The following is a 137,905-nucleotide window of genomic DNA, read 5'->3' on the forward strand; positions in this document are numbered from 1 at the left end:
CCTCTCATAGTATTCTCCGACTTTGTTCATTGGAGCAGCTCGAATCTCTTTGTTATCCAGTTCATGTTTCAATTTTCCCAAATTCTTTGCGCTTAGCCCTGTTATTTCCACCTTCTCTAGAGTTTTTGTAGATCATTCCATAAATATGATCCGAGTTTTAACAGTTCTCCTAAAGTAAGAGTGCATTGAATGGGTGTAGACATGATTGAATAAGGGTTGTCTACTTCTAGGGTCTGTTCTACTCTTTTTATCTAAGTGGTTTTACACACTATGGATTCATCTTCTTTATCTCCCAAGTAAGAGGGTAGTGTTTTTAAAGTCAATGGTTTAGACATTCTTGAAGCTTCAGATCCGCAATCCCCATACAAGGATTGTACATCAATGTCCATATCAGGAGGTAGATTGTCTAACCAAACTTCCTCTACTATAGGAGCCGACTTCATAGTTAGGCTCCCATCATTAATCTCTCTAACATTTTTCGGTAAGTGTCCTGGTCAGTCTTTTTCTACGAATGGAATTCCATTTAATGCATCTTCATTGGTCAGCACTATAAGTTCTGGTTCTTTCGTTTCAAGGTGGGGTTCTACCACCACTTTGGATTTTCTTTACTGGTTCCTACCACAAGCTCCTCAAGTTTTACCATACTCTCAAGATTGGGTTTTTGTTTTTCCAGCATCTCTTGAGTAATTCTTACCAAATTTTGATAAGATTCAAGCTTAGCTACTTCCATGTCTGGAGAAGGATAGTTTTTCCATTTGTTTTCCATGTTTGGCCTGCTTTAATGTTGGAATTAGGGTTGCAGAGAAACGCACATAGCTTGGAGAAAACGAAGGAAGCTCAAGGCACACAATAGAGAGTGTAACACTTAGTGTGCAATGGAAAGATAGATAGCCTAGAGTGATGGGTGTATATACAATGCAGGAGGGGAAAAATGCCCCGACGGTCCTACTATGTTCACACACATCACTACCACATGTATATGGTAACAAGTCCCCCCTAGAGTGATGCAGTGAACGAGAGTTGGCACATGAGTAAAGGGAAGTGCCATGTCCTAAGGACATGATCAGTCCAAAAAGGGGAGTAAGCCCAAAGATTTGTGGAAAGCTTCAAGCTTCTCATGAGACAAAGCCTTTGTGAAGATCTGTAAGGTTGTCCTGTGTTGGCACATAAGCCAAGCTAATCTCTCCTGCTGAGAGACTTTCCCTGACATAGTGGTAATGCACCTCAATGTGGTTTGTGCGAGCATGAAAAACTGGGTTCCTTGCAACTGCCAATGCGCTCTAACTGTCAGTGTAGATAGTGTTGGCAGTGTCCTGTCCAACACCCAAATCAGCCATAAGGCATCTGAGCCATACACACTCAACCGTAGCTGTGAAGACTACCCTGTACTCAACATCACAAGCTGAAGTGGCCACAATAGGTTGCTTCTTGCTCAACCATGATATATATGAACTACCAACCATGAAAAAAAAACCACTTGTGGACACTCGCGTGTCAAAACAACCAGCCCAATCTAAGTCCGAAAAAGCATGTAAGTCTGGTGGCAATGATCCACCCTCGGGATAAAACAAGCCAAGATGTAAAGTGCCACTAAGGTAGCGAAAAATACCCTTGACAGCCTGCCAATGCTTAGACACTGGGCTATGCATAAATCTGCTGACATGTGAGACTGCAAACTGAATATCCAGCCTCATGTGCATACATAAACAAGGCATCCAACAACAATTTGGTAAAGAGTTATATCAGCAGGATCGCCAGCATCATGTAGACTCAACTTCAAACCTATTTCCATAAGAGTGGCAATAGGTTTGCAATCCTCAAGTCCAAACTTACATAGCAATGTCTCTATGTAACTTTTTTGACACAAAGCAATACCACCATCACACTGCTTAAACTGTATACCCAAGTAATGATGCAATAGTCCCAAATATTTCATCTTGAAAGTAGCATTCAAATCATCTTTGAATTCAGCAATATGTCTCTCATTTGGTCTAGTGATCAGCAAATCATCTACATAAAGAACCACAATGAGAAGTACATCACCCTCACGCTTTACATACAATGTGCTTTCTGTTGGATTGTTACGAAAGCCTTTTTGACCAAATGAGTGTTAGCTTTCTCATACCAAGCACGAGGAAATTGCTTCAACCCATACAAAGCCTTCTTACATCTGCACACTTTGTCCTCTTGTCCTTTCTTGACCAAACCGCGAGGCTGCGTTACATAAACTTCCTCAAATATGTCACCATTCAAGAAAGCAGTAACATGTACATCCCAACCAAAATGAGCTTCCAATGCACATAAAAAACGCACAGTAGTCATACGACAAGTGGTAGAAAAAGTCTCTTCATAATCTATGCCTTTTTGCTGTTCATAACCCTTTGCAACAAGTCAAGCCTCATGGCGATCGATCTCACCATCCGGCTTGCGTTTCTAGGAGGCAAATCACATAAAGTCCACGTGTCATTTTCTATAAGTGCATCATATTCTGATTGCATGACAACCATCTTCTGAATTCTGTGCTTTATCAAAAGACAGAGGTTCCTCACAGCCACAACATAACAATCTAATGCATAAGATGCATGGTGAGAGCCTGAACGAGTACGACTAGGCAAAGGTGCATCCAATTTACTATCACGTAATGTATGCACCAGCCATTTTGGCATACCTCTAGCCTGCTCATTTTCAGCCCTTTCCTCATCAAGTACATCATGTACATCTGCATCAGTAATAGGCTGATCTGTAACATTTCCAGAAACCCTCATAGGCTGTACATTTTCCTCATTGGAATTTACATTTGTATTTCCACCACTGAAAAGAGACAACAAAGTGCCATAATTGTCCTGTGAGCTTACATTTCTGTCTCTAGGACATGACAGCAAGGCCTCAACAGAATTTTCCACAAACACTACATCCCGTGAAACTAGAATACGCTTTGTTTGCGGATGATATAACCTATAACCTTGGCTTTTTGCACTATAACAAACAAAAATACATTTGAAAGCCTTATCATCCAATTTTCTGCGCTCTGTTTGTGGCACCAAAGCATATGCCAAACATCCAAAAACACGCATGTGCTCAATAGAAGGCTTTCTATGATGCCATGCTTCATATGGAGTAATAGACTACAAATCTTTCGTAGGACACCTGTTTAGAGCATAAGTGGCACACACGATGGCCTCAAGCCAAAAAGAATGTGGCAAAGCTTGACTTTTGACCATACATCGTGCCATTTCCGTAAGTGACCTGTTTTTCCTCTCTGTAACACCATTTTGCTGACGTGTATAAGGCACTGTACATTGGTGTTTTATCCCCCCCCCGATAGGAATGGAGGGTGCCCATAGTACATTTCGAGACATTTTCAGCCATACCCAGAAATTGTTTGAAGCACATAAAAACTTCAGACTTCGCTTTAAGCAGAAATACCCATGCATGCCTCGAGTAATCATCATCAAAGTCACAAAGTAAAGGTAATTTCTCAAGGACGGACTTTGCATGGGCCCACAAACATCACTATGCACAAGATGCAACCTGCATGTGGCCTTAACTGAACCATCCTTTGGAAACTTCAAACATTGCATCTTACCTAAAATACAACCTTCACAAACATGTTTGATAGGTGCTTCAAGAGGTGGCAAAGAAGCAACCATATCAGATTTCTGTAAATGTAGCAAACTGGCAAAATTCAGATGACCAAAACATGCATGTCAAAGTTTTGCATCTGAAATAGCTCTTGAATCTGCAACTGCATTTGCAAAATTTTGTCCACACTTTTCATACAAAGTGAGCCTATACAACCCACGGCACAAAAGCGCAGCCCAAACTGAGATCATGAACTGTACATCTGTCATCCACAAATTTGACTACAAGCCCAAGTCTAGCAAGTGCAGATACAGACAAAAGATTCTTCTTGATCCTAGGTACATAAAGTGCATCAATATGTGTGAAAGAACTGCCATTTGCAACAATAAGCACAATCTTTCCAACTCCCTGAACCGGATAAGAGGCATTGTTGGTACACGTGACTGAATTCCCATGAGGGACAGACTCGAGAGGTGAACAATTCACGATGTGAGGTAATGTGCTTTGTAGCACCATTGTTGGAATACCACACATGTGAATCTGCACTAACTGACAAGCATGCATCATGAACATCAAGATTGTAAGTGCACTCTGCACTAAAAGCCCAGTCTGCATCAATATCAACATCACAGTCTCTTTTCACAGAAGACTCAACAAAGGCTGCATTTGTAGTGGAACCAACATTTGCAGTGGAACCACCCTCTTTCTTCTTAGCCTCTTCAGCCTTCAACTTAGGACATTGCTTGATCAAGTGATCATTAGCTTTACAATAATGGCAATGCATCTTCTTTTTGCCCTTATCACCTGTTACCATATACATGTGGTAGTGATGTGTGTGAACACACTAGGACCGCCGGGGCATTTTTTCCCTCTTTAGGAGGTTTTTTCCCCCGTGCATTGTATATACGCCCATCACTCTAGGGCTAACTATCTTTCCATTGCACACTAAGTAACACACTCTCTATTGTGTGCCTTGAGCTTCCTTCGTCTTCTCCAAGCTGTGTGTGTTTCTCTGCAACCCTAATTCCAACAATTGGTAACAGAGCAGGTCACGTCCTCCCGGGCTTAGTCGCCAGCTGCTCCAACACATGCCTGCTCACTTTCTCCGATTTCAGTGAGCTCTGGCGAGCGTTCGCAGGTCGACAAATATTTTAGGACAGCTCGAAGAGCTTGGTCTGCTCAGAATTTTGATTTGGGATCATTTCGGCCTCCGTTTCCACTACGGGCAGTACTGCACAGGCTATTTCGTCATTTTGTGCAGATTTTCTATCAGTGCCGTTTTCTGCATAACAGGTGCCTTATAGTCTTCTACGGTTTGTGCTATATAGCACAAGTTGTTCCCGCTCCATTTCTCCTATTTTCGGGCAGTTTTCACATCAGGTGCAGCATTTACCATGGCTGACAACAACAACACAGATGTGTTCAAGATGTTTGCTGCTGAGGACAGGTTGGATGGGGACAACTACCCTATGTGGGCTTATATGATGCAACATGTTCTTGTGTCAAAAGGTGTCTGGAACATTGTGCAGGGCATTGATGTACGTCCTGGTTCTGAAGATGTAGGCGATGTTGAGGATGTTGCAGGTCTTGCTGCAAGGATTGCAGCTGTTAGAGTTGTTTTGCCTACGGCAGAACAAGCTCGTTGGGATGTTAAGGATGCGTAGGCTCATGCATTGATTGCGTTGTCTGTGAAGCGCACCATTATTCCTCACATCCGTTCAACAAAATCTGCAAAACAGGCTTGGGATATTCTAGCAGGTCTTTATGCAAGCCGCAATGAGGCTAAAATTGCTTTGCTGCGTAAAGAGCTAGAGTCGAAGATTATACATGAGGAAGATGATATGGACACTTTCCTTGCTAGTGTCAAGGATATCAATGAGCAACTCATTTCTGCAGGTGAAGTCATTTCGGACAGTTCCCTTGTGCAGACTGTTCTTGATGCCTTACCAGATTCCTACTAGACTTTTGCTAGTACTTGGAGACTCATGACCCAAGGAAATCCTGAAGTTGTCAAGTTTGATGCATTATGCACATTGCTGTTGCAAGAGTCACTTTCTAGAAAAAACAGGACTAGGCAGCGTGCAGTTGAACAGGCTTTTATTGCTTCTCAAAGAAAGGGTGGTAACAGTAATGCAGCCACTTCTTATGGTTCTGCTGCGAGTGGCAAAAATTCTGTTCCTAATGCTTCTGCTGGTAGCACTTCGTCTGGCAATTCTGGTGATAAGGGCAAAAAGAAGATGCGTTGCCATTATTGTAAAGCCAATGATCACTTGATCAAGTCGTGTCCTAAGTTGAAGGCCAAAGAGGCTAAGAAGAAAGAGGGTGGTTCCACTGCAAATCCTGGTTCCACTACAAATGTAGCCATTGTTAAGTCTTCTGTGAAAGGAGATTGTGATGCTGATGTTGATGCAGAATGGGCTTTTAGCGCAGAGTGCACTTACAATCCTGCTGTCCATGATGCATGCTTGTCAGTTGCTGCAGATTCACATGTGTGGTATTTCGACAGTGGTGCTACAAAGCACATTACCTCACATCGTGAATTGTTTACCTCTCTCGAGTCTGTCCCTCATGGGAATTCAGTCACTTGTGCCAACAACGCCTCTTATCCAGTTCAGGGAGTTGGAAAGATTGTGCTCACTGCTGCTAATGGCAGTTCCTTCACACTTGTTGATGCACTTTATGTACCTGGGATCAAGAAGAATCTCTTGTCTGTATCCGCACTTGCTAGACTTGGACTTGTAGTCAAATTTGTGGATGACAGATGTACAGTTCATGATCTCAGGTTTGGTGATGAAATTGTTGCATCTGGGCTTTTGTGCCGTGGGCTGTATAAGCTCACTTTGTATGACAAGTGTGGACAAAATTTTGCAAATGCTGTTGCAGATTCAAGGGCTATTTCAGATGCAAAACTTTGGCATGCACGTTTTGGTCATCTGAATTTTGCCAGTTTGCTGCATTTGCAGAAATCTGATATGGTTGCTTCTTTGCCGCCTCTTGAAGCACCTATCAAACATGTTTGTGAAGGCTGTATTCTGGGTAAAATGCAGCGTTCTAAGTTTCCAAAGGATGGTTCAGTTAGGGCCACATGCAGGTTGCAGCTTGTGCATAGTGATGTTTGTGGGCCCATGCAAACTCCGTCCTTGGGCAATTACCTGTACTTCGTGACTTTCATTGATGATTACTCCAGGCATGCGTGGGTATTTCCGCTTAAAGCGAAGTCCGAAGTTTTTATGTGCTTCAAACAATTTCTGGCTATGGCTGAAAATGTCTCAAAATGTACTATGGGCACCCTCCGTTCCGATCGAGGGGGGGAGTATATGTCTCATGAATTTAATGCATTTCTGGCTAGTCGTGGGATAAAACACCAATGTACAGTGCCTTATACACCTCAGCAAAATGGTGTTGCTGAGAGGAAAAACAGGTCACTAACGGAAATGGCACGATGTATGGTCAAAAGTCAAGCTTTGCCGCATTCTTTTTGGCTTGAGGCCATCATGTGTGCCACTTATGTACTTAACAGGTGTCCTACGAAAGCTTTGCCGTCTATTACTCCATATGAAGCATGGCATGATAGAAAACCTTCTATTGAGCACATGTGTGTTTTTAGCTGTTTGGCATATGCTTTGGTGCCACAAGTGCAGCGCAGAAAATTGGATGATAAGGCTGTCAAATGTATTTTTGTTGGTTATAGTGCTGAAAGCAAAGGTTACAGGTTGTATCATCCGCAAACAAAGTGTATTCTGGTTTCACGGGATGTAGTGTTTGTGGAAGATTCTGTTCAGCCCTTGCTATCATGTACTAGAGACAGTAATGTAAGCTCACAGGACATTTATGACACTTTGTTGCCTCTTTTCAGTGGTGGAAATACGAATGTAAGTTCCAATGAGGCAAATGTACAGCCTATGGGGGTTTCTGAAAATGTTTTAGAACAGCCTATTACTAATGTAGATGTACATGATGTACTTGATGAGGAAAGGGGTGAAAATGAGCAGGCTAGAGGTATGCCAAAATGGCTGGTGCACACTTTGCGTGACAGTAAACTGGATGCACCTTTATCTAGTCGTACTCGTTCAGGCTCTCGCCATGCATCTTATGCATCAGATTGTTATGCTTTGGCTGTGTCTAGTTTACATGATGTTGAGGAGCCTCTGTCTTTTGATGAAGCACAGAATTCAGAAAATTGGATTGCTGCCATGAAATCAGAATATGATGCACTTATAGAGAATGACACATGGACGTTATGTGATTTGCCTCCTGGCAAAAAGTCCATTGGTACGAAGTGGGTTTACAAGTTGAAACGCAAGCCGGATGGTGAGATCGATCGCCATAAGGCTCGACTTGTTGCAAAGGGTTATGCACAACAAAAAGGCATAGATTATGAAGAGACTTTTGCTCCCACTTGTCGTATGACTACTGTGCGTTTTCTATGTGCATTGGCAGCTTATTTTGGTTGGGATGTACATCAATCAGACATTGTTACTGCTTTCTTGAATGGTGACATATTTGAGGAAGTTTATGTAACGCAGCCTCGCGGTTTTGTCATAAAAGGACAAGAGGACAAAGTGTGCAAATGTAAGAAGGCTTTGTATGGGTTGAAGCAATCTCCTCGTGCTTGGTATGAGAAAGCTGACACTCATTTGGTTAAACGAGGCTTTCGTAACAGTCCAACAGAAAGCACATTGTATGTAAAGCGTGAGGATGATGTATTTCTCATTGTAGTTCTTTATGTTGATGATTTGCTGATCACTGGACCAAATGAGAGACATATTGCTGAATTTAAGGCTGATTTGAATGCCACTTTCAAGATGAAAGATTTGGGGCTGTTGCATCATTACTTGGGTATACAGTTTAAGCAGTGTGATGGTGGTATTGCCTTGTGTCAGAAAAGTTACATAGAGACATTGCTATGTAAGTTTGGACTTGAGGATTGCAAACCTATTGCCACTCCCATGGAAACAGGTTTGAAGTTGAGTCTACATGATGCTGGCGATCTTGCTGATGTCACTCTTTACCAAAATGTTGTTGGCTGCCTCATTTATGTATGCAACACGAGGCCAGATATTCAGTTTGCAGTCTCGCAGGTCAGCAGATTTATGCATAGCCTAGGGTCTAAGCATTAGCGGGCTGTCAAGAGGATTTTCCGCTACCTTAGTGGCACTTTACATCTTGGCTTGTTTTATCCCAAGGGGGGATCATTGCCGCCAGACTTACATACTTTTTCGGACTCAGATTGGGCTGGTTGTTTTGACACGCGAGTGTCCACAAGTGGTTTTTGTTTCATGCTTGGCAGTTCATGTATATCATGGTTGAGCAAGAAGCAACCTACTGTGGCCACTTCGAGTTGTGAGGCTGAGTACAGGGCAGTCTTCACAGCTACGGTTGAGTGTGTATGGCTCAGACGCCTTATGGCTGACTTGGGTGTTGGACAGGACACTGCCAACACTATCTACACTGACAGTCAGAGCGCATTGGCAGTTGCGAGGAACCCAGTTTTTCATGCTCGTACAAAGCACATTGAGGTGCATTACCACTATGTCAGGGAGAGGCTCTCAGCAGGAGAGATCAGCTTGGCTTATGTGCCAACACACGACAACCTTGCAGATCTTTTCACAAAGGCATTGTCTCGTGAGAAGCTTGAAGCTTTCTGCAAAGCTTTGGGTTACTCCCCTTTGTGGACTGATCCTGTCCTCAGGGCATGGCACTTCCCTTTACTCATGTGCTAGCTCTCGTTCACCGCATCACTCCAGGGGGGATTTGTTACCATATACATGTGGTAGTGATGTGTGTGAACACACTAGGACCGCCGGGGCATTTTTTCCCTCTTTAGGAGGTTTTTTCCCCCGTGCATTGTATATACGCCCATCACTCTAGGGCTAACTATCTTTCCATTGCACACTAAGTAACACAATCTCTATTGTGTGCCTTGAGCTTCCTTCGTCTTCTCCAAGCTGTGTGTGTTTCTCTGCAACCCTAATTCAACATCACCAAAATTGCCAGACGAAGTGTTTCCAGCAGAAGCATTAGGAACATAAGTTTTGCCACTCGCAACAGAACCATAAGAATTGGCTGCATTGCTGTTACCACCCGTTCTTTCAGAAGCAATAAAAGCCTGTTCAACTACACGCTGTCTAGTCTTGTTTTTTCTAGAAAGTGACTCTTGCAACAGCAATGTGCATAATGCATTAAACTTGACAACTTCAGGATTTCCTTGGGGGCAAAAGTCTGGTAAGAATCTGGTAAGGCATCAAGGACAGTTTGCACAAGGGAACTGTCTGAAATGACTTCACATGCAGAAATAAGATGCTCATTGATATCCTTGACACCAACAAGAAAAGTGTCCAGATCTTTCTCATGTATAATCTTCAACTCCAGCTCTTTAGGCAGCAAAGCAATTTTAGCCTCATTGCGACTTGCATGAAGACCAGCCAAAATATCCCAAGCCTGTTTTGCAGATTTTGATGAACGAATGTGAGGAACAATGGTGCGCTTAACAGAAAACGCAATCGATGCATGAGCCTGCACATCCTTTACATCCCAACGAGATTGTTTTGCCGTAGGCAAAACAACTCTAATAGCAACAATCCTTGTAACAAGACCTGCCACATTCTCAACATCGCCTACATCCTCAGAACCAGGACGTACATCAATGCCCTGCACAATATTCTAGACGCCCTTTGACACAAGGACATGTTGCATCATGTAAGCCCACATAGGATAATTGTCCCCATCCAATCTGTCCTCAGCAGCAAACATCTTGAACACATCTGTGTTGTTGTCGGTTGTGGTAAATGCTGCACTTGATGTGTAAACTGCCCGAAAAGAGAAGAGACAAAGTGGGAAAAATACTTGCTATATAGCACACATCGTAGGAGACTGTAAGCCACATGTTATGCAGGCACTGACAAAAATTCTACACAAAATGACAAAATAGCATGTGCAGTACTGCCTGTAGTGGAAACGAGGCCGAAATGAGCTCGAATCAGAAATCTGAGCAAGTTGAGCTCTATGAGCCCACTCGAATTTTTTTTTGACCTGCGAATTCTCGCCAAAGCTCACTGAAATCGAAGAAAATGAGCAGGTGTGTGCTAGAGCTGCTGGCGGCTAAGCCCGGAAGGATGCAACCTGCTCTGATACCAATTGTTGGAATTAGGGTTGCTGAGAAACGCACACTACTTGGAGAAGACAAAAGAAGCTCAAGGCACACAATAGAGAGTATATTACTTAGTGTGCAATGGAAAGATAGATAGCCCTAGAGTGATGAACGTATATACAATGCACGGGGAAAAAAACCTCCTAAAGAGGGAAAAAATGCCCCGGGCGGTCCTAGTCTGTTCACACACATCACTACCACATGTATATGGTAACATTCAAGTCCCGCTTGGTAAGCTTCCAAGGCTGCATTAATTGGCTCAAAAATTTTGTCTACCAAAATCGATCCTCTAGATTTCACTGTGGTTTTCTTGATTTCACTTCCAGTTTCTTTCATTTTTGCTGGAATAGTCTCTTTGCTTTCTCCTCGATTTCAGCCCTTGGTTTTTGTTTTCTCATCTCATACCTCTTGCTTCTGCTTCTTTTGGTCTTTTGAGAGAAAATTTTAGTATTTTCTGAATCATTAGAGGAGTTATGTCATACCTCTTGTTTCTGCTTCTTTTGGTCTTTTGAGAGTAAATTTTAGTATTTTCTGAATCATTAGAAAATTTTAGTATTTTCTTTTTCTTAGCCTCGGTTCTGGTGATTACCTTGATTGAAACAATTGGTTCACTCTCAGACAAGCTACTAGGTATTACTTGGACTACGCTCACGATTGTTTTTTCCTTGTTCAAAGGATTTTTTGGACAATCTTCAGGGAAGTGTCCTCCCTTTTTGCAACATTGTATGCAATAAGCTTCAACCGGCTTAAGGTTCTTATCGAGCTCTGGGCATTCATTTTTCCAATGATCATCTGCACCATAATTATGACAGTTTCTAGTTCTTGGCTTAATCGTGGGTCTTACCATTGGAGGTCTAACACCTTGAGTAGCTACATAGTACATTGGTGCAAGAGCTGGTGTAGTATACGTCACAGGTTCTTCCATTAGTGGTGGATGTGAATTATACCAATCTCCTTCTACCATTATTGTAGATGGACTAGGCTCAGCATAGGGTGTAACAGGCACTAGTGCTTGTTCATCTATGACTCCCTCTGAATCCATGTGCTTTAGAGGCACTCCATTACGTCCAGGATATCGAGGTTGTTGACCCAACATAGGTTGAGGTCTTTCCATACCCATAGGTGGTCTTTGAGTTGGGGCCATATTAGGTTGATATATGTACATGGGTTGTCCTTGTGGCCTCATAGGCACGTATTGAACATTCCCATCATACTTTGGCCGGTAGTAGCATTTATTGGTCTCATGGTTGGTCGATTTACCCTCGATTGCACTCCATTTTTGTGGCCTAATTGGTTGTCCTTGTTGAGTTATCCCTTACCCTGGTCCTCTCATAGGTGCTTTTTGTATGTTATTCATCATTTCATTCATCCTTTTGAGCATGTCTTTGATGGCTGAAAGCGGTGCTACAACAGCCATTCCTACTTGTGCTGTTTTGGTGGATGCTGTTTTCTCGCTTTGGTTATCTTTAGGAACATCTTTTTCATTAAAAATATCACAATTATCTCCTAAGTCAATAGCATTTGACACACACTCTTCTAGGGTCATATGCTTTTTGCTATACAATATGCATGAAGTTCTTTGTTTAGCGGTCCCTCTAGAAACAATGATACTAATCTTTCTTATGCAGGTATCTCTAGCTGTGGACACCTTGCAATGTATTGCTTCATTCTAGTTGCACAATCCCTAACAGACTCACCTTGTTTCTGTTTGAAGCTATAGATTTGAGTTACCGTATTGTGTTTGATCCTCGTTTTGGAACATGCAGCTACAAATCCTTGAGTTAATGTATTCAAGTCCATGATCGACCTTGGTGAAATGTTTTGGAACCATGTCAGTGCTTTTCCTTCTAATGTCATTCCAAATCCCTCGAATAGAGTATGAAAATCAAATATGCATTCTGCTCTTAGCACTTGTTTAAAGCTTGCTAAGTGGTCATATGGATCCCCATATCCACTGTATTTTCAGACCCATTTTTTAAAATCAGCTGGTCTGACACGTCTATTTGGTTCAACTCCCGATCTCGTGATAGTTGGTCCTGTTCCGAGTCCTTTAAACTAGTCTCTTGGCAATAGTGACTCATGTAGCCTTGGACTGGCTTTAGTGTCACCCGGTTTTCTTCGTGATGAGGTAGTTTCTGGCTTTTTAACATTACTCTCAAAGATCTCTCGTGGAGTTCTTCTCTGGTAATAGTTTCTGGTCCTTGGCACAATATCCAATCCCTTATGGAGTATCCTTGATATTTTGTATGTTCCACCTCCTCAGGAGTCATCATAACAAAGTTATGGTTATAACAATCCCTAAATAGATAGGTTGGTAGATTTGCTGAACCCTTATCTTTGATTTTGAAGATATAGATGATCTTCATGGGTGTTAGATGTCGTGATTTGGCATGAGAAGTCCATAAGAGATCTTTGACGTTTCTATCCTCCCAACAATAGACTCCGATCCTAGGGTTATTCGTACTAAGCCGTTTCAAAGGCTTCACATCAACTTGATCGTATCCTTTGAATTCTAAAGTCGATGGTCCTTCGTTGCTACCATATCTGGAATTATGGTACTTACTTCTAAACCCCATTTTTCTATCACGTTAGGGTTTTCAACTTGTAAATATTGAGTTCCGTTTCTATCCACATACATTTTTACTTGTTTGTTTGCCCTGATTTCCTCTTCAAACTCTATGCCATTGTCATCCATACGAATAGCATACTCTTCATTAAGATCTAGGTAAACCTGAGATCCATGGTGATTATAAAAAGAGAGTATATGCTTATATCGCACTGTCGTTCCGGTTTTTGAATGAGTTGAATACGAAGACATTTCAGATGTTGATTCTGAAAAAGTGTTTGAGACTTCTTCCAAGATAGTGTGCAAGTGCTCGCCTTGATTCACACTCTCTTCAGTCGATACTTTACTAGCAGTCTCTCCAAATATGCCTTGATTTGTTAGTATACGACCAAATCTAAGGTTCATATAGACTTGTGAAGCCCTGGATAGAGTACTTACCATCGGATTGACTTGTTTGCAACTTCTGTCAAGCTTTCAATTCCTTATCTGTAACCTGATTCCTGTATCAATTTTGATCAAGTTAGCTATCCTTTCACAAAGACTGTAAAATTTTTGCTAGCTATTGCGACTGGTCTATGTGTATCACTTTAAATTGAGCTAAGTGAGTCAGCAATTGAGAGTTTCAGATTCTACTTTTGCAAAAATCCAAAGGACTAATCTGCAACCTGGAAACTAAGTGAACATGTACTAATTTGGATCCAATTGAATCCAAGATTGCTGGTGGTCTTGTATTATGTTGGTTTAACACTGTACAAGTTCAAAAGTCAAAAAGTCCATCTCTGTGTATCAGTAGTAAATAATCGCGATTATTTACTTTTCTCAGTTTTTTGCACTTTTTGGCTTGATTTTCCAAGTATGCAACTTGTTAAAGTCTCTGGACAAGTTTCACTAAGTTTGAACAAAATTTGTTCAAGTTATCAACTGGTTCGTGTTTGGAGACTCGGTTTTCAAGAATCTGGCTTAAGTCTCACTTTTGTGATTCAAATTTCACCAAAATTGATTTGTGTGATCTACTTGGTATGCTTGACCTTGTGGTATACTCAAATGTGCAAAAATATCCAATTTGGTAGAGCAGGCATAAATAATCGCGATTATTTACTCTTGCTAATTTTGTGCACTTTTTTGCAACAATTTTGACATAGATCTGTTAAACAACTCCACTTAAGGTCCCTAGCCAAGTTTCATCAAGTTTGGATAATTTTTTGTTCAAAGGGTCATTAGTTTTGTATCTGTAGAGTGACTTTGCAAATTTGGCCACAATTTTCAATCCAATGATCAAAATCTTGCCAAATTTAATTTGTGGACTTAACATAACATGCTAAAACTAGTGGTATGCTGACTTGGTAAAAAAAGTTAAAAATGGAACAAAAGTAAATAATCGCGATTATTTACATCTGGTAAATTTTTGCATCTTTTTTATCAAATGAGCATGTACACTTGTCTATCACATCAATATAAGCCTATCAAGTTTAACTTGGTTTGAACAAAAGTTTTCCAATTTACACTCAAATTCTCAAAAGTCAGTACATAATTTAGTTTTTACCAAGTTTTTGGTCAGTTTGGTGATCCAAATTGTATGGGCCTTTACAAAAGAACGTTGTACACATGCATAGAGTCTCTGGTATCAACCTTGGTTACTTTTGAGTTGAAAGTAAATAATTGCGATTATTTACTTTAAGCCTAAAATGAACACTTTTTTAAACTTTTTCACTGCACAATCTTTTCATGAGCTATTTTAAGCCTCTGAGTAGTCAAAACTTAATTTGGCCTAAAATATCAAGAAAAAGTAAATAATCTGAGTTTCTGAAATTTTTACCTCAATGTGTCATTGAGCTTATCTAGTGGTTCATACAACTCTTAAAGCATACTCTCCGGTCGGATTGAGTGGTTGACAATCTTTTGGTGCTATTTCTAGCCGTAGACCTGAAATTTTGCAACTTTACATAACAACTCACAATTGATTCTTTTGGAGAGAGCAATGTTCTGAAATCCACGTTTGGATTCTACTTACCCTACTCTTAGGTTCTACTGCAATAGGGTTGTGGAAAGTGTCCACAAACACTCGTTTTCTTGTTTTTTTATGGTTTTCTGAGCCTTGGTCTCAAGATTTGTCTCATCCATCAATCATTCTTAAAATCCTAATCTAATTCTACAATCCTACAGTCCTAAAGATACTTAACAAGTAAGATCTACTTCCAAGCTACCTCTACATAGCAAAAGACGACAATCTTAAGCTATGCGATTTAAAAAAAAAGTATTGACTCTAAGAGATCGTAGAGAAAGTTAAAGGATAACTTCACAACACGCTTGTGTTTTTTTCCTAATTTAGGTCTCTTCGTTCCCCGGCAACAACGACAAATATGGGACGGTTGTTTAACCTCACTCTTATCTTATTGCAAATGTAGCAAGAACCACGAATATAATTGTCAATCATGGGACGAAGCTGACTCGACTAGTGCATAGACGCTACAAGAGGTTGTCAATCTCTTGGAAAACAACAAACAACTCGCATCTAACTCAAGCTACACGAATGACTGAAATCACCAAAAGCTAGTCGCTCATCGATAAACAAATCACATCTGTTATAATAGAAAACGACATCCAAAAGTAACAAAACTTCTAGGACATGTTTATAACACCGAAACACACATGCTTATGGTCTCAAATCTCACTTTAGGTCAAGTGCAAATATCGTGATTATTAACAGCAGTGAGTTTTTGATCTAGTCGCTTTCGACCCAGAATACATCTAAATGCTTAGTAATGATGTCCCAATACCCCACATATACTTAGTTTTTTATTTTTAAGCTTAAATTCCTACTTATGATGAAATTAGGACACGGGTCGGCAACGCCAAGAGTTACGAAATACCGTGAAATGCTTAAATCAATGCGTAGAGCTCTTACGTGCGGTTGCAACGTAACAGACGCAACTACAATGTGACAATCGGGGAGGGAGTAGGAAGCGCGAGAAGGAGAGAAGTGAGCACCGTTAGTTCTCACTGTGTTTCTATTATTCAAAATTTATAAAAAACTTACAAAAATTGGCTTTTATACCTTAGCCAAGGTTTTTGGTGGTCAAAACTAATAATCTGAGAGCTCTAACTAAAGACAGGTTGATCAAATCTGGAAGCTTGTACCCCCGGCTCATTAATTACAATGTTTATCTGGAAAGTAGGAGTTACAATATTCTCGATCCATCAAAATAATAAGTGTTTTTACAATGAAAGCTCCGAAAAATGATATCCGAGTTAGCTTGATGCTAACACTTAGTCTGATGATTCAATTGGAAAGTTGGACCGGTAAGTAAAGGTGCATCCGGCTAAGGGATCTATACGAGAAAAATTGAATGTTATCACCCCCTTGAGTTGACATTGAAGAGCAAGAGACGTCCTGTCTTGGTGCCGGTCTAAAGCGGGAGGGATGTCAAGAATCATGGTGTATCCATTTGGAGTTGGCGTTGGTGCAGCCGGCGATCCTTGGCATGGGCCTCACATTCATGATTACAAGGAAATGGTTCTGCAAACAATAGACAACAAACGACTAGAAGACTGATCGGTCTTCTGAAAAATTTCCAAGTCATTAGTTATGGGGTGCAATATATGCACACCTTGCTATAGTAGACTACAATAGAGATCCCATCCGTCACATTATACTCATGCAACCTTTTGCGAGACAACATATGATTGCCTAAGACTCGAGCTATAAATAAGTGTACCCAAATTATTTGGATTGATTGGCATCCAAATTTAAGTGGCCCCAAATAAGCTATTTTGGGTATAAATAAGTACCAATCAATACAAAACTTATTTATACCAAAAAGTTTTGCCAATAAATATCAAATACCCAAAATGTAAAGAGTGCCATGCACTTGGGGCCTTCCCTAGCTCTCAAAGTTCTCTCCACCAATGTATAGGGATCCTAGAGACTACATTCTCCATAAAATAGTACATAGGTGGTAACTTCTATGTTACAACATAAAGTATTCTACAAGAAGAATTGATTATGGGCAAAAATTGGATACAACATCACTCATCATTTATTACAAGATTCCTTAGGCTTGTCTTTAGGATACAAAGACCACAACAAGTACTTCAAAATCTAAATGCAAAAATAGGAACCAAAAGGAACTCGGCCACAACATGTACCTCAAAATCTAAATGCAAAAGTAGGAACCAAAAGGAACTAAGCCTCAAGGAACCTCCCCCTTAAAGAGTTCTATGCCATAGTGGATGTCAAGTCCAAATCCCATATGGATCTCAAAAATTATATATGCATCTACATCAACTAATCCTAGGGACATTCTCACATAAAGAAAAGTAAATATGGCACAAGTGCACTCAATGGGCACAAACGATGACTTGCCATTGCAAACCGCAAATAGGAATTTGAACGTATATCAACCAAAATACCCCACTTAGAGAAGAAATACATTAGCAAAGCCAAGTTCACATGCCAACACCACTACTTCAAGCACAAAAGCTAAGTGAAGATGCCAAACATAGATGGATAGGAAGCAAAGGAACAAAGGACAATGTGTCAAAAGGATGGCTAACTACTCAGAAGTCATTGGATGCACAAAAGTTCTACATTAGTCAAGAGATTTATGTCGAGTGACTCCAAAATTAATAGGCTATATGGTGCAACCAAAAACTAACATCAAGAATTTAAAAAAATCATGTATATTCAAGCAAAATCAATGCAAGCCTAGACCAATAGGCAAGACTATCATAAGTGCTTGAGGCTTGCAAGTAAAGTTGGATGCCAATCAATCCAAAACCCAACTCACTATGTAGTTGCAAGGAGACCTTGACACTACCAGCAGCATTGGACCTATGAAAACAATTATGGTATGGAAACCAAAAGCTTTCAACCACAACAAGGACTTTGTAACCCATGTGCAATGCACTACCCAATAAAAATGGGCCCTCAAGAGGCTACTTCATACCAATAAAAAGGTTAAAGTCATCTCCAACACTATTCATTCAGTAATCAAGTCAACAAAGTCTACCTTGAGTCTAATCTACTCAAACTTTCACACCAACAATGCAAGCAGAACCCTTTGACATAGGCAACATCGGACACGTCAGAGAATCTAGAATGACTGCCATGTTTGTCATGTTTAGATCTATAAGGAGAAATAGTGCATGCTGCGTGACATTACATGTGTGTTCCCTCCCATTGCCTGCCATGTTTAGATCAAAACTTGCATGGTCCAAATTAATGATTCCTTTGAGGTAAATTTTGCATCTTTGGCCATGGGCTGGCCTTAAAGGCCTTATCACTTTCTGTAGACGAGCAGATGATGCATGGCTTGCATTTCTCCTCTCAAAATGTGAGCCATATTTTTTCGAGTCGCCATTATTTGTGCATGACATGACAATCACATTAACAAAAATTGCACAAAACCAACCTATGCAACTTGGTACTACTTGAAACTTGGCTTCTAACATAGTTTGAGGAAAATTACAAACAGGCAGCTAAACTTTTTGTGCAGTGCTAGCTGTAGTGAGCCAAAATCACCTCAATTGGAGAAGGTGAAGAAGAGGGCAATGACAATGATACTTGAGGGGAAAATACATTGATCTAGAAATTTAGGTCGAGGATTGCAAGAATGGTTACAAGCTTAGAGAAGGAGAAGATTACAAACAACATTGCAAGGAACTGATAACAAAAGTAGTGCCCTTGGAACACACAATTACCAGATATTTGGTCCACTAGAGAGACTGTAATGAGAATACATAAGCTTGAAGGTTGTATTTGCTGAACCGCCTGCTTTCAAAGAACCCAAGCAAGCCTACTTCATGTCTGTGTATTTTACAGCTCATCACAATGTTGTGGACAATTCCAATTACACATCATTTTCAGAAATACTCGTTTTATATCCATACACATGATTGCCTGGATGGCATTTGTTTTGCCAAATTTTATGCAATGCAATTTTCCAATTCCATTGTTACATAGTTCACCCTGATATGTTAATTTGGTGTCTTTTTTCCCATTCCTGTGCATCATTAGATGGAGGAATCCCAAACGTCGAGCAAGAATTTCTGAGCAATCCCTAAACCGAGCAAGACAGGGCAAGGTACACTAATTAAAACCCAAAGTCAAACAAATTTTTTGAGATGATTTCAAGAAAGGAAAACGTTACTCAATCCTAGACCTCTACCCAAGGGTTAAACCACGAGCCTTATGCTAAATAAAGTAAGGCTCTTGCCACTAATACAAATCTCAAGACTAAGTAGAGAGGAGACTGACCTTCTCTTCACTTCTTCTTCTTCTTTTTAATTCTCCTATGTCTCTCTCACTCTCACTCTCTCTAACTCAAGTTATTGTGATTTAATGTACAATAAGTTGTTACATAGATCATGGTGGGGGAACTTTGGAAGAATTCTATTGCAATGTGGGAATTATTTTAAGAAAATCCACATCATGGTATATATTGAGTTTTGCATCAATCCATCATATATAGCCAGCCATCAGGGTTATTGCAATGATTTGATAAAAGACTCAACAAGGTTGATAGTCATAATTGATGTACTGAGGACAACTTTGTGCTCGCAAATGGCCTCTCCATTTCACCTACCTGTGTGTTTACTAATCATGGTTACAACCTCTCCCCTTCTGGGACACTCTCTTTGATCTCTTTTGCCTGTGTTGATTCATGATAGTGCTGAATAGCTTTAGAGAAATTTAGTTTGAAACCCTTCATATATTGATATAAATTCAATGCACCTCTTATTCTTGTTGTTTTTTAGCACGAGTCTGGAATCTATAGAGCTATCTACCATAGCCTCAACCCATTTTCCTCACGCAAAGATTGACCTTGTAGAGGAGGCTCAACTACTGAGCACCTCTCTCAGAGCCCAGTGCTTCATTATCATTGTAGCCCTCTCTACTACTTGCTGACGACATTGTTCCTAACAATATTTGATACTAGCATCTCGAGGCAGCCACAAGAATATCCTCCCACTTCTGTGAGAAGCCCACCCATGCAAACACCTGCGCACTGCCTGCAGTTGTTTGCAACGAACCTAGTAATGGTTCTCTTGTCGGGCCTACAGTGAGCCCACCATTTTCTTACTACTAACCTTGGCATCGTGGTTAAATCCGTCCAAGCAACACCTGCTGCAGGCGCAACCAATCCCGACGCATTCTTGCATGCTTCCGCTCACACAAGAAGATTTAGAAATTTTCTCATGTAGGAAAACAAAGTCTTCTTTAGTGTTTTTCATACAATGCAAAACATGATGAGCTTCTGCTCGAGTGGCACTACGTACCTAGCTAGGTACGATTGGGGGCAGGGGCCATGCCCCCAATCATACCTAGCTAGGTATGCAGTGCCTCCCTCATAGAAGCTCATGATGTTGAGGTAAGTTGCAATGTGAGAATTATTGTGAGAATTTGTCCAAAACTTCTTGTGTTAGTTTCTTGGCACTGAAGCTGAGGGTGTCACTACCTCCGTTGAGGACCCTCTCAAATCACCCTACTCTCTCGATGAAATCCACCCAAGCTGCCTCTACAAGAGAAGCTCTTCTAATGAAGCAATAAATGCTTCCTTGATGACGTTGTTGGCTTTGACTACCACCAAGTCGACTAGGTTTTGCTTAGCAGCCGACGAAGATGGTGTTTCCCATTAGGTGACGATGTGGCAAACCCTGCAAATAACGCAGAACTTGCAATCAAAGCTCTTGCGCCACCCTGATCCCAGGCCTCTTGCTGTGGATGATAATGCTCCTACAACTATGACCTTGCTACTCGAGATACTGCACCAGTCCAAGCCACACACTCTACACGGGTCCTATATATAAGTGTGTCTTCCCTAATCAATACATATCTCATTCTGGCCTATCGCCTACAACTTGCCCACGCCTCTGAGTGTTCTCTCTCTCTCTCTCTCTCTCTCTCTCTCTCTCTCTCTCTCTCTCTCTCCCTTTCTCTCACATGGTATCATCGCAGTGAGAGGACGATCATGCCTTCTCTGTGCCCCACCATGAATCCCTTGCGTTGCAAGTGTTGCTATGGGCGACGAACCTCATCATGGTTCTCCTCGCTGCCCTACAGCGAGGCCTCCATAACTTCTGCGGACTCTCTATAGAGGCGAGGTGTTCGTCCTTCAGGCCCGACGGCTCCAAGGCTGCTCAAAACCCACCTTTCCCTGCAGCTAGGGCAGAGCCGCTTTCCCTCCCTCTTGCCCAGCCACACAGGCCAATGCTGACAATGATGAGACAACCATCATTGCAACATTCCTCCATAACCTCATGACTGCTGCAGAACTGCTAGTGGACACACAACCCACGTCTTCTATGGCGAGCCCAGCCAAGGCGCATTCTGCAAGCCCTCTGATGGCTCCCTTAATAGCCCAGGACTCCTATGGAAAGCCCTTGCTTGTGCACACAATGCCATCCGCTGATGGTGAGTCCTTAGTTCGTGCCATTCACCATGCGCACTTGCTTGCCTCATGCGCCGCCTCTCGGGCGAGCAAGACAACCCTCAATGACGACGTTGCTGTCGCACCTTCTGCAGACGACCCTGCTACGACCATTATCGCCATCAAACCCTTCCAATTGAAAGCTGCTGCAGCAAAGAGGTCTGCCCTTGCTGCGCGCACATCAGATTATACTTAGATGGTGCAACCATCATAGCAGCCCAAGTTGACAAAATCCCTGCGGCCATTAAAACTGATGGTGCCCACGCCACTGCCGACACTGGTGTAGTTCTTAAAGCAACCAAAAATGACGTTGCCATCCCTACAGAAGGTGTTCCAACCAAAGACGCTCTCTCACAAAATGGATCGTGAACCTGCAAAACCTCTCTCTAGCCATCCACGCCGGCGTGGATCGCTAGAGGGAGATGATTGCACCCTGTGAAGTTGTGTACGAACATCGTCAGCCACCTTTTCCGACCCTCCAAAATGCAAATTGAACCTGGAAAAAAAACTCTCTCTAGGCATCCACGCCGGCGCGGATGGCTAGAGGGAGTTCGGACTTTTTTAAGACCTGACTAATACCAAGGGGGATTGGCAATAGTGCGAAAATGATCAACGTATTGAAATGGGGTCGCACTTGGAAAAAAATATGTTGTAGTTCTCGAACTCTAACTACTACCTTGTGAAAGTGGAGGCGGTAACAAAAGTTCATGGGTAGATTGCCTATCCACCCCAACTTTACTTGCCTTTAACATGTAGATTTCCGTCGACCCCAACTTTTCTTGCGTCATCTTGGCCTACCTTGGCATAGTACTGGCTGCAAGATTCTCCAATTTCCAAAAGTTATGGGCACCTTTTCTAAACCCATTGGATACGGCTTGGTTTTAGGGAAAGTGGCTATGTAGCTTCACATGCATGACTCAATGTGTGCATTCATACTGTCTGACCAAGGCAGCTTCACAGGGTGCAATCCATCTTCCCAGGGCGCTTTGTAAGTGGAACGGCATTTGGATATGTTGCAAGCTCGAGCATTGAGAAGACTTGGCTTGTTTTCCAAGCACTTGGAAATATAGCATTTGCCTACTCCTTCAGCATATATGATACTCATAGAGATTCAGGCAAAAACACCCACTTATCTTGCTTAATTTTTTTTAATAATTGGCATCGAAATTTGAGTGCTTCGTTAGTTTGAAATGTGTTTTATAATTATTTAGGTGTGCATTTAACTCATAAAGCAAAGGGATCGATATTTTTTACCAACTCTTAAGTGGGATCTTGAGTGATTGAATAGATCATACTATTTTGTTTGACTGACTATTTATTGTGCACTATGAAAAGCAAAGAGTTTAATTTGGTAAATTTGTGAAAATATTCAAATGTTAAATCTATCACACAATGGTAAAAAGACATGGCCTTCAAGGAAGCAACTTATGCTTTTAAGATTTTGTATTGGTAACAAGGAGACCTCTAGTTGAAGCTAATATATCGTTTAAAATAAGTCCCCATCTCATGTAAAAATCCTATCGGGGCTGACACACCTCTCTCTCTCTCTCTCTCTCTCTCTCTCTCTCTCTCTCACACACACACACACACACACACACACACATTCACATACCACCCTCTTCGGTGTAGGCGGATGAATGTATGTATGATTGCAATGCACAGAACATGTGTATACCTTCCCTCTCTCTTCCATAAACTACTTCTATGTGCAGTAGTTTCATATATGAGAGAACAAATTGTGTTGTGTAAAACAAGATACATTGAGGGCGCCTCCAACAAAGAATAAGACAATGAATAAAGCAAGCTTGAGGGGCATATAGTGACTCAGTGTGTGCATTCATATTGTACATGCCACAACACCCCAACATCAAAATTCCTTTTTTCAATAGCCTCACATTTAGACTATTGTTGTAACGTCTAGGTACAAAAGAAAATGTCAACTTTTGTAGCAACAGATGAGATATGAGCTTGTGGTTATGTGATTCGGAACTACAGGTGAGGGTTGGAGATCAAACCCTTGTCTCCATTTTGCACCAAAAAGTACCAAACTTACCTCTATTCCAAGGGGAAAGGTGTCCCTCTAGTGGGTCCCAAAACTGAGTGCCTTTTTTTGAACCAATGGAGGCTTGCCAGTACAAAGGTCTAGGTAGTTAACACCCCCCCCCCTAAATTTATTGCATGGATAGCCAAGTTGGACCTCTCTCTCTCTCTCTCTCTCTCTCTCTCTCTCTCTCTCTCTAACAAACCGTGCCAACTCCGATGGCTAAAGAGAGATTGGCCTCAACCTAGCTACCCTTTATTGCTCTAACTCTACTGCTTTTGAATAGCATGTCCTGAGGTGAAGACTCGTTGGATAAATTTTTGAGCTCACTTGGGATTGTTTGTACCACATGAGAGCTTCACTTCCCTCTCTCTCTCTCTCTCTCTCTCTCTCTCTCTCTCTCTCTCGCGATACACACACATATGTGTGTGTGTGTGCACATGTGCGTGCGCAAACATATGTATATATACATATTTTATAAGAATGGTTAGAGATAGGTGCAAAGAAAAAATAAAAACGAATGTACGTGACAACATGGAGAATTATGAACATCACCATACAAAAAACAACACATCATGGCATGAAAGTTAATAAATTTAGAAAGCTAGAGTTGAGCTAGATGCTTATAGATGCATACTAATATTTGCTTGGCTTTATCTTTGCTCAAAAAAAGTCGTTATGTCCGTGGTAAGACTCGTTTTGAAATATTGATCCATGTACAAAGGAAACTATATCCTTTTTTTTTATAAAGAAACTAATATTGTATTTTGCTTAGTTTTTTTGTTAGGCCATATGCATTGACAACAACAACATCATAGATATTCGCTCGGGTTCTTGTATGCTCGCTCACGCTTGCTCGGGCTATGGTAGAACTCCATTAGATGGTCCTTCTAATTAAGCAGCATTGCAATCTTCTTCATGGGTAAATGATCAAGAATCTCACACCTTGCCATGGTGCTGTACACATTTAAAGAGTTTGTAGCATTCTAGGTTTCCTCTTACAGAAAACTCATTCTTACAAAGGCACCTCTTAGGCGTAAGAACCCTTGGTTGCTTCTTGCAAGACCACGACTTTTTTGCACCAAATGCTTCAAACGCAAACAGCATTCAAAATCACTGTCACCTCTTCTTTAGTATTGCTCTCATTACTGAGGTTTTGATTGGCACATCTTCATTGCATTTTGCTAGCATTTCCTTCAACTGATTTGTAGGATGTTTTTTTACTGTTTTGAACTGTCAGTCTGCCAGTGGTAAAATCGTTTTTATAATTTGTCTCTTCGTCTCTTTTTTTGTAAAACTACAGGCAAAATATATTTATTCCATGCCTTGTGTTTCTCAACAAAACCTAGAGATAAGCCCACAGGTTGAAAAAGCCTCAGCTTGATCAGTCTTAATCAGCTGGAAATCAAAACAGAAAAACTGGTTTTTAACGCCAAATGTATTGTTGTACAGGTCTGTTTGTGCTGTGACCATGCGCACGAATGTCCCAATAATGTCGCAGGCCTCAGTAGTTCCTGATCTCCCCCCCCCCCCTCTCTCTCTCTCTCTCTCACACAAAATGTATTGGCTGATACTCAGTCTCGTATATTTATGACTTCCGCAGGTCTTGAGCTCGTTTCAAATGAGGCCCCAGTACACAGTTTGCTTCGAGCTCGACTTGAAAACCAGTGGATATGTACAGCATACACCAGTGCTCCAACACTGTTACAAAGTTCACAGAAAAAGATCTCTCTCTCTCTCTCTCTCTCTCTCTCTCTCTGTGTACCCAGACTTTTGAAGACGTTAATCTCTCTCTCTCTCTCTCTCTCTCTCTCTCTCTCTCTCTCTCTCTCTCTCTCTCTCTCTCCCCTGCCCTGCTTGAGCAGCCCTGCGCAGCTCTGCCCTGCTCGCGCACCCCCGTTGCCCCCCTGCCCTGCTCGCGCAACCCCGCAGCCCTGCGCTGCTCTGCCCCCTCGCACCCGCCTTGCCCTGCACCCGCTGCCTGCGCTGCACCCACGCGCCCGTTGTCCTGCCCTGCTCGCGCGCTCTCGCACTCTCCCCTGCCCCCCCCCCCCCCCACCAAACGCCCGCTGCACGCTCTCGCACTCTCTCCCCCGCCCCCCCCCCCAAAACGCCCCCAAACACTTGGCCATACCGCCTCGCGCTCCGCCACTCGTCGCGATCGCCGCCAGTGTGGGTGCACACGTACATCCAGTGCCGCGCCCGCTGCTAGGGTGGGTGCACACGCGCATCTAACCCCCTTGCGGACGGCGATCAAACATGAGGAAGACGAACGAAAAAGCCGACCCCCTAGAGGATGCCATTCAAAAATGCAAAGAGGAAATGACGGAGACCATCACCAAGATGAACCGCAATCTCTGAGGCACAATAAACATTCTCGAAGGACGTGTGCTGATCCAAGAGAGCAAGATAAGCACGCTTGGAAGACCGAGTGACGACCCAAGAGGAAAAGATCACGTCACTCAAGAAAGAACTCGCCGAAGCCCGATCAAGAAACACACTGGAAGAGGGCGAACTGCAACCATCAGTAATTGAAGAAATCAACACGATCAAGGAACAAGTACGGGCCATCAAAGAGGGAGAAGAATAGCACAAAGAAATGACGACTTCTTGGGTGGATGTTCTTACCAAAACCCAACAGAAGGTGGACGAAGCCGAGAAATGGATCAAGGTGGCCAAGAAAGGAAAAGACAAGGAGATAACGCCCACGTCCACACCCAACAACATCATTAACCAGACACTAGAGGAGGAGCAGAGGAGAAGGGTGCGCGCGTTACATGTGAGAATTTGCGGTCTTAAAGACAAAGGCAATGTGGACGAAGAAGTAAAAGAACTCACAGCCTTGATGGGGATTCATGAGCCGATACACACAAGGGCATGGAGAGTCGACAACATAAAGAAAAATGAAGGCAGTGGAGAAACCTCAAAAGAAAGAGCACTCATCCTCCGTTTTCCCTCCATGGAAGTAAAGAAGTCGTTCTTGAAGAAAAGACCAACTCTTAAAGAAACTGGCATCTTTCTTGGGGACGATCTCACCCTCTCGCAGATCGCTCGCAGGAAGTAATGTCGGAGATTAGAGCGGCAAGGGGAAAAGGCAAGATCGCTTTTTACCGAGACAGAAAAGTGGTAATACTTGAACGACGCTCCACATGACGGTGCGAGACTTATGGGACCACACCCAAAGTAGCTGCCTGGAACTGCAATGGATCTATGCGTCTTGATGTGGGTGCTTTTGAGGATAGCTTTACTGGAAGAGACATCATCTTCTACTCTAAGACACACCAGGCCCTTGGGCAATCCATGCCTCACATCAGTGGATATAGGTGGGAGACAGCCTACAAACAGGAGACACGCTCAGAGCACAAAGGGAGGGGCTCGGGAGGAGTGACAGTGTTATTTAGAGAGGATCTGCAGCCACTGATACATATAGCCCGCAGGGACGAGCAGGCTAGGTACATGTGGGTGAGACTGAAAGACAAGGGAAAGAACACAGAACTACTCAACTGTACAGAGTAGCTAGAAACATTCATAGGAAAGCCAATGTATCTCTGCAGTGATATCACCAACTTCCAAGGCAAACTGTAACGATTGCCTAAGGGAAAGCTTGAAGAGTTTGCATGAGCACGATGAAACATGTAAGCATTACGCTGACTCCACAGGGTCCAATAAGCCCAGTATCTAACCCACATAAAGAAGATCGCAAAACGCTGTAGTGTCTGTGAGAAAATACCAAATACCCAGAACCTTTTGTGAAAAACAACCCCTGGAAAGCAGAGCCGCATACAGGCCGATACGCGGCGAAGGAAGTCTCTAATAATGCAGCAATCCCACAACAAATGATAAATATCCTCTTCAGCAGTGGAGTAACAAACGCAAGAGGAGGAACGAATATGACACGCCCTAAGAAAAGTGCCAACAGGAAGCGCTCCAAGCAAACAACGCCAAAGAAAGAGTCGCTCCTTCAACGGCAAGTGACTTTTCCACAAGGCAGAAAGAAGCTTCCTCCACCAAAGATCAGATTTGTGCATGTGCCAAAGGGCATTGCAATGATCAGCAAGCCAAGATAGTGGTAGCAGAAGAGCATAAATTCGACCCGCAGAAATATCCCGAAAAGGCATATCCCGAAGAGCCCAATTAGACATGCGATCACCATCAAGTAAAGGTGAAACTGGCAAAAAGTCATGCAGCATACTTTAAAGTTCTCTCCAAAACTGACGGTAATGCATGCCCAATCCAAAACGGCGAGCGGCGAAGGGGAACTCAAAAGTATATCCAGCCTCATCGACGACATCCTCAACCACACAAATGCCATGGCTTGAGAGAAAATAAGCCTGGCGAGGGGAGCGGTCGACCGAATTAAGAGAAAATGCTCGGCTCCAATGGAGACTCTCCAAACGAATCGAATCACCTTCCTGTCGAGAATTCCATGAAAGATGAATCGTAACCTCTTTCCAGGCAGACACTAAAGTGGAAGCAAGAGGACATCCAAGAATGTACCCTTCCATCTTGCCAAAAACCACCTCCTAGATAGATGGTTGCCAATGGCCAAAAAAGGAAGTAACAACATGCCGACCAAGGTGTGCAAACATAAGAGTCCAAGGCTGAATTTGTTGCGCAAGTGTAGGCAACAACATAGCTTTCCGAGCAAGAACATGCCTGCGCAAATCCAAAATGTTAAGGCCACCCAGGCGTTTAGGAGTGCAAAGCTTTCCCATAGACATCAAGCGCAAGCCTTTTTTCTCTACATGGGTCCGCCACAAATGGGACATAATGTCCGACATAAGAGAATCAAGGCAACGATGAGGCCAATGCATCAGTGTAGCGCAGATAGTGTGTCGTGCTCTCTACAGTGGGTGATCCTCAATGCAATGTGTGTGACAATCTCACTCAAAACAGATTGAAAACAAGAAACAATAGACAACAACTGAACTCACAGAGACACACCAACAGCAGACCACAAAAAATGACTCGACTATCTCAAAGAACTGATACAGACTCTGGCGTGGCAACACACTCAGCTCCAGCTCAGGACTCTCACGTACAATGGGGTGTCGAGGCTCAGATGTGTAGGGATGGTGAAGACGTGCTGTGTGTACAGACTCACACCTCTAGACGACGACGCTGGACTATATATCTAGAAGATAATCCGATGACCCAACCGCTACTACTCCTAAGTACCACCATAAAGAGCCACCAACGGCTCATAAATGTCCGCCATCTAAGTTTATCCCCAAACTGAGTGGTAGTGACCTGGCCACAATGTCCACTAGACCACCGCCTGTATCCCTGCCACGTGTCATTGTCCAGCCAAGAGAGTCCGTCCACTGTGAACCAGCCCAGACCAACTGTACTAACTGTGTCCTGTGAAAGTGTCACTGTAGCCTGCTACAGGTTGCCCGCTACAAGACCGCTCACCGTCTCGGTGAGGAAGACTGAAAAACTGTGAAAGAAAACCACTAGATACTGCATATGTACAATGGTGAGCTCCTGAATCTGTCATCCAAGAGATAGAGTTGTGGCCACTGCTGCACCCAAAGTATCAGCCTCTGGAGGTGGAGCCATCAGATCCATGGGAAAACTTTGGACTCTATGAGTGCTCCACAAAACGACTCTCAGTGGAAGGAGCAACCACCTGCTGCTCGGCGGATGGGAGTACTTGGCCTGAAGTGTACTGAGGCCGCCGACTCGCACACCCATGTCGATGTGCGCCTGCGAAGCCGTCACACGGAGCCGTCTGTGAGGATGACATGTGTTGTAAAGGTACCCGGCTGCTGAAATCCTTGAGGATAGTAGTCAAACTGTTGCTGTGATGGAGCACCTCCCCCAAACTGTTGATGACTGTACTCTCCATATCCCATGGGCGTCTGTACTGATCTAGCTGGACGAACCCACCCGTACCCCATGGTAGCCTGAGGCTGTTGCTGAAACTACATGTCTCCTTGGATTAGCATGTCCCGAAATCCTTGCATTTGAGCTTTGAGATCATCAATTATCTGTAACTTTACGTGTAGAGCCTGACGCAAGGTAAAAATGGTAGCATCTCTATCAACATTGGCACTCTCTGCAACTCGCAAGCGGCCTTCCATGACCGCATATGTGGCCGAGTGCTTCTGGTGGTTAGATGCTAATTTCTTTGCACCAAGTTCAATCATTGCAATAGCATTTCTTGACTCCTGCAGGTTCTCTTCAGAGATTTTGAACAACGAAGTAGAGTCGCCTCCACTAGAAGAAGCAATAGTAGCACTTGGAGGTGTAGAGTGTCCACGAGGCACTCCAATCGATGTTGGGGTGACAGTAGTAGCAAGGTGGCCAAGAGGCACTGCAGTGGTCGGGGTGACAGTGCTAGCAGGTTCACTGGGTGAGCTGGAGATGGGAGAGAATGACGAGGGTACCACAGGTGCTGTCGAGAATGGTGTGGTAACAGTGGCAGTAGTATAGATGGAAGCAGTGGGGAGAGATACCTGTGGAAGAGAGAACGCCTCAGTAACAGGAGTTGGCATACCAAGAACAGTGGAGCTCACAACGGCCTCCAGCATTGTAGAGACTATAAAGACGGGGACGGAGGTAGAAGAAGAACATCGTGGAGGATGCGTCACCCTAGTCTGACTCTCTGAAAACGGCAGAGGTCGTAGTGTCTCTTCCGTATCTTTGACTCTTTTCTTTTGTATTTTCCTCTGTTCATCTGTGCCAAGGGACTTTCTTTTTGCACGCGATGACAATGCTGCATCCTCATCTATTTCAAGGGGGTTGATGCGGATGTTTATCACCCATGCCAACAATGGCGCGGCAAAACATTGGAAGCTAGACTGAGGTGACTACACTTGTGCTCTAAACCTTTTTGCCCTGGTCTGCAATGATGTAAAGAGGATCTGATGAAACCCACACGGTATGTTCTTTATTAAGCGATAAAGACCATCACATTGTGGAAACGTGGTAGGTACTTCGCATTTCCCCTTTGGTCCTTGAGCATCTCTCACTAAAAAGTAATATCTGAATACTGCTAAGAGAGCTTTGTGATGTTGCACGTTCGGATGATTGGGTTCGAACAATGCCTGGCATGCCTGTATGGTATTAGCTTTGGAGAGCTTTGAGTAAGACCTAGTACTCGGCTGCAGGGAGAGAAAGTTGGTCATCCACATTGCATGTCCTAGACGTGCAGCTGTCAAAGTGTGTCCTCTGTCCTTTGGAAAAGATTTCAGCATATCATGAACCATGCCCACAGGTATGTCCTCAGGAAGGATATCGTCAGCTAGCGAAGTGACACCCAAGTTGTCCAATTGGGCCTGTGAGAGCACATCTCTGAGAGATGGCTTGGTCTGCTGCATATGAAAATTGAGTGAAAACTTTGTTCTGTGTTTTGGTTTTTCAGACCTTGCAACTTCATGACTGATCATGTGAGTCATGACTTTCTTTTTCCCTTTTGTATCTTTCTCTTGTGCACTTGAACTATCACTGTTTGAGCCGCTTCCACTGTCTGAGCCGGAGCTGGAATCTGCATCTGATACCGATGCTTTGTAACTTTCGTCAGATGGAGCACTGGACGTCATATCCGTGACCCCATGGTTGCTAGGTTCTGATTCTGCTTTAGTTTCATAATTAACCTGCTTTTGTGGTTGAGTCCTTTTCCTCGGCAACAGTTTTTTGCCTCCTGCCATAGCCACTGATTGCTGACTGTACACACTGTAGTAGTGTCCTTTATAAAACCCAACAGCTTATAGCAAACTTACTGTAGAGTAGATTCTTTAAGGTCCCCAAGAGCATACATAGAAAATATCCCCAGCTCATACATTTCTCAGCAGATCCCTGTGTGTCTCATACTTAACTGCAAATATGTCCCAAATACAATTGCAACTCTACAAACAGTAATATCCCGATCTGTGCTTCTGAGAAACGTGGTAGGGTGAAAATCTGAGAGAGGCCGAGGATTTAGTATCAACGAAGCCTGCTTGGATTTTTCGAGGGAGGAGCCTGCTCTATCAGGCATGGTTGGAGAAGTCGAGGGAGGAGCCTGCTTGGATAGGTCGAGAGAGGAGACAGAGAGCGGCAGGGTTGGGGCGTGGAGTATACAGGCGGCGGCCGTCGAGGGTTGGGCAGCGGCGAGGGTAGATTTTGCCAGGCGAGGGTGAGAGAGGGAGACGAGGGCTAGATTAGGGGGCGAGGGTAGATTTTGCCGGGAGAGGGTTCGATAGGGGGGGCGAGGCCTAGATAGGGGCGAGGGGTGGGAAGGGTGTCCAGGGCTAGATAGGGACGAGGGCTAGATTAGGGGGGCAAGGGGTGGGTAGGTTGGGTAGGGGCGAGGGGGTGTGGTGAGGGGCGAGGGGAAATTTGTTAGGGGCGATGGCAGTAGATGGTAGGGGCGAGGGGGAGATAGGTTAGGGGCGAGGGTAGTAGAGGTAGGGGCGAGAGGGGGTTTAGAGGGTAGGGGCGAGGGCAGTAGAGGGTAGGGGCGAGGGAGAACTTAGATGGAATTGGAGGGTAGGGTGATTAGCAGCAAAGTAAGGAAGATGTATAGTGCACCAAAGAGAGCGGAGAGAATTGAAGTTGTACTGTGAAGGAGAGAAAGGAGAAAGGGAGATAAAAGAAGCTGTGAAGTGCTGCCAGCATAAAAATTTGCATGCTTCCTATAACTAGGATCTGGCAATCAGAAAGGCTAGAGCAACCATTCCCAGCTTCTAGCAAACTTGAATGTAAGTGTAAGAGAGAGGGGAAAAGCAATGAACTAGTATGGCAGTAGGAGTGAAGCTACGACAGAGGTCGCACCAGAAAGGCAAGGAACTAGATGTGTGTGTGTGTGAGCTCTTACCACAAGAGAGAGGGGAAGGGAGATACAGCAGAGCAAGTTTGAACGTGTTAGGAACAATACCAAAATCAAAGATCTATCCAAGGAAAGCTGAAACTGAGACCTTCAACAAATCCATGAGGAGATAGAGGCAGTAGAAACAAACAGAGCAATAACGTTGGATCGCAGCAGGACTCCAAAAAGCCCAATTCTATCACTGAGAGGAGAGCAGAATTTATACACTCAGTCAAACGAGGAGAATTTTAAAGATAACACCGATTACAAATTAGATGCGACTGACATGAGGAAGACTTGCGAATAGGGAAAAGGGAAAGCCGGAGAGAGCTGAGGACGGGACAGTCATAAGGTTGTTGGTGGGATGGATAAAATACCCAGATTTCTAAGAGTCAAGGAAGTGAGTGATAGCACTTAACTCTTGATCCATTTACCAGTGGCAAAGGAACGCCTGCCAGAGTGACTAACTGGACAGCCCCTTGTGGCAAAATCTCTCGTACCATGAATGGCCCTTGCCAGGCTGGGACTAGCTTCTTAGCTTTTTTCAGATACTTCACTTGATAGAGTAGCACCAGGGAACCTTGTGTTATTTTCGGCTTTCTGAGATGGCGATGATGCCACGCTTTGCGACGAAGTTGTTCAGCTTGGAGAGCATGTGAAGCTAACATCGTGCTTTCTTCTAACATTGAGAGACGAGAGAGGTTTGCGGAAGCAATCCCCGCTGTGACGCGAACACTTCCGACCCTTGTTGAACCTGAGTTGAACTCATATGGTGCAATTTCTTCTAGAACGAAAGCTAGCTGGAATGGGGTGTAGTTAGTGGTTGCCTTGAAGGAGGTGCGATAAGCCCAAACTGTGCCGAGGATAGCCTGAGCCCAAGAAGTTGGATGCAGGTGACAAGCTTTCCTGAGAAGCGCGATTAGCACTTTGTTAGTGCTCTCAGCTTGCCCATTTGCTCTAGGATAGTGTAGCGCAGATAGCGTGTCGTGCTCTCTACAGTGGGTGCTCCTCAGTGCAATGTGAGTGACAATCTCACTCAAAACAGACTGAAAACAGGAAACAATAGACAACAACTGAGCTCACAGAGACACAACAGCAACAATAGACCACAACAAATGACTCGACTATCTCAAAGAACTGATACAGACTCTGACGTGGTAGCACACTCAGCTCCAGCCCAGGACTCTCAGGTACAATGGGGTGTCGAGGCTCAGATGTGCAGGGATGGGGAATAAGTGCTCTGTGTATAGACTCACTCTAAACGACTACGTGAAAGATAATACTAATGGCCCAAAACGACTACTCATATGTACAACCATAAAGAGCCACCAACGGCTCATAAATGTCCAATCAGCTAAGTCTATCTCCAAAGTGAGTGGTGGTGGTGACCTGACCACGATGTCCACTAGACCACCGTCAGTACCCTGCCACGTGTCACTCCATAGCCGAGAGGGTCCGTCCAGTGTGAACCAGACCAACTGTAACGAACTGTCCAATTGTCTGTCTGTCCTATGAAGTGACACTGTAGCCCTGCTACAGGTTGCCCACCACAAGACTGGTCACCGTCTCGGTGAACCAGACACTGAAAAACTACAAAAAGTAACCATATATACAATGAAAGGAGTAGCAAGTAGTGCGGTCCTGTCACCCAAGAGAAAGTGTCGTCGCCACTGCTGCACCAGAAGTCTCGACGTCCAGGGGAGCCATCAAATCGATTGTGTAATGCTGTGGTTGCTAGACTATGTTCTGAGCAAACTGACTCCCTGTGGTTGGAGCAGCCACCTACTGCACAGCGGATGGAAGCACCTGCCCTGAAGTGTACAACCATGGCGGTGTGCACCAGCAACACCGTCACAGCAAGGAACGCTCTGCACCTGTGGTACCTGACCTTGAGGCCCCTGCGGAGTATAGTATTGGAATGGGGGCTGTGTGTACGATCCCAAGAACTGCTGAGAGGGACCTGCTGCTCCTACATACCCTGAAGGAGTTTGGACCTGTGTCCCTGGCCCAGTCCATCCGTATCCCATAGGAACCTGTGTAGACCTATTACCATACAAAAGCATCTCTTAAAATCCTGATAGCTGTGCTCTTAGGTCATCGATGATCTTTGACTTAATCTTCAATGCTTGTTGTAATGCGAAAATCGTAGCATCTCGATCTGCGATGGCACTCTCGGCGACTCTCAGAGATCCTTCCATAGATGCATATGTGGCGGAGTGACGCTGGTGCGTGGCAGCTAGCTGCTCTGTACCTAGTTCTATGGTGGCAATAGCAGCCCTTGAGTCCTGAAGTAACTTCTCAGAAAGCTGAAACAGAGAAGTAGAGCCTGGCATCCCTGAAGATATATCAGATGCATGGGATGTTGGAGGACGCATAAGTGGCATAGCTAGCGAGCTAGGAGTCGGTACAATGGGTGTAGTAGGTACCTCTAGGATGGTTGTTGTAGATGGAGAGGGAGATATGTTGACTAGCCCGGTCAGACTACTAACCATGGAGGAAATTGATGAGATTCGCCAACGACCGATGCTAGATCTCTTGTGATTCAACCATCCCAACAAGCCACCCAAATTTTCCCGCTTAATCTTATGCTTGGCTCACATCGACCAACTTAGGCCCCCATGGTAGATATCTTTGTTTTGTACTGTTATTAGGCTATTTTGTTACTCTGACTTTGTATCAGATCCACCACTTTGTAACTTTCGGGTCTCATAGGTCATTATGGCCTTTTGAAGACGTTAATATAACATTTCATTTCTCTCTCTCTCTCTCTCTCTCTCTCTCTCTCTCTCTCTCTCTCTCTCTCTCTCTCTCTGGTCATGGCAATGTGCAACTAAAAGCAGTCAAAAAACAACTCTAGGATCTCTTGGGAGATGTCCTAAACGGTCAATGAGAAGCTTAGAAGTTGTCAAAGTGACATCTGAAAAAAGAGAAGAATTTCTTGGAGGTTGAAGGAACAAAAATCATTCCTAAAACTCCAAAAAGGTCAGAAAGCCCAATAGCGAAGATGGTAGAATCCATAGCAAGGTAAGATTGTAACAAAGTGATGATCTGGCATCACCCACTAGACAGACCGTATGGCCCGGGATTCACACCGTGATTTTTGGCAAAAAATGACCATTTGAATGTATCAGCATCCGGAGACACCAATTTTTTATAGCTTTTGCTTTTGGGCCTGTGTGCCTTAATAAGTGAGGTCTTGGTGGCAGATCATTGCTTGGCCAATGCATCTAGGTAGAGAAATACACTCTACCGTATCTCATCTCCAGTGCTCTTTTCAGTTGAAGTGATACAGTTTCAGATTCAATTGTGTGTTTGTTGTTGATACACCGCCTCGTCAATGGATTGCTGGCTACTGTGATATCAAGATCCAGTCGATTCTTATCCTACAAAGGATCCGACCCGACTTTTTGCAGCACACGCTATGGATTCTGACAAAGACCGGGAGTGGGAGTACAAGTCTGAAGGAAGAAAAGCTGAAGATAAAGCGGAAGAAGCAGCAGTCAATCATGAAGCGGTCATGGATGAAGACATTGAGCAAGAGGAGGCTCTGACTAAGGCACCTTGTGTTTGTTGAAATTTCATTGTAGAAACAATGTTGAAGTTGGGTGTTTGATGTTCCAAGTGATTGAACACGTCATCTGATGAGCCTCCAAGGGTGTTGCTTAAGACTCAGCTTTACGCAATGTAGCAATATCTTCACTCTTTAAGGTGAGCCCATAGATCTGAAGTGCACCTCTCTCTTGAGTGCAATCTCGGTTCCTTCGCTAGCGAGAACTACTGTTTTTGGGCCAGAATGTTATCGTTTCCCATAATATGCAATGCCCTTGCTACAGATATTTGCAAATAGGTAATCCTACGCTTTTAATGTGTAGCCTTTCCTAATTATTTTTGTTCAGATCAAAGTTTTACTTTCCAAAGAAAAGCTCCAACTCTACAATTGGTCACTTCAACAGCCAGGGTGCTGCAATCAAATGATGAAACAGAAAAATATATCATAGCAATTCAGGCAGAGATAATTACCACTGATAATAAAAGGCCTTGCTCAAGGGAATCATAAAACGCTAATGCCAGCACTTTAGTACCAGCCTCTGGTCCCCTAACAAACCCCCTTGTGAGAAACAAAAAAACAACCAGGTCATTTTGAGCAGAGTTAATACTTGAGGGTCTAAATTTAAAACAACTTGGACTAGAAAAATCCGAAACTTACATCAAAGAGATGGCTAAAATAGGTGTTTTTCGAGTATCATAAATTGCCACAAGTCCTGAGTGCATATCATCGCCTCCGCTAAATGATATTGCCAGACGTTCACCACTGTAATCCCATACCATCTTCTCCACTCGGCCATTCCTGTCACCGGAAAATAATAATGAACTTCAAAGACATTCTAAATAGGATAAGACTATTTTAGACTTACCCTCCTGTGATTGCCTCTATGTCTGGAAGCTCCACGGGCAGCAGCTGGACATCTTAGCAAACAAAAGAAAAAGAATCATGTCTCTTGCAAAAAAAAATGTGCAACTTCAATCTCTGTGCTTAGTAGTAAAGTACCATACATATTTTTCTGCTAATGGATACATGAGGATTTTAAATTTCAGTTTCTTTTTTATATTATTTTGTCTGGATGAAGACTAAATCTAAAAACGTTGAAGTAACAATGCACGTGTTAGACATTTCACAACAATTTACGATCCAGGGACAGTGGAGCACCGCGAGGGGCTTACCATGGGGTGTGGCCAAGAAGTCAGGTCTGTATGCTGTCCTATGCAGGTGTGTGTACCTCCATGAGGTTGAGAACATTCTAAAGGATGGCTAAAGGTGGCCACATCACTGCCCAGAGGATTCTACACAGTGGCCTATGGTGGCCTTCATATTTTGAGATGCTATTACCCACGTAGAGGTATGTAATACATGTCAAAAATATTCTCCCAAGCCCAACCGCCAAGCCAATGGACCTTTCCAACTGTAACCAGCCTGATTATTATTTGAGCAGTGGGCCTTTGACTTGTCGGCTACCAGTCCATCAGCGGCCCTACCAGTCCATCAGCACAGCCAAGGGGTGAGATATATATTCTCGTCACCACCATCTATGCAACCAAATGGACTGAGGTCTCCACCACCACAGATTGGACTCCTCTCATTGTAGCCAGGTTTCTCTGCGAAAATATCTTCTGCAGGCTTTGGTGTCCACTTCAGATCATTAGTGACCAGGGGAATCACTTTGTGAATGAGCCGAAGTCTACTTTACTGACTAGGTACAAAATACTTCAACAAAAATGCTGCTGCTACTACCCTTGGGCAAAAGGATAAGGAGAAAACACAGATAAAGTTTTATTACTCTACTCAGGAAAGCTTGGTACTCCACGCTACCACTTAGGCCCAGGCTATCCTAGGAACCACATACTCCACTGCTTTCAAAGCAACTAACAAGCAGGTTCCCTCTCCGTTCACATTTGGCATGGAGACCATTGCCACTTCAAGTTCAATTCTCGTTCTCTGCTGGTGGGTATAGTTCAAATTGTTGAGAACTGGCACCAGTCATGTTTCTTTCGCCTAACTCTAGTGGTGCCGGCTCAAGCACGACCTTCACCCCACAAAGCCAAGTTTCATCACAGCTCTCTGGTCTTGTTGTACCAAGCCAACTACATGAAAAAGGCTAAGAAATTAGTGCCTGCTTGGCAAGGGCTCTTTGTAGTCGAAGAGAATCTGCCCCATGGTATTGTTAAACAGGAAATCCTAGCAGGTCATTCTCCTCCACTTGTCAATTATCCTAGATTAAAGACCTACCATCTGCACTTGAACTCGTTCTCAGAACCATATCTCACCGGTCTTTCTTTCTCTATGCCACACCTATGTAGTTTCGAAAGTGTGCCCCAGTCTTGGCAAACTTTCTGCAGTGTGTCATCTAGTCAATTAGCACTCTCCCACCTTTAAGTAGTGCTGTTTTGAGCTCCAGTTTTGTGCGTTTGTGTCACATACAGCTTGCTGCATCTCTCCCCACCCATAATCCCACATCCCCATCAGATAACAATCCCACGGACGGCCGGTGTATCTTACTCAGAACCTTAAGAGTCCATGCCACTATCTATCAGATTGATAAGCGTACCTTATGCTAGAGTAAATATGTGCAAAAAATATTTGTTCTGATGCCTTATTGATGATCTATATTACTAAAGTAATGGTGAAGGAGCTTTTCACATGCAAATTCATCCCCTTCTCTTGGAAATAATGCTGCGCGTATGCTTGAGCTTTGTTGACTTAATCACACATCAACTCTCTTAGACTGATCCAAGAACTAAAATACATCAACATCCAGTGGCAGTGAGTATCTTCTATCACTACTTAATAATAGACACAAACATAATTTGTAAGATACCACAATCCAACTATATTAAACCAACTCATAAAGACGTTTCAAATTATATATTCTCAAGCTCCGCACATATATTACCTTACCTAGAGCTGGAGGTTTGGAAGCGAAATGTAATGCTCCCAAGGTAGTGGTGTTGTTAAAAGCCATTAGCAAAACAGCATCATCAGAGCTCCACCTTGCACTCTGTGCATATACAAATGCACAGCTTAATTATAAAAAAAAAACCTTTGTAGCTACGTAAAACCAACACAAATGAAAGTCTATCTTCTTATGTGCTTGAGGAGTGCTCAACGTGGCCGACATGTATGGAAGCTCATCCTCTTATCTTAGTAGAGGAAATTTTGTATGGAAAAACATCATTTGAGTAATGAAGGGGGGAGCGATCGTCTTTTGCTTTGTGTATCTGTTGTATGCTCTCTCTCTCTCTCTCTCTCTCTCTCTCTCTCTCTCTCTCTCTCTCTCTCTCTCTCTCTCTCTCTCTCTCTCTCGTGTTTGTTTGGGTTTGTTTTTGCTCGAGCTGCGCAAACACAGAGAGAGCCTGATGAGAGGAGAGGCTAGCTAGTCTCAGAGACAGATCACAGACTTTAGAGCTGCCACTGGACACCCGGAGGAGTTACTACCACAGCAGAGCTCGTCGCCTTACACCAGAGGCATACTGATAACCGAGCGACTGAGCTGGGGAGATCCAGACGCCCACGACTGCGGAGGACTACACAACATCGACGGAGGCTGCATGAGAGGATTCGGGTCACTTTGGCTCGACATGCACGACGCCCAGTCAGACTACTGACTATGGAGGAGATTGATGAGATCCGCCAGCGACCAATGCTAGATCTCCTGTGATCTAGCTATCCCAGCTAGCTGTTTAGCTGCTTAGCCCACACCTAGCAGTTTAGGATTCCATAGTATTTTATTTTGTCATTTTGTCATCTTGTTACTCTGACTTGGTGTCAGATCCACCACATTGTAACTTTCTGGTCTCATAGGTCACTTTGGCCTTTTGAAGACGTTAATATAACATTTCATCTCTCTCTCTCTCTCTCTCTCTCTCTCTCTCTCTCTCTCTCTCTCTCTCTCTCAGCTATGTTGTATGGGGTGTAGATATGGGGACCTTTTGTAGGCCAGGATGGTTGGAGACGTATGGAGAGGCCCTTGGTATCTATGATCTCTCGACTGATCAAGGCCTCCGTACCCCACGCTATCATTCAAGCAGAGCTAGCTGCCCCTCCTATGGAGATTGAGGCGCTTACCAGATCAGTCTCCTTTGTGCACAGCTTGTGGGATACTACTAGAGACAGATATGGTAGATTGCCAGATTGCCCTTGAGTCTTCTAGACAGTTTGCTCTTCAAGGGGACACTTCATGCTGGTATGCACAGATGACATCATGGTTTTAGACGCGTGGCTTCACCGTGGACACGCTGCCCCCTTTCCAGTACTCTCTTCAGGCACTCTCGATGTCTCTTACATGGGTGGAGGTTACTAGACTCATTCGTCAGGACCTTATCCAGCTGGATACCAGGAGGACATGGATAGAGTCGCCACAAGAGTTGGGCCCGAAGATGGCTTTTTATAGAGAACATCTTCTCCACCTCACAAGAGATGGGTTTGTCATTCGACCAAGCTACATAGCCACACATATGTCTCATGGTTTGTGGTGTGCCATTGGTCACATATGCACATCCTCACATCAGCTGGAGATTGATACTTGCAGATTCAGAGGGATACCAGCAGACAGCAGGATATGCGGCTTATGCCAACTAGAGCCAGAGACAAAGCTACATTACATATGTCATTGCACAGTGTACTATGAGATACGAAGCCGTTTCCACTGCTTATTCAGAGAGGGTTTCGGTCCTTTCTCTAGGGTCATGAGTTATGAGGATCATAGATGCCTTGGGCTATATCTACTTGAGTTACACAGATACAGAGACACTTTACTGGGGAGAGCTAGAGAGAGACAGTCCCAGAGACAGATTACAGATTTTTTTTCACTAGATATAGGACAGCCAGAGGAACGGCCATCACTGCAAAGCTCAGCCCACACTCATTCAACCACTATCGACACTCTCATTGACCGAGCATGAGCTACGGAGATCCAGATGGCCACGATTGAGGAGAGGGGCTACACAACATCGTCGACGGAGACTACAGCCATATTCTCTCGACATCCAGAGTGCATATGAGGATGGATTCTAGTAGTAGTAGTATCTCTCTCTCTCTCTCTCTCTCTCTCTCTCTCTCTCTCTCTCTCTCTCTCTCTCTCTCTCTCTCTCTCTCTCTCTCTCTCCTTCTCCTTGTGGGCAAGGGGCAACGTGCACCATTCCACAAGGAAGCGCTGCCTGTGCATTAGGGTTTCGGGCAGCAAGGGGCAGCACGCAGGGAGCCATAGCAGCAAAGTGACACGCGAAGGCTGCACGATAGCAAATTTCATACGTGCAAAGGTTTTTGGCAATAAAATTCAAAAATTGGCGGACAGAGTTGCTACAGCGTGAACAGTGCTTCTGATTAGGGTTTCGAGCAATGGGCTGCAAACCCTAGCTCTTGTGTGCAACCTGTTTCCGGAGACCTGCTCTCTCCTATAAAGCGTAGGGAGATAGTTCTCTTGATGGTGATGGTAGTTATGAGTCTATGATCTACCCTCGGCCTTTCTGCCCACCTCTCTCTCTCTCTCTCTCTCTCTCTCTCTCTCTCTCTCTCTCTGATGGCATGAACTTCTCCTGCCTTGTACTCGCGCTGCGCGCAGGTGGTAGCTGGTGGCTACGCGCCTCAAATAGGGTGCATCAACCAACAGCAGACCAACGACTGTGCAGCACGCCCTCATGGTAGAAGCAAAGGAAGGGGGACTCACGTAGATTTAGGCCTTGCAGGAATAGAAAACAGGGGCTGTTAGGATGGAGGTCATGAGCGCTTCACCAATTTGCAAGTCCCGTACGAAGGCTACCTTCATGCTTACAAGCAAGCGGATAACACAAGTGGAAAGGGAGATGAAGGAGTGGAAAGCAGAGATGGAAGGATGGTGGCTGGAGAAGGCAAACCTTCTTCAAATGTTCCTCAACGAAGGCACACAATGGAAGAAGGAGAAAGAGGACCTGCACATAGAGAGACAAGCACTTAAGGCGGGTTCACAAGCACTCAAAGAAGAGGTCTCAGCCCTCAAGCGAGAGCTTGCTGATAGAGCAAGCAACGGACTAGAGGAAGGTGAATTCCATCCCTTGGTAATCGAGGAAATCAAGGTCATCAAGGAACAGGTACGGATGATCAAAGAGAAAGCGAAACAAAATGGGGCAAAGACGTCTTCGTGGGTGGATGTAATCACGAAGACACAGAAGAAGGCGGATGAGGCCGAGAAATGGAAAGAAGTCGCTAAGAAAGGGCAAGGGAAAGGGAAAGGGAAAGAAACCACATCTATCCCCACTCCTACAATCATCAACATGACTTTAGAAGAAGAGCAGCAAAGGAAGACTAGAGCACTGCACATACGAATAACCGGTCTAAAAGACCGAGATGATGTGGAAGGGGAAGTCAAAGAACTTCTCCACATGATGGGTAGTGAGGCTACTCATACAAAGGCATGGAGGGTAGGGAAGAAGACACAAGGAAATGGGGAGACTTCAAAGGAAAGAGCTCTAATCACGTGCTTCCCATCCATGGAGGCAAAGAAGGACTTCTTGAAGAAGCGTCCTACACTAAAGAAAACGGACATATTTCTTGGAGATGACCTCACACTAACACAACTTGCTCATATGAAAGAAGTTATGCCCGAGATAATGATAGCTTGAGAGAAGTGGCCTTCTGCAGGGATGGATGAGTGGTTATTCTAGAGAAGCGTCCCGCATGACGGTGCGAGACCTATGGCACTGCACTCAAAGTGGCTACATGGAATTGTAATGGATCTTTGCACCTTGATGTAGGGACCTTTGAGGATAGTTTCACAGGGAGAGACATCATTTTCTACTCTGAGACGCATCAGGCCCCGGGGCAGTCCATGCCCCATGTGAGCGGATACAGATGGGAGACAAGTTGCAGACAGGAGACTCGATCAGAGCACAGAGGACGAGGTTCAAGAGGAGTGGCAGTCTTATTCAGGGAGGAGCAGTCTCTGATACATATAGCTCGGAGGGATGAGCATGCTAGGTACATGTGGGTGAGACTGAAGGCAGAGACAGGCAAATATCTCTACATCGCTATTTGCTATTTCCCTCCTAGTACGTCACTATATGCATCATCTCGAGGACAGTCCCCCTTCTCTATTTTGGATGATGATATATGGGACTTTTCCAGAGATGGCAACATTATTATCTTGGGGGATTTCAACACTAGGACTGCCCATCCCCAGACAGTATTTTATGATACCTCATAGGAGTTAATGCGAGGGCTTGATATTACAGAAATGGGCCTGTCTAGATTATCACAGGATGAGAAGCACACTGAGTATGGCAGATACTTGATCGATATGGGGACTGCACATGTATTGGCCATTTTCAATGGCCTACAGAGATTCCCTGAAGCAGGTGGATTTTACATGCTTTCGACATCAGCATGGCGCTAGTACAGTGGATTATGTTATGGCTCTGCCAGGACTCATTCCTTCCTTTCAGGATTTCATGGTGGGAACTAGGCTAGTTGGGGTAGCAATCGATCATGCTATCTTGTCTTTCACTCTATCGTTCCAGTTCAACAAAGCTCCATTGGGAGAGGCCTCCAGACGTACTCAATATACCTTCACGAGGGAGACGGATCCCGTGTACACTGATGAGATATATAGGAAGCTATGCACTCAGGAGCCAAGACGACCACTAGATGAGCTCACCCAGATTGTGACAGAGACGCTCCACGATGCAGCATCAGAGGCATATCCCCACAGCCAGCCTACACGCAGACGATCTGGGAGCATGCATCAGAACAGTTGGTATGATGAGGAGTGTAGAGAGACGAGGATCGGATTACAGAGAGAGGTGCTCATGGGTACTACTACACATAGACAATCACAGATTATCTTTTTCCGCCTAGTGCGACAAAAGAAGAGGGCTTACCTATCTAAACTAGAGCGTGATCTATATCAGCTGTTTATGAGTCAGGACTCTAGTGAGGCATGGAGGCTTTCAATGAGCACTCTCCACCGCCAGCTATCACTTCCACAGAGACATGGGGGGAATATGCTACATCTCTCTATACAGCATCGGGGCAGACACCTTTGCTTGACCCTCCAGAGGCATGCCCATCAACATGTACTTTCTTCTCTTCTGAGAGGGTAAGGAAATCCATTGACAAGATGAAGGCAGGAAGAGCACAGGATCATGATGGTATGGTAGCAGAGCACTTTATCCATGCCCAAGATAGGCTTGCAGAGCCTCTTGCTATGATGTTTAATAGAGCCATGTACGAGGGATTCCCTGAGACTTGGAGTATATCCACTATTGTGCCTATCTTCAAGTCGGGAGATCTTATGCTTCCTGGGGATTACCGAACCATCATGGTTGGTCACACTCTGGCTAGGCTATATGCATCAATTCTTGAGCATGAGTTGAGTGGATGGGCAGAGAGAGAGGGCATACGGGCTGCAGGACAGGCAGGGTTTAGGAGAGGTTTCTCCACTCTTGACCACATTTTACACTCAGAGCCATTATTGAGGAGGGTAGACACCATGGCAGGAGGATATATTGTATCTTTGTGGATTTCCACAAAGCCTTTGATACAGTGCCAGGAGCCAAACTCATACGCAGATTGCAAGACATGGGGGTGCCCACAGAGCTGATCTGGAGGATCTTAGCTTTATACAGGACAATGGTAGGACAGGTACGCACTACTCAGGGCATGTCTGACATGGTTCACTCCACCATTGGGGTGAAGCAAGGTTGTTCCCTATCTCCGACTCTCTTTGGGGTATGAGTTTTCAGATAAAGTACAGGCGGAGGGTGATAGAGGTGCTCAACTTGCAGGGACATGGATTCCATTGCTATTATATGCTGATGATATTGTACTGATCTCAGATTCTCCACAGGGGATGCAGCGTCATTTGGATGCATTGCATATATTTGCACGGGACAGTGGATTGTCTGTGAGCCTTGGTAAGACCAAGGTAATGGTGTTTAACACCACGGCGCAGTGGGTAAGGAAGTCCGCCCCCACTTTTACATATGATCAAGAGACTGTGGAGTATGCAGATACATATACTTATCCTGGGGCGGTTTTCAGTGGTCCAGTATTTTCCCTAAGGCGTGCAGCAGATACACGATTGACCAGAGCCTATGCAGCATTGGGGAGACTTGAGAGAATATGTTCGCAGGTTCAGTTCCAGGAAGCTCGGACAAAGCTTTGGCTCTTTGACACTTTGGTCACTTCGGCCATGCTGTACGAAGTGGAGATATGGGGCCCCTCAGTTGATCATCATAGCAGAGCTGGCAGTACTGATGGATGGGGATGTATGGAGAAGCCCTTGGTGTCTATGATTTCTCGGATGATTAGGGCCAAGGCCTCAATACCACATGACATTATTAGGGCGGAGCTCGCTGCTCCTCCATTGGTAGTGGAGGCACTCACTCGACCACTTTCATTTATGCATAGCACTTGGGCTCTCCCTACAGACAGATATGCTTGATTAGCACTAGAGTCTTCACGACAGCTGGCATTACAGGGAGATAGATCATGTTGGTATGCAGAGATGGCATCTTGGTTTCAATTACATGGCTTTAGTATGGATCGGTTACCCCCATTTCAGTACTCTTTGGATCCACCCTCCATCTCCCTCACTAGGGCAGAGATTACCAGGCTCATCAAACAAGACTTGATTCAGCTGGATACAAAGAGGACATGGATACAACCTAGGTACACATGAGCTAGGTACAAAGATGACTTTCTATAGAGAGCATCTTCTCCAACTCACAGAGGATGGTTTTGTGATCAGACCAAGATACATGGACACTCATCTATCCCACGGGATACGATGTGCTATTGGTTAGATACGCACATCCTCACATCAGCTAGAGATCGAGACAGGCAGATTTAGAGGAGTACCCACTGAGTCCAGGATTTGTCAGGTGTGCCAGATAGAGCTAGAGACAGAGCTACATTACATATGTCACTGCCGAGTATACTATGAGATACGAGGCCGCTTTCACTGTCTATTCAGAGAGGGTTTTGGGCCACTTTCTAGAGTCATGAGATACCAGGATAGAGATGCCTCGGATTATACTTACTGGAGATTCGCAAACACAGAGAGGACCTCTTGAACAGGGGCACAATGAGAGAGATCCAACAATAGCGGAAGATTACAGATTTCTTTCAGTCATAGACAGAGGAGTCCGAGCAGCCCCAACGACATAACAACACTAGAGGCACCAGAGGCATACTGCTTGATCGGGAGATAGACTTGGGGCGGTCCCGTCGCCCACACATGAGGGGGCCCTCTCGACATCGACGCAAACTGCGACAAAGGATCCATGCCATACTAGCGCAACATAGGAGCCGTCCTAACAGAGTGCCTATCTTGGAGGACATTGAATCTATATAGCCTTTTGGATATTGATGTATATGTATATGATGCCTCGACTGCCAGAGAAATCCATTGTATCAGCTCACCCTTTGTATTCCCCTTGTATCAGCTTTCACCCCACCCCTACCCACTACTTTCTTTTCAATTCTTTGTACTTTTTGTACCCAGACCTGGTATTTGATTCACCACATGTAACTTTTTGGTCTCATGGGTCATTTTGGCCTTTTGAAGACGCTAATATTACATTTCATTTCATTTCTCTCTCTCTCTCTCTCTCTCTCTCTCTCTCTCTCTCTCTCTCTCTCTCTCTCTCTCTCTCTCTCTCTCTCTCTCTCTCTCTCTCTCTCTCTCTCTCTCTCTCTCTCTCTCTCTCTCTCTCTCTGTGGACCTGGTCGAGCTGCTGGACCTGGGCGAGCAGACTGTGGCGAGCAGCCTGAGGCGAGCAGGTTGACGAGGGCGAGCAGTCTGTGGCGAGCAGGCTGACGAGGGCGAGCACACTGTGGCGAGCAGGCTGACGAGGGCGAGAAGGCTGAGGAGAGGAGACTGAGGTGAAGGCGAGCAGGCTGAGTCAAACCGGCTGGCCACCTCTCGCGCTGCCAACTTGCTGGACGAAGGACGAGGGACGAGCTCTCTCTCTGTTGGACGAGGGACGAGGGATGAGCTGCTAGGCAAGGACGAGGGAAGAGCTACGGATCCTGGGCTAGAGACGAGCTGCTGATCCTGGACGAGGGACGAGCTAGACCTAGGCAAGGGGCGAGCTGCTGGTCGAAGGCGGGGGGCGAGCTGCTGGACCTGGTCGAGCTGCTGGTCCTGTGTCAAGAGGACGAGCAGCTTGCCAAGGGCGAGGACGAGGGCCCTAACCTCTGAAGGACGAGGGCGAGCTGCTGCCAAGGGCGAGAGCGAGTTGCCTACCAAGGGCAAGGGCGAGAAGAGCCAAGGGCGACGAGACGAGACCAGCCTGCCAGGGCCAGGGCGAGGACGAGAGCAGTCAAGTCAGCCACGACGAGGACGAGGGCGAGGACTTGGTGACGAGGGCGAGGCCAACCAGGGCGGAGGCCAGACCTCTGCTTGTGAGGGCCTTGACTCAGTGCTCGCTTTGTTCTTCTCTCTCGGATGGACCAACCAGTCGAGGATGGTGATGCAAGTGGCTTCACCACCCCACAAAAAATGAAAGCGACATTCAAGCGGAGGAACAGAGATAGCATACTCTCGCCAAGCTCATTGCGGACAGGGAAAACCGTCAGAATCCAAGATGATTTAATGATGGAGAGTGTTCAAGTGATGATTAAATCTGAGCTCAGCTTTATGAGAGATGACATCAGGAAAGAGATGTACGCAAACGCAGAGAGTTATAAGAATTCTATGTATGCAGATATGAGGAAAGAATTGGATAAAGCGATGCTTGGTAAGCATGATGAGATGTATCTATCTGTGAAAGGGGAGATGCAGGCTCTAATGCGGGTAGAAGTGAATGTAATGGAATGTATTATGCAGAAAAAGTTGGATGAGGCAATTGCAAGCTTTGAATCTTGGAAAACCAATGTGGAAAAGTGCATGAAGGAAAAAGATGCAGTGATTGAAGAGCTTAAAGGGGAACTTGCAGCTTGCAAAATTATGCCCAAAACGGAAGGGGGAAATCAGCACTCGATGTTAAAGGAGCTCGAAGATATTAAGGAGCAGGTGAAAACTCTGCGCGAAGGGGAAGAACTAAACTCGAAAGAGGCTTCCTCATGGGCGGAGCGCCTTTCTAAAACACAGGAGAAAGTTGACGAAGCAGAAAAAAGGATTGAAGGTGCAAAGAAAGGGAAGACCCGGATGCCAGAAGCCGCTCAGACTTCTACCATCATCAATATGACCATTGAGGAGGAACAGAAGAGGAGGACTAGAGCCCTCCATGTGCGTATTACTGGTATCAAAGACACCGAGAATGTAGAAGACGAAGTGAAGGAACTCTTGTAGTGCATGGGCATCCCTGAACCTATGCACACAGGTGCTTGGAGAGTAGGAAAGAAGGGAGTCGATGAGAAGAGAAACGTCAAAGAGAAAGCACTTATTTTGCGTTTCCCGACTTTGGAAACAAGGAAGGAATTCCTGAAGAAGAGACCAGCACTTAAGAAAACTGGAATATTTATGGGGGATGACCTTACTTTAGCACAAATAGCACATATGCAAGAGTTGATGCCAGAGATCAAGGCAGCAAGGGAGAAGGGAAAAATTGCCTTTTATAGAGGAGGGAAAGTAGTGGTTTTGGAAAAACGCACAGCATGACGGTGCGAGACATATGGGACCACACTCCGGATGGCGGTATGGAATTGTAATGGATCATATAGGCTGGATGTGGGTGCCTTTGAGGATAGCTTCAGAGATAGAGACATTGTCTTTTACTCAGAGACAAATCAAAAATCTGGACAGTCGATGCCAAATGTGACTGGTTATTTATGGGAGACAGCTTGTCGGCCAGACGCTAGATCCCAGCATGGGAATCGAGGTTCAGGAGGGGTAGCAGTCTTATTCAAGGAGGAGTTGCAGCCGCTATTACAGATTGTCCAGAGAGATGACCAGGCGAGATACATGTGGGTGAGACTGAGAGCTGAGACAGGCACATTCTTATACATTGCTATATGTTACTTTCCCCCTAGCACATCAGTCTATACCTCACCTAGAGGGCAATCCCCTTTCTCTATACTTGATGATGACATATGGGAGTTCTCTAGAGATGGAGATATCATTCTCTTGGGAGACTTTAATGCCAGGACGGCCAACTCCCAAATGGTATTTTATGATACCTCGAAGGAGATGCTTAGAGAGATGGATATATCGGAGATGGGACTTGATAAGACACTCACAGGATAGAGAGCACACAGAGTATGGGAGATACCTCATGGAGATGACGACTACGCATGGTCTGGCCATACTTAATGGTCTAGAGATTTTTCCTTCGTCTGGGGGATTCACATGCTTTCCACACAGACATGGGGCCAGTACGGTGGACTATGTCATGACTTCACCGAGCTTCATCTCTAATATTCACGATCTCAGTGTGGGTCTTAGGCCTGTTGGAGTAGCAGTAGACCATGCTCTCCTGACTTTTTCAGTCTCTTTCCAGTATAGTGCCTCTCAGACACCATGGAGGATTGCACACACACGGTATACTTTTACACCAGGACGGATTCAGTTCATGTGGAAGAAATTTACAGACGGATGTGGGCAGCCCAGCCTGTATATACAGTGGAAGAGATCACCACTTTATTGACGGAGATCTTGCATGGGGCTGCAGCAGAGGCATACCCACACACTCAACCAGATCAGAGAAGACATTCTGGGAACATGCCTCAGAATAGTTGGTATGATGAGGAATGCAGAGAGATGAGAGTTCAGATTCAAAGCGAGCTTATACTTGGAGTCATTGCATATAGACAATCTCGGATTGCCCTTCGGCGCTTAGTGCGACGGAAGAAGCAGGCCTTTTTAGCCCAGATGGAATGTGATTTGTATCAGCTCTTTTTGAGTCGAGATTCAGGTGAGGCCTGGCGTCTCTTCCATGAGCACTCACCTCCTCCAGTGATTACCTCTCCCGAGATTTGGGATCAGTATGCAGCATCATTATATACAGTACCTCATCATTATATACAGTACCTGGGCAACCACCATTACCAGACCCTCTAGAACCATGTCCAACCACTAGTACCTTCTTTACCACTGAGATGGTGAAGAACGCCATTGTGACAGGATGAGGACTAGGAGAGCATATGACCATGATGGTTTGGTGGCAGAGCACTTGATACATGCTAGAGATTTACTGTCAGAGGTTCTTGCGCGGTTGTTTAACCGTGTCATGTGTGAGGGCCTACCCGAGTCCTGGAGATTATCTACTATTGTACCTCTCTTCAAGGCAGGGGACCCCACTGTGCCAGGGAACTACCGTACTATTATGATAGGGCACACATTGGCACGGTTGTATGCATCCATTCTTGAACAACAACTGAGTAAATGGGCAGAAAAAGAGGGCATACGAGCAGCAGGACAAGCTGGATTCAGGAGGGGTTTCTCCACTTTGGACCATATTCTTACACTCAGAGCCATTATTGAGGAGGGTCGGGCATTTTTACTTTTTTACTTTTTTGGGCTAGAGCCGGTAAGCCAGCAAGGAGCTGCCTTTGCTTCGCGTGCGCGCAAACGAGTCAAAGACAAATTACCTTGCGGACTTGCCGACAAAGGGAAAAGCGCTTCCATGCCGTATCGTGGCATGTCAACGGGGAATGGAAGCAAGTTTCCCCCTCGGGGGAGTAAAAAGTCTTTTCATGCCATGTTAGTCAGTCCATGTTCCCTTGTTAGTCACGCCACCCGAGGGTAACGTCGGGAAATCACCAAACGAATTCAATGATGCATTTAAGGACCAAGGCTGAGAGAGAGGGACAAACCCTTGTAACTCACAGACCGTATTGAATCTTGCCCAGGTACTCCAGGATTTTCGCCTGGTAGAAAAAGGCCCCCGTCCAGCGGATGTCCGGTAGGACTGCCATACCCAAGGTGGGCGTCGGCTCAAAGGAGGCATCCCGATCCGGCCAACCATGGTCACCAAGGCCCGCTCGGAAAGCCCCAGGACCATGTTAGGCGGGACCGCACCGTACGCAATAACTACAAGCCCTACGAGCTTTCAACACCCTCACGGGCCAGAGCATTGTAGTATCGCGGTACGGCCCCGCAGAGGAATGCTGCAACGTTATCCGCATAGGCACTCCTCAGCTGCGGTCCACGACGACCATTATGGGCCCCACGGGGGACAACCCATCCTGGCAATCGCTTTCCGCTAATCTCCCCTCCCAGGAGTAACACTTCGGTATCTTCACCGCTCGGATTGTTTAACAGCCGTCTAGCATGTTCCAAACAGGGTCGTATTGAGCTTCTGAGATTGTCCAGCTCAAGGCACTGTACCAACAAGTGCGTAAGTGACCTTGCGCCTTCTTCCATTCCGCATAACGGGCAAGTCCTCGACTGTGCCCGTTCAATCTTATCCTTAAGCCTTAAGCCATCCACTCTTGCTAGTAACAAGACTTTCTCCTCCATCCCACCGGGGTTCTTCCCAATGCTCTGCCTGTAAAGGTATCCACGCGTGTCCTCATACTTCCTCTCGATATAAGGATCAAGGGAGACACATTGATGTGAGTGTTCCCAGAGCTTCCAGCTTTCCTGCCTTGCGGTTTCGACAGAAGCGCCGTTGATATACCTCTGCCCCCAAAACTTTGTCCTTTTACACCAGGTCCACTTCTTGAATTGGTTCCATTCTGGTATATTATTAACCAAATCTGCAATCCAAGTCTTTAGACCTGCGTACTTGGTAAAAGCTCGTACCCTCTGTCCTGCACAGTAAGCTGGTACGGGGGGGAGCCCTAACTCCCGGTGAAGAGTTGCTGCTGCCACAGAACTCGACTTCGCGGCCTTACCGACTACCCACCTCATTCCAGTTGCTATAAGCGTCTCTAATGGGTTCAACTTCCTCATGTCATGTGAGCCCATAATCTCCGCTCCATAAGTCGCCACTGGGAAGACGCACGCCTTGAGAAAGGCCAACCTTGACCACATCGGAATTTTCTTAGAGCATAGGAGGAGGGTCGGGCACATGGGAGACGGATGTATTGTTGCTTTGTGGACTTCCGCAAAGCATTTGACACAGTGCCGAGGGCCAGATTGATGCACAGGCTACTGAAGTTGGGAGTACCCACAGAGATCATATGGGGGATCATGGCTTTATACGGCTCAGTGACTGGCCAGGTACGCACTCTTGAGGGGATTTCTGACATTGTTCATTCCACTATTGGAGTGAAGCAGGGGTGTCCTTTGTCCCCTACACTTTTTGGTATGTATGTAGATGAGGTCTCTGACTACATTGGCAGAGAGGGTGACAGAGGCGCTCAGCTAGCAGGGACATGGATCCCTTTATTATTATATGCTGATGATATTGTGTTGATATCAGAGTCGCCAGAGGGCATGCAGAGACAATTAGATGCATTGCACAACTTTGCAGAGGATAGTGGACTGTCTGTGAACCTTGGTAAAACCAAGGTTATGGTGTTTAACACCAACCACAGTGGGTCAAGAGATCGGCACCTACACTCGTATATGGTCAGGACACTCTGGAGTACACAAATGAATATACATATCTGGGGGTGGTATTCACGGGACCGAGGTTTACTCTGAGGAGAGCAACAGAGACTAGACTGTCCAGAGCCTATGCGGCATTGGGAGGGCTAGAGAGGATGTGTTCGCACGTTCAGTTTCAAGAACCACGAACAAAGCTATGGCTCTTTGATACTTTGGTTGCTTTCAGCTATGCTTTATGGGGTCCAAGTTTGGGAACCATCAGTGAATCATGACAGTTGGAGGAACATGGAGAGACCCTTGGTATTTATGATATCCCGGATGATTAGAGCCAAGGCCTCCGTACCACATGCGATTATTCGAGCGGAGCTAGCCGCCCCTCCTATTGAGATTGAGGCTCTTACTAGATCAGTGTCCTTTATGCACAGTCTATGGGATACACATAGAGGCAGATATACTAGATTGGCTCTTGAGTCTTCTAGACAGTTAGCGATGCAAGGAGATGCATCATGTTGGTATGCGCAGATGACCTCATGGTTTCAGAGGCATGGTCTCAGCATGGATAGATTGCCTCCTTTTCAGTATTCCCTAGATGCACCTCCCTGCCAGTCACACGGACGGAGATCACTAGACTCATTCGGCAAGATCTAATACAGTTGGACACCAGGAGGACATGGGTAGAGCCGATGCAGGAGTTGGGCACGAAGATGGCTTTTTACAAAGAGCACCTTCTCCAACTTTCGGGAGATGGGTTTGTGACTCGTCCGAGCTACATGGACACTCATTTGTCTCATGGTCTGCGATGTGCTATTGGTCAGATTCGCACATCTTCACACCAGCTGGAGACTGAGACGGGTAGATTCAGAGGGATACAGCCGGAGTCTAGGATATGTCAACTATGCGGTAGAGAGCCAAAGACAGAGCTACACTACATATGCCACTGCACTGTGTATTATGAGATACGAGGGCGCTTCCATTGCTTATTCAGGGAGGGTTTTGGACCCCTAGATAGAGTCATGAGGTATCAGGATCAGAGATGCCTTGGCTTATATCTACTTGAGCTACACCGACATAGAGATAGTCTGTTGAGGAGACATGGAGCACGACAGTCGCAAAGACAGATCACAGACTTCTTTGGATCGAGGGAGCCAAGAGACCAACCACCAGCACAGGGTTGTACCCACATTCATAGGAGAGGCACCCTCATTGACAGGGCGACTGAGCTCGGGAGATCGAGACGACCACGACCGAGACACAGGAGCACACTCCATCGACGGAGACTCCAACAAAGGATCAGAGGCATTCTAGCACGACACCCAGATTGTCATTGAGGGCCTATTCTACATTTTCACATTTCACATTTCACGCTTCATTTTCAGTTTTCATTTTTTCTTTCAGTACTTTTTGTACTTGTACTTCAGACGTTGTATTAGATTCACCAATTTGTATCTGATGGTCTCATAGGTCATTTTGGCCTTTTGAAGACGTTAATATATCATTTCATTTCATTCTCTCTCTCTCTCTCTCTCTCTCTCTCTCTCTCTCTCTCTCTCTCTCTCTCTCTCTCTCTCTCTCTCTCTCTCTCTCTCTCTCTCAGACATTATATCAGATACGTCAGGTTGTAACTTTGTGGTCTCATAGGTCATTTTGGCCTTTTGAAGACGTTAATAGAACATTTCATTTCATTTCATTTTCTCAAGGGGCTGTATTCTCTGGACATAAGAGACATTTGAAGATGCTCAGTGGCCTATCACCCAGAGGAAGTACAAAAGTGGGCTAACAATGTGTAGGCTATGTAAATATCAAGGTGGCATGTATGATGAATGTAAAAGGAACCACTATAGGGATGCATAATGCTTTGTGATGTGTGCATGATCTTGACGGAAAAGAACTGACAGTCTCTGCCATGTGTGAAGAAAGGCTACTTTGTTGCCTTGGAGGAGCTTGCTAAAGAATCCCCCTGATTGAAAAGAGTATGCAATGCTATGTCCAAATGGCTATTAAAATGGTGGACGTAGGGGAGGATTGAGAGCCCACAATGTGGTCATATCGAGCCTTCCAGATGGTCCAAAACGTGATGCTGCATATCCTGTTAGAACTGTGTCTCGCTGGCAGAAATCCAACTCGTGACCTGCATATGGAATCATACATAGAGTGCTTGGTCTATATCCTAAGGGCACATCAAGCCTTTCAGAATCCCCTTGACTGCAAAGAGTATGCAATAGCTCTGTCCAAATGGCTGTTAAAATGGTGGACATAGGGGAGGCAATGTGGGCACATCGAGCCTTCCACATGGTCCAAAACGTGATTTTGCATATCGTGTCAAAACTGTGTCTCGCTGGTAGAAATCCAACTGGTGACCTGCATATGGAATCATGTAGAGTGCTTGGTCTATATCCTAAGGGGATAAGCAGGAAGGTAGTCTGGCAGTCATATTTCTTGAATGTCCCAAAGAAGAAATGGTCTTTGAAGAAAAGACATTGCTCAAGAAGTCTTGAAAATATGAGCATTAACACAACATTAATAGTGTACTACTAGATAGCAAACAAGAACTCAATCAACAGCCAATGTCAGATTAAGTGTCAGTCACAAACCGCCACTGCCTTACCAAAAAAAGGACCATGAAAATCGTTTATCGACCCAAAAAGAATATGAATTTAAACACTTACAACTACGGGACCCCCAGAAGAAGACCACTTCTCTGATGTCCAACTCTCAGTTTCCCACAGACGGAATACTCCATCCCTGTTGAGCAAACAACACCTATCAGACCATAACCAGATGTGCTTTGATACGATCACCAAATAAAGATAAGAGTTCAGCTTCTAGCATACAGATCATTATTGCTTTTAACTTATTTTATCTTTAACAACTAAATTTAGCTTTACATATTTTCTTCTGTCGTATAACAGACAACCTCACAAGTCTAGGCTTATGCCTTCATAATCACTGTAACAGTGAGCCATGATACGATTGGCCTGCTATAGCAGACTAGGAGAGCAAGATAGGTGTGTACATCTTACTTTAATGTTTTCCTACTCTGCCAAAGGATCCCAATCTAGTTTTAGTATTCAGCAGTCTCATGTGAAGATTAAGCCTCGAAAGCTTCCCTTGTTTTAGGAGGCCATATGCGTTTTTGGCTAGTTTCCACAGATCTACTTGTGAACTACTAACCTGAAAAAGGGATCCCAAATTTACAAGTGCTGCATCTGGAGTTCTCAATATTCCTTTTCTTTAGCCCTTTGGCCACTCATCCCTCCCCTACTTGAATTGCCAAGGGACCTAGAGCATTTGTTGTCTTGATTACATTATCCTATGCCTGACCTCTTGCTTAGACATCATCCTTGCAAGCACATTGCAACTATTTTGCTATTTTCTAATATCTATTTTACTAATTAAAAAGAATAAATGTTAGCCGTTGCACAATAAAAATATTCATAAGATTTTGGATTTGGTGTCCATGACAGAATTACGGGTAAGATTTTGCATCAAAACCACATTAAGATCGCTATTCCCGGTGTTGCATTTTCACTAGAGCATCATGCATGGAATATGATGTTAATTCCAATAGAGCTAAAATTGGCTAGATTTGTGCAATTTGGGTAGCTTTATAGCAAACTAAGCTCAATCGCAAGTTGCTTGCTAATACAACGACATGGATGAAGATGAGTTCATTGTTGTACTAGCATTTGTCGAGGCATAGACGCAAGACACTCACAATCACAGAAAAGCGCAAGATGAGAAAGAAGAAGAGAGAATCAACAATCTATTAATATAATTTAAAGGCCGCAGTCGATGTATATGACGAATCACATACATCCACTCTTGCACGTTCCACTTTGGATGTGCCAAGTGTTGAACATCAAGACTAGCTAAGCTTCCATGGCTCTCCAATAATGTCAGCCATATATTACAAAGTCGTGTATATCACCATCCTCATACATAGACGAACTAGACGTCATGACATTACAAAACGAGCTTGAATTATTCATGTCTAGGGGATGTGGTAATAAAATCTATGAAAACAACTTTCCTCCTCTGTAGACTGTCCATTTTCCAATTTTCCTACCTCCTCCACCAATCGTAAGCTTTGCTGCTCTTTTTTGAATTCCGTGTGCGAGTGAGCCCATCCATTATCCACATTGAAGTCCCCTTCAAGCATTTCATCTCTCACGACTTCGATATTTTCTCTCATGAGCAATCTTTGCTTGCTTGCTCTTTCCAGCTAGCCACACCTTCACCGCAATCCCTGTCACAAAAGTGATGATGTGGCATTTGAACCTTGACCGGACATTTAAAAAGAGAGATCACAAAACTTGATGATGTGGTTGTTCGTACAATGCTGACATGGCATTTTCGTGATTTGTGGCGCCTTTTGCGGCTGCCACATGGCAGATTGCCCACGTTGCTTTTGGGCCAGCTTTTCAGAGAAGCTATGTTTGGGAGTTTTTGGGGCGCCTAGCTTGTCTCAATCCTTTTCAAGACCTTTATAAGCATGCCCTCAAGGAGTCTCTGACACATTAGGGTGTGGTTCCACGAAGCACAGAACTCTCCCCAACGATTGTTATCAATATAAAACAAAGTACCGAAAGGAGTGCTAGACTTTGGGGCCAGATCATCTAGAAGCGAAACTCCGCAGCTTCTTGTCTCAACTACTTTGAGTTTTGAAGTTAAACTGTTAAAGTTTATGTTCTATTCATGTACGTTGCTGAGGATTTACCGTCCTGTCAGTGCCAAGCCAGTTACATTGGTATCAGAGCTTGAGTCAATTCTTCTTCTCAGGAGGATACGCTCCGATTTTTGCAGCACACACTATGGACTCTGACATAAGACTCCGAGCAGGATAGGAGCAAGTTCCCGACACAGTTTTGTAGGACGAAGATTCCAATGGGGATCACAATTCCAACAACAACCGTCCTACATAGAACAAGTCTGAAGATCTTCTTGACAAATCTCTCAAGGAGGATCAACAGTCTCGAGATCTACACCGCCAATTGGAAGTGAGCACGTATGAAGAGGCTGATGAAGAAATGTGCGATATTCTTTTAGGGCTGCCATGGCACATGCAGAACAATGTGGTCATAGACTATGGGGCAAAGAAAATCTAGTTGAAGATAGCAAGGGTCAAGAAATAGTGATTGATATAAAGTTGAAAGGCGAATTGTACCTCTTCTATTGGTTTGCCATTTCGAGACTAATGAAATCAAGTCTTTTCATTTACTCAATCTTTCCCAATAATATGGACGAGAGTAAGGATTCTAATTTGTCAGATTAAGCGTCAAAGCCGCGAAGCTTTCTGCAAGCTCAGGCCAATTGTTTTCTTGAAGGTTTGCCTAGCTAGTTACCCCTTGAAAGACCAGAGGATCACACCAAAGGCCTAATTCTTGACAATCCTCAAAATAGACCCCCTTTCAGAATGAGTTGCGCTCGACAACAAGAAATGTAAGTCTTTTGAGGTCTATTGTCTTGTGGGAGAAGTCTAGGAATGGTCTTAATGCAAGATGGTCATGTCATAGCTTATCATAGTAGGATGTTGTCAAAGCCAATGTCAGGTGCACCGGAATTGAAATGGTAAATATCTAGGTTTTACACTTCCACAAATCCCCTTTCTTACTTTCCTTGCGTTAGTGATTCCTTTTAGCTTGAATGATGGTTGCTTTTACTTTCCCTGAAGAGAGGGAATGAGAGAGAGAGAGAGAGAGAGAGAGAGAGAGAGAGAGAGGAGAATGACACTCGATGGGGTTCCAACCAACCCTCTCAAGGGGCCCCCACACCATTGCCGATGTGGTATTTGCTTTTCATTGCGTAAATGGAATGTACGCACATGCAATACCTCAAGTGCAAACTCTACTCACTCGAATGGGGAATGTCACCTTGGTAACTCTTCAAGATCCTCCCTGGCTGATTTGATGCACCTTTAGATTGCGGATGGTCACCAAGGGGTAGACCTGGGGCTGATTTGCACTCGATGTAAGAAGAATGAAGGGTTGAAAACGCAGATCTCAATGATGCCGATGATGGACAGCAATCGAGCATTCGATGCCAGTGAGGAAATGGCCGAGGAGAGGCTCAATGGGCTGCCCCAAGAAGGCTAGTGTTTGCGGATTTCGCACATCTCCCGCGAGGGAATGGGCAGAAAACAGAAAACGCTGGTTGATTTGCTGCTCTTGGATAGCGCTAGGCTGATCTGCTACAAGTCGCTGAACTAGCCACAGCAAAACCTTGGTGTTGATCTGCAGTAGAATAAACGCCCAAGGCTGGCTGCTGAAAATGCTGGCTGAACTAAGCAAAAAACGTTGGGTTGGTTACCCCTTGGCTAGCACTACTTGCAACTTGTCCAAATCGATGGGACAATGGGATCCCTTTATAGGCAAGATTTTTGGCTTATAAATCTGCTAAGGGCTAGGTAGGGCAAAACCTCTGTCAAAATCCAACAATTAAATCATAAAAATGATTGATTAATAAGTTTGACCAGGGGGTCCGTTTCTGGGTGAAACTATCTGTCCACCCGGAAATCCAATCGACGCGGGGAATGGCTCGTTGGATGCCTCTAACCTAAAACTATATGCACATCCTGCTAGATACCCACCGTGAGTAAATAACATATGTCAAAACGCGTGTACAAACCATTTATGCAAGAGGGTTCCAAAAACTAGACTCATCCGGACATGCAAGTCTTGCGAACAAGCTCATAAAATTGCCGGTACTAATCCTCCTAGGATTCTTTACACTCCTATCTAGGAAGAAGGGGAAAACTAGCTCTGGCAGACGACGAAGCATGTCCACGTGGCACACAGAGCCTTGTGACATCCCCTCCTGCTTAAGGCGAAGTACGGGTACCGAGCTGCATGGCCTCCTTGTATGAGGCTAGCAAATCTGGATAGTCGGCGAAAAACTCCTCGTCGACCCAAGCAGCTTCATGTCCCCCTCGATCCTTGAATTTGAGGAAATATTGGTTTGCTTCCTTCTCATTGCCAAACTGGAATTGAAGCATTCAAAGAGGCTTCGGCTTGATGACTTTAACTGGAACAATGATCTCCGACGGTTCTTCTTTTGGATTGCTCCTTGGGAGTCCACCCTTGTGGTGAAAACTCGCCAGGTCCACTTTGGAAACTCGTTGTGCCTCCTGTAGACACTCGAAAGGAACGTCCATGTGAGGTCTAGGCTTCCGGAATTTGACCATCCTTGTCTTGAGTGCCTTGAAATCCACACAAAACTAAAATGAATTTCGTTTATTACGAACAAAGAGAATTGGTTAACCCAAACCGTACCTTGGGAGGACGAAGCCTCCCAAACAAGACGTCACCTGGTTTTGGCTTCTCTTTATCCGGTTAAGAGAAATTTTACCTACGTGTTCTACGTCATGCAATCGGTTGGAGACAATGTCCATAGGTCGATGAGGATGGTGTGTAGGGGAATGATGATTCTGAGAAAGCACGGATTTGACCATGAGAGATCTTTCACTATACCTGTCACGAATACACAAGTTCCTTGATGTGGGGTTGACACAAATGACCGTCGCTTGGGCTCCTTGACGTAGCTCTCTATTTTCCTGGGCATGAGAGATGAGAAAGAGAGAGGGAATACCGCTCTCACCTCGAATGAGGGTTGGTTGCGACACATTATCTTTTATGGGAAACGTGGGCAATCCCAATCGATAATGGGGTTGAGCGTGCGAAACCATTTAATGCCCATAATAACATCACATCCTGCAAGTTTAGAGACTACAAAATGACGAGTAAATTGAGTTTGTTGAATGACCAATTTGACACCATCATCCATCACATTCTTGAAAGGTCGAAGCGTCCATGCCTTCAGAGAACCCCTGCATTGGATAGGAGAAGTCTGAAGACGTGCACGTTTCACAAGAGATTCACTCATGACATCAAAAGAACTTCTGAAATCAAACAACATAATGACCCTTTCACCATTAACATGTCCAAAGCATTTAATGAGTTCATCCTCTTTGAAAGTTCCCTCTTGCTTAGCTTCTTGCTCTACCACACTCATAGCATTCACTTGATAGTTCACTTAAGGGGTAGAGTCAAAAGTTGACGCAATGTGGGTTCAGTTTAGGAGCTCCTTTTTTATGTGGCCGACTATGTGACCTACATTCCTTTACATACAATGCTTGTTCTTCTTCACTTAATTGGCTTGGACTCCACTGACAAAGAACTATGATGAACCACCGGATCCATACCTCCTTCAAGTCGAATTGGTTGCATTGATGAGCAAGGAGTATGAATCCACATGGTGTCGTTTCCCCAATCGTGAAGTGCCTTTGTGTGCCGCAACCAAGGTCTACCGATGAGCAAGGGAAAACATCCCTCAACCTGGGAAAGACGAACCACAACAAAATCCAAGTTGAAAGTGAAGTCTTGTACCTGCATAGGCACCTTGTCTACTATGCCCATTGGGTAGATTGTCCTCTCGTCAGCCAATGTAATTGTGAAGGGGGCAGGGCAGATAGGCTACAGACCCAACGCCATCATAGTGAACTCTGGCATCAAATTGATGCCAGATCCACCATTGACAATGACACCGGAGAATTGACGCCCATGAATAGATACAGTGAGACGAGGACTCTTGTAATCAGTGAGTAGAGTGACAAGATAGGAAATCATGTAGGACTCTGAGGGCTAAACAGGGAGGCACCTGGGCACAGAGACTGAATGATTGTAAGGGTGTCACTTCTTAGATTTGCATCGAGGCGGAGCATGTCATAAAGTGACACTTGCTAAAAGGTGTTCTTCAAGATGGCTTCTGCTGTCGACCTGGTGCTTTTGATATGGGCTTCCTCTGGAATTTTGATCTGTTGCAAATCAGCCACTGCTTCCAAAAAGGCCCCATCAATATCAGTTTGCATGGAGGGAGGGCAGCCTTAGCACTAGTGAATTGCTCATCGGTTGGGTCATGTGTACACTAGGAGGGGGAAGTGGAGATGGACGAAGTGGACCTTTTGAGAGGATGAGACCAAGAGCTTCTATTTGTGCCCGAGTGAGGACGCAACCAGGCTCCTCCACTTGTTGTGGCCTATCCTTAGGGGTAACCACATGAGTAGCAGGGGACAACTGAGGGATAGCGCTTACTGCTATCAAGTCGAGATTTGGAAATGTGAACTCTTGTTGGTTCTGACCTGGGCCTGAAGACGTGGAAGCGCTTTGCTTGGGACAATCCTTACTGTAGTGGTCCTTTGCCTCAGGGCAGTGACGGCAAGGAGGGGACCCTTCGAGTAAAGGGCACTTACTTTGATAATGCCCATATTCTCTGCATCTGTAGCATAAAATGGGCCGATTTGACGGACGAAATGGGGGACGAGGTGGTCTCTGCTCCTGCTGCATAGAGGTGCAGGCTCAGGTGTAGAAGCTCTGAGGAGCTAAGGGAGCATTGGCACTATAAAAACTGTGAGGCGAAAAAGTGCTTGTCATACCTTGCATAGGAGGGGTATTCAACAATGGTGGCATGTGGTTTGGATGGCCATAGGGAGAGAGCATGTTGGATGCAAGTGCTAGCCCTTGTTGAAGAGTAGGACCAAGACTTTGCTGTATTTGTCGCAATCCTTTGAGGTAGTAGCAATCCTAATCCTCACGTCCCTCCTTTTCACAGAAATGGCAATAAGCCAGACCTTGACATTCAGGTGTAGGGTGTCCTCAAGAGCGGCATGAGCTACACCAGACCAGAGCGTTAGTCTCCTTTTGAGACCTGAGCTCGACTAACTCGCGCTTGATCTGTTCCAACGTCTCGTGATGTGGAGGCTTCTCCTATCTAAGGAGAGAAGGACCTCTCCCCTTGAAGAGAGGAGAGAAGGACCTCTCCTCTTGAAGAGCCCGTTGTAGCTTTAAGGCTTCTAGTTCCTTGCGTAAAGAAGTTAAGGGGTCAGTTGGACTTTCCAAGATTACAGAGGCAGACTTTACGTGAGGAGAGTCGTTGAACAACCTTCTTGCCCCCTCTATCCTAGTAGAAGCAGCAACAAACTCCATCTGCCGGTTCTATGTACCTTTAGGTACAACAAGGTGTACTTTCACTTCCAGAGATTTAGATCACGGACCTAGGGGCGGAAATCCATGTGGGTAACACACGTTCTGCTCATAAGTCCGTGAAATGCAAAAGGACGAGGATCACATAGAGACAATAACACACGTCTCAATAGCTCTAAGCTTGTCGTAAGTAGGCTAAAACACCATTGCAAGCAGCATGGAGGAAATGCACAAGGCGTGTAACATTTAAAGCATTTTGTTCTGTTGCTGAGAAATGGAACTGGATTTGACTAGACAAGCTCTTGGAGAACGAGATGCCACCATGGCACAACTACGACACTTTATTGGGTTCCAGACTAGAGAAGTGGAGGATCTGAGAAGACAACTGGAGTGGTATAGTGAGTGGCAAGCCACACTCAATGCTGTCAATACAACCACATATTGCTTAGAGAGTTGAAGTTCCCATGCCCTCTGCGACCATGGATCAACCTTCCACTCGCCACCATCAACACATTACATGATAATATTCTGATGTGGGTGTACATAGTATATAATTTCAACCTTGCAATAGTTTCAATAGGGAGCACTCTACCTCTAGGTCTTTAGAGGTTTTTTATGTTGGTCTTCTCATTGGGACGATGAGTGCACTAGTGGCGGGCAATCTGGTGTGTAGTTGCAGCTACATTGTCCAAGGTTCATTCTTGGTGGAGAGTCCAAGTAAAGTGGACAACTTCGTAAAGGGTTGAAGAGTGATTACAAGGTAGGGACTAACCTACCTGGAAAGGGTGCTCCAATCGTGACACGTGGCTCTAGAGACAAGGGCTAACCGTAGCCGTGTGGGCAAAGGGTGAACTGCAACGAGCCCTATCTTGCCGTCAACTTATGGTAGTGGATATAGATTGCAAGAGCCACTTGCTTGGATATTATTATAGTATATCTTCAAGGTGCAGTTTACGGAAGTATCAGTCTTATCAGTAGGTAGAGGCACGGAGTCACTTAGTCACTTAGGGTTGGGTAGTGTACGGACCGAAGGGAACAATTACCTTGGGGTGTCACTCGTCCAAGGTGGGCATTCACCATATCAACTCACATCAAACACACGACCTATATGGTACCCCTTCTTGGTAGCTCCCCTACACGTATAGGTAATCTTGTACAAAAAACGATTTAACGGTGATCTGATTACATTTATAAACATGTCTAAATTTTCTAAAATTGAGCCATGGCTTCACCTAGCCTACTTAACTAAGAAATGACCCTCCTTTTCACTGAAAAACGCTCAAAAAGCACCAAAAATGCGAAAAGCACTTAAAAAGCATATTTTTACAAAATTGAATCCTAGCTCCTTCGGAACTCGTAGATTACGGATCTTGCCCTGCTTTTCATTAAAAAAAGCACCGAAAAGCAAGAAAAAACAAAATTTTCTAAAATTAAATAAGTGTTCGTCTGACCTAGGGGAACATGTAAATCGAGAATCTTACATTCCACAAGGTACACGATTGGATGCTCTGCTATGCTTCCTAAAAATCTAGAATGCAAAGTGAGACTCCTTTGAAGGCCCTTGACCTCTTGAAAGCAGTTTCATGAAAAGCTACAACTTTTAAAAGCTCTGCTATCCAAAAGCTGACGCTTCTTTTCTGGCTATTTTCTGTAAAGCACGCATGTGCCACGTTAGTCTTGGTTTCATGATTTGTGGTAGCATCCGTACAATTGATACGTCAACACTCTTTGCGAAATTTTGGATTCCCTCCCGCTTTAGGTTTTAGGCGCCCCTCGGCCACCATCTTTAAAGTTGGTCAGGATTAGGTTTAAAAGTCCTAACCCATCAGCCATTTATTGCCACATCACCAACTTGTGACATTGCCGACTCCCGACTGACTCAAGATAGTCGGTGACTAGGTTTGTTTTGGTGAGTTGATTCCATGTATTTGATGTCCATAAACTTACGCGTAAATGTATGGTTAGCCAACCCGAACTGTATGGACAATTTTGCATAAAACGGTTTTCTTTTCGTGTCACGATTGTTAGCATGAGTCTCATATGGGTGCAGTGATGTGAGAAGGTGTGAGTCTATGTTATAGGGCTGAGCTTGATTATTGCTTTGATGCTAAATGCTCTCTTTTGCATATCGTGTGCGCATCCGAAAATAGGAAAAAGTTGTTTTGTAACTATATGTAAAGTTATGGTATTAGGTTGATCAAAGTGGCAAGGCTGTTTTGCATCATAATTGGATTGTTGTGATGATGTGGTATGATGCATGAAATCTCAAAGATAGACCTGGGTGTTTCATGTGCATGTATGCACTGCTTTCCATCCTTCTAGATCAAAACTAGCTCTATGTGCAAGAGGGGTGAGGTGCGGTCGTGGTACATTATTTAAATATGATTAAACGCTTCCAAATAGTGATTAAAGATTGTGTTTAGTCGTTGGTCGGACTTTCTTGTATGCATAAAAAAACGTTCTTTAAGGGTCAGGTGTGTTGGCTCAGTTTGATTGCAACATGTATAGCTTAAACTCTAAGTGTGAAAGTCGTTCAGTGAGGAATATGGGTTATGGTTAAGGCCTGAGGGTCCCTTATGGTTTTGGTTGTGTTTTTTATTGCGGTGTGGTTCTTGGATCATTTTTCTTATTATGGTTGTATTGTCAAAATTTTTGCAGCCATGTTATGTACTAAAGTGGTCTTGTAAGATGGATGTGCATGACCCAGAGTAGGGTGGAGTGCTCACCCATGTGATGGAGATTTGGATTATGGTTTATGGTTTTGGATTGGATTATGAAGTGGTTTTGATGGATTATATCTCACGTGTAACGGTAGAAATCCTATACAGTTTGATTTCTTGGAAAGGATAGTTTGTGCATCTGCAAGATGCTGTTTTGGTTGGACTATGTGTTATGTTTCTCATGGCAGCGTCGATATAAGACGAGGCTGCCTACATTGCTTAGCCTTAGACAAAAGGATCGATTACCTCGGGCTTTGTTGGATTGGGGGTGTGAAGCTTAGATCTTCTTCTTTTATGTTAAGCTCATCTACATGGTTAGTGCGTCGGGGGTTGAACGACCTACACAGCTAATACGTCGAAGATCTTTCCCTAACCACCCGATGTGGCAGTGAAGAGAAGCCGCACCTAAACTGGTGTGGTTGATGTCGATTTTCTACTATCTATGGGTTTTAGAATCCCTTAAGAGCTCGGGTTCATGGAGGGAGACGAAGCGGCCTTGGCTCATGTCTGGCCTAAGTAAGTTGGAGGTGTTCTGGCTTGCTCCGGGCGAAGTAAAATTCTCTCCGACCATAGTAGGATCGGATGTGGATGGATAGACCAGTCAATCCCACACAAGGTCCGGTTCTTCTACGTAGACATTCATGGTTTTAAAGTTATGGTATACTCAGATTTTGATATGCATTAACTCATGGTTTGTTTGTTTCGTTTAGATGGGGCTTTTGTCATTCTCTTGTGTTATCTATGCACTCTATTTCACCCTCCACCTCTCTCTCTCTCTCTCTCTCTCTCTCTCTCTCTCTCTCTCTACCGATAAAGGAAGGGCAGGGTGTAGATAGCTACACCACCCAAAAAAAAACAACGGCTACTTTCAAACGGAGAAACAGAGATATTGTACTATCACCAGGATCCTTACGAGTTGGGAAAACCTCCAGGATACATGATGAGCTAATGATGGAGAAGGTCTAGGTGATGCTCAAATCAGAGCTAAACTATATGAGGGATGACATCAGGAAGGAAATGCACGCGAACATTGAGAGCTATAGGAACTCCATGTATGGAGACATGATGAGAGAACTAAGGAGAGAGATCCGGGGGATACAGAATGAGGAAATTCAAATCGTGAAAACCGAATTACGAAACCTAATCAACGCCGAAGTAAATGTAACAGAATGCGTTATGCAAAAGAAACTCGATGAAGCAGTAGCAAGTTTTGAAGAATGGAGAACAAATATGGAAAAGCACATGGGGGAAAAAGATGCAATAATCGAGGAGCTAAAAGGAGAACTTGCGGCTTGCAAATCTGCAACTAAGGAGAAGGGAGACGACCAACCTTCGGTGTTGAAGGAGCTCGAGGACATGAAGGATCAGATGAAAGCTCTATGGGAAGGAGATGAACAGAAATCGAAAACGGCATCTTCATGGGCGGAACGTCTTTGTAAGACACAAGAAAAGGTTGATGAAGTAGAGAAATGGATTGAGGATGCGAAGAAAGGGAAGGCCCAGATGCCTGAGACCACACCTACCTCCACCATTATTAATATGACCATTGAGGAAGAGCAGAAAAGGAAGAATCGGGCTCTGCATGTGCGGGTCACAGGAGTCAAAGACAAAGAGAATGTAGATGAAGAAGTGAGGGAACTGCTACAACGCATGGGCATCACAGAGCCTACTCACACAAGTGCATGGAGAGTGGGCAAGAAAGGAATCGATGAGAAGGGAAACGTAAAGGATAGGGCACTTATTCTCCGCTTCCCGAATATAGAAATAAGGAAAGAATTTCTAAAGAAGAGGCCAACTCTTAAGAAAACCGGTATTTTCCTAGGAGATGACCTTACATTGGCACAAGTGGCACACATGCAAGAGTTGATGCCAGAGATCATGGCAGCAAGAGAAAAGGGGAAAATCGCCTTTTATAGAGGAGGGAAAGTAGTGGTTCTGGAAAAGCGCTCATCATGACGGTGCGAGACCTATGGGGCGACGCTCCGGATAGCGGCGTGGAATTGTAATGGATCATATAGGCTAGATGTAGGTGCCTTTGAAGACAGCTTTAGGGACAGAGACATAATTTTCTACTCAAAGACACACCAGATACCGGGACAGCTTATGCCACATGTGAAGGGGTATTTATGGGAAACAGCTGGTCGACCAGACAAGAGATCTCTACGAGGTAGCCGGGGTTCAGGAGGAGTAGCAGTCTTATTTAAAGAGGAGCTGAAACCACTACTACAGATTATCAGGAAAGATGAACAAGCAAGGTATATGTGGGTGAGAATGAGAGCCGAGACAGGTAGATTTCTATATATCGCTATATGCTACTTCCCTCCAATTACATCAGTCTACTCCTCACCTAAAGGACAGTCCCCTTTCTCCATATTGAATAATGACATATGGGAGTTCTCTAGAGATGGAGACATCGTTCTCTTAGGAGACTTTAATGCTAGAACGGCCAACTCTAAAGCAGTATTCTATGATACTTCTGAGGAAATGCTCAGAGAAGTGGATTTATCACAAGAGGGGCTTACTAGAAACTCACAAGATAAAGAACACACTGAATATGGGAGACATCTCATGGAAATGGCAACTACACATGGTTTGGCCATGCTTAATGGTCTAGAGAATTTCCCTTTATCTGGGGGATTCACATGCTTCCCGCACAGGCATGGGGCCAGTACAGTGGATTATGTCATGACTTCACCAAGCTTTATTTCTAGTATCGAGGACTTTAAGGTGGGACCCAGACCGGTTGGGATTGCAGTGGATCATGCTCTCTTGACCTTATCAATCTCCTTCCAATACAATGCCTCTCAAGTACAAAGGAAGAAGACACACACAAGATATACTTTCACGCCAGAGACTGATTCAGTCTATGTGGAAAAGATCTATAATAGGATGTGGGCAGCCGAGCCAGTATATACTGTAGAGGAGATTACTTCTCAGCTAACAGAGATACTACATGGAGCAGCACAAGAGGCATACCCAGACACTCAGCCTGAGCAGCAGAGAGGATCTGGGAACATGCCTCAAAACAATTGGTACAACGAGGAATGCAGAGAGACGAGAACCCAGGTCCAGAAAGAGCTTACACTTGGGATCATCACATATAAGCAATCTCGGATTTCTCTTCGGCGTATAGAACGTCGCAAGAAAAGGGCATTTTTAGCCAAACTGGAGAAGGATTTATATCAGCTCTTCTTGAGTCGGGACTCACATGAGGCCTGGCGTTTATTTCACGAGCGCTCATCACCTCCGACAATTACTTCTCCTGAGATTTGGGGTCAATATGTAACATCATTATATATGGTATCTGGACAGCCTCCATTACCAGATCCGCTAGAGCCATGCCCTGCTACTAGTACTTTCTTTACTACGGAAATGGTGAAAAAAGCCATTGACAAGATGAAGACAAGAAGAGCATATGATCATGAGAGTTTAGTAGCAGAACATCCGATCCATGCAAGGGATCTACTTTCAGAAGTCCTTGCTCGTCTGTTTAATCGGGTCATGTGTGAAGGATTACCTGAATCTTGGAAATTATCTACTATCATACCTATTTTCAAGTCAGGGGATCCTATGATACCCGGGAACTACCGTACCATTATGGTAGGTCACACACTGACCCGACTGTACGCATCCATTCTGGAACAAAAATTGAGTAGATGGGCAGAGAATGAGGGCATAAGGGCAACAGTACAAGCTGGATTCAAGAGGGGTTATTCCACTTTAGATCATATTCTTACGCTCAGAGCCATTATTGAGGAAGGAAGAGCAAGCGGGAAAAGGATGTATTGTTGCTTTGTGGATTTTCGGAAAGCTTTTGATACAGTACCAAGGGCCAGATTGATGCGCAGAATGCAAGAGTTAGGGGTCCCCAAAGAGATTATCTGTGGGATCATGGCCTTATACGGGTCAGTAACTGGTTATGTACGTTCTCCAGAAGGGGATTCCGACATTGTTCATTCCACCGTTGGAGTAAAGCAGGGATGCCCACTGTCCCCTACTTTATTTGGTATGTATATCGATGAGGTATCAGATTACATTGATAGAGAGGTGACAGAGGTGCTCAACTTGCAGGGTCATGGATCCCTTTGTTGTTGTATGCAGATGATATTGTATTGATAGCAGAATCACCAGATGGAATGCAGAGGCAGTTAGATGCATTACATAAATTCGCGGAGGACAGCGGACTGTCGGTAAATTTGGGTAAAACCAAAGTGTTTAACACCACACCGCAGTGGGTTAGGAGATCGGCACCTACATTTGCATATGGCCAAGATACAGTAGAGTACACAGATGCATACACATACCTTGGTGTGGTATTTACAGGACCGAAGTTTACTCTTAAGAAAGCAGCGGATGCTAGATTGTCGAGAGCCTCTGCGGCCTTGGGAGGGTTGGAGAGGATGTGTTCACAAGTGCAGTTTCAGGAACCACGAACAAAACTTTGGCTCTTTGATACTGTGGTGGCTTCGGCTATGCTTTATGGGGTCCAGATTTGGGGACCATCTGTGGATCAGGATAATTGGAAGTCAATGGAGAGACCTTTGGTATCTATGATTTCCCGAATGATTAGAGCCAAGGCCTCCGTACTACACGCGATTACCCGAGCGGAACTAGCTGCCCCTCCGATAGAAATTGAAGCTCTTACCAGATCAGTGTCCTTTATACATGGTTTGTGGGGTACAAATAATTGCCGATATACTAGATTGGCCCTCGAATCCTCTCGACAATTAGCAATGAAAGGAGATACATCATGCTGGTATGCAACTGTCCTCGTGGTTTCAGAGACACGGGTTCAGTATGGAAAGATTACCCCCCTTCCAATACTCTCTTGAGGCTCCATCACTGGCAATCACACAAACGGAGATTAATAAAATCATCCGCCAGGATCTTATACAGTTGGACACTAGGAGGACATGAGTAGACCCTACACAAGAATTGGGCACGAAGATGGCCGACTACAAAGAAAACTTCCTACAGTTATCTGAAGATGGTTTTGTGATTCGCCCGAGCTACATGGATACCCACATGTCTCATGGTTTGAGATGTGCTATTGGTCAGATTCGTACATCCTCACACCAGCTGGAAATTGAATTTGGCAGATTTAGGGGAATCCCACCTGAGAGCAGAATTTGCAAGTTATGCGGAATGGAGCCGGAGACAAAATTACACTACATATGCCATTGCACCGTATACTATGAGATACGTGGGCGTTTCCATTGCCTATTTAAAGAAGGCTTTGGACCTCTAGATAGAGTCATGCAATACCAGGATCAAAGATGCTTAGGCCTGTACCTACGGGAACTACATCAGCACAGGGATAATCTAATGAGAAGACAAAGACCACTACAGCCTCAGGGGCAGATCACAAATTTCTTCGGATCGAGAGAAGCAGGAATGGAAGGAGAAGCAAGAGACCAGCAGCGAGCACAAAGGAGTACCCCCATTCATACCAAAGGCACCCTCATTGACAGGGCGATTGAGCTTAGGAAATCGAGACGACCACGACCGAGATGCAGAAGCACACTTCACCGGAGGAGACTACAACAAAGGATTAGAAGCATTCTAGCCAAACACCCAGAATGCTCCTAAGAAGTTTATCTAATACTTTGTATTTAGTTTTTTTCGCATTTATTTTCACACTTTCACATTTTTCACACTTAGTACTTTAGTACTAAGGTACCCAGACATTGTAACAGATTCACCACTTTTGTATCAGTTTGGTCTCATAGGTCACTCTGGCCTTTTGAAGACGTTAATATAACATTTCATTTTCTCTCGGAGCAGCCAACAGTAGGGAGGTCTACCCGCACTACTGGCATTCTCATAGACCGAGCATTGGAGCTAGGGAGATCTAGACGACCCCGATGGAGAAGAGGAGCTACACAGTTTCAAAGGAGGCTACAGCAAAGGATTCGAGCCATACTCTTTCGTCGTCCAGAGTGCAAATGAAGATGGATCTCTACTCCCCTCCCATATTGTCTTCACATTGTACTGCTTAGTTTAGAATCGCGCAGTATTTATATTTTGTTATCCTAGTTTAATTTATTATGTTAATCTGACTTTGTATCAGATACACCGCATTGTAACTTTCTCGTCTCATAGGTCACTTTGGCCTTTTGAAGACGTTAATATAACATTTCATTTCACTCCTCTCTCTCTCTCTCTCTCTCTCTCTCTCTCTCTCTCTCTCTCTCGTTTTGAAGTGCTAAAATCCAATCTTCTTTGAAACTGTTTGAACTTGTCTTGGTGCCGATTGAGTTTATTTGATTCTAGTCTCACTATTGGTTTCAATACTGTTTGGAAAACCTCTAGATGATGCACACTGAGGTCTGGGTGTATTAGGTTCTCTAAATGATGCAAGCTGCAATTTGGGGAGCGTTTAGTTGTAAATGGAAACCTCCAATAAGTGACACAGATTGCGGTTTGTAGAGCACCTGGTTGTATGTTTGGCCTCATAATATCTCATCGCCCAGACTTCGGTTCTACGGGGAGAGAGTTTATGTCTTTATGTCTTGTGATTGCCTTTGTAACAGAGTTACCAAGGAACGCTTGTGTAGGGGGCTGGAACGCCGGTACAGCGTTCCGGGCTTGGGAGTGGTGTGGAAGGTCTCGAAACGGACAGACGTTCCGGCACGCAGTGTCAAACCGGAACGGGACGGCAGGAACGGACCGGAACGTTTGGAACGAACAAAACGGGCGGGGGGCTAGCAGGATGGCTAGATTTCGTTCAACGGCCAACTCCTAAACGGGCAAGTTTTTTGGGGTTAGTTTTTTTTTAAAGTTAGCAAAGCCTTATAAAATGCAACCCTCCTCACCCCTTACCTTCACAACTTACAAGTGAATGCATTGTGCACATGCCACAAGCTAGCCCTATCAAGCTCTAGCCTCTACGAGTCTCTCTCTCTCTCTCTCTCTCTCTCTCTCTCTCTCTCTCTCTCTCAAGCCTACATGACGCCCATTCGCCATTGAAGATTCATAAGCTCTCAATCTCAAGTCTACAAGGCTCAAGCTCTCTTCTTGTCATAGTTACAGAGGATGGAGGGGACGGAGCCTAGAGACGGGGGACGCCCAGTTCCGGGTCGGGGACGGGTGGGGACGGACGGCAAATGGCCTGCCAAGTGGGAATGCAGTCAAAACGTCCCGGGGACGGCAGGGGATGGGAAGGGACGGTAGGGGACGACAGTCAACTTTTTTTTAGATTTGAAAAACTAATCATTTCTAGTGGCTAGTTCCTCTCCAACAACCATATGTTTGAACTTTGAAGCACCCCAACAGCTATAAAAGCCACCCTTTGGGTCCTCATTTCTCGATGTTTTATTAGCACATTTGCGTCTATATGACTCATGTTCTTTGGACTATTTAGTGTAAATTTGTGGTCAAAGTGATGCTCTATGTGTGTGGCATGTGTGTAGGTCACAAAATGCCAAAAGAACTCTTTTTTTTTTTTTTGCCATTCCGACCTTGTCCTCGTTTCCTGACTTTTGCCGTCCCGCCCCTTCCCCGTTCCCGACCCCGACCTCGACCCGCCGTCCCATGTAACTATGCTTCTTGTCCATCTCTCTCTCTCTCTCTCTCTCTCTCTCTCTCTCTCTCTCTCTCTCTCTCTCATACACACACACACACACACCATCCATGGCCTCTTCTTCTCTCTCATACACACACACACACACCATCCATGGCCTCTTCTTCCTCACAATGCGGTATACACATATAATCACCCTCGACTTGGTCATTTTCTCGAGTACCCTTTCATTCATACACATTTTGGGGTAGCAATAGTCGCTAGGTACCTTTGGATGCAGTTCGGGCTCATGGCTTAAACTCCATGCTAGGTTGGACGTTGAGAACTTCTCCCCTATGTTATCGCTTCTGCACTCTGATGTATATTGGAATTATTATAAAAGTGTAAATTGTATAATTCTTGCATAGACCCCTACGGAGTGGTATCTCTCATTGAAGCAATATAAAAGACATAGCGATAGGGGTGTCAAGGTTGTGGGGCCAATGCTCTCCGGGACTGGAATTTCACCACCCTCTCTCTCTCTCTCTCTCTCTCTCTCTCTCTCTCTCTCTCTCTCTCTCTCTCTCTCTCTCTCTCTCTCTCTCTCTCTCTCTCTCTCTCTGAGTTCACTTGTTTTGAAGTGCTAAAAGTCGGTTCTTTTCAGCTTGCACATGGTGCCCTCCCAATAAAGTGGTGAAAGGGGCATTAGGATTTTGGGGCCAGTGCTCTCTGAGAGTACAACTTCGCTACTCGGTGTCTTGCATAAATTCTCTCTCTCTCTCTCTCTCTCTCTCTCTCTCTCTCTCTCTCTCTCTCTCTCTCTCTCTCTCTCTCTCTCTCTCTCTCTCTCTCTCTACTGCTCTCTCTCATTCCCTCTCTTCAGGGAAAAGTAAAAGGAACCATCATTCAAGCTAAAAGGAATCATTAACACTAGGAAAGTAAGAAAAGGGATTTATGGAAGTGTAGAACCTAGATCTTCACGATTTCACATCCGTTGCACCTAACATTGGTATCAGGGCTTTGAAGATTTTGCACTGATCCACTAATCCCCTCTCTTGGAACTGCAGGCCTGCCATTGCGCTAAGGACTGTGCGCCTTGGGCGTCGGAAAATAGCAACCAATTGTATGTTGGGTGTTGCATAGGGGGGGGCGGGGCGGGGGGGGGCGTCTCTTAAAGATAAGTATGCGACCCTCCTTGAACCAAGAGGGAAAATCCTTGCATGGTCAAGACTCATAGCAGTATGGAGACCTCCACCAATCAAGAAGGCGAGCAAGTTTCACCAACTGATCGTCTCGTCCTCTCCCTACCTGTCACGAGGACGGGGCAGTTATTAACCATGTCACAAGGATGTGGCTACTGCTAACCTTGGTTGTTGGTTTCTTTCCAATGGGGTTTATTTTATTTGTTTTGAGACCCTCTTTTTGAAGTAGCAAACGGTCGGACATTGTATGGCCAATGTGAACGGTAGATTCACCCGCAGACAGGAAGTGGTCGGCACTGGAATTCGTATGGTAAGAGGATGTCTAGGCTCAGAGCAAGATCATATAGGTCCCCCCGTCGCACTTAGCAAGTTGGTGGATACTACGAAGTGAACTCAATTAAGGCGTAAAGTCAAGGTGGGACTACCAACAAAAAGTATCCGACAGTTGGGCCACATTGCACTTTTGGATGCGGTCCCAATGAGGATAGATGGTCAGAAGACCAATGGGAGCCCAACGGAAGCATCTCCTAAAATTTAGGGAACTGCTATTTTGGGCCGGGAAATGTGTTCGCGTCATTACCTTCGGTATGACTAGGGGAACATTTTACAACTCTGCCGCGAAGTCAACTAGGCAACCGGTCAGGATATTTTTAAGCGACGAACCCGAAACGGGAAAATGCTTGTAAATGCGCCAAGTGTCACATTTTCATGGACTTTCCTCTTGCAAAAGAATTGGCGCTGAATTTAGAGAAGAGAGAGGCTTCATTTGCAGTTTGTCACAGGTTAAGAGCTATGGAGTGCTTCCTTTCCCTCTCATGTACAGTGTGGTGCTAGGCATAGTTGACACGTACGATCACGTACGAAGACGTGCGGTACTAATCGAACTAAAAAAAATTAGACGTACGTTGACGTAACGTACGATGCAAAAAAATAAATCATATATTTTTCAGAGCTTTTACTCTATTATGAGTAACTACTTAGTATTAAGTACATACAACTCAAAGGAGATGTCTTACAAGTAAGAACATTAAAGATTTGGCCATGGACATTGGAAACGGCAATGTTCGAAAACAGATGATCATGATTGCATTTGATTTCATAATTCATTACATAAGTAGAGAGTCGAGGCTCGAGAGATACAAGTGACAAAAAGTAGTACAAAAAAGTAGTGACACAACTCATAGTCTCATGGCCCATGGGTACAAACTTTAAAGCATAAAGAGAGAGTTCTAAGTGCTCATATCGCTCTCATCACCGGAGTTGTGGTCCGAGCTTGAGCTAGAGGTAGCTGCATCATCCTCATCACTACTTGCATCAGATGCACTAGATGCAAGACCATAATCTCCCTCACTAAGGATGTTGCCCTCATCATCAAACTCTGGCTCTCTAGGATCCGCAGGTCTAGAAATGGACACATTCTCCAAAGTGGTGTCCGCCATAGTAGATCCGCTACCCGAGCCTCACCGCACATAGGTCCTGGGTGTCCGTGCCGACGCTCTTCCACTCCCACGAGCAACCGAAGTGGAAGCTCCTCTACCTGTAGTTGCCAAAGCTCGCACAACCACCTTCTTGCGGGACCGTGTGCGAGAGACACGGCGATCAATCTCCTCCAACTCCAAGTAGAGGTCTCGAAATATTTGCTCCTCCTCTGGATCGCGATCTTTGTTGAGACTCTTAAGAGTCTCAATGGAGAGCTTGCATTCATCTACATTCACCTATTTGTCATTTACAACATGCAAGAAGATTAATGGAGTTAGCAATTTGGTATGCCAAAAATATGAGCACATGATACATCATACATGTGAAAGCATAAATAAAGAGTATGATGTAGCCAACTCAATTACCTGCCTAGCCATTGGCATCTCGTGCATGGACCTCAACATGCGTAAATTGGAGCGACAATAGATAAGCCGCTCCAATTGCTTCGTAGAAAGCTTGTTGCGGATCTTGGTGTGTATAAGAGAATACGCCGACCAATTCCGCTCACATGCACCCGATGAGCAATCCTAGAGCACATAGATGATAGAAGAGAGGCATGAGATTTGAATTGTGGGAATTTTCAATTGAGAGGTGACTTATGTGACATGTCACATGAATGATGAATGTCAAATGATGACATGCTTGAGATTATAAATTTATAATTTATGGTATGGTATTATGTATAATTATTAATATATATGATATACCTGTCCAAGAACCCTCAATGCCACCCTTTGAAGGTGAGGCAATTGATAGCCAAAACATTCCCACCAAAAAAGAGGCTTCACTAACGAATCCCTCTTCCAACACACCGAGGAAGCGAATGCCGTGCCTCTTTGGTCTCCATAGTTGATGAGCTCTTGGAGAAACTCTCCATGGTGTTCTTCATTGAGTATCTTTGGAAGGTACTTGTCGCGCTCCTCTTGAAGTGCTTGATCCGCAAAGATTGATGGCTTTTTGAAAGCCGGATGCAAGAGGGCGGCAAAGCCATGGATTGGTCGCCTCATCCAATCCCACCGCTTTTTAACAAGGAAGAGAATGTCATCTCTCTTTGGAGAGTCCTCCAACACATCACTACAAAGAGAGAGAGAAAGATAGTCAAGCATGGAAGGGTAGAACCGTAGATAGAAAAAGACAACTTACAATGTACATAAATCATAAGGTGATATGTTTACCGTGAACCATCGGGTGCTCCATCAAGAATGGTGGATCTCTCAATCTCCTTGCAAGCCTCCTCCATGAAGTGGTAAAGGAGACCTATGGTAGACCCTTCCATGTCGGTCATCCGAAGCACCTTATACAATGGCAATACCACCATGACAAGACCCTTGACCTCTTGCCAAAACTCCTCCTTCAAGCAAAGCCGTTGGATGGCCTTTGCATCTTGTTGGGATGATTGGGTCTCTTCTTCAATCCATGCTTTGAACTCATCCGAGACCATTGTCTTTTGCAAGTTGGTTTGCACATCATAGAGGCGCTCAAGGAGGAGCCACATAGCGGCAAAGCGTGTTGCGGAAGGCTTCTTCAACTCCAAGCCGGAGTAAGTGCGATATATCGCAAGTACTCTCACCTTTTTGTTGATGAAGTTGACGATGGAGAGGGCTTGGGATAGAATGTCCTTTACCCAAGGTAGGTCGCCAATGTCCTCCAAGAGGAGGTCAATGCAATGTGATGCACATGGAGTCCATACTATGTGTGGATACTCCGCCTCTAGCTTTTTGGCCATGGAAGCACAATTGGAGGCATTGTCAGTGATTACTTGAATGACGTTGCTTGGACCGATCTACATATGGAGAAAGAAGGGAAAGTGAGAAGAGCCAAGGCAAAAGACAAAATTGAAAATAGTAGATACTTGAGAGTGGAATCAAAAATTTTACCTCTTTTATGGCTTGACGAATGTGGCGGTAAATGAAGGCACCCGTGACCTTTTTCTCCCTTGCTCCCGCATCAACCGCTCGCAAGAAGTAGGTGCCAAGAGGGCATGAGACAAGGATATTAATGATTCCCCTCTTCTTGCGGTCACTCCATCCATCGGTGAGAATAGAGCAACCATACTTTACCCATCCGGCACGCACGGGGTCAAGAGACTCGTCGATTCGTGCCCTCTCTTCATCAAGCTTTTTGGTGCGCATGTCATGGTATGACACTCCCGTCCACCCTTCACATGGACCAACCGTGGCAATAGCCTTCACCATGCGTTTCCAACGATCCGTGCGAAGAATATGAAAAGAGAGATTGCACTCAATGATGGTGCGTGCAATCTCTATCTCCGCTTGTCGTTGCCTCTCTTTGAGGAAAGACAATGGACCGGAAGTTCCACCCACCGTTTGTGCAAGAGTAGCTTGCTTTGGAGGCCGCCCACCATGACTTCTTTTGCTCTTCTTTGAGACGCTACCACCCTCGGTGGAGGCCATGGTAGCGCCGCCGGATGCAACGGACATTGATGGAGAAGCATCCTCTCCCGAATCGGAGAGATCATGGTCGGGCGGAACCACCTCCTCCGATGCCTTTGCAACCGCCTTGCGCGTCTTCAAGGGGAGATACTTTGCTTTGCACTCTTGGAGAATGTCGTCGGGGATATTCGGACAAGGACCCGCTTCCCCTCCCACCTTGGTCAAGTGGATGATAAGGCGGGTGGAGCTTGAGGTCATGGTCTTCGGGCAATATTTGCAATACCATTTGCAAACATTTTGCTTGTTCTTCACCCTTTCAAAGTAGCGGCAATGCTTGTTGAAGGCTTCATGAAGAGCGGGCGGCATTATGGAGAGCTTGAGGGATGGGGAGTGATGAGAGAACTTTAGAGTAATGGAGAGCTTGAAGGAGATGGATGGAGATGAAGGGAGCTTAAGGAATAATGGAGAGCTTGAAGGAGATGAAGAAAGCTTGAGCCTTGAAGGAACAATGGAGAGCTTGAAGGAGATGAAGGGAGCTTGAAGGAGTAATGGAGAGCTTGAAGACTTGATGGAGTGCCAAAGCTTGAAGCCTTGATGGAGTGCCAAAGCTTGAAGCCTTGGCCCTTGATGAATGGAGAGAGCTTGAGGGAGCTTGAGTAGGGAAGGAGATGAATGAGAGAGCTTGAGGGATATATGGAGAAGAAGAGAGGGTGGGCAACCTTATATAGGTTTTGAGGAGAGAGGGAGAAGAGGGTTAAAGAGAGAGCATGCTTCAAAATTCAAATTCCATGTGCCATGGCCATAGCCCATGTGGCTTTGTGTGTGTGTGTGTGTGTGTGTGGATGTTGGGGTGGGGGGGGTGGGATGGCACATTGGCTTATGATGCCCCAAGGGCCAAGGCTCCAAGGCCCCCAACGTTCAATTTTTCACGTTCAAAAACTGCCAGCACGTGGCGCTACAAAACGGCTGTACAAACAGTCAAAAAAATCCGCCAACGATCACTTTTTTTTGATCGGACGGAACGGACGGGACGTTCCGTTCGACGGACGTGGACAACCCTGGTGCTAGGAGTGATGCCCTGCACACTACACACTGCTCTCTCTCTCCCCTACGTGCAGTTATGTGATGCCCCACAAGAGGGCTCCTCATTTGACTGATGTACAACTGTGTGGGTTCATGCTTTCGTGCTGAGGCAAGAGCCTCCTTGAGCAGGAACAGGGGTAGCTAGCTGCTACTCCAAAGCAGGCACTGGTGAGGGTCATAACCTCACCATACAGGTGCAAAATCAGCGTTGTGTATGCGTTGTAATTTGACTGTTTTTCAGCCATACGGACGCCAGGACACTTGGGAATCGTGCCCCACTGGCAGAGGACAGTAGGGGGACTGTTTGGGGCTGAAAACAGGGCAAAAACCAGTAAATACAGCGTGCTGAATTTACTGTTTTTGGGCAGGAATCAAAGTGTATACGCCAGTGCAAGTGAGTTCTAGCAGGGGAATTGGTTTCGCGCAAGATTTGGGGCTGTTATGCTACCGAAATTTGGCCAAATCAAATAATATCTAGGTGGATACACGTGAAGGATTCCCGGGACCTTACCTTGTAATTTACCCTCCTAAAGAATAAAGAAATACCGAAAGGGGCGCCAATTTTGGGGCCTACAGGTTGTCGGTGTCTGCTCGGAGCATTCTAGCTTTCGAGCTGTTTGTATTCAAGTGTTAATTCCCGTCGCAGGTTTTCTTTGCAAAGTGCTCTGTGTGTGTCTAAAGTAAAGAATTTCGGGTGAAAGCCAACGCCTACCGCCCTACGGGCCGGTTTCATACCCCTCCCTCTTTGCCACCAAATCCAATGGATGCTATGATACGGATTATGATGGTGCGCAAGAAGAAGCGTGTCAACTTGAGCGTGCGGAAGCGGCGAAGAGAGAAGAACATCGATTGGCGGCCGAAGCGGAGGCTCGTAGGCTAGAAAGGGCAGCCATGCATGATGTTTTCACATCTTTGGCAGTCCAATCCAATACCCCACCTTCGGAGCCAGATTACGAGAAGCTTGCCAAGATCATCATGGAGGCGACCAATGCTACAGATATAGCCCATGAATCCAGTCCCAAGAAGATTACGTTCAATAAGTATGACGGTAAGATGGATGCTATTGACATTTATTCCTGGTTGCATCAATTTACATCCTATTTTGCAAATGTTAAAATTGATATAGAGCATCCTACAGGCTACAACACCAAATGGGTCCAACGAAGATCTTCTGTAGTGGTTGGAGGCCACCACATCAGTGCCATGCTATGTGGTCTCTACTCCCTTGCTTGAGGATCCACCCTCTTTCCCTGCTCCTCTAGTTGCGATCAGTGAGCCACACCCTATAGATACCAGTGAGACAGTCACTGAGGACCATACTTCTCTGGGCCCCTCGCTGGAAGCCATTGGTCTTGGTGAACCTATAACACACCACAGAAGGGGAAAGAAATCTCCTAGGAGTTTTGTAAGGTGCAGCGGAAGTGAATGTTAAACTTTGCTCAAGATCAGTACTGACTGTCATGTTGGTGATCATGTTGTGTACAACCAAAGGATATGCAACTACTCTAAATGACTAAACATGCACGATCTGCTCACAGGCTCACAAAGGTGCCAGAACACTTCCTAAGCTGACCTGAACCCTAGACCTGAAGTAGCTTGTCCACATGCACATAGAGTTAGATGTGCACGCGGCATCCCCTCCTTTTCAAAGTGAGGTTTGGTACCGAGCTGCATGGCTTTCTTGTAGTCTGCCAACAACTCTAAGTAATCTTTGAAAAACTCTTCATCGACCAACTCTGATGCGTGGGTCGTGCGATACTTGAACTTCATAAAGGTCTGCAATGCTTGCTTCTCTGGGCCGCGCCAAAAGCGACAAAATGATTTGTGGCTACTTCAATGCTCCAGCTGCGTCTATGGACGTAGGTCCACCTTCATCGAGAATTTTCGAGGAGGAAAATTCCTGAAACCATTTCCAACATAAAACCATAAACATACCCATTCCATGTAGAGTAACGGGAAAAAGACTATGCTTCCTAAAGAACTGTGCAATGCAGATGAACAAAGTGACGGAGTGTCAACGCCTCACGTTCTACTTCCAAGGCCGCTCGTCTTTCTTCGGCCGCCAAGCACGCTTGCTCACGCTCACGTTCCAAGGCTACCCTTCTTTCTTCAGCCAACAAGCGTGCTTGCTCACGCTCCCAAGGCTAACCTTTGTTCTTGGCGCCCGCGAACACCTTGCCTTTCTTTCTTCGCCCTCCTGATCCAAGTCTGCCTTTCTTTCTTCGCGCTCATGATCCAAGACTGTCTTTCTTTCCTCGGCCGCTGAGCGCGCTTGATCACGCTCGCAATTCAAGGTGGCGTGTTGCCCCTCTTGTTGTAGCATCATGTCAATCATCGACTTGACCAAAGCCTCCATAGGATTTGGTGCAACCTGTGGTGTAGATGGGAAAGGAGGAGGGTCTAAAAAACCTCCTGGTGGGGAAAATTCTACTTTCGCTCACACCAAAGTTGCTTTTTCCCACCTCACTTCGATTGGCCGGCCGCTAAGTGCACGGTCTGCTCTCAATAAGTCGAAAGAGGAACAAGGGGAGGCCGGACAAGCCCTTCTTTGTTGGGTTACCTGTCACTCTTCAAAAACACAATTAGGAATCGACACGCCCGAGTGGACTTGGGTTACGTACGACCGCAACAAGCAAAAAAATTATTATGGTTCTTTCCTTGCGTGATATAGAACACTGCCAAAGCTCTGGTACCAATGTAAGGTGTAACGGAAGTGAATGTTGACTTTGCTCAAGATGAGTACTGACTGTCATGCTGATGATCATGCTTCGTAAGCTGACCTGAACCCTGGACCTGAAGTAGCTTGTCCACATGCACATAGGGTTAGATTGTGCATGTGACAAGATCACCACCGCCTCACATCTTCCCTTATTCTCCTCTGTACCCAATTCTTCAACCGCGCCAAGGCCCCCTGCTGTGTCTGAGGATTTACCCTTTGAGGAGCTTCCACAAGGCTGGTTACAGGAAGAATATGTTGATTTGCACATAGATCAGACACCGGCCCATGATGTTTCAAAGCTGCAACAAGCAGCTCAATCTTCATCCTCTGATGCACCCTCACCAGCAACACCTCCGGAACCGGTCAGAGAAGTCAACCTAAGCGACTCTGACAACTCTGAGCACATCTTCCTAGCCTCTTGGTTATGGGATCATCCCACGCTACTCAATCAGGTAGTCTCATTTATGCACTCCTTTAAAGATGTTTTTGCCTGGTCTTACAAGGATTTGGAAGGAATCCCACCAGAACTGGGTGTCCATACTATCTCTTTGGTTGAAGGGGCCAAGCTAGTCAAAGGCGGGCTTACAAGCTCAAGCCAAAGTATACCGAGGTTGTCAAGAAAGAGCTAGAAAAGATGCAAGAAGCAGGGATCATTGTGCCAGTGGAGCACTCTGAATGGCTATCACCCATGGTCATCGCACCTAAAAAGCAATCAAATCCGCGTGTGCGTCGACTATCGCGCGCTGAACAAGGTAACTATCCCAGATGGTTTCCCCGCCCCCTTCACTGAGCGTGTGCTTGAAGATGTGGTAGGGCACGTACTGTACAGTTTCATGGATGGCTTCAGTGGTTACAATCAGTTAGGCATCCATCGGGGTGATCAAATCAGAACGACTTTTGTGACTCCATGGCGCATTTTCATTTACACCAGAATGTCTTTCGGGCTAAAAAATGCTCCACCCTCCTTCAATCGCATAATATATCTCATCTTTTGTCCTTTGCTTACGGATCATCTTCGCATCTTCATGGACGATTTTTCAACCTTCTCGAGTGCTCAGTGTTTGACCTCAGCGGAGAATCTAGAGGAACACCTTGCCCGCTTTCTCAGTCGTCTTCCTCACGTGGAGGGAGGCACGTTTGAAGCTCAATCGGAACAAATGTCACTTTTTTGTCACTAAAGATAAATTAATGGGCCATGTGGTATCTGATAAAGGCTTAGCGACAGACCCAGAGAAGATAATAGCTATATTGAGGTTGCCTCCTCCCATCAATCCTATAGGTGTTCAAAGCTTTGTAGGCCATACATGTTATCATCGTTGATGCATTAGGCTGTATACCGATGTTGCCCAACCCCTGACCCGCCTGACCAGTGATGTTGTACCATTTCAATGGTCCAAGGTTGAAGCTCAAGCCTTTGCTTACCTGAAAAAGTGCCTGACTAAAGCTCCGATTTGGGTAGCCCCTCATTGGTCTCTAGCTTTCCATGTACATATTGATGCTAGTCAGACAGTTATGAGTGTTGTCCTCACTCAGCCTATCAAGGTATTTAATCTCCATCTTCCCGTTCATTATGCAAGCAGGCTGCTCACGAAAGCTGAGCACAATTACAGCACTACCGAGAGGGAAGGTTTGGCCATTGTTTATGCTCTTCAAAAATTTCCGCACTATTTATCAGGGGTTCACTTCACAATTATTACTGATCATCATGCTCTTTGTTACCTGTTAAATAAGCCACAAGTTGTAGGCCGGGTTTGGCGATGGCTCCTTTTGTTCCAAGAGTTCGATTTCGAAATGGTACTTCGTCTTGGCAAACATCATGTCATGGCCAACCGTCTCTCTCGCATCCACTCAGGTGAGGAAACTACAGGTATTGAGGATGACTTTCCAGATAGGAGTCTATTTCAGATCGATACAACTCCAGAGTGGTACTGCGATGTTCTATAATTGTTATTTTTTCCCCCCGAGAAAGAGATCCTTCTATTAGTTAATGAAACTGCCCATAGGGCTACAACCACCTCTACTAGAGAGGGCTACAACAATCATAAGGGGAGACTCTCCCAATGAAAAGCAAGTATATGTACAATGAGGGCTAAATCAGGAGATGGGAGGAGGGAAAAGCCACACAAGTGGACGATAGTGCCATTTGAGCACACCCTGGACCATGGTGAAGAAAGGCCGGGGTGCCAGAGTCGAAGGAACCCCTCTCTACGCTCCCGCATGCGATCGGAGCTGCCCTGGAGTCTCTCAAACTGTCCCTTGAGAGTATGGATCAGCTCTAGCCAAAAATCTCGAACAATCGTTGTTGGTGGTACAAGGCGAGCCTCATAGATGCTGAAGCAGCGGGCCCGCCAGATGAACCAGAGTGTCACGGATGCAGACGAGCTCCCAACACTCCTCTCTCTCACTGTACCACTCCTGTGGAGTAAGCTCTCTAGCAGCTCGAGTGTAGGTCGACCCCTCTGTATCACTATCATCCTGCTGGTGGAGGATAGCTCAAACTTTAGTGCCGGGCCCGTGAGAGTGGACCAAGCAACTGCCCCCCAAGTCTAATGCCGTGTTGTGGAAAGAGCTGGCATCAACCGAAGGTAGCCAAACCTGTTGTGCCATAGGGTAGTCCCAAAGACAGTGACGCTGACTCTCCAAAGGATGGTCACAAGCTGCACATGATGCCCAGAGGTCGCTATGTACAAGCCAGCTCCCCACTGCTGTAGCTCTATGTGCAACCAGCCACTCGAGCAAAGTGACTCTCCGTGCGGCTGTCTGGTGTCCCACAACCTCGCCCAAAAAGCTGACAAGAACTCAGTTGTGAGACCATCCTCCTGCCAATGAGGTGCCGTAGCAGGACAAGCCTCTCTCTGTGCTGCCAGTATGTGACGTCCCAATCGAATACAGTACTGAAAGAAAGGGACACCTAGATGGTCGGCTGAGGAGAAAGGGTCCCTCCAAAACCACTCTCCAAGATCCCACTGCACTCGTGCCAATGGACAACTCTCCCAAGCCCACAACCTCCAATGGCCTGTCTCAAGAGTTGTTGGGTCAGGATCTATGACACAAGTCCTTCCTCAGATGCCCACAACTCTGATCCTCTGAAAACAACACTCTGCAACCTGTGAGGCCTAAACTGAGACTCTGTGTAACCGACCCTCACCCTGTAGCTCGAAAAACATGGAGGGTACAGTCTATGAGCAATCCCGAACTGCGATGAAGACCTCCACTCGCGTGAAGGCCCCATCCATCTGGGTGCTACTGACTCGAGAGGTGTAAACCACTTAGCTGGTACTGCCTCTGTGGTGTCCTGGCACATGCTTTGCACCACTCTCATGCCCTATAGCTAGATGCTTTGAAGCTCCTCTGACAAACCTGAGAACTGTAGCCAATCACCTAATGTGCGTGTTGGACCCTCTGCCATGGGACCCCAAGAGACATGAGGCCTACTACCAACCAAGTGGCCTCTTTGTGAGTGCTAACCATGGGGTTCCAAACAAGGGGCTGTCTCAAGCGCTCCTTCATGCAAGTAGGTTGGTGCTGCTCCAGGCCTCTCCGCAGCTGCTCCCACGATCGAAAAAGGCTCAAAGCAAAACGGTCCTCTAGTCTCCTACTCAAGCCAACTCTGCGCATCTCTGTGAAAATCCATCTGGTGGAAGGTCTCCAAGGGCCTCCAGCCTAAGGCACTCTAGCTCTAAGCCGTTGAAGCAAAAACTCCTTCCAGGGTTCCTCCCCTGGAAGCAGTTCTCTGACAACAAACTTCCCAAGAAGGGCTCTGCTCTGCTGTGCTGGGTCTATGATCCCCAATCCCCCCTGAGAACAAGGTAGAGTGATGACCTGCAAGGCCAGTTTGGCCCGGGCTATCTGAGTATCGCGCCCTGATCAAAGGAAATTCCTAATCAGCCTCTCTACCTGGCTGATGCAGGAGCTCGAAAAGATCCAACAAGATGTAATGTACCACATAGTAGCCAACAACACCTGGTTGGCTACTACAACTCTGCCTGCCAAAGAAAGTCGTGTCGAGCTCCAATGTAACAACTTCCTCCTAATGGACAGGAGGAGGGGAGCAATCTGCTGCTCAGGAGACAAGTTTAAGCCAGCTTGACAGCCCAAGTAACGAACTGCAGTCCCTGAGGGGATCCATCTGAAACCCTCACCTGGCAGCCAATCAAGCGTAGGAGCACTACCAACCGAGAAAGCCATTGTCTTCCTCCAGTTGATCAATGCGCCTAATGCACAACAAAAGGTCTCAAGAGCCTGCTCACACCTGTGTAGGTTGGCCTCCTGGCCCTCCATGTACAAAGCTGAGTCCTCTGCAAACTCAACATCCAATAGCTCATCGCCCCGAATAGGAAGCGCTAAGGCACGTAAACCAACCTGGTGTGAAACCAAAAATCTGCTCATCGCCTCAGCATAGAACGGAAAGAGGAAGGGGGCAAGAGGGAAGCCCTATCTGACCGAACGTGTGAGCATGAACCAATCTCTACCTCTTGCCAAAAGCACCTGACTGTGTGCACGTCCGTAAAGAGCTGACATACCTCTAATCCAAGCATCTGAGAAGCCCATCTTGCGTAGAGTGCCTCCAAAAAGTCCCTCTCAACTCTATCGTAGGTCTTCTCAAAATCGAGAAGAAGTATCACCAGATCCTCAACACAGAGGCACGCAAGGGCAGATGCCTCCCAAAAAGTAAAGATGTTGTCAAGGATACTGCGCTCCTTAACAAAACCTGTCTAGATCCCATGTATAATGCTCTCTAGAAGTGGTTGAATCCTCAAACTCAGAGCCTTGGCAAGAATTTTGTAGGTTGAGTTAAGGATGGTGATGGGCCGCCACTGTCGAATCTCATCCAAGGAACCACCCTCCTTGGGAATGAGGTCAATCAAGCCCTCACTCATGCTATCAGGCATCTCTCCTTTGTGTAAGTACTAAAATGTACTGAAAAGCGCTGCAGAGGTCTGAGCCAAGCATCCTCAGCTAGGAGTCAAAACCATCCTCAACTGGACAGCTACCACGGGGAAGTGCTCTGAGGGCCACATGGAGCTCCTCTAGCTGAAGAGGCAGCTCAAGCCTCTGGCGCATCTCCTCAGTCACAAGACAAGGCATCTGTGCCCAAATCTGCTCTCTGCATGCAAACTGACACTCCAATTGAGGCTCTCCTGACAACAGGTCACAATAAAAGTCAGTAGCAACTGCACGCATGTCCTCTGGCTCAGAAGCAATTGATCTGTCAGGCCTCCTCAACTGGCTGACACTGGCGTGCGCATGCCGGGGTCCCACTGTCTCAAAGAACGTCCCTGTAACTCTGTCACCCACCTAGGTCCATTGAGATGCCTGTCGATGGAAAGCAAACTCATGACGCCTCTCCTCTGTGCTCGCAAGCTCCTGGCGAACCTGCTACAATTGCTCCTCCAACCAGGGACAGTCTGCGTGTTGCTCCTACATCCTCTGCAGGGAAGCAACGCCCCGTCAAAGACGCTGCTCCTCCTCTCTTGCTACAGCAAGGCGGGCCGTAGACTCCTGAAGAAAGAACCGACTAAGCTGAGCAAGTCCAGAGGCCACTTTGTCAAAAAGAGAGTCCTGCGTGTCCAAGCCCTCTGTCCAAAGAGCCACCATTCTCTCTCTGAGCTTAGAGTCCAGCAAGTTCCTCTCAAGGATGTGTAGCATCGTGCTGCCCCTCCTCTGTCTATCTGTCACTGTGAGGATCACTGGTGCATGGTCCGAATAGGATGTCCCAGCCAAGATGCAAACTGACCCACCCAAGTAACAAATGTGATCACTAGCATAGAAGCGATCTATCCTAGATAGATCCACTCCTCCAACTCTGCGATCAGAACGAGAGAAAACCAGGCTGTCAGGGAGTCTCACAAAACATGAGTGCTGCCAAACATCAGAAACCCTCAGTCATACAAAACCGCTCCCAAGCTACCAGCGCAGCCCCGTGTACCGTGACATGGCCACCTCCAATCCGATTAGAGGGGTCCTCCAACATGTTGAAGTCCCTCCCAACACACCACTGCTCAGCATGCGGCAAAGACTCCACAACCTCAGACAAGAACTCTATTCGTGCACTTGCCACATTGGGCACATAGATGTTCAAGAAACCCATGAGGCAACCTTGAACCTGCATAGTAATCCACTGAGCTCTGCCTGGTACAATAATACCTCTGCCCATTATAGCCTACTGCAAAAAATACGCAATAGTCATACATACCCCTCCCTGGATGGCTCCAGGTCCAAGTGCAGTTGACCAAAACATCGCATAGCGACCATGCAAAATCTGACCAGACCGTCTAATGCGGCTCTCACAAAGATGATGCTCCTGTAGCATAAGAATGTCAATCTCACCACCCACAAGGCATCTCTGAAGCTCTTGACGCAACCGACCCCTCTGACGCTGAAACTGGGGCCCTCCTAATCCCTGCACATTCCATGAGATGATCCTCATGGAGTCAGTGAGAGAAAACAGATGCTACAACAGCAGCCAACCTCGCTATCTTTGAGGCCGGTTTGGATGGGGAATAACCGCATCCGAACGACCTCTAGACAAGCCCAAGTCGAGCGTGCAATCCGTAGCACTACATTCTCTGCCAAGAATCCTTATGTACAAATACATAGCAAGGAGGGCTCTGAGTGTCAGCAAGCATATGCACCACAATGTGCCTGCAATCCGCTACATCCCGTGGCGTCACGCTGAACTTGGCAAGAGGCCAAAGTGTCTGTACCTGATCTGTCACCCGTAAGTCCCCTGTGTGGTGTGAGAACTCAGTAGCCTCAATCTGGAGCCAGTCGAGAACTGTGTGCAGGGTCCACTCTGTAGGATCCTTACCGCACAGCGAGAAGGAGAAACCCACCGATGGAACCAATCATGGGGAGAAGAGGGAGGTACTCACGCCTCAGGCTTGGGAAACAGACCGTGATCGGCAAGTCGGCCTCCTCCTCAAGCACATATGTAGTAGGGTCAAAACCATGATGCCATCGTCTAAAGTAAGCTCGAGGTGCTCGGATGCCGAGCAGGCTCATCAAAATCACCTTGGTCGTCATCTCTTGAGACTCGAACTCTATCTGGTAGTACACTCTTCCAAGGATCTGGACATCGGTGATCTTGCCCACATCAAAGAGAAGGCAGGCCTAAAGTAGATCCCAAACCTCGCCCTGACTGGGACGAGTGCCTATGATCTTGCAGATAATTGAAGTGGCTTGCAAGCGTTCAACTTCGGCCATCAAGCTCGCTTGCTCTTCTAGCGAGAGAGTAAGTTGAAGGGTCGGCTGCACGGTGTCGGGCGAGGAGGCTACTGTAGAGTCCCTCTGAGGTGGAGAAGAAGCCACCATTCTGTGTCAGCTGCTGAATCGAGAAGGGCGATGGTGACGAGGAGACCATAATAGGCTGAAAACTCGCCTAACTGCGAGCTGAGAATGTGAAGCGAAGGCGGATAACATTGAGAATGTGACGCGAAGGCACAAGGTAGGGATGGGAGAGCGCGGGGCTGAGGCTGGGGAGGCGCACGGTTGAGACGGGCTGGCTTCGCACTGGGAGCAGCGGCGCGCAAGGCACGCAGCGGGCAGAGCGCAGCGCAAGGGAGGAGAGGGGGGGAGTGTGAGCAATGGCGAGAGAGGGGGCTGCATGTGCATGCGCAGGGCCGCGGGGGGGGGTGAGCAACAGCAGCGAGCTGTTCTATACTTGTTATCCACTGGCATGTTCCCAAAGAATGCTCTCCATTGCAGAAACGCAGATTACTGTTAAAATCTCGCCCATGCACTTTGATTGGCAGTCAGCTCTATAAGGCTGGACCAGATGGTGTTCTGAGTCGGTGTGTCTCTCCCCATGAAATGGAGTCTATTTTAGAGGATGCCCACAGCGGTCCCAGTGGTGGCCATTATCCTGGTCACGTTACACCTCAGAAAATTCTACAGAGTGGCTTATGGTGGCCCGTTTCGGGATGCCATTTCTCATGTGAAGGTATGTGATGTATGTCAGTGCTGTGCACCTAAACCTGGTAAGCAATCAAACCGTCCCTTACAAGTATCCATGGCATGGTTGCCATTTGAAAGATGGGGTTTTGACTTTGTGGGTCCAATTTCTCCGCCGGCTCAACCAGGTAATCTAAAGTATTTGCTTGTGGCTACAGATTATGCCACTAAATGGGCAAAGGTTCTAGCAACGATTGATTGCACTAGCTCTACACTAGCGAAGTTCTTGTATGAGAATATATTTTGCAGGTTTGGGTGTCCCTTAGAGACTACCAGTGACAGGGGCAGGCATTTTGTCAATGATCTGATCACCACACTGCTAGGCAACTACAAAATCTTCCATCACAAGTCGTGCTCTTACTATCCCAGAGCAAATGGGCAGGCAGAAAGCACCAACAAAGTTCTTATTGCTCTACTTTGCAAGGCTTGTCATCTGCATTCAGCTTCTTGGGCTCAAGCAATCCTCGCCACTATTTGGGCTATCGCACTTCCTACAAAGAAACTACGAACTACACTCTTGTTCAACTGGCTTTTGGGTTAGAAGCAATCGCCCCTTTTGAATTCAACTATGGCTTTGCTAGGGTGGGCAGTCTACGCGCTCTACTAGGGTGGGCAGTCTCCTTGTCACAGCAAGGATTGCCTCTGCCAATCTGTCTCGTCTCTACATGTTGGATGAAAACCGCAGGTTAGCTTTGTACGCGTTGCAAGCAGAGCAGCTTCGTCCCAAAGAATGGCATGATCGCCATCTTCGTAAGCCAAAAATAATGAAAGAATCACTAGTGCTACTGTATCAAGCTAGCTATTAGAAAAAAGCAAAAAAGTTGGTCGCAGCTTGGCAAGGACCATTCACGTTACAGCGGTCCAGTTATTGACTTTGGAAGGTGTCCCCTTGCCACTGGTAAGTGGCTCAAAAATCAAATGCTATTATCCTCTTAGTAAGCCATCTGTAGCTGTTTAGCCATCTGTAGTTGTGTCTGCCTCTAGTATAAGTTCCAGCATCTCCTTCTCTCTTCTTTCACTTACCCTCTCACCAGAGCATGTGTTATGATGATGTCCTTGCAAACTCTCACTCTCTGCCATGCCTATAGGTGTCCCCACATTTCCTCCTTCGGTATACTTTCTCTACCACTGTAACTGGGGTGCTTGTTTTGTCCTAAACTTCTTGTAATCGGCTCATTCTTTCCATGTGATTGGACTACCTTGTTGTATTACACTTTTGGCGCTCAAAATGGGGTTCTCTCTAATCAAACGTTCTCATCAAATTGGGCTCTCAGTGTAAAACACTATGGATCATTAGGAGGCTTTTTCTACGCAGTAATTCTTTGTCACTTATTCCTTCTAGCAACACGGAGTTCCTTCCTCTTCCTCCCATAGTTTTCTGAGTGCGGATATTGGGTCACTCTATAACCCTTCTCTTTACACCATCTCTCATGGTAAAATTCATACCACTCTCTTTGCTCTCTTTGTGTAGTACTTCACATTTCCATTGATTAGCTGCGTTTTGCCCTCTCTCCTGAGTCACCCCTTGCCCCTACCCACTAACGTTCGCCTCTACCTACCCGTAATCACCCCTACCCACTAACCCTTGCCCCTCTCTACCTTCACTCACCCCTACCCACCAACCCTTGCCCCTCTCTACCTTCACTCGCCCTTACCCACTAACCCTCGACCCTCTCTTCCTTCGCCCCTACCCACTAGCCCTCGCCCCTCTTTACCCTCCCTCGCCCCTACCCACTACCCCTCGCCCCTCTCTACCCTCCCTCGCCCCTACCCACTAGACCTCGCCCCTACCTACCTTCACTCGCCCCTACCCAACCTCCCTCGCCCCTACCCACTGCCTCTCGCCCTCTCTCCCCTACCTCGCCCAGACCTACCTGTCTCTCGCCTTGCGCACCCCCTCCTCCTCTCTATCCTCTACACCCCTATCTGCCCACTCTGTACTCCTCACCCTATCTACCCGCTGATCCCTCTTCCTTTTCCTTTTCAATTAAGGCTCTATCTGAGCACCCTCGTCGTACTCTCCTCTACTCTCAGCTATCGCAAAAGCAGTTATAGCGCCAACACATACCTACAAGTTCGTTCTCCAGCAGACATTGCAACCCCGGAAAACCTACTTTCTTTCAGTCTGCATCTGCTCTCATCATAATCTACAAGGTTATGTATGTATGCTTTTGTAGGATTGCGCGTGGACTGTAAGCTTTTGTGGTACAGAACAGTATAAGCTTGCTGAGTGTAATTTTCTTGTGTCCATCAGAGTGGTTACTAAGATAACATGGCAAGTAGTAGTCGGCAAATACCGCGGGAAGTTTTGTGCAAAAAGCCTACGCGAAGGGAAAGTCAAAGTAGTTCTGCAGAGGAAGCGGAATCTGATCACAGCAGTCATAGGGTTACTAAGAAGACTTCTAAATGAAGCCAGTGACGAGAGTTACAGAGTACCCTCTCACATGGTGGATCGGGATTCCAACTCAGAATCAGAATCAGGGCCTTCTAGCAACCAAAGGGTGGATCCAAAAAACATAAGAAAGGGGGCACAAAATGTGTTACGTCATGCAATCAACAGACCTCCAGTCCAAAAGTCAAGCACCTTTCACAGTAAACTTTCACCTGCAGCTACCTCATCCTTCTCTGAAGGATATCTTTCTCAGGATCAATTGCAACAACTAGGTCTGACTGCATTAGCGATTGCGGAATTACCCACTATTGTGCCTGGAGATATGGTACACGAGCTTTTGAACCGTTTTCCCAAAGTGTGGAGCCACAACCTTACCCCTACCAGGATTGGTCATGCATTGGGAAAGACCACCGTCCCATCTTTGAAACCGGCCACGCGCACATACTCCAAGCTTTCCAAGATGCCACAGTTCAGGCGTGTGAGGAGTTGCTACACTCTGATCACCCAGACTATGCACGGAATAAAGAGTTGTGGAATGTCTTTAAGTATTACTTTTTACTTAGAGATGCCAAAGAATCAAACAAAAGTTAGCCCACACTATTTTCCCACTATGAAGGACTCTACTGTCTGATCCACACAATACCTTGTGGATTTCACCAGATTCTTTACACTTCTTTGCAATCCCGAGCTAAGAGGTTACGAGCCCAGGCGCAGTCGGTACAGTACAGCTTTCAGTGCTTTGCAACTCCTATGTTGGCTTGGGTTATTAACATACATATAAGCCCTGTGGATGTAGATGTAGATGTAGAGTACGCACTCCAAAGCACAAGGGAAATCCATTGCCCATACAGCAGGTCTACTTGAGAAGAAAACAAAGAAAAGGGCCAGAGTGGTGAAGGATATAGCAGAATCCCGAATCTCGTTGCCAGTATCAGAGAATCAACAGCTTCGAGTGAAGCACCTTGTCCGACGCTCATCATCTACTCCCGCTACTTGTTCTGTGGTATGCTCGGGTTGTTTCGGATCACACTACGCATGTTACGGCTGTGGATTCTACAATGTATGTCCCTCTCTCTACTTCTGTCATTTTCACTCCTACCACAGTGACTAGCTCTCGCGCCCCGCTTGCAGTTGCTTATTCTCCTATACCTATCCCTGTTGCCACTCCACCTGTCTCTACTCCACTAGAGAGGCATGCCCCAGTTCGCCACCAGCAGTGCCACTTGCCAGCCCTCTCCCACTTGACACTCTCCCACCTTACACTGCTGCAGGTTATTCCACAGTTTCGGACTCTACATCACTTTTTCCACTATCTGAGGATATTTTGCAGGAGTCTAGGCAAGCCATTGCTACCATTGAGCTTGGGGCAAAGCGGTTGCCTGCTACTCACCAGTGCCACTCCGCTACATACGCAGCTATGGAGGGCTCTATGCGTGTCGCAGAGAGCGCGATTGCAGATAGAGACGCTATTATTTTTGCTTTGCGACACACATTGCAAGAAAAGTCTAAAATCATTGACGACCTCAGAGCTCAGATGCAGGGACTTCGAGAAGTGCTACTCCACAGTGATATGGGATTTCAGGCTCCAGTGAATAGGGGATATGGCTGGACAGGACAGGGAATACAAGTACAGGCTTAAAATCAACACGCGGAGTGGATCTCCCAATACCATGAAACGCACGCGTCGAGTGGATCTCTCGGCTACACGGACCGCCTACAAACACGCGTCTAGGCGTGCACCTGTAAGATCGAGCATCCTATACCACTCGGCCTCACCTCCTCGAGGTGACCTCACGCACTCCTAGCCTCACGGGCTAACCATTGGCACTCTGTCAGTGGGGGTCGATAATTGCAAATGAGGCCTTGGCCTCCCTTTTATAATAATGGTCGGCCACATAGGCCGGGTTTACACTACGTCCGCCCAGACAATGGATGTTCATCTTGACGACGTCTAGGCTAGATCCCCTCTCCTACGTACGAGCGGGACATAATATACTTCCCCCCTTAAGAACCATTGATGTCCTCATCAATGAAGTGGAGATACTGAGCTTTCAAAGCTCTAATCGATTCCCAAGTAGCGAACCTTTCAGATTGGCCTTTCCATTTAATCAAGTACTCGTCATAAGCCTTTTGGCACGAATGACGGGTACGATGATCTAAAACTACCTCTGGTTCTCTAGGAATATACTCATTTTGCATATCTTGTTATATTTTCCTCGATAAGCACAACAACGTCGGCTTCGCCTAATTTTTCTTTAAGGCGGCTGACATGAAACACTGGATGAACACTAACATCCAAAGGAAGAGCCAGTTTATAGGCAACTTGGCCAATTTTCTTTGTGATCAAGAATGGACCACAATCCTTGGAGATCTCTTTTGATTAGCATAAGTGGTGACTTGATCATGAGCCATTCGTATACTATCCTTAGCCAATTCGAGCATTTCTTGCATGTCATACAAGAAATCACGAGCTTGGCATTCCTTGACTTTCTCTATGGCAAGAGCAATCGGGGATATAGGCTCAAATCCATACATCAGCATGAATGGGCTAAATCCAATAGCAGAATGCTTGCTATTATTGTAGGCAAACTCTAATTGTGGATTTCCCAATCAAATTGTCGATGAGAGACATATGCTCTCAACGTGTCTTCTAGCGTCTGATTCATCCTCTCAATTTGTCTGTCGAACTCGGGATGGTGAGATGACGACATACTCAACTTCGTCTGAAGATGAGCAAACACATCTTGCCAAAATTGGCCAATGAACTTAGTATCTTGATCACTGACAATATCCTCTGGCAGACCATATAGCTTGTAAAGTTGATCGACAAATAAATCCGCCAATTCATGGCTTTTTACTATCGACTTCGTTGGTATAAATTTCGCCATTTTTGTGAGTCTATCGACCACAACCCAAATGGCATCATTGCCCAGACTGGTATTTGGCAAACCAACGATGAAGTACATGGAAATACTTTGCTACTTGGCATTTGGGATTTCCAATGGATGTAGCAGGCTAGCTTTCTTAAGGCGCTCTGCCTTATTGACCTGACACTGAGTGCATCTCTTCACATAGCTCTCTATGTAAGAGCGCATCCTTGGCCAATAGAAATATCGCTTGACCAAAGCCAAAGTTCTTTGGATGCCTGGGTGCCCAGCGCTAGGAACATCGTGGCAAAATCCTTTGTCGAACCTTATCCATTTTCGCGACGAGACTTTTTCATTTCCAAACAATAGTCTACCTCTAATGGAATATTGTCGTTGTCTCGTCTCTCCAGCACGACTCACTTGGGTCTGCGAACCACCCAAGCCTGTACACGAGTCATGCCCCGCTTCAACCTCGTTCCATATCTTACCAAAACAGCTTTTGGAACGACATAGCCCTCGGAGAAAGAGATAGAAATCCGTCGAGAGTTCAGCCATAGACAAGGCATTAACCTCGGGAATCCTGCTGAGTGCATCGGCAACTCCATTGCTGGATCCTTTTCCATAACAAACCTCAAAGTCAAACTCTTGCATAAGCTCAACCCATCTAGCCTTCCAGCCTCTGAAATCACCCTGATCACAGACATAGCGCAAGGAGTGATAATCTGTCCATGCAACAAACGTAGAGCCATACAAGTAGTGCCGCCATTTTCTCAAGGCGTGGACTACGGCGTAAAGCTCCTTCTCATACATTGGATAACATATCTCAGCGTCAGAAAGTTTCTTACTTTCAAACGCAACAAGACGTCCATCCTGGTATAACGCCGCACCAATGGCATAATCACTGGCATTCGTTTCAACCACAAACGGTTTGCTAGGATCCACAAAATGTGCAATATTGGCGCGGTAGTCACCAAGTGCTTTAGTGTCCGAAAGATCTCGTCAAGACGCTCATTCCATACCACAAGGGGGTTACCTTTATGGTAAGGACCCAAGTCTTCGCTCCTTTTACCCCTCCTTTTAAAAGTTGCGTAGGTGGAGCAGCAACTTTGGAGTAGTCCTTGATAAATTTACGAAAGTCTTTCTTGAAGAATTCACACTTGGAAGTCTTAGCAAAAAACTTCTTAGTTCTCAGTACCTCGAGAACAGCGCGTATATGCATAATGCGCTAAATGCTCAGACAAACTTCGGTTGTAGATCAAGATGTCATCGAGAAATACAACAACAAAGTTGCCTAGAAACGGTCTCGGCAGATCATTCATCATTTGTTGAAACGTATCGGGAGCATTGGTCAAACCAAACGGCAAGACCAAAAACTCATAGAGACCATAACACGTATGGAAACCTATCTTATGAACATCTTCCAGTTTGATCCATATCTGATGATAGCCTGATCGCAGGTCTATCTTTGTAAAATACAATGCTCCATGGAGCCGACCTATCAGATCGTCCATACGCGACAGCAGATACTTATTCTTGACCGTGAGCTTATTCAAGACCTTGTAATCCACCCAAAAGCGCATAGTGTTATCCTTCTTTTGAGAAAGTAACATTGGCGCTCCCACGGGAATTCACTTGGCCGAACAAAACCCCTGTCGAGATAATCTTTCAGCTGTCGCTGAATTTCGTTCTCGGTTTTACTAAACCGATAGGGTTGCTTTGAGAAGGGTTGACTACCAGCCACCAACTCAATGCCATGATCTACTCCTATCGAAAGCGGCAAACCATGAGGTAGATCATCAGGAAAAACATCCTTGAAATCAATCATGATTTCTTGGATAAGTTTGGACTCGTCGAAATCCCGAAGTTCAACAGAAGAACATGAAACATTTTTACAAAATTCAATGACAGAAGTACCAAGCAACTAATAAATCAAACCAAGCATATGGTACACATTGATAAAAGTCGACATCAGAAGACTGTATATCTTTGAACATTTCCAAAGCAGTGACGAAACAGTAAACATGGATCATATAAGTAAAAGTCCACTTTGGAAGACTTGATATCTTTAAGCATTGCAAGAGCAGTGACAATTGACATTACCAAAAGGATATGTACAATCAATCACTTACAAAGAGAAATACGCAATTGTGGCATGTCTTGCCGCATAAATAAAAAGCTATGTCTTGAAAGACAATTTCCTCGCAATTGTCTTTCAAATCCGCTCAAAGAAAACTTCACAGTCGTCGACTGAGCTGTGTTTTCGGGAGCAAAATATAAGTATTAGAAGGCTATGTAAAGCCTCTCGAGATGACAAATATTAATGTTTATATTCCATGAAAATGGCGCACAAAAACAGAAAATAATTTCTTACCTAGAATGCACTCGCCTCGTAAATCAAAGCTGGAGGACTCCATCGCGGGACACCAAGAGAAATATCAAAATTCGATTGAATTCGGATTTTTCGCGTTGCGAAACGATGAAATTCACACTCGACCGCGTCAAGGGAGCATATGGAGGCATGCAAGTGACCGCAGGGGCGTGAGCTCAAACAGATGAGAGAGAGAAGCGGTGGGAGAGAAACAGGAGAATTAAACTCAGCCGTAAGCTGCCTTGCCGTGACACGCGGAGAGGAAAGGGGAGCAGGCCTACGCGTGCCTACTCGTGCCCAGCACGCATAAGAGGTGCCACATAGGAGCGAGCGCAACATGCCCTCCACGCTGGAGAAAGGCAATGCCCTCGGATGCAGCAAAAGAAACCTTGCGCTACTCTCTTTCAGCCCTTCCCTCACGCTTCCCTGCAGACTTACAAGGAGAGAGGTAACTCTTTCTCTCTCTCTCTCTCTCTCTCTCTCTCTCTCTCTCTCTCTCTCTCTCAGGAAGGGAGGATCACAGAGGAGGATTAATGAAATTACTCTATGCTGATTTTTAATGTAATATCAACAATTCAACAAGAAATTTACTGATTTTCATCGAAAACCAAGAAAATTAATAAAAATCCTCTAATTTTCAGCACTTTCACCTGCTAATTTGCTTATTTTTATCAAAAATAAAAAACAAAGCATTAATTTGCACCTGCAAACATGGTTTCGAGAAGAAAAATAAGTAATTTCAGCAATTAATTACTAAAAAATAAAAGAAATTGAGGTTCCCCAACTCAAACCGATCCGTAGGTGTGCACACGGTCGTTCGCATAGCCAAGCCGGCTCTGATACCATGAAACGAACGCGCAGAGTGGATCTCCCGATACCATGACAGAAACGCGAGGAGTGGATCTCCCGGCTACACTTACCGCGTACAGACACGCGTCAGATGAACCACCCGACCATCACGACCATACGGCAACTCCCCCGTGTTGGGGCTAGCCTCCGAGGACGTAGACGTGCACCTGTAAGACCGAGCGTCCCATACCACCCGGCCTCACCTCCTCGAGGTGATCTCGCACACTCCTAGCCTCACGGGCTAACCACTGGCACTCTACCAGTGGGGGCTGATAATTGCAAATGAGGCTTTGGCCTCCCTTTTATAATAATGACCGGCCACACTGGCCAGGTTCACACTACGTCAGTCGGACATTGGACGCCCATCCCGACGGCGTCTAAGCTAGATCCCCTCTCCTGCAAGCGGGACATAACAAGGCTTTTGTTGGATATGTACAACCAGGTAGCTCTGCCCATTTCATGGAACCCTCTACACACACTTCTGTCGGATACACCCAACCTCACCACTTTACCTACTATCCTCAGGGGCTTCAATCGTCGGCTTACTTACCACATATGCAATCGACATAGAGCATTCCTTGCGACGGCCTTGCTGGTACACACCGCCATGTCTATGTTAGTCGACGCCCAGAGTACACTTCAAGCCAGATGCTCCCATCAGCTGCGCAAAAGGTGGCAGCTCTAGTCACCGGGAGCCAGCTCGCCCAGAGCAGCAGAACTCAACAGCAGCAGCCTCCCACCCTCGATTTGATGGCTCTTTCCCCGGAGGCGGATACTTCAAGTGCAGCTGTGGCGACGACTCTTTCTCTCGGGTGACAAGACCGCACTGCTCTGCTCAGTCTTCTTCTGTACAGATAGTGACTTCTCGATTCTCTTTGCAACATAGTGTTACTCTCACTGAGACGATGAGTGGTTTTGTGGCGGGCAACCTGTAGCAGGGCTACTCTCGCAGGCACTGGACAGACAGACAATTGCAGTTGGGCTGGGTTGAGTCCACACTAGACGGACTTTTGCCTGGGCAATGACACGTGGCAGGCATAAGGGTGGTGTTCTATCGGATGCGAGGCCAGACCACCACGACCAGAGTTTTGAGATACTCTTAGCTCGATTAGATATTTGTGAGCCGTTGGTGGCTCTTTATGGTTGTATATATCTGTGTTGTTTGGGGTTTTGATTATCCACTTTGTATGGTCTAGCGTCTAGTCTCGAGTTCTGAGTCTAGAGTTCCGCACGATACTGGCACTCTCCCTGCACAATGGAGCCTCGACACCCCATTGAACCTTGAGTCCTGAGCTTGGAGCTGTGTGTGCTGCCAGCCAGAGTTGTATGGTTCTTTGAGCTTGTCGAGTTCCATTGAGTTGAGTCTGCAGTTGTGTTTTGAGTCGTATCGTGTCTTGAGTCATATTCCACTTTTGTGTTTGAGTCATGTTCCTGTGTGATGTTTCTTCTGTTGGAGTGAGGTTTCATGCATACTGCACTGAGGAGCATCCACTCTAGAGAGATGACACCTTTTCCTCGCTACACACAGATACAACAATGCAAGAGTCGAGACAAGTGCCCCCAGCCTCTCTGTATATATAGCGGATGAGAGCTGGGTCGAGCAGTGTCCACCAATAAACCCAACAATCTGTAAATATGGAAAAACCTATGAAAAAAGGACAAATGGGCACAGGACCAAAACTAGGCGACCGGACCAAAAGCGTCCGGCCAGAACCAGATGCACCCTAGATGGGTATGCAGTGGGTGGCCAACAAAAGAGACACACTCACCTTACAAGAATCCCTAAGTCCATCATGAAGCAGCGAAGTGGTGTAACTCTAGCACATCTTGGGAGAGACAAAGGGTGCGGTGACAGATTCTGTGACATGGCACCAGAAAGGGAATGTAGACGAAAGTCTAAAGGAATCACGATGGATGACTGCTACAGATAAATCTTACTTTGAAAGTGTGTATGGTCATTATTCTTCTCATCAAGCTTCACGTCTTTCTAACATTGTGCATGTTGCTGGTAGTTTTACTGCAAATTTTCATGACATTTATTAAGTGTTCATTTTGCTATCAAGAATTCATAGGAACTTCACACTAAACATGCTAACAAACATTGCCAAACACATGCATTTAAAGGAAGGTAATTATGTTGTGCTTTCAATTGAAAGGTGCAAAATTAAAAAAGTTGACACCAATGTTTTTGTAAAGCTTGCTCCCCATTTTTATGGTCCTCCGCAGATATTATGTTTCTTATGGGGATAATTGATGTAGTTTGAGCCTAGAGCCATTGACTAGAGAAAATGTGTCGCCTTGCAGGGTGTGGAGTTGTACCGCACCATTTGGAAGAATCTGAAATACACAGAAAGGACACTAGACTCAAATGTTGAATCAACGTGCACATTTGAAAGGGTCGTAATCAAACCAAAAGCCTCGAGGTAAAGCTCTAACAATTGAGGAGAATCTCCTCCTCCATCCATTTCGCATCAAGATCAGAATAGTTCTTGAACTTGAACAAGTAATTCTGAACCAACTTACCCTTCACTTTCCTTGCCTTGTGCGCTAGGATCCACTCAGGTATAAGAATCTCCTCTGTTTCTTCTACCTCGGTAGCCCCTCTGGCTCCCTAACCTCAATAAACTCACATGAAAAGCATTGTGAATCCAGCAAGTATCTGGCCAAATCGTCATCCACAATGACCCCTGTGAATTGCTCACCTAAAATGGAGATTGTGAGCTGAGAGCTTTTGTAGTCCATAAGAGGTGCAGAGGGATGAGCCATCCAACATGACTGCTTGAGTGGAAGGTATATGCCACTAGTCTCTACCCCATGGTGTAAGGAGGACTGTATCAAGGCTAAGATGTCACTCTGGAAGGTGGGGTCGAGACGAAGCAGCTCATACAGCAGCACCTGTTTGTAGGTACCCCAAAGAATCTTCTCGACTTGATTGTTTGCATGCTCTAGGAAGGATTCATTTGTAGACATCGTCACGGTCACTCGTGAAAAGCACTCACAAATGCTTCATCGATGTTTGCTATTGGCAAGGTTACACTAGCCTTGCCACAAAAGGAACCTTTTTGCTGAGGAGTAGACAAGGGTACCTTAGGGTCGGTAGTTGGCCCAGGAGATGGTCCAAGAGCGACCCTTTGAGCTCTGGTCAAAACATCAAAAGTATCCATCAGGGCCAACTGTTCCTTAGGTTATACCACATGAGCAAAGGGGGATGATGGTCAAAGAATCAAGTTAGATACTTTTTCTAGGTTCAAGGATACAAATAAAACATTGTCCTTCATAACGATTTGACACCGCTTTCTCAAGGGACAATTTTACAGAGGCTTAAAGCAGCATCCCACCTAAAGGGGAATGCACATATGTCGTGGTCAACTCTTCTACTGCACCGCAAGGCACCTCACAATTGAGTGGGGCTTAATAGATTGAATTTTTGCCAAACAACTATTACTTGGACTAATCACAAGACTGGTGTTTGAACACTATGTCTGAAATAGATAAAAAAGTGCTGGCAATGTGTTTTGAGGTTTTCATCTGAAAACGCTTGCACAGAAGAAAATTAGCTCATTGTATGGATATACAAAACTCTTGAATTTGTTGTAAACATGTAGGAAAAGAGAACTGAAGATAAGTAAATGACAGAACTGTTTTGAACTATGTATCCAAATTATAATAAGGTTATGCTACCATTGGAATAACATGAAAACTCACATGTGAGAAGAAAATAGGTAATCTCCCCGTGGAGACCATTGCAATAAACAGACACCTCCAAAACCCCTTCTCAATGGAGTGCCAATTCCTGACAAAGGAAAACGCTAAAAATAAACCATGATTCAAAATTCTTATCTTAAAGACATACACATCAACATTTTAATGGAACAAACTTAGCATCATAAAATGAACAAGTATATTATTTTGATACCAGCATTTGCTTTTGTAGAGGACTTATCACCTGGCAGAAAATTCTCCTTTAGCCACAACATGCATTGTGTCCATAGCATAAAGCCAATTTGAGAATTTAGGAGTTTGGTATTCCTGATAACCTAGTACTTAATACACAATTTCCAAATATATGACCTTACCAAAAACCTTCACGTTTCTGCCTTTCTGGGCATTTGCCACGGATCAAAAGTCATAAATGTCCAGATCAGGCCCACAACAGGATGCCATGAATAACCATTCGTACAGCCAACTACCTAGTGCTAACCAAGAATCAGCCTGCCAATCTCTACGTTGAGGTTTCTGCCCTTCAGGTGTTTAAACGTAAAATGTTTCCTCGTCAGTAAAAAAGATGGAGTATCTGTTCCATAATTACTAGTGCTTTGATTTGAATAATTTTGACGTTTTTTACTAAAAAAACCTTAAGACAGTATCTATTTGTTCACACAATTACCATCGTGCTGAAGTATCAGCATAAGAAATTTGAGTAGGTTGAGATCTTGAATCACACGCTGTATGGTGTTGATGTTTTTAAGAAATACCACAACCGTCTTTGTAAGGGAGGGCTTTTCCAATTGGTTAAAAACACTTTCAAAAGGAGGAAACCTATCGCTTCAAACAATTTCCATCATGCTAAAGCATCAACATGAGATATTTGAGCAGGTTGAGGTCATACATCGCAGTTCAGTTTGGTATTGGTGTGTTTAAGAAAAGCTCAGACCAGTTTTTACAAGGGAAGGTTTTGTCTGTGCTATCCCTATGAAAGCCTCAGCAGATGAAACATCCCAATTGGTTGGGGAAAACAAGGACAACCTTCTCAGAATCTTCAACACTAGAATAGATAGTTGTCGTCACAGTATTTCAAAAGCCAATCAAATGCAGACTAGTACGAAAGTACCATATGGGTTTGATTCAGACCTTGAATCAAACGTGACTTCAAGCATTGTGTCTCATTCAAGTCTAAAATGACCATTGATACATGAAGCATTAACAAGCATTTTCAGAACATAACATTAAACATTAACATGAATACCTTATAAAATCATATGACCTTCTGAACCCCAATTGTGCCAAGTTTGAAAACCTGTTCACACCCATGTACACGGTACACTCACATACACAGTCACTCTCAGGAGAAGCAGCAGACTCAGATGGACGACTCGGCCTCTCCTCACAGGGACTCTCATGCAGCCCCCTCATCCATCCCTGCAGAGCCACCACTTTGCTCTCTCTATTGTCGGAGAAGAAAGCGACCCTAGCATGTGAGGTCGATTGTCTCCATGCAACCTGAGACCTTTGCAGGATTGCCGACACATGCCCCAGCATAGGGAAGTTCAAAATTTGGTGCAGGGCTGCCTACTTCCAGATCATCCACATGCAAATTCATTGTCGGGTATATTATCATAGAGAGTTTGAGGGGCCGCCAAGGTGCTTCAGATGAGCCCCGTAACGTTAAGGGATGCATAGTTATACTTTCAACATTGGCGGCGTGGCTTTGTCCCTTCATTTGATGTGAGTGCCCAGAAGGCAGGCGTCTTGATTTCTGTGTGCTTCTCGAGCTTGCGCCACCAGTACCTCTCCTTGCTTTCTCGGACAAGGAATCTCACCGGGTCCTATATTGCATCTCCCCGGACTTTTGCTTTTGTAGCCGCTAAGGCGTCAGGGATTCCTATAAATCAAGTTTTGGTTCAAGATCCACTCTCTTGAACAAGATTCTTCACTCGAAAATGGGTGATCGATGGATCACGCAGAGGGTGAGTACTCCAGGTTCTCGTCAGCTGGCACACTTGGCTAAGGCTTCCCCTCATCCGAGACCCTGTCCAACTCAACGACCCAAGACTCAGCCTCGAGGACAGCAGACATAGTCGCACACAGCAGCAGCTTTGAGGGATCCTCATCATCGACCTCGGTTGCACATGATGAGCAAGGTTGGCAAGAGGTCCATGACAATTGAAGCCGCCAGGGTCACTGCCCTAGGCCTCGAAGAGGCAAGCAACCAGCCCAGCAGTGGGTTCCTACTAAGAATCGTTTCGACCCCTGGGGTCACCCCATGAGCATAGCAGATTTTGCTACCACATCATTAGCTATAGCCTGTCCAGATCAGTTATCACACATACCCTTGTAGAAAAGAGCATTGGTCCTCGATTACACCGCATACAAGTGTCGAAACGGGTACTGTGATGACATCAGATTTTTAAGCATGGTCAACAATATAATCATTAGAACGGGTCTTGGGATAACATCCAACAGTCGAAAGGGTTCAGCACACATGGTCTGAATATACCACAGCTCTTGCCTTTTCAGTACAACCCAAACTCAACATTTATATGCCTCTCAAGAACAAGATCTGTGGCAGTTGTACATCCGAGGGACCTTGATTACACCCAAACAACCTCTCCATCAAGAATGCAGTCTATGAGAGTGCACGTGTGCGGAAGCGTGAGAGAAATGAAATGAAATGTTATATTAACGTCTTCAAAAGGCCAAAATGACCTATGAGACCAATCAGTTACAAAATAGTGAATCTAATACCATGTCTGGGTACAAAAGAACTAGAAAAGAGAGAGAGAGAGAGAGAGATGAAATGAAATGAAATGTAAAATTAACATCTTCAAAAGACCAAAATGACCTATGAGACCAAAACGTTACATGTGGTGAATCTAATACCTGGTCTGGGTACAAAAAGTACAAAGAACTAAAACGAAAATAGTGTAGGGGTGGGGCGAAAGCTGATACAAAGGGAATACAAAGAGTGAGCTGATACAATGGAACTCTCTGACAATAGAGGCATCATATACAAATACATCTGTATCCAAAAGGCTATAGAGGTTCAATGTCCTCCAAGGTAGGTGTAGCGAGGAAGAGGTGTCGTGCTCTCTAGAGTGCGTGCTCCTCGATGCAGTATGTATGAAACCTCACTCCAACAGAAGAAACATCACACAGGAACATGACTCAAACATAGAAGTGGAATATGACTCAAGACACGACACGACTCAAAACACAACTGCAGACTCAACTCAATGGAACTCGACAAGCTCAAAGAACCATACAACTCTGGCTGGCAGCGCACACAGCTCCAAGCTCAGGACTCAAGGTTCAATGGGGTGTCGAGGCTCCATTGTGCAGGGAGAGTGCCAGTATCGTGCGGAACTCTAGACTCAGAACTCGAGACTAGACGCTAGACCATACAAAGTGGATAATCAAAACCCCAAACAACACAGATATATACAACCATAAAGAGCCACCAACAACTCACAAATATCTAATCCAGCAAAGACTATCTCAAAACTGTGGTTGTGGTGGTCTAGCCCCGCGTCCGCTGTAACACCACCCGTATGCCTGCCACGTGTCACTGCCCAGGAAAAAGTCCGTCCAATGTGGACTCAGCCTAGCTCAACTACAACTAACTATATGTCCAGTGCCTGCGACATTGTAGCCCTGCTATAGGTTGCCCGCCACAAAACCACTCAACATCTCGGTGAGAATAACACTATGCTGCAAAGAGAACCGAGAAGTCACTATATGTACATAAGAAGACTGAGCAGAGCAGTGCGGTCCTGTCACCCGAGAGAAAGAGTCGTCGCCACAGCTGCACCTGAAGTATCCGCCTCTGGGGAAAGAGCCATCAAATCGAGGGTGGGAGGCTGCTGCTGTTGAGTTCTGCTGCTCTGGGCGAGCTGGCTCCCGGTGACTAGAGCTACCACCTTTTGCGCAGCTGATGGGAGCATCTGGCCTGAAGTGTACTCAGGGCGTCGACTAACACAGACATGGCGGTGTGCACCAGCAAGGCCATCGCAAGGAATGCTCTATGTCGACTACATATGTGGTAAGGAAGCCGACGGCTGAAGCCCTGACGGATAGTAGGTAAAGTACTGAGGCTGGTCGTATCCGACAGAAGTGTGTGTAGAGCGTCCCATGAAATGAGCAGAGCTACTTGGCTGTACATACCCAACAAGAGCTTGTACCTGTATCCCCTACCCAGTCCAGTTATATCCCCTACTCACTAGAGCCTGAAATCCCATATCACTGTGGAGTAGCACTTCCCGAAGTCCCTGCATCTGAGCTCGGAGGTCGTCAATGATTTTAGACTTTTCTTGCAATGCGTGTCGCAAAGAAAAAATAGTAGCGTCTCTATCTGCAATCGTGCAGTCTGCAACACGCAGAACCCTCCATAGCTGCGTATGTAGCGGAGTGGCGCTAGTGACTAGCAACTAACCGCTCTGTCCCAAGCTCAATGGTAGCAATGGCTTGCCTGGACTCCTGCAGATGTCCTCAGATAGCCGAAAAAGTGATGTAGAGTCCAAAACTGGAAATAACCCGCATGAGTGTCAGATGAGAGAGTGTCAGGTGGGAGAGGACTAGCAAGTGGCACTGCTGGTGGTGAACTGGGAGCAGGCCTCTTTGGTGGAGTAGAGGGGGTGGAGTGGCTGCGACAAACATAGGTATAGGAGAAGACGCAACTACAAGCGGAGTGTGGGAGCTAGTCACTGTGGTAGGAGTGAAAATGGCAAAAGTAGAGAGAGGGATACACATTGTAGAAGCCACAGCTGTAACATGCATAGTGTGATCCGAAACACACGCGCATACCACAGAATGAGCGTCGGACAAGGTGCTTCACTCGAAGCTGCTGATTTTCTGATACTTGCAAAGATATTAGAGATTTTGATGTATACTTGCAAGGCGAGAGACAGGTAGGTATGGGCGAGTTAGGGTAGAGAGGGCGAGAGGCAGTGAGTAGGGGCGAGTGAGGGTAGGTGGGGGTGAGGGAGGGTAGAGAGGGGCGAGGACTAGTGGGTAGGGGTGAGGGCAGTTAGGTAGGGGCGAGGGAAGATAGAGAGGGGCGAGGGCTAGTGGATAGGGGCGAGGGAGGGTAGAGAGGGGCGAGGGCTAGTGGGTAGGGGCGAGGGAGGATAGAGAGGGGCGAGTGAAGGTAGAGAGCGGCGAGAGAAGGTAGAGAGGGCGAGGGTTAGTGGGTAGGGGCGATTACAGGTAGGTAGAGACGAGCGTTAGTGGGTAGGGGCAAGGGGTTGAGAGGGACTTGTAGGACGAGGGGTGACTCAAGAGAGAGAAACGCAGTTAATCCATGGCAATCTGAAGTAATACAGAGAGAGAGAGCAGAGAGAGTGGGTATGAATTTTACCTAGAGAGCTGGTGTGAAGAGAAGGGTTATAGAGTGACCCAATATCCACACTCAAAAAACGATGGGAAGAAGAAGAAGAAAGAACTCCATGCTGTTGGAAAGAAGAAGTGAAAGAGAATTACTGCGTAGAAAAAGCCTCCTATTGACCCATAGTATTTTACACTCAGAGCCCAATTTGATGAGAAAGTTTGATTAGAGAGAACCCACTTTGAACGCCAAAAGTAAGAAGACGGGACAATACAAGGCAATACAACAAGGTAGTCCAATCGCATGGAAAGAATGAGCCGATTACAAAAAGTTTAGGACAAAACAAGCACCCCAGTTACAGTGGTAGAGAAAATATACCGAAAGAGGAAATGTGGGGACACCGATAGGCATGGCAAAGACTGAGAGTTTGCAAGGACATCATCATAACACATACTCTGGTGAGAGGGTAAGTGAAAGAAGAGAGAAAGGAGATGCTAGAACTTATGCTAGAGGCAAAAACAACTACAAATGGCAAAACAGCTACAGACGGCCTACTAAGAGGGATAATAGCATTTAATTCAGGAGCCATTTACTAGGGGCAAGGGGACACCTCCCAAAGTCACTAACTGGACCGCTCCCTGTGGCAAAATCTCTTGTACCTTGAATAGTCATTGCCAAGGTGGGACCAACTTCTTTGCTTTTTTCTGATATCTAGCTTGATACAATAGCACTCGGGATCCTTCCATTATTTTTGGCTTACGAAGATGGCGATCATGCCATGCTTTGGGACGAAGCTGCTCTGCTTGTAGCGCGTACGAAGCTAACCTACGGGTTTCATCCAACATGGAGGGACGAGACAGATTGGCAGAGGCAATCCCTGCTGCGACACGGAGACTGCCCACCCTAGCGGAGCCGGAGTTGAATTCAACGTAACCGCGAAACGTTTCAAGGCCGAAACGTTTCACCCTGAAACGCGGTGTTTCACCACAAAACGTTTCAGTCCAAAATGAGAGCACAGTGAAACGTGAGACCGAAACGTGTGTTTAGCGACTTTGAAACTAAAACTATGGTAACTTGTTGTTAGTGAAACGGCTTGTGTTTCACTTGGTGAGCGAAACGTTTCAAGGCCCGAAACGTTTCACCTATCCTTACCTACCGAAACGCGTTTCATGGTGACATTGGTTGAATTCAAAAGGGGCGATTGCTTCTAACCCAAAAGCCAGTTGAAAAGGAGTGTAGTTTGTAGTTGCTTTGTAGGAAGTGTGAAGCCCAAACAGTGGCGAGGATTGCTTGAGACCAAGAAGCTGAATGCAGATGACAAGCCTTGCGAAGTAGAGCAATGAGAACTTTGTTGGTGCTTTCGACCTGTCCATTTGCTCTGGGATAGTAAGAGCACGACTTGCGATGGAAGATTTTGTAGTTGCCTAGCAGTGTGGTGATCAGATCATTGACAAAATGCTTGCCCTTGTCACTGGTAATCCCTAAGTGGGCAAGTCCATGCTTTTCCTCTTGGTCAAAATATATATTTTTGTCCTCATGGTTTACTGTTGTTCTTTCTATCCTTCACTTCCAAAATACAAGTATGCACAGCAGGGTCTCCAATTACTGATTGTCTCTTAAGACTTGCCCCTAACCATAACTAAAATAATACTAACCAGTACCAAAAGGGTGCTAACCAGTACCAAGACAATGACAAAAAGTACCAAAATTTGGTACTTTAGCCAACTTTGCATGCAATGTGCATAATGTATCAAACTTGACAACTTCAGGATTTCCTTGGGTCATTAGTCTCCAAGTACTAGCAAAAGTCTGGTATGAATCTGGTAAGGCATCAAGAACAGTCTGCACAAGGGAACTGTCTGAAATGCCTTCACCTGCAGAAATAAGTTGCTCATGGATATCCTTGACACCAGCAAGGAAAGTGTCCATCTTCCTCATGCATAATCTTCGATTCTAGCTCTTTACGCCGCCATAGTTACGAGGAACGGGAACGGAATGAGACGGGAACGAGGAGGAGGAGGGGAGGTCGGAACGGGAACGGGGCCGGAACGGTCGACTAAAGTGAGGCTTGAATGACCTCAATTCAACTTAGTCCCAAATAAACTCCTAAACAACCCCAAAACTGCCCCCAAATCTTCCACCTAACTTGCCCTCAAACTGCACCAAATATGTTCCCCAAACAGCCCCAAATATGCCCACTTTGTTGCCCCCAAATGTCTACTTTTGCTCGTTCCACCCCGCGTTTTGCCGTTCCGCCTCATTCCCCCCATTCCGGAACACCGTTCCGGAACGGCATTCCATTCCACGATGGGGTGGGTGTAGCCTATGGCATGGAAGAGAGGGACACATATAAGGGGCCTCTCTGGAAGTAGAGGTAGGCATCATCTACATCGGCTCCCATGTCGTGCTAGTATGGTGTGGATCCTCTGTTGTAGTCTTCCTCGATTTTGAGAGGGCCCCCTCATCTTGGGGCCACGGGACCACCCCAAATCTATCACCCGATCAAGCAATGTACCTCTGGTGCCGCTATACTATGGGGTCTTCAAGCCTGACTCCTCAGTATGTGGCCGAAAGAAATATGTAATATGTCATTGTAGTTGTATCTCCCTCTCTAAGCCCCTCCTCAAGAGATCCTCTCTATGCCTTCGTAGCTCCAATAAGTATATTCCAAGGCATCTCTGATCCTTGTATCTCATGACCCTAGAGAGGTCAAAACCCTGCCCTGCGGCCTCGTATCTCATAATATACTGGGCAACAACATATGTAATGTAATTCTCTCTCAGGCTCCATCTAGCAAAACTGACAGGTCCTCATCTGGATTGGTACTCCTCGAAATGTGCTTGTCTCGATCTCTAGCTGGTGTGAGGATGTGCGTATCTGACCAATAGCACATCGTAACCCATGAGATATATAAGTATCCATGTACCCAGGTCTGATCACAAATCCATCCTCTGTAAGCTAAAGGAGATGCTCTCTATAGAAAGCCATCTTCATATCCAACTCGTGTGTCAGCTGTATCCATGTCCTCCTGGTATCCAAAGTCCTTCCCGATGAGCCTAGTAATCTATGCCCGAGTGAGAGAGATGGAAAGTGCATCCAAGGAGTATTGAAATGAGGGTAGCTGTCCATACTAAAGCCATGCAGCTGGAACCAAGATGACATCTGTGCATACCAACATGATCAAACACACTGTGATGCCAGCTGTCATGAAGACTCCAAAGCTAAGCAAGCATATCTGTCTCTAGGGAGAGCCCAGCTTTTATACATAAAAAAGCCTGATCGAGTGAGCGCCTCCACTACCAACGGAAGGGCAGAGAGATCTGCCCTGATAATCTCATGTGGTTTTGAGGCCTTGGCCCTAATCATCCGAGAGATCATAAAAACCAAGGGCCTCTCCATACATCTCTATCCATCGGTACTGCCAATTCTGTTGTGATGATCCTCTGATAGTCCCTATATCTCCACTCCGTATAGCATGGCAGAAGTGAATTGAGTGTCAAAGCTTTGTTTGAGGTTCCTTGAACTAAACCTGCGAACACATCCTCTCAAGTCCCTAAAGCTTTGGTCAATCTTACTGCTCAAGGAGAAACTGGGCCATTGAAGACCACCCCGAGATAGGTATATGCATCTGTATACTCCACAGTCTCTCAATCATATGTAAAGGTGGGAGCAGACCTCCTGACCCACTATGTTGTGGTGTTAAACACCATTACCTTGGTTTTACCAAGGTTAACAAAACAAACAATCCACTATCCTGTGCAAACAAATGCAATGCATCCAAATGATGTTGCATCCCCTTTGGAGAATTTGAACTCAGCACAATATCAGCAGCATATAACAAGAGCAGAATCCATGTCCCTGCTAGCTGAGCACCTATGTCCCCCTCTCGCTCTACATAGTCTGAGAACTCATCCACATGCATCCCAAAGAGAGTCGGAGATGGGGCACATCCCTGCTTCACCCCTATAGTGGAATGAACCATGTTAGACATACCCTGAGCAGTGCGTACCTGGCCCACAACTGTCTTGTATAAAGCCAAGATCCCCTAAATCAGCTATGTGGGCACACCCATGCCCTGTAGTTTGGGTATGAGCCTGGCTCTTGGCATCGTGTCAAAAGCTTTGCGAAAATCCACAAAGCTACAATAAATCTTGTTGCCATGAGATCTACCCTCCTCGATAATAGCTTACCCTCTTTGAAGTATGGCATTGCTCTGCCCACAACCGAGGGCAAGAAGGTTTCTTTTTCTGCTGCTTTCCCTTCCTTTTGTTACTATTGTTCGATTCTTGTCCGATCCGAACTGTGACCAATCTGTCTGTAGGGTACGTAAGAGTATCCCCGTGCATTGCAAACCCTTGCTTGACATGTCCCATTAGTCGTTGCATGGACTCGGATTTCTCCAACATGCAATAATCCCGTATCTCTTTAGGTAGACCACAGCAAAATCGCTCAATCTGTTGCTTGAATCATAGAAACAAGGGACCCGGGGAGGTTTCCCATTTTAATAGGGACGGAACGGGGGACGTAGGACGGGACGGGGGGACACGACGCAGACGTGTCCCTCACATGGGACGCTGAGGGGACGCATCCCGGACGTGGATCCCCGATGACACATGCAGGCGAGACACAGACAGGGGACCCCACACCTTTTCTCAGGGCTTGTCAGAGTCTTGAGCTATATGCCAATGTTGCCCACTAGACTCTACTAATCCAGTGTTCACTTGTACATCATTACTTTTTTCCCTTTGAGTATGATGATTGATCATCACGTCAACACGTGTGGCGCGTGCTCGCCGCGTTCTTATCGCATGTCATATTTTGGTACTTATGAGTGCAAACCCCGCTTCTTCTCTGCAATCTTGTGCTCTTAGTATTTTCTGGTATAGAACAAGTGTTTTTTAAAATGCGTCCCTTGACCCGTCCCCCGTCCCCTGTTTTGCCACATCCCTGGGACCCGTCACGTCCCCATGTGACTATGGCTTGAATGTGATCTTCTTGAAAGAAGAGGCCGGTAGAAAAGTGTCCCAAACTCTCTAACAGTAGGTATCCAGTGTGTCCTCCTTGGTCATCTTCAAATAATTCCAAGCTGTGATCACATCGCGTTCATATTCCTAGGTGAGCCATGAGGAAGTAAAAACTCGCTTGAAATGTAGTCACTTCGTTGGTGCTTCCCCCTGTAGGAGCAGGGTAGACCACCAGATTTGTATGTTCCCCTTGAGGTAAGATGCCGCCCTCCGAACCTTAAGTGCTTTGAGTAGCGTCCTCCAGAGTAGGCTATGTCAAACTATTGAATAAAAGCGAGGGCCTTGTGGGTATCCTTAAAGCAAGAAAATGTTTCGAACTTTATTGCTTGCCCACCCTCCTTGAAATCCTTGAATTTCTTACCCTTATCCTCGAGAAAATCATATTGGTTGGGCCTGTAAATGTACTTCCGCTTGGTTGAACATCAGAATCCGAACTTTCAAAGGAGGAAGAATCCTCGTCCGAGCTGTCAAAATACTTCCGAAATCTTCTATGGGATCGGCTCTTTTTTGCCTTCTTCTTGCCTTTGCTATCTTTGAGTCCATTTCCTCTTCCTGTTCTTTCAATCCTCGCCACTAGACTCAGAGGAAGAAGAATTGTCCAAACTGTCAGAAGAGGATGAGGATGAATTGGAAACACCCTCGAATCTCACACGTTTCTTTGCCTTTAGGGCATTCTCAAAAGTAGATCTCCCACCCAAGTAGCCTGAATAGTCGGCTGCTCGACTCTATTTTCGCGGTTGCTTCTTGGTCTTCATGAGTCTGCTGACTCGTTGTTCTACTGCTTCCTCGAATTCATCCTCTGAGTACATCTTCTGAGCGGGTGTTCTTGGTGTAGTCGTCTTCTTCATAATGATTTCAGAGGTGAACGGATCGCAATACGCCATCGAAAATGCATCTCATCAAGTGGGTGCTTGATCAAAAAATTCGCATACTGAAGATCCTTAGAATACTGCAACATTTGTTAGGCAAAAGCATCAACCTGCTATTGACGTTGCATCTCCATTCTTTCATACTCAGTAGGTGTAGACTGGCCGTACTCTTCCGAGTCTTCTAAAGATGGTCGACGGCCGTTTGAATCTTCGTTATCCTCTCCCAAACCTGAGTGGTCTAGTGCCACAGTTTCCTCCTGGCAGGATTCGTCGATTGAATCCATGTGTGCTGCGAGTAAAGGATCGGATCCTTCAAAGAAGAAGAATCGTCTAAGCTCTGATACCACTGTATGAAAACTGAAAGAACTGAACAAAATTGAGAGAGACGACACGGCACAAAGGAGTTCCATACCCAGAGAGACTAGCCCCAAAGATTGGCGCCCTCCTCAATATTTCTTTAATATTATGCTTCACCAAGTACAATGTCCGAGGGTCCTCTTCTCTCAATAGTGCTCCCAAGCTAATCTATTGGAAAAGAGACCCCGGCAATTCTTATGAAGGCCCTTGGCCCCAAAAGTAGTACATGAAAATCTTCAAGTCCAAAAGCGTCTGGCTCCAAAAGCTAGCACTGCCAACAGCCAATGCATTTTGCGGAAATCCGTACGGCATGCCACATGAAACGCGAGTGTCCATACAACTGCCACATCAGCATGCCTTTGCGCAAGGCTTGAATGTGTGAGTGTCGCCTTGCTCTATTTTTATGTCTGGTGTCCCTTGCACCCTATCGAACAGGGCCCCCATAGATTGCTAGAAACTGACTTTAAAAATAGGCCACTCGACAAGCCTTAAAAGTTTGCTAAACTTTATCTACCTCCTTCACTAGGGTTTGGATCCCTCTCTAATCGGAGTCCATCCTTTGGGTCATGCCACGTCATCACTTTGTGACCGATCTGCTAACGCTTACCTTCCTGCTGCAGCCTGGACCTTCAGCAGCCCATTGAGCCACTTCTCGGCCATTCCCTCGCCGCATCAAGTGCTCCCGTTGCTGTCCATTATCAGCTCCATCATCATCTGCGTTTTCAATCCTTCATTCCTCTCACATCGGGAGCGCAAATCAGACCCAAATCTACCCCTTGGTGGCCGTCAACAACCCTTGATCGAGACGGATCCAAAGCTGCATCAAATCAGCCCTAGAGGTGCTTCATCTTGAAGAGTTACCACGGCGACATTCCCCAATCGAGTCAGTAGAGTCTGTGTTGAGGTATTGCATGTGTCTACATTCCATTTACGCAATCAAAAGCAAAGACCACATCGGTAACGATGTGGGGGGCCTTGAGAGGGTTGGTTGGGATCCCTCTACACATCTCTCTCTCTCTCTCTCTCTCTCTCTCTCTCTCTCTCTCTCTCTCTCTCTCTCTCTCTCTCTCTCTCTCTCCACACATCTTTACCTCTTTCTCATTCTCTCTCTACAAGGAAATAAAAAGAACCATCATTCATGCTAAGTAGCACACGTTCAAGCAAGGAAAGCAATAAAGATTTGTGGAAGTATGAAGTCTAGATCTTGTCACAATTTCAATTCCGCTGCACCTGAAAGGAGTAGAGTGGCTTTCCTCTTGTGCAACACGGACTGCACCAGATTCAACCCGCTGATTTGACGTGAACTTTAGGAATAGACACTACTAAAAATCCAAAAGCCTTAAAGGTAAAGCTCAAAATTGAAGAGAATCTACGAAGGTCTCCTCCCTCATCCACTTTGCATCAAGAGCCGGAAAATCGTACCCTTGACCAGATAATCAATGGACCTAGCTTACCCTTCTGTTCTTTTTTTGGTGCACTTGGACATGTGGGTTGTTGCTTTGTCCACTTTCCACCGGCATATCATTCTGAATCATCAGAACTCTCTGATAAACTATCAGCTAGTTCCCTTAGTTCTTTCTTTGGACACTTTGCAAAGACTTGCCCTTGTTCACCACAACCATAACACTTGCCCTCTCAGCATGCTACTCTTCTGTCAATAATTTCTTCTTCTGATTCTGCTTTCCCTTGGAAGACTCTTGCCACATTGAGGTGGACACTGGCTTGTCCGTAAAATAAGTCAACAAGCCAGAATGCATACCAAAACCTTCCGTGGCATGTCCCATAAGCCTCTAAATGGATTCTCACTTTGCTTCAAGGAATACCATCGAATCTATTTTGGTAATACACAACGAAACCGCTCAAGCTGCTCTCTCAAGATGATCCTCCCAAAAGAGGACACTAGCAAAAAGGTATACCAAAACCTCTTGCAAATGGCCCCCAAGGTGTCTTCCTTTTTCATCCTCAAATGATGCCAAGCCGTGATGAAATCTTCTTCATATTCTTCGTTAACCATGCTGAAGTGATAATTCTCTTGAATTTTATCCACTACTTAGGTGCTTCTTTGTGCAGTAGCAAGGTAGACCACCATGTTTGGGCGATAAGATGCTGCCCTTCGTACCTTGGAGGCTTCCGAGAAACGATCTCCCTAAAAGACAATGTCAAATTGTAGCTTCTGCTTCTACACTCAGCTTTGCTTTCTGCTTCATTGCCGACTTGAGAGGTGCATGGACGACAGCTCGCCATCGTGAGTGAACCTCATCAAGTGTATGATCCTTCAGGTGCTTCAAATACTTCAGGTCCTTGGAGTGCTTGATCAATCTTTTCACACGTGTCAACCTGCAATTGATGTTGGTACTCTATCTTGTCAAGATCCCTGCTGGAAATTTTCCACAGTCTCCCAAATCATCGAAAGAACCTTTGTTTCCCCTGGAATCTCCATTGGTTTCTTTTGCTCCCCGCTGGAATTAGGATTTTCTTCGTCTCTCAGAAACAAGTAGTCGAAAAGTCGAAGGGGTGTTGTCTCAATTGGATTCACTGCTAGAACCCATGTGTGTTGCCATAGAAGAATAATCATTTAACCTCTGATACCACTGTTACAACTTACCGGCTTGGACACTCCAAGTAAGAAATCATAGCAACACATAAACAGAATCTGCAAATAACTAAATTGAACTTGAATAGAGAGAAAGAGAAGAGAAGAGCCGACACGGAGCGGAGGAGTTCCATCCCCAGATGCATTGGCCCCAAAGACCAGTGCCCTTCCCGCATTTCTTTATTGTTTGCCAATCACAAAGGTACAACTCCCCGAGGGTCTAGCTCTTCGAGACTCTACGTCCAAATGCTCTTCAAAAGAGTGGCCTAGAGGATCCTTATAAACAGTTACAAGGGGTGCTAAAAACAGAGCCCCAAAAGCACCACATCTCAAAAGCTCACGCCAAAACTGGTGCCAAAGGCCCAAAGGCAGTTTCCCACACCTTGCTGCCACGTCAACACTTCTCCACGTTTTTCGGGATGAGTTGCCATGCATCAGTCCATCACAATTTACAAAGCCAGCAGCAAGCCTTCTTTTTTAGGGTTTAGGCCCCTCGGCCAGAGTCCATAAGTAGGTAGGGGATAGGTTTTTAAAACCCTACCCCCCATTAGGCCCCTCGTCTTTATTGGGCATGCCAACAACACATTTAAGTTTGAACTACATCCCAAGCAAACCCGGTGGAATTAGGCCTCTTTTTGGAAGTGTCCCAAAGCATGCATAAGCATTCATGTTCATTGTTCATACTTGAGGTGGCACAAGCACTTTACCAAAATGTTGCATAGCTGGATACAATAGCTGCCAATACATAGCCGAGCAATTCTACACTTCTACCTATATGAGACATTGCTGCTTTACAATTGTTTCAAGTTCAAACAAAGGACGCCATGCAACCATATGCACCAATTGGCCCTCATAGAAAATGGGCACGGGTCGCAACACTATCACAAGCTTGCACACTTCAAAAAAGCCCGTCAAAAATTTATTTCACAAGATCTTCATTGAGGAGATTATTAAGCCACCACCGTATGAGGAAGCCAGGGGGAAGCCTCCCTATAAAGAAGAGGATGCAAGTCTTCTCAGTGAAGCATGCAAAGGCACAAAGCCCCTCTTTTGTATCAATTTGAAGCGTGTAGAACATCATCTTCTTCGCATTAATCAACTTCCAAAGCATGGCATTAAGCATAGCCCGTAGCAGAGAATTCGCAGGCATTTTCATTGCTTATTCAAAGAGGGCTTTGGCCCCTTATCCCACATCATGGATTACTATGATCAAAGGTGCCTAGGTCTCTTCTTGTTGGAGATTCGTAGATTCAAAGAGACTACCCTCAAGAGCAGAGGACCTACACATAGAGGATCCATACAAAGGTGGATCACTACTCTTTACAGAGGGACTACTCGGGATGGCCCACCACATGCTACTCAGTCACACCCTCATTGGGGCATATCCTTCATTTTATATATGCCTAACTGAATCCAGGATTAGCGCAAAATCACCCTTAAAGGAAAGTGCAAGGTATAGACTCATGGTAGTCACCCACAAGACAAAACAACCATCAACTCCATCATGCATAGTATTGACTAAATACTACGACATCCCCACTACTAACGTCGTCGGTGCCCGATAGTGGGTGTAGAACTAGGTACGAGTATATGCTCCCACACACACCACACACACAAACACACACACACTCGACAATACAGCAATACAAAGATCTGTGTATTGAATTTCTGTCATAACTCTAAAGATGCAAGGCAGACTCGGCCATAATGAAGCCTAGCACTAAAAGAAATATTGAATAGAAAACTTTAGCACAAAAACGATGTAGTTGACAAGACATACGCACTACAGAAGATAGAAAGAATTAGCACAATAACAACTGGTCGTAACTCGGATGAAAACTTCAGAATCTGAAGTCTACATGTCCGCTATACGTCTAAAAAAATATACCTCAATGAATCCAAGATAAGCCCAGATTCACCCTTAAAGGAAGTTGCAAGGTATACAGTCATGGTAGTCACCCACAAGGTATAGACACATGGTAGTCACCCACAAGACAGAATAACCATAAGCTCCATTATACATAGTATTGACTAAATACTTTGACATCCCTACAAACATTATCAGTGCCCAATAGTGGGCATAGAACTAGGTACCAATACATGCTCCCACACACCCACACCACACACACACACATGAGCTTTCATCAACACAAAGTGAATTTCTTTGTTAAGAGCCCTTCAAATTGCCAGTTTACACATGAAGAAAATCCTTGTTTCTGATCAGGGCAACCTCATTTGGTAAGAAGACAAGGTAAGCTGTTCAGTAATGGTACCACACAGTAATAACTAAGAAAGAGAAAATACCTTGAGCAACATCCCAGATCATAAACTCCGGGTCGTAACATGATGCAGAAGCCAGCAACGTATATCATTTTAAGGAATCCAGGCCACAAGTTAGGTCATAACTTTGCTAAGCATAAAACAACATACACTCCCTAGGACAACCGACAAAAGCAACTTTTTAAGACCCCAAAAAAAGGATATCTCCCAGATGGATTCCAAGCCAAAGCGGTTATGAGATGATTACTGGGACTTTGAAGATAATCAACAAGCACCCACCGAGCACCAGTGCTTCCACTTGGAGCACCAAGGAAGGATGCAATGCCAGACCTCACAGGAGCAATGGTTCCAGGATAAGATGCCATCCAGATGCAAACTCCTCCTCTATCCAAAAAAAATCATTTATTTCCCAGCATGTCTTTGCAGACGCAAATACTGCAATTTACACCTCAAGAACTTGACAACTAGGTACTTCACTAAAATGGCACTGCGAGAGGTGTGGACTTCAAGAAGCCATGAGTTGACACACTTATAATCTTTGACCTTGTCAAAAAGGAAACAATAACCATACCTACAAGCCACACAAAATGTCATCCCCGCATTTGGCCTCCACGCTATAGCAGATACCTCCTTTTGGCATTCGCTGGACAATATTATAGGGTCTCTCAGCTCTGGAGGCAAGGAAGATGATATTAAACACCACAGAACAAGCAATACCAAGATATTTGGCTGTGCCTACATAATGCACTTTTTTATTACAGGAAACAACTACGATGGGCTTAAGCACTTCACCTGATTCTTCAAAATCAAAAACGCAAACTTGATGGCCCCCTGAAACAAATGCAAGGCACTGCCTGTGTTTGTGCCAACACACACCCTGAGACAGCTCTACTTTTTTTAGCACATCAAACTGCAAAATGAAACAGCGGTGTTCAGTAATTCCAGATACAAACACAAAGTCTTATTTATTGTTGGAGAAAGGTATCTTGGGATAAAGAATTACTAAAAGCAAACGTGAAAAATGACTCATCAGTATATGGAAACTCACATTCTTTCGTATTGTCAACCTGGCAAAAATCTGCTTGAGGATTGGAAGCTGCGTTACTGCTAAAAAAATACCTCCTTTATCCTCATTCAGACTGGTCCTTTCATGGGCTTCATCTTCAACTGCCTCACGCTCAGGAATATTATCGCTTTGAATAGGGCTTTGATAAGGAAGAAAAGGAATCCTAGGATAGCGGCGACCCTACAATAGATTATATTCAGCACTAGAATGTGCATATAAAGTTGGGCAACGAGGAAAACCTGATGAAAGAAGTCAGGCAAAACCAGGAAAAACATTTTGTGCCAAAACAGTTGATAAGATCTACAATTAATACAACAAGCGCCTTGATAGCTATGATGAAGTGCATTGCAGACTGTTACCCAATTTGGAACTCGAAACATTTTTTGATTAGGCAGATCAAGGATCGTACAAATATGTAAAAATAATAATTAACGTCATTAAAAAAAAATGAATTGCAATGAGAACCCAAAGATCGGAATTCAAACCACATATGTGAGGATCTTTGGATGATCATGTATCCTTTCTAATACTTATAAACATAAATGAGGATCCTCTGATGATCTCTAATGTTGTTCAATGTTTAACATACCAGGATTTTGCTGTATGCTTCTTCTGCGGCTGTATCCGTATCTCCAGTAGTGATCACTATTTCAAAGGGAGAAAGTAAGCAAGCAATGAAAGGACCCCATCAGGTGCATAAGTGAGCTGAGAAAAAACAAATTTTCACGATGGAGGGATTGGAATGATAGACAGAAAATATCATGAAAATGACTGAGACCTCTAGCATTCCATGAAAATGCACGTAAAAAAGAAACTGAGAGCTACCATGCCAAGCTATGGTGATCAAAAAACAGGAGAATAAGAGGAAACAACCAACCTTCTCCTGATGATGGATAGTGAGCACCATGAGCACATTTCGCATGGGAAGAAACGGCCGAAAGAAGAACAGAAATCACTTACGGAAGTCGCGGTGGAGCTCGCAGACGGTGAATTCGCCCACGTCAGGAATGATCGGCATCGCGAGTTGGTGATGGAGCCTCGTCTGCTGCTCTCACGCCATGTCCCAAAACCCGCGAAGGTTCCTTTTCAAAATCTCATTGCACACATAACGTAATAAGAAAATTGCATCATTTATTTGGAGAACTGTGGTAGGCTAAGTCCAAGCCAACACGCTCCACATGTAATGAGGGCGTCAATGGGGCCACCAAGGGCATCCATGCTACATGGCAACATGCCCCCTCCGTTGTTGTCGCGAGACAAGGAGACCCTCAAGCGAAAGAGGAAGACTGCATAGGTGATAGGTTTGGAAGGTGACTTTACACAATGCCTGTGGTATAAAGTTGTGGTCACGGGAGGGGTAGGTTTAGTTATTTGACATACTTAGTTATTTGATGTCAAATAACTAAGCCATCCTTTTTTATCATGAGCCTCTTTTTGCATAGTTGCAAAACTATGCACAAAAGTAAGCCTTTAGGCATTTTGTGTGTGGTCACGTATTAAAGTAAAAGACAGAAATGCTTACATCACATAACTCAAAAGGGAGATAACAATGTCAGGAGACATGCAAAAGAGGAAGAATGCAGAGCTGATAAACTTGGAAGATGAATTTATACATAGTTTGCGGTATAAGGTTGTGATCACGCGAGGGGTAGGCTTAGTTAATTGATGATGTCAAATAACTAAGTCATCCTTTTTGTCGTTAAGCCTCTTTTGGCATAGCTGCAAAATTATGCACAAACTAAGCCTTTTCGCATTTTGTGTGTGGTCACGCATTAAAGAAAAAGACAAAAATTCTTACATTACACAACTCAAAAGGGAGATACATATGTATCGTGTGACCATAGCCTAACACAGCACCAAGGGATCGCAAGCATGGTGGTCGACCAAGGTCCTCAATTTCATGGAAGGGAAAGTACAATTGAGGCATTTGAGGCAACTTGGATGGTGGAGTCCAAGGTTTTGGAATGCAAGGTGAATGAACCACAATGGGCAATCTGACGAGACACAAATCGGTAGCAAGGTCACCTGTAGTGGCACCCCCGTTTTGCTTCTGCTCAGATTATGTGCTTCGTTATATTGTGGTGGATGGGGACATTGAACCAAAACACGACATTCCACCCAAATGTGCCATTTCCAAACAAGCCCCGATCTTATTGCAGAGGTCTTCGCTAGAGGGAGAATACAAAGTGGAGCAAGTATTTTGATAACTCCCTTTATTCCTTCTACATGTTTATTGCTACCTATGATGGATTCAAAAATGAAGCATTCACCCTTTGTTACATGGGGTCTTTTAACGTTATGACCCACCTTTTCCACTTCGATAGGGGATGGATAGTAGCCCACTATCATCCTCTTGATTCCCTCTCATGATTGGTGGGGAATCCCCAATTTAGGGGAAGCTCTAGAGACCTCACCTCTTCTATAAATTGGAATCCTCTTTACACTCTAAATGAGGGCATTTGTATCGAGCTATGGATTAATCAAGTTTAGTTATTTTGTCACTGTTGTCCTCCCACTCACGGCACAATCTCTTATACCAAAAATTATCAAGATTAAGGTACGGTTAGCTCAATTTTGCACAATTACCCTTTATTAACCCATTGTAGATTGCACTCGATTTGTGTCTAACGAAGTACCTTGGGCCCGCTACGGTGAACGTGCACCCCTAATGCCCCTACATCCTCCTTGAAGCTCATCCTCGTTCGAGGTTTGTGCTTCCCATGGTAACCTCTGCACTTTGAGCCTTTTCTGAGAAGCAACATACAAATTATGATAATAATTTAGTATTGTTCAATATTTTTCATGATTATCAATTCAGTTACTCATCACAAAGTATTGTTCTTATGCCTCATCCTTCCTATGATATGTATGCACTCATTTGCATATATGGTGACGATTATCTGCTGATCATCTTGTAAAAGAAGCAAACACTACCCATTAACCAAGGATAAGACCCTCTTCACACACACTTACATAATGGAAACAAAAGGTGTTGAAGGTTTGGGTTTGGCACATGCAAGTCAAAACCTAGGGCTATCTTATGAAGAAGAACTTGTGGGGGGTTGTTATGCATATGGGAGCCAATGACACCATCCAAACAAGGGGAGCCCAATTAGCTCAATACCAACAAAAGAATGAGCAAGCTCTTGGGACCATCCTCACTGTAATAGATGACACATTTCTCCACCACTTGATTAATGCCAACTCAGCTTTTGAAGCTTGGCAAAAGATGGAAACTCTTCGGTGTAAAGGCTAAATATTATAAATTTCTTCGAAGATGCCTTTCTTTGGTCTCATGCTATAGGAAGGAGAAGATGGGATGGCCTTGTTGATAGACTAAGCTCCATATGCATTGGATTGACCTATTTGGAATGCATTGTAAACTAGGCATATAAGTAGCAGTGCTTCTCAAAGCTCTTCAAGAAAATAAGCACTTTGACTAGCTTGTCACTTCCCTAAAGGAGAAGGCCCAATTCCAAAGCTTGAGGATGCCATCAATAGCTTGCAACAAGAAGAGAAGAAGATCCTCAAGAGCAGGAATACTTCCAAGATGAAGACAAGGCTTCCACTATTGGAGCCTATGTTGTCTCTTGCAAGGATAGGAGGTTTCTTGAATGTGGCAAGCTAGGCCACTATGCCAAGGATTGTTTTACTAAGAACATTGTGGCAAGGCCAACCATCCACCATCCAACTGCTTAAAGAAGGAGAATTGCAAATATTCCAAAGGGCAAAACAAAGATTTCTATGGGAGACAAACCAATTTTGTTTATGATTCAAACAATGATTTAGTGTATGTGTTTTAATGTTGTATGGTCCTTTTTTGCTATGGCTTGCCCTTCAATGTTTTCAAGGTAGCTATGTTCTTGTGGATAGTCATGTTGTTGTTTTTCCGTTGGTCCATGTGTTTGCTATCCTTTTGTTTAAGGGGAGGCATTGTTGATATCTCTATAGAAGACGTGTTGTCTCAAGGGCCATTTTCATGATGTCATCTTGCTTTCATGTCGTGTTGCTAGCCATAAATGAGTTTTAAGGAAGCATTGTTGTGAGAACTCCCTTTGCTCCTTCATATGTATTCATGTTTACCTATATTGTATACCCATGAAAGAACATTCACTTGTCACACGGGATCTCACCCTCCTTTTACACTTGTATAGGTTGTGGATACCATCCCTCTATCATCCAACCCTTGATTCCCTCTCGTGATCGGTGACAAATTCCCAAACCAGAGGCAACTCTAGATTCCCCACCTCTCCCATAATTTGTCATCCTCTTGACACTCTACAGAGAGCATTGTATCGAGCTAATGGACTATTTATTTTTCCATTATCTTGTTTGACTTGTCGTTAGTCTTTCAACAATTTCATTAAGCTGCTAACCATGTCTCTAACACCATGAATGCATCACTTATCTATCTCTCCTTCATTGTAATAAAATATTGGTAAATCAACAAGATAGTCTTGTTATTATCACCAAAGCTTAGAACTAGGTTGGTAATGGGACACTTTTATGTCCTGTTAAGTGACCATTTTCCTTGAATTATGTCAAGAGTTTCAAAATGGATTTTGAGGTGCTATCTGTCTAGAAAATTGTCTCATGAGCTGAAAAAAACTCGACATTTTTTTGGAATATCAATTCCATCTTTAACCTTGTCCTTGCACAACATTTCACAACCTAAACTGTGTGAAAAAACGAGTCCTGTTTTTGGCTTTTTTCAACTTTTTGTAACTATACCACTCTAGAATTCATGTTTGTGAGGTCTATAATGCTAGAGAACTGTCTTTAGTAGTCCTCAACATGTCCTGATGCTTCCAGGGAGAAATAAATGTTAAAGTTGTAAGTTATGACCAAATTACAAAAATTGTCAAATCCTGTTTTTTAGCCAATTTTAGCTCTTCTATGATTTTTTGGTGGCTTTCACGATATCCAAATGCAGTTTTGATTTTCTATGTCGCATATTGTAACATAAAGCTAATGTTCCTTGAGTTTTGGAGCACCTAATACCCTATTTTGCATAGTAGACAACAATGGTTGATTTTTTCAATTATAGAAGAAAACGAAACATTCTAGTATATCAAGTATAGCTTTTTCAATATTATTAGTTTCTTGTGACAACTACATGTATTTTGTAGGTAGTAACCATATCTAGTCATAAGGATCAAATTTGGCTAGATATTGAATAGTTTCTATGGGATTCTACAACTCATAATGTTGAACCCAGTTTTTTCATGTTTGCTGTATTTAGCACTTCATCTTTGTCCCCAAGATTCCCCTTGGTAAGAGATTTATTATTCTTTTGACATGCTCCATGGCTCCTTATGAACCTAAAGGACAATAGGGAACTAAGAAAACATGCATATATTGTTTGTATTGAGCGTGGCTATAGAAACTTTGATGATAGGTTTGCAGAATGGTAAAAATTCAACTTTTTTGTACCTATTTCTTTTGGCAAAACAAAAAATAATGAGTGAGAAGCAATCATATGTTCAGATCACCAACCCATTGAAGTTAACTAGGGAATTTATCTCAAGTCCTACAAAAATCCCTAATCTTATTTTTATGCAACAAAACGTAAGAAATGATTGTTTTGATGAAAATGTACTGGTCCATCAACTTTGGAGGCTTGGTGTGACCAAAAGATGAGAAATTTTACAAGTTTCTTATTTTTTCCATGTGTAGTAGGCCTTGAACTATAACCTCATGAAAGGATTTTACAAAATGAGTGGATCTACTATGGTTTTGGAGGTTTTTTTCAAAACCCTGAAAGGACACTTTTATGTCTTGTTAGGTTACCAACCTAGTGCTAATTAGTACTCACTCTAAATAGTTACATTCTTTCATTATGGAATTATTGTTTCTTGGATCTCCACACATGGCTTCATAGCATGAAAGGAGTGTGAACACCCATTTGCACAACCAACAAAAAGTAGAGGATAAAAACAAAATAAAACATTATATGGAAATCCTAGGATTTGTACAATTATGTGCAAGAAGTTATGCATATAAGTAATATCACATATTCTCAAAAGTAGGAAGCTCTATTACCATGGTCACAAAAAGCTCCTACAATTTAGGAGATTGCATGTGCTTTATTTTTTTGAGAACTAGAACATACAATTGTATGGTGGCTATAGGCATGGTAATATGCAAATCGGGACAATAGTTGTACATATATACCTGCACACAAGAAAGGCGTTGTGGTGTGCCCTCTCTCTTCTCTAGCCCACACATTTCTCTCTTCCATTCACAATAAAACGCTACAAGGCGATAGAGTACCTAGTGACACTTTATCAACTAACAGGCGCCACATAAGTGGTACCTTGATTGTGCTTAAAAGATAAATTCTAAATAAGCATTACATCAACAATGGCTAAAATGTTTTATAACATAATGTCGCTTATGTACACACGGTTAAAGAGATTTTGCTACTTGCATCGATTACTTAATGATAATTTATTGATGTTACTAGTGAGGACTACAACTTCTCTGCACTACCTACTCAACAGTACTTTATTGACATTCGCAACGAGATCACAAAACTTGATTTACTTAAGCATCGCTCATGCGACACTTAAAGAAGGCCAAATTTTTTTGCAAAGTGGCTCATTCTGCATTCTTCCTATTGCTTTTCTTAGGCACCCAAATGTTCGGAGTGGGTTTTCCCGAGTCGGGGAAACTCCATCACGTGCATGGCATCATGCACAATAGATTATCAAGCATGGACTTTAAGGTTGGCAAATTTTATTATTATGTTATTTTTCTCACTTCGCATATGATTGTATATTGCAAAAGCCTCCAAAAGGTTTCCAAATTAAATTTGGGATGTAAAGGCACAACATGTTGTAAAATGGAAAATGGGACAAACATGTTCGGCATGGCCGACTCTTTGTTGGTTATGCCTATGCTTGACAAAGGAAGTAAACATGATCGGCATGGTCAACTAATTGTTCGCGTCCACGAAGCCGACAGTGGATCATTTGTCATGATACGAGTTCTGAAGCCAAGGGTAGCGATTCAAGCAAGTTGCTAAAGCAAGTTAAATTTAAGGTTTATAGTTTTGAATTTATTGAATTTTGCAGATTCTTCTCCAAACTCAATTTGACAGGAAAAAGGTGCTCGGTCAAGATGAGTTTGTTGGCAGTCGCTAAAAAATTGATAGCTAAGCTTCATAAGCTATCCTTTTTCAATATTGGGAAATCGAAGGATTCTCAATAAGATGAACAATTTGGCAAGGCCGATTTTGTGCGGAAACTTGACAAGGTCAACTTTCTTTCGCATTGACATCTATTTTTCAACAGAAACATTTGCTAGCTATGAGCATAAGCTCCATCTTGTCTAATCTTTTGATGTATGTGAAGCAAGGCTTCAATTTCAGGCATATTTCATAGAAGCTTCAAAATTTTGGAATATACTATCAACATACAAACTTGCAAGAAAAACTTTGCAATATGTTTGAATGCTTTTTCACTAGAGATCGATATGAACCAAGGCAAAGGGGCATGCATGGTTCGTATGACATCTCTCTTTTTTTAGAAATACATGGCTATGAGCCAAATTCAAGCCCATATGATAAACTAGCTTGCACTTCCTTCTCAAGCAAGAGTTTCCTTTTGAATTTCAGGACACCTGACCACATGGGGGTGACAAGATTAGACAATTTCAAGTCATACTTGTGTTTGACCTCCATTTGGAAAAGATTTCCATGTTGTTCAAGGCAAGGTGCTTTGACAAACTTAACAAGAAGCAAGGCTTCTACTTCGTGCCAAAGTACTACCCATTGACTTAGGATCAAGGGTACTGCATTGTACACAAGTTTGGTGAATAGAAAAAATATGAATATAAGCTCACATTTTACGTTTGGCAATGTCAAACTGATGTATCCAAGCCAGTACAAACTGTACAAGGCATGTAGGGCATTGGCTCACACTATTGAGAACATCATTGAAGCCAAGGGCTTATCACTTTATTTTTTTAATATGCATGCACGACGTGCCAATACCGTGGGATCAATTCCACTAAATTATTTTACGCTTCCACTATAACCTTAGCTACTTTGTCAAGGACATTTGTGTCCACCTCATGATCATGATGGATTCCTTTGACTATGATGTCCACATGCATGGGACTCACATGATTTTTCAGACTAGGTAACATCTTATTTGTTTCATTGATTTTTCTTAGAACTTCTCTTGTTTGTGTTGTTACAGGGGTTATCCAGTTGAGGTTAGTATATTTTTTTGTGATCGTTGTATATGATTATAGGGGTGGAAACTTTTGGATATATGAAAAAGGTGCAGCTAATACGGATGACCTCACTATCAATCAACTAATTCATGGGATGCCATGAATAGATTAAGAGAGTCTCAAACCAGGTAATCTCTTGTTTGAACACCCAAGAACATATAGTATGACTACTTTCTTTGGGGTGTTGGGAACATTTCTTTTCATTTCTAGGGGAGAAATGATTATTTCAAGATCTTGTTGTGAATAAGATTTCAACTTGAGAAGATACGCTGCTTAGTAGTAGCACTAATTGTGTCTCTAGGAGGAGTGGTCTTTCCAGGAGTATCACCCTGATAATGCGAAAGGGAGAGTGAATAAATTCAACTTCACAAGTTGATTACAATTATTATTAGGCACAATAGAGTGTGTTGGACATCGTTAACTGCTAGTTTAAGCAACTTCCATGTAGAATCTAACCAAGGGGTTTAAAATTATAGAATTTAACCAAGGGATTTGGATTGGATTTCCAAGGCAACACCCAGGGTTACCAATTCAATATTGCTTGATTTTCTCTAATCTCTAATTTAGTGTTTAACATGTCAAAGAGGACTTGGATTTTTTACGGCTAGATTTTTTAGTAATGGACCTTCTAGGTTGTACCTTTCAGGTTTGTATAGTGCACTTGACTCGGGATATTTTTGACCTCCAAGTAAGCCTATGATTTGGTTTCATTTGATTTTTGCATATGCTTTGATTGAATTTCTAAGTAGGATGTATAAGCTAGAATGTTGGCACATGTTGCCAGAAGGGATACAACATGGTCTAAGAACTCATGGAGTTCGGTTTAGCCAGTGTGGGGCAAAGTTTATGCGGGTCCCTCTCACTCATGTCGCTGAGTGCTTACAGTTACCTCCACACATAAGTACATCTCGTACTTGAAGGATGTCATTTTTTCGAACACCCTTCTATGAGATATATTCCACATGTGAAGATATAAGTCTTTCGACTAGCATTGGTGCATGTTATTTCAATTATGTGTCACAAAAAAGTCCCTAGCTGCTAGTCAAATCCGTTTATTAGACCATTTTGAGCACGTCTTATCTGGAACAATTCTAGTGGCCAAAAATCGTTAGATACCTAGTAAGACTTGTTAAGGTTACAACTATAGTTAAAAAACTTTAACGGATGGTTGTTTACACATGTAGCAAAGCTATGTTCTATTAATGAATATGTTTCATGTGGTACCTAGATGTGATTGATTTTCACATTGTATTATGGTCTAAATATGTTAGCATGACTTTCACGTGATTGCAGGGGAAATATTAGTTCTTTCCTTGTGGGTTGTGAGCATAACGTTAGCCATAAGCATTGGCAAGTAGGGTCATGAAAATATAGGTTCGAATCCGTTTTTGCTTAATAGATGTACACTAGGTGTTATGGGCCGTAATGTTTAGCAAAGACTTGAAGCGACATGAAAAAATATGAAAGTGATAGCTTCTAATTTTTTTGCACTATGTGTGAAATATTTCTATGAGAATAATAATTGTGGATCCATTAGGAAAAATATGAACCCCAAAAGGGCCTTGTAAGGATCCCTAATTTTAAGGGATTAGGACTAAAAATGTGTGTGCTTTAGGAGACAAGGCCATTGAATGAGGGTATCCTCATAGGCTTTTTGTAGGTTGAAATAGAGGATAGGGAGGGAGGATAGGTACATTCTCTCTCTACCCAAAAGAGTGGTGGTCCTTATCACAATAACTACCTCCCCCCCCCCCCCCCCTTTCTTTTGTCACATCATCAAGGGCGTCCATAGCCTCATCCCAAAAAAGCATTTTTTTTCAAAAAAAAATCAAAAACACCTCACTTTTACTCAAAACTTCTCCCCAACCTATATGTATATCCAAAAATCATTTTTCTCTCTCAAAATCTCACTGCTAGACCTGCTAAATATCAAACTTCCCACTGTTTTTTATTTCCCTCCAAAATCACTCTCCTCTCTCTCTCTTCTCTTTCCTACTTTTCAGCACACACTCTTTCTCCTTCCCACTTTCACACCTCTCCCTCTCTCTTCTCTCTCCTACCTTTTAGCACACACTCTTCTTCCTTCCCTCTCCTTGTTGCAGGTACACTCCATAGCTTTGTAGCATCTCTCCCCCCCATAACTCTCCACTCCATAGCCCTCTTCTCCACTCCATAGCTCTCCTGCAGTTCTCCATCCCAAAGCTCTCCTCTCCACTCTGTAGCTCTCTTGCAGCTCTCCACTCCATAGCCCTCTTCCCCACTTCATAGCTCTCCTGTAGCTCTCCATCCCATAGCTCTCCACTCCATAGCTCTTCTGCAACTCTCCATTCCAAATTGCTCCACTCCATAGCTTTCCTCTCCTACAGCTCTCCATCCCATAACTCTTCACTCCATAGCTCACCTCTCCCCTCCATGGCTCTGTTGCAACTCTCCACTTTTGCTTGAGGCCAGCTTTATTCTCCTTGCCATGGAGCTAGGCGACATTACAAACCTCCCATCCACAACAAGTTCGGAAATGATTTCTCTACATGTTTGGCTGCCCCAAAGGACTTTGCACCCTCAAAGCGTCATTACTTGCAAACTGCACAACAATGCCGTGGTGCAGGTCACGCCAATGTGGACCTTTGGGTGCATGGTTGCCTCTACCCTAATGATCGAGCCATCAATGTGTATCCAACATTCAATTGGCTTGCTTCATTCTTACAATATGTAGATAGAGGGGAGCACAGTCTTCTTAGATACTGCAAGAGATTGTCGTCTATTGGAGCTGATAGCACACAATGGTCTTTGCAGCCCATGATATACAACCCACAATCTCTACCTTGGCCCCTCTCTACCTCCTTCATTCTATTCTATACAACCCCATCTCTCCATGATATGGACACACATGCCGCAGTGTAGGGTCACACAGATGAGGACCTTTGGGTGGATGGTTGCCTCTACCCCAATGACACTTTGGTTAATGTGTATCCAGCATTCAATAGTCTCCCTACCTTCTTGAAATATGTAGGTAGAGGGGAGCCAGGTATGCTTGGCTATTGCAAGCGGTTTTCCACTATCAGAGCTCATAGTATGCAATGGTGGATGGATCAACACCAAGTTATCATTCATAACAATTCTACTATGCAAAGGATCATTCGTGTGGAGAAAGAAGCACAAACTCTTTAGCAACATGTGGAAGAGAAGGATGGTAAGATTGCAAAGCTTGAGGGTACCATATTGAGTTTGAAAGAGACACCTTTAGGTGCAAGGGAGCATAAGAGGATCTTCTCATCCATAGAGACCCTTGCTCCCAAAGGTGGTGCTTGGATGAGAAGAGTTATAGCTACAAGGTGCATTTTTGAATACCCTATCACATTTCCTACATGTATGAAGTCGCCTCTGTGGTGATCGTTTAGTTTTTTATTCTTATTGCAAGAATTTCATCCAAGAGACATGTGTGGTAGCCAAAGCCAAGAGGATCCCATTCATTTGCTTACTAGTTTCCTTAAGAAGTCAGATGTCATGACACTCCTGCACATACCAAAAGGAAAACATATCTATTTTGTTGTAACCAAGGAGGTGATGCGTAAGTTTTCTAATCTCGTGAGTGATGTTGATTTGCAGAAGGAATGTGATGAAGTTGGAATTAGTACAAAGGGTTACACTGCACTACATGGCCTCTTCAAGAATGCTTCGAGGGACTTAGGAGTTACTGAGGATGTATTCCCAGTGCCACGCAAGGTGAAACTTGCTAGAGGGGACTCCAATGAAGATGTTTTCTCACGTCTAGGTCAATATTTTCACATCAAGGAGACAATGCCCTCATCTATCTCTGTAGAATCTCCACAAAGTGCTAAGAAAGCTACCAATGCAAGGAATCGTGCTGATAATATTGACGAGGGGTTTCCTTACTCTGTGTCAGATAATATGTTGTCCATTTGAAGAGGCTTCAACAAGCAATGGTTGTCTTTTATGCACTACCTTCCAATGGTGAGGAAAGAATCATGTGACATTTCACTTTCATTATCATTGTATGACCTTCAATTTTTGCCTTTCTTCTCTTGCAGTGTTTGGAACTAAGTTGGTATTTGTCTTCAAGCTTGACGCATGCCAAATTGTGAAGCAATGAAGGCTAAAGAGAATGAATGTCATATTTTTATTGTTAAGACCTCAAGAATACGAGTCTAGCAACAAAAATTTGGTCCTAGAGGATGCAACCCCACCCTTCAAGCGCCGCTACAAAACAAAGTTTTACAGCAAGACGAGCAAGCGGCACTACATAGCAACCTCGCAAAGTATGCCGTTTTAGCAGAACCTTTGCTGATATCCAACATTATAAAAAGTGTGTGGAACTTCTCATCCGAAGGGCTCCTTTGCAATGGACATGCGGGGAGATTGTGCAAAGCTACAACACTGAGATACGCATGCAGCCCATCGGCCTTGAAGGACTCAAGAAGCCGCAGAGGCATACTTGGTGCGTTTATTTGAGGATACCAACTTGTGTGCCATCCATGCCAAGCATGTAACTATAATGCAAAAAGATTTGGCAGTCAGATACGATCGAACTTGTAGCTACTAGTAATATGTACAACAACACCTTTTTGCAATGTATATGTAATGACTTCAAATTTGGAAATTAAATGATGCTTACTCATTTTGGAATATGTCGCTTCTTATGTCATTTAAGCTCTTTGTATTTAATTTGTGTCCAATAATTTTTTATAGGTCTATTATACATTGTCGGGTGGTTCTTGCACACCATGCCATTGAACACGAAGGGGGAGACGAGGAGGGGGGAGTTGTGGATGAGTATTTTGTTAACTAGTGCTACAAACCCTTCACAACAGGCTTCAAGTGCCGATTGTTGAAATGCACACATAATATCTATTTTGGCCAAAATTGATGTCTTGTGGACAGGCGTTTCTAACAATGTTTGGGCCAAAACGAGCGTATATGGTGCCTTCCAGATGTCAATCAAAGGAATTTTGGTTTTCTCTCAGTGTTCCACAAGTTCAAAGGGTTGGGAAGCCACTAGTAGCAAAAAAACTATTAGTGATTACTTTGTCGGGTCTTATTTTCTAGCTGAAATACAAACATGCTATCTGTTTTGGCTTTGATGGTGCAGAAGGACCCTGTCCACAAGGCAACGATTTTTTCTGGTGCCCCATCTGGCCCAAACTCGCTACCTTGTGGACAGTGTCCTTCTGCACCACCATAGCCAAAACAGATAGCATGTTTGTATTTCAGCTGGCAAATAAGACCCAACAAATTAATCACTGATAGTTTTTTTTGCTACTAGTGGCTTCCCAACCTTTTGTACCTGTGGAAGACTGAGAGAAAACCAAAATTCCTTTGATTGACATCTGGAAGGCTCCAGATATGCTTGTTTTGGCCCAAACACTGTTAGAAACCCCTGTCCACAAGACATCAATTTTGAGCAAAACAAGTGCACTTGTTTTTTCCAAAATTGGTGCCTTGTGGGGATAGGGTTTTTTTGCAGTTTTTGGGACAAATCCAGCACAACATTAGCATTAAGAATACCATTTGAAAGCTAATGACATATGCTATGACAAATACTTTCCTGTACACTAACCCCTCCGTCTGGCAAGTTGGGACCCTTGACATCGTCACAATAGATAGAGATTGACCCACAAAGCACTTGCGCAATCATAGCTTTTAAATTGATCTCATGAAAACCATGTCTCTATACCAAATACAAATTCAAGGCAGCTAATAAAACTCACAATAAACTTGCCCATTCAAAACTAGAAAATTAAATTTCAATGAAATCCACGTATTTACACCAAATTGTAAGTCAAGATAGGAAAGTACACATGGAACTATTATTATATTGATATATGAAATTACAAAAGTGGCTCATTACAGGTTTTCTGTTAGGAGGCACAGTGGAACTTCCTTGCGTCTTTCTTCAGCATTAGGTAAAATGGAAGTTAGGACTGAGGCCGCTATGGCTTGTGGGTCTTCCACTCCTAAGGCTTGATTGATAGATACACCGGCTAAGACCTTGCCACAAAAACCTATGCCAAAAGTGGCCATTGCAGGGGATTTGTTTACAAGAAAAACTACTTGCATAGTCTGAGGTATAGTAGACAATCACAAGAGCTTGTTGACAAGCCAAGACCCACAAAGAAAAATGTCCATCAAGGGAGAAGTCCTTGTGGATAATGCAGATGTCGCCCATAAGTAGTTTGTCGATGTAGTTTGCAAGTGCTACTTCTGGGCCAAAAACATTGCTCTCTTTCGCCTTGCGAGCTTCCCACACCTCCATGTCCAAAAGATCCTACAAAAGTTCGTGTTAGGAAAATACATTGGGATGGCCAATTACACAAGGAAGACAATTACCTGATGTTTCTTGTCGTCATCGTCCATAGTTGGTGTGAGGTAAAGGTTGAGGGACGATCTCCTCTCATCAACCACAAGCTTGGCTTGGGTTGCCAAGAACTCCTCCTCCACGACGTTTGCCTGCTCTGTAATTGCAATATTTGAAGTGACCAAGGAAATTGTGTCAACGACTACGATCACTAACTTGCATAGTTTTAGAGACATCATTTGGCATTGTAATATGAATGTCAAATGTCACAAGGCTTTGTAGAGGTATCCATTTCCTAGTCTTACACATCCACCGCTCGTAGTGGAAGCATATATACAAAGTTGTGCAAGCTTTTAAGTACCGTATCCAAAGCCCCTAGCTTGTGCAATCACTAACTTGCACTGTTTCAGAGATATCATTTGGTATTGTAATATGAATGTCAAGCATCACAAGATTCCCTTCAAGACTTTGTAAGGTATCCATTTCCCTGTCTTACACATCCACAGCTCTAGGTGGAAGCGTATATACAAAGTTGTGCAAACTTTCAAGCATTGTATCCCAATACCTGGAGCCCCTAGCTTGCATCAATATCTATCTCCCTAGTGCATACCCTCAAAAAATCCCGAATTCTCTCCTAAGAAGGGTTGTAATGCTTCAAAAGATATAGTCTTGCATATAAATATAGTGGGTGTGACATTGAATGAAAGCCTTCTCAAACTTCAACAAGGAAAGTATGTCAAAACCCATCTTCTCCTTTATGGATAAGATGGATGACAAACATCAGGCTGCAACCACTCCATGCTAAGAAGTGATCGAATGTCAATTTTGATGATCTTACCATAACAATGCTCAGAGGTGGGCACTATTGTGTGTGTGTAGAAGAATATTCTACTTTGCAGTAGCATCGATGGTTGCGCACTGGGAAGCATCATGGCACCAATGTCAACATGAAAATCTTAAAAGGTTCTAGAGAGACTTCTTAATTGTTGTTGCTCACCAAGTTTGATGGAAATATATCTACATAGACATCAAATGGCCCAAAATAAACATACTAGCACACTTGAACACATAGGTCAACTCAATGCATATGTCTATTGCAACAACAAAGAAAAACAACTTACAGCTAGGTGGAAAACTTCTCGGATTAGTGTGCCCCAGATTCATATTAGGCATTGAATACACATGTTGAATAGCAACCACCATCCCAGATCCTATGGTCTTTGAACCCAAGCAGCCTCCCTTTCCAATGTTGATCCAAGTTGTCACAATCTTGAACACAATGAGTCCCGGTGGTTGCAGGTTGCATGAAGACCCAAGCGCTTTTGCGGAACCCACTCCCCATTAGAATCTCTGGTATTGTACAAGACAACCCTTTCTACCTCATCTTTTGGCTTTCAATGAGTAGTAAAGTTTGACATTGCTAAAGAGAGGAAGGGGCTACAATAAGGGGTTTGATGGTGGTTTTGAATGAGCTAGAGATGGAGGAAGAAGTAAATGTTTTTGGGGAGAGGGAGATACAGAGGATTAAACCTTCAATTGAGAACCTTGGAGTGCAATACCGCAGCCATGGCAAGGAGACAAGAGGTGTTGATAGAGTTCTTGTAGGTGCTCCAGCCATGGGAAGCTTGGAGATTATGAGATAAGCAGGTGTACCTGAAAGGGTAAAAGAGGGTTAGAGAAGTTTACCCCAATGCTGCAGCCATAGCCATGGATAGCTTGTAGATGATGGGTTATATAGCGGTAGAAGAAAGGGTAGAAAAGGTGCTTGGTAAAGTCTCCACAAGTATTGCAGCCATGGAGTTCTTGGGGAGAGAGGACAATGGAGGTGTAGATGAAAATGGGAAAGCACGTAGAGAGAGAGAGAGAGTGTGTGTGTGTTTAGATTGTGAGCAGCTATGGAAAGCTTCCATATGTGTTGCAATCATAGCCATAGATAGCTTGTAGATGACGGGCTATGAAGTGGTAGAAGAAAAGGCAAAAGAGGTGCTTGGTAAAGTTTCCACAAGTGCTGTAGCCATGGAGATCTTGGGGAGACAGGACAGTGGAGGTGTAGATGAATATGGAAAATCACAAAGAGAGAGAGAGAGAGAGAGAGAGAGAGAGAGAGAGAGAGTTTAGATCTTGAGCAGCTATGTAAAGCTTCCATATGTGTTCTAGCTATAGAAAGCTTCCATATCTGCTGTAGCTATGGAAATCTTAGAGGGGAGAGAGAGAGAGAGAGAGAGAGAGAGAGAGAGAGAGAGAGAGGAGGAGGAGGAGGAGGAGGAGGTATAATGGAGGGTAATGGCTGACAAATGCAGATTTTGGTGAAAGAAAATAGACTTTTGACCATGTATTTGATTAGGGGAGCTTTTGGGGAGTGAAAAGTGAGATTTATAGATTTTTGATTTTTAAAAAAAGATTTTAGGGTTACTTTATGGGCGCCCATGAAATGGAGGGAAAGCCCCTCCCCCCCCTTCTCCCTCTTCTCTCTCTTTCTAGGGGACAAAGCTATAATGAGGGGAACAAATAGGCCCCCATGCCCCCTACTACCCTACCTTTTGAGAGGGTATAGCTATGGCCACCACCCTCTTCCTATTGGTCCATTCTTAATCACCCCTTGAGCTAAAGGGCCCTTTTGGGGTTCATATTTTTCCTAATGCTACCAATTACTATTAGAGGTCATGGCTTGATGTGGGTGCTTGTAGATAAGTTGACTAAACTTTGTACAATTGATTTAGTCCACCATTTATATCTCTAAAGTTAACCAAGTTCGTTGTTCATAACATTGTTGATCACTCAACAATGTTGCAAAAAATTATAATCCCACTTTACCAGTCATTTTGTAGAGCTGTTTGTAAGCAATTGGGAAACACCCCACAGTATTTCCAACCATCGAAAGACGGATAAGCAGATGACAAGTGTTTATATTGTGGAAAAAGATATACTAAGCGTGTACATAAGCACAAAGTAATTTAGATGGAAAGGTTATCTCTCTAGCTGGAGTTTGCTTAGCATGAGGCAAAGTATGTTGCGGCTAGGTTTAGTCCCTTCATGTATATGTCAAGTTCTCAACCTCGATTACCAGTTATGGTGCAGTTGTTTATCGTAAGGAATGATAAAAAGTCAAGGACTTAATCTTTGCTGACGAGTTATGTCAGCATGTTACTTTCATGGAAAGTGAGAATAAGTATTTTTTAAACGCCTCTTAGTTGTGGTAACTTGTTTAGCATACTTTAGCCAGTTCTAAATAGAGGTTACAAACTATGTTGGATATAGGCCAGTTACACAAAACGGTTGCAAAGGCACAACAATGTGGAAAATCAAGATGTTCTTCTTCAGGGTCTTACAAAATGGCGAGTGAATTTTCCTGAGCGACAAAAAAAAAAAGAGCGAGTCCCTCAATAAAGTCAGTTGTGAATTAGAGAGATTTTCAAAAGTGATAAGGAAAAAGAGACATAACAAATGTGATAACACTGTGATATTTAATACATTTGTCAATTCTAACCACGATAAATATGTACTAACATCCAAGAAAACTTTTTTGTACCCAAGTTGGCAGATACATCATCAAATTTGCAGCTACTTGCTGGCTCTTGTCCAAAGAGCTTGCTGCATCAAAAACATAAACAAGTGCCAAAAAGACTTAAAGTAATTGATCAATTACTTGTCCTCTTAAGCGTGACCAAAGCTTATGGGCATGTCTGGGTTTGCTAGATAGAAGAGAGTGAGAGGGTGGATAAAAAATATATGTGAGAAAAGATAGAGGAATGGCTATGAATGATGCTCCCCTAAATTGTGCATCATTTAACTCTCGCTCTCTAGCAAAAGTTAGACGTGTACACATTTACAAAACTATAAGAAATCAAACGGTCTTTGAGACACCCACCCATGGAACTTGTGATCCGATTGCACCAATCCATGGGAAGCACGTGTGATCTTGCATCCATAGGATTTTGTTTTCTATTGTAGCATTATGAAGTGTAATCAAATTCAATTTCTCAAGAGTAGCCGAACTCTCTTCTGCACATAGCCGGACACTCAAAGTAGTTGAAGACCTTGTGTGCTTTAGGATGTCACTATACGAGGAGTAGTCTATAACCGGTAACATTGT

At 44.7% G+C, this 137,905-nt stretch overlaps 2 protein-coding genes across 2 annotated transcripts; both read right to left on the bottom strand.

The window, feature by feature from the left end:
• Positions 1–24,938: 24,938 nt before the first annotated feature.
• LOC147466133 (Transducin/WD40 repeat-like superfamily protein) lies at positions 24,939–120,375 on the bottom strand. The gene is made up of 14 exons (XM_086524248.1): positions 120,219–120,375; positions 119,848–119,903; positions 119,241–119,438; positions 118,985–119,102; positions 118,764–118,863; positions 118,397–118,576; positions 118,217–118,275; positions 101,735–101,822; positions 55,196–55,271; positions 39,017–39,116; positions 36,978–37,029; positions 36,770–36,910; positions 36,583–36,670; positions 24,939–25,469 (listed from the first exon to the last, which is right to left on the bottom strand). The coding sequence occupies exons 1-14, from the start codon at positions 120,274–120,276 to the stop codon at positions 25,386–25,388; spliced, it is 1,398 nt and encodes a 465-aa protein (XP_086380374.1). The 5' UTR covers positions 120,277–120,375; the 3' UTR covers positions 24,939–25,385.
• Positions 75,042–78,623, bottom strand: LOC147466134 (uncharacterized). Its single transcript, XM_086524242.1, has 5 exons — positions 77,283–78,623; positions 76,581–77,188; positions 76,113–76,479; positions 75,771–75,932; positions 75,042–75,641 (listed from the first exon to the last, which is right to left on the bottom strand). Exons 1-5 carry the CDS (start codon positions 78,162–78,164, stop codon positions 75,387–75,389), a joined length of 2,274 nt encoding a protein of 757 aa, XP_086380368.1. The 5' UTR covers positions 78,165–78,623; the 3' UTR covers positions 75,042–75,386.
• Positions 120,376–137,905: the final 17,530 nt, after the last annotated feature.

This window comes from Adiantum capillus-veneris, chromosome 1 (genome assembly GCF_014529385.1).
Source record: "Adiantum capillus-veneris isolate H3 chromosome 1, ASM1452938v2, whole genome shotgun sequence".
Classification (NCBI taxonomy): domain Eukaryota; kingdom Viridiplantae; phylum Streptophyta; class Polypodiopsida; order Polypodiales; family Pteridaceae; genus Adiantum; species Adiantum capillus-veneris.

What these genes read in the sequence shown, in the direction of transcription:
- LOC147466134 (XM_086524242.1), bottom strand. Translation starts at nt 78,164, where the DNA reads ATGCCGCCCGCTCTTCATGAAGCCTTCAACAAGCATTGCCGCTACTTT. An exon ending in TTCGTCAAGCCATAAAAGAG is followed by an intron (nt 77,189 to 77,282) that starts GTAAAATTTTTG and finishes CTCCATATGTAG; the next exon opens with ATCGGTCCAAGCAACGTCAT. An exon ending in CATTGAGGGTTCTTGGACAG is followed by an intron (nt 75,933 to 76,112) that starts GTATATCATATA and finishes TATGTGCTCTAG; the next exon opens with GATTGCTCATCGGGTGCATG.
- LOC147466133 (XM_086524248.1), bottom strand. Translation starts at nt 120,276, where the DNA reads ATGCCGATCATTCCTGACGTGGGCGAATTCACCGTCTGCGAGCTCCAC. An exon ending in TACCTATTTTCTTCTCACAT is followed by an intron (nt 55,272 to 101,734) that starts GTGAGTTTTCAT and finishes TTTGCTCAACAG; the next exon opens with GGATGGAGTATTCCGTCTGT. An exon ending in CTTCTGGGGGTCCCGTAGTT is followed by an intron (nt 39,117 to 55,195) that starts GTAAGTGTTTAA and finishes GTATATGCACAG; the next exon opens with AGTGCAAGGTGGAGCTCTGA.